General features: G+C 38.6%; 2 protein-coding genes across 4 annotated transcripts; one reads left to right on the top strand and one right to left on the bottom strand.

The window, feature by feature from the left end:
• Window positions 1-784: 784 nt before the first annotated feature.
• On the bottom strand, window positions 785-46,504 carry nup210 (nucleoporin 210). Of its 2 annotated transcripts, none has more exons than XM_041799416.1 (40): window positions 45,888-46,504; window positions 43,622-43,761; window positions 38,652-38,783; window positions 37,907-38,003; window positions 37,646-37,796; window positions 35,631-35,763; window positions 35,234-35,392; window positions 34,905-34,973; window positions 34,691-34,797; window positions 31,815-31,955; window positions 31,542-31,679; window positions 31,218-31,373; window positions 28,707-28,905; window positions 27,654-27,799; window positions 26,495-26,713; window positions 26,210-26,383; window positions 24,533-24,725; window positions 24,111-24,217; window positions 20,810-20,914; window positions 20,213-20,314; window positions 19,963-20,091; window positions 19,587-19,714; window positions 19,366-19,501; window positions 19,220-19,282; window positions 18,559-18,738; window positions 16,895-16,975; window positions 16,674-16,805; window positions 16,239-16,397; window positions 15,780-15,871; window positions 15,486-15,660; window positions 13,403-13,578; window positions 11,886-12,112; window positions 9,211-9,347; window positions 8,332-8,446; window positions 6,430-6,576; window positions 5,412-5,650; window positions 5,074-5,278; window positions 3,044-3,166; window positions 2,468-2,545; window positions 785-1,934 (listed from the first exon to the last, which is right to left on the bottom strand). In XM_041799416.1, exons 1-40 carry the CDS (start codon window positions 46,049-46,051, stop codon window positions 1,831-1,833), a joined length of 5,658 nt encoding a protein of 1,885 aa, XP_041655350.1. In that variant the 5' UTR covers window positions 46,052-46,504; the 3' UTR covers window positions 785-1,830. The 2 variants fall into 2 exon arrangements, with proteins under 2 accessions (XP_041655350.1, XP_041655352.1); XM_041799418.1 differs by having other exon boundaries at window positions 3,044-3,163.
• Window positions 46,505-60,691: 14,187 nt separating this feature from the next.
• On the top strand, window positions 60,692-105,344 carry LOC121517910 (fibulin-2-like). Of its 2 annotated transcripts, XM_041800017.1 has the most exons (17): window positions 60,692-60,799; window positions 62,904-64,350; window positions 77,253-77,367; window positions 81,461-81,587; window positions 84,655-84,856; window positions 86,372-86,572; window positions 87,280-87,390; window positions 87,927-88,028; window positions 90,153-90,284; window positions 95,786-95,923; window positions 96,643-96,783; window positions 99,570-99,698; window positions 100,253-100,378; window positions 100,731-100,847; window positions 100,950-101,078; window positions 101,448-101,571; window positions 101,847-105,344. In XM_041800017.1, the coding sequence occupies exons 2-17, from the start codon at window positions 63,027-63,029 to the stop codon at window positions 102,205-102,207; spliced, it is 3,579 nt and encodes a 1,192-aa protein (XP_041655951.1). In that variant the 5' UTR covers window positions 60,692-60,799; window positions 62,904-63,026; the 3' UTR covers window positions 102,208-105,344. The 2 variants fall into 2 exon arrangements, with proteins under 2 accessions (XP_041655951.1, XP_041655952.1); XM_041800018.1 differs by lacking the exons at window positions 100,731-100,847; window positions 100,950-101,078.
• Window positions 105,345-106,215: the final 871 nt, after the last annotated feature.

Raw genomic sequence — 106,215 nt, 5'->3', positions numbered from 1 at the left:
CTTTCCGAGTTGGAATTCCCAGTTCAGGGCACATCTTTGATGACATATCTGACTGGGTATCATGACTCTGGTGTTTCTTTATAATTGAGAGAGAAAGTGACAGAGATGGAAAACAGCTGGACTTCACTGAAACTCAGCCTCATCACATCAAGCATTTAAAGACGAGGTTGGTAACAGTGCGCCGTTAACAGAGTAAAGATTAGCCTACTGTCTGTGAGAGCTGTTGGAAGTGCACTGCAGTTTTTATGATGCACAAACTTTCTAGAGTTTAGGAAACAATTTCCACTCTGTGTGACTTAGAAATAAATGATGCAGGTAAATATTAGGTTGGTAGATATTACTTTGGCATAACCAAAAAGTTAAATCAGTCTGAGTCTTCCAGCTGCTCTTTTATCCATGTGTGGCCCCATTACGCAGGATGAGGATGTGGGTGTTGTAATTGTTTTCTTAGACTTTTCCTTCATTCAGGAAGGAAACTTTGTCAAGGGGGTGCTGAAGTGAAAACATTAATATTACCATTCCTCTAATTAATTGCACTGTCTCTTATTCTGAACATTTAATAAGGATTGCCAGAATCTGTGTGCGATGCAGGTGGGATTGGACATACCTCTTGCAATTTTGGGTGGCAGCAAAGTGTGTGATAGTGGACAGCACTTGCTGCAAGGGCGGGCGGTAATGGTAAGAAATCCAGCGAGAGCAGGATTAAGAAAAGCGTCCCGTGCAGGGCTCTAGTTTAATTAATCATTACAATACAAACACTGAACATGAGAAGTAAAAACTTTTATTAGCAAAAGCAAGAGCATATTAACAAACTTGTGTCTGCATTATGTGCCAAAAGCTGTACACATCTGATTGTAAGGCAGGACCAGGAATTCTAGACACAAAAAAAATCTCTGAAGCCATGTGACTCCTCATACAGTAAAACTGAATTTCACTTTCTAACATAAATACGAGTCCTTTTCAACATATTTCCTCAAATACAAAAATATCTCATTAAAAACAAAGTCACACTATTATGTTCTTGTAATCCCACAGCGCTACAGTAAGGTCACATCTGACTGATTCTGAATTGAATAAACATTAAATGAAAACTGAAAACTGTTCACATTCCTTAACTGTTTCACATTTATGAAATAGACAGGAGCTACATGCACTGTGGCTCAAAACTCAGAAGTGTTCAACAACGTGAAGTTTAACTTCCCAAAATGCCCAAAACAGAGTGATTTTCCAAGTGAGGCTTCTGCACATTAATGGGTTCCTCACCTGAGGAGGACGGTCTCAGTGACAGCATTTTCACACATGAGCTACAACATAACAAAGGAAATGCACTTTTTGGAAAAATATTATTAACATTTCCTCTCTGTCATACAAGAACAAGGTTCATCCTGAGATATTAGTTTTCACATGTCAAATATGATACATAGCACACAAATAAAGCACAAACAAATACAGGAAGTAGACTTATTCAAATGAGTTATTTGGTTTTAGCACTCTGCAAACTCCTTAAAAGATAGAACTAAGCAACTGAGTGGTTGTTTTTAAAAAACGTTTTTCAAACCGCAAGAAAAGTGGATAAACCTGTTTACACACAAAAAACAGAGAAAATAGCTCTCAGCTCTGAACTGATCTGCTGTTCTCAAAAAAAAAAAGTATAGTTTCCTCAAGCGCCTGTACTTACATGTGAATACAAGTGAGTTTGCAGCCACATCCCACTGCATTTGTACATAGGGACAGAGGCACATTCAATATGCATTAATGGCCTGTGGTGGTTTTTTTTTTTTTTTTTTTTTTTTTTTTGAGGAGGAGGAGACCTGACAGCAGCAAGCTTTATCAGGACCCGTATTTTGGAGAATAGAGACGTGACCTGGGACTGCTGTTTGGGTCTGCTCTCGGTATTCTGTGATTGAAAAAATTCCCATCTGGAGTGCCTAAACCTGAAAGAACAGAATACAGAACTGAGTAAATGCAACATCTAAAGCGGGATAGAGCACTTACTTTGAGGAGGAAAAAAAATAGTAGAGAAGATCAGGAGACTAATATGGAAGAATTTAAAACCCAATAGAATATGACTTAGAGGCAAAAAAGCACCTTAATTGCATTGGACACGCATGCCAAACACACCATAGCAGACTAAAATTCAAACACTGCCAAAAAGACGCTCAATAAGTCAGAGACTTCTATCCTCTGATAAAAGGCCTTTTCTTTGCTTGGTTGGTGTTCAAATGAGCCTAAATTTACTACAAGTAAGCTACCATTTCTTTAAAAGTAAACTACTCTAAGAAAGAACTAAGAAAATTGTCCTGGATGCTGTCAGAATTGTTTTATTTATTCTCAGTGGAGCTTTATTGGCTAGGTGCATCACAAATATAGGCAATAAACCAACTTCTCATGTGAAACTAAAGCTTAGAAAAAAAATGATGGGCTGACATTTGAAGGTTTACCCCTGGGATGTGTCACAGTGTCCTACCTGAGTCTGCTGGTGGCGTCCTGGCAATGAAAACGGGATGATAAGCATTTTCCCTGGGAGAGAAGACCGTGTGGAGGACTGCAGGGGATAAAACAAATTTAAAAACACATCACTTCGATGTGAGCAGAGCGCTGAGTCAAAGCACCTCTGGGGAATCACACTCTTCTTCACAACTTTAAGTTCTTTAATTTGGTTGTCACTACCAAATATAGAGATGGACACATTAAGACAGTACTTCATTTTTGAAGAGACCTGTCGTTTTCTTTTGTTATGCTGTTTGCTTTTCTTTTTCAAATGCATGCTTGACAAATTAAAACATGTTTTATGTGTCATTAGTTTAACAAGAGAAAAAAACAAAATACAAAAATAACTGACAAAAGAGAAACTCAACTGAAAAAAGTGAAACTCAAGTTGCACAAAAATAACACAAATACTCAAACGAACAACAAGATGAAAACAAGTAACCTGACAGCAAACGCTGCTGAACAAACATGCCAAATAATCAAAAAACAATCAAGGTATTCAAACCATTATAAAGCAGCATGATATTTTTTCAACAGAAATGACATGACCCACCGATGATGATGATAGCTGTGCCGGCCAACAGAGAGAACAGGGAGAAGAAAATCATCTGGTAGCTGTCAATGAGATTCTGCAGGGAGTGGCCCCCTGGCTGGTTACTCACCAGGGGAGCTGCTGCTGAGAGGAAGAGAGAAACCTTTTTAAAGTACTAAAACCACAAAACACATCCAAAAATATTATCCAAGGTACTGAGGAATGATGAAGCTTGTAAAGTGGCATTTAAATGGTAGATTTAAAACAAATGTGAAAAAGATGCATTCTGCAGATATGATCATGAAAAGGATCTACATTCTCTAACATTTGATGACTACTGTAAATCCTTATATAAACACCTAGGCCTTTATTTACAAAATTGATGAGGTCTTTATAAAAAGGAGGTTCTTTATTTGGTGTCAGGCCTAGGGTTAGGGTAAGGGTAATATTGTAGTAAAAATAAAATATCATGATGTAAATGTAATAGTAATAGCCAAGAATATTTTTTATGTCAGGGGTATACTGTAACTAAATCATATTTTGATGATAAATAAAATACAAATATATGTTATTTTCTTGGAGGCAAGCTGAGGTTTGAAACAAAATAGTGTTTGACAAATTAATATCAAACCAGCAAACAGCTGCATCTCTCTGCCTTTATTTCTTATTCTCATATTTTGTCATTAAGTGAGAATAATGATGTTCGATTCATCTTGTACACCTAATAAATCTAAACTTTAGCAGTGACAGGAAACCTGCATCTGTAAACATATTTTATGTTGATTTAAAAAAGGTAACTTTGTGGGTCATTGACAGTGAGAGAAATCATCAATCAGGCTGTTAGTTTTTTTCATTTTCTGTTTTCAGATCAGACGTGAGTCAGGGTTAGTCAGGCTGATAGATGTTTGCTTTGTCTCATAGTGATGTTTGACAAACCGTATTAATCACTGCAACAGCACCAAAACATATGACACATACTGGTTCAAACCGCACTTAGTGGGAGGAAGAATGAACATTTAGCAGTCCTTCCATTTTTGATGCAACAGTCTGTTTAACTCCCCGTGAGCGAACTCCACTGCAGTCACTGACTTGCTATGTCTATCCCTCTGTAAACTCTCCTGCCTGCACTTCTTCTCTGCGTGCCTCTGTATTTTTCCAGGATTGCTCGCGAGCTCTGAGCAGAGGATTTGATTGGCCGAGTAGCGGCACGGGATGATCTCTACTGTCAAGCCAAGAAAAGCTGTGCTGTTTAAAACAGACGCACATCTAAAAGCAGTGAAAGCTGCACTGTTTCAAATGAAAACACATGTGAATTAGCATGTTAATCATTTATAACACCCTGCCATTAAAGAGGAGCTGACCCTATGGTATTTTGAACATTGAAAGTATTTACGAAATTATCATACCCTGATCTACAAGAATCCTTTCTGTTCTGCTTTAAAAAAAACAAAAACAAAAAACACACAAACAACAAAAAAAAACATGTTTCTGATGCTAGCCAGAAATCAACTAATTCTAACAGGAAACTTCTTTCAGGCATGAGAAAATGTTTAGTAAGAAATGCAGAAGTCTAAGATATTTCCAGATCACAGAGGAGGAAAAGATTGTCAAGCTCATCCCTTTTAGACAAAAAGGCAGGAGCTGTCTAGTGAACATGTGATACTTTCTAGAGACAGCAATGCTATGAATATTAACATTCATAATTTGACCCCACAGTCATATTAAATATTTCAGAATTTGTGCCATAGTTCAGCTATGTTTCCATAATAGCATAAAAGCCATACACATTTGGACATTTTCACACAATAAGGCTCAAATGCAACAGCAAAGAAAAGAGCAATGCTAATTTTACTTAGTATCTTAGGAATAGGCTGTGTGACTGCATTAAAATCAAACAAAAATAACACCACGCAAGTTCAAATGTGTAAAACTAATCTTTTAAGCTGACAGCCCAGCTACCTCCCTGTCCCTTTAAACATGACACTTTAGGCAACTTGACCTGGTGTCTGGAGGCACGCTGACTTTTCATTTGTGCTGAAAGGATATCTGACCTTCTTTGGCAGCGTGAGCATCAGCCACAGGAATCAAAGTGACTGGGATGACGAGATTCTGGCCATAGGAAGTGCTGCTAACAGAAATAGAGGCCGAGACTGCTGCCTGAGGGTCCACAGCACTGATGGTGTACTTGGAAAAACTCGGATAGGTATGATGGACCTCTTTCTCTTGGATAGCAATGTTTGGAGAAGTAGAGACAACCTAAAAATGAGAAAAGAGCACATTGGTTTGTTTTTAAAACTGATTATGTGAAAAGAAACGGTATATAACTGTATAAAATGTAACCATGGCAGGTTTTACTGAAGGTTGTACAAGAAACAATGTTTGGCCTGACCTTCATATCCGACAGGGCGGCTGTGGGGCCATAGATGGTGAGCTCAGCTGATGGGTGCAGACTTGAGAGCAGCAGTTCTGTTGAGTCAGAGTACAGGCCCAGATCTATGGGTAGAATGGCACTCACTTGTTCCCCAGAGAACGCACTGCCCTCCAGGCCGGCCTTCACCAGCAGGTTGGTTGTGGACAATTTTTGCTGCTCTGTTACTGGCTGCAGGGTTATGGAACATGTGTAGAGGCCTGGGGCGAGAATTCACATGGGTGAGACAGTGATGGGTCCAGATAAATCATGGATGTGTGCATGAGAGATGGTGAAAGATCCTGATGTAAAATGTGTTAACCACAATGCCAATGATGTTCAAAATACATAAGCAATGTAAATTCCCACCCAATTTCAGTCCCTGAATTTATAAAGTAGGGTTATTTTACAATCACATCCTCCCGCTTGGACCTGCGTGGGTTTCAGCTGAATGAGCACAGCCTTGTACACACACAGTGGATCCCATCAGATATAAGTCACCAACTGGGGTGAAGTCCCAAACCCCAAACATGATTAGAGCAGAGCTTTCAAGTAGCTGAGACTCTCCTTAGCTCAATACATCATACAGACACCTTTTATAGTCGCTGCTAAATTCATTCCAAGAGCAATGCAGGTATTGATTATGCCATTGTAAACAGTATTTTCCTGCCAGTCATGCATGGCATAAAAATAAACACTTGGCCTTGATAAGGTTTTAAAGTTATTTTCCTTTGAAAAGGTCCTTCTAAGGGAGCAAAATATGTATGAAAACTATCAATATTAGAGAGATGGCAAAAGGCAAGTGGTAGTTCAAAGGCAAGCTTAAAGTTGTGTTTTTATAACAGGACAATCTGTGCAAAAAAACTCAGTAAATAAAGTCTGAAAAAAACTAAATGATTCAATATGATGAAAATGCTTAAGGTCTACATATGAATATAAAAGGTGCACTGCTTCTCTGATTATGAACGTGGTATATGGTGGGAATTCAGAACAGCCTTACCAGAGCTGGTGTCAAAGCTGACGCGCTTTGTGAAGACATCATTAGCAGGGAAGTCCACGGCATCGCTAGTGAAGCTGAGATGGCAGCTGACTGAGGTTTGTGGCTGCAGCTGAGAAATAGCTTCAGTCTGGGCAGCAGAGCAGCTTCCTGCAGGGAAGAGCACACTGGCATGAGATACAAGGCTTTATGCTGTACTCACTTTTGTTGTTGAGTCCGAAAATGTTGATATTAATATGTCTGATTATCTATTTACAAAGGGGTTCAGACAGGCAGTTACAAATTAAATGGGGGAAGGAGATTGATTAGTTTAGTTTCATCTATTATGTTTATTTGTATTAGGGACAATTTTCAAAATAAACTTAGTCTCAAGAAGAGAATAGATGCTTTGTACCAGATTTAGTTTATATGGAAGCTTAACTAGAATAGGATTACAAACTACACATGGTGAAAACAAATCATACTAGAAAGAGCTGCATAGAAAGTGCAGGTTATAGATTCTGCTGAATGCAGTTGATATTGTCCCGCATTAGGACAGTTTTTTCTCTCCAGGAGAGCCCCTCAAAAACAGACTGCATCCATCTAAGGGCACAATTTAAATTCCAGATTTGACAGTAATTGACCATTCACTAATCCCTGCCCCCTTAGTTACTGTTGCTCTGCCTGACAAGCTTTTACACCCATCCTACCAAATATTGAAGGTGTAATACAAGCGGCAACCTCCTGTCCTGAAAAATGAAGCCAATGCGGAAGTGCAAAAAATTGCAATACTGCAAGTGTCCACTTGAGGCTGGCTGCAGGAACACCAGAAGTCCCGTCTGGACACCTTTTAAACAGCCGGTTTTTACCCTAGAAATAAACTGGTTTACAGCCTGGGTCAAAAAACCAAACATGTCTCATTAGGTAAAGTCTTATTGTGCTCTCACTGTACGGGGGGTGAATTTTTTTGTACCACAAGGGTTTAGATTATATTTAGGAAAAACCTCACTGCGGACTGATTGGCGTGTCTCATTTGATTGTCAGATAGCTCAACAGGCAGAGGCTATGTTTCTGTCAGCCAGAATACTAGCTAGCTGACAGGAAGTCATGCTTAGTGGATGGGCCATTAGGTTGATCCAAAGTTCGGCTGAGACTGCAATTTCAATATGGAAGCCACCATGGATTGGCTTCAAGCCGTTTGAGCCCAACTATTGTAAGCAGACGGCTGACGTCACACTGGGTTTGTCCAAATCTTGTCTACTCTAAGAAAAGACTATTAAATTTAAAGGAAATTGAAAATACCAGATAAGTAGACAGAAACGTCCATAATATAGTTGTGCAAGCTACATTCATGGTATCATTTGTTTCTATGTAAGCACTAAATACCTAATGACTAACACATAAGTAGCACATGGCTAATTATGCAGCAAATACTCATGCATTCAAGACTGAGCACATCATGCAATACTGAGTTTAAAAATACTGAAAACTACGCAGAAAAAAATTACAGTATGGAATTTGATTTTATCATCAATGCAGGCTGTAATGATGCTGAAACCTGGATGACAGTTAAGCAACAAACAAGAAGAAGCCGTGAGCCAAACTTAAGCGGAAAAGTATAGAGGGCAGCATCGAACTATCCGAACTAGACGTTTTTCTTTCTCCTCCACTACTCCAAATAAAACTTGATGGCTGAAATAGTTGCTGACATAGAATTGGCTGGTGAATTTGCTGCTGTCAGGGCAAAACAAAAACATTCTTTTTCTCCTATCTTAATGCCATGCTAAGCTGGGTGGCAGACTGTAGTGCTCTATAAAAATGTAAGAGTAGTATGAATGAAGTCATCAATCCATGGGCAAGAAAATGAACTCAACTCTGATTCCAAATAAAGTTGAACTATTTCAAAATGCCTGCTTCACTACATACCAATTAGGTGAGTTCCTTTTTCTGTGGTGGTGAGGAGGACTTTTGTTTTCTTGCCGATCCTGACGGCTGTGGGCGAAGCCATAGCAGCTGTCCTTGAAGGTGCCTTCACCACCACCTACAGAACCAGACAAAGAACGAAAACAACAAATAAATCCTGATCAGATTCAGGTGCATGCTTGGATTAATGACAGCGCAATTAACATCCACAATTAATTGTTTTCATCAATCATAGCAGACTGTCAGTGAAACAACACTAATTATAACAGAACTGAGTCTTTAACATGCCGTTACTGCTACCTCTTTCACACATCTTCATTCTGAAGGCTTGTGAGCACCTTTCGGTTCGAGATAAAACACCTCACCCCAAAGCTCATTATGTCTTACTTTGCTTATAGGAAAAATGCAATTCAAACAGGAGGTTACATTCAGCTCATGAGCTCAAAGGCATGATACTAGGAGAGGTACGGTGATGCACAGAAAGTCCAATTAATCTTTTCTACACTCCATCATGTAAAAGCAGCTTGACAGAGTTAATGTCATGCACACAGATAAGGCAGAGACCATTTGTTTCTGAAAGGTGAGGCTGGAGCTTACTTTTGTTCTACTTGTAATATATTGCTGAGGGATTGGTACACTGATTCACTTCAAACAGGCAATCAAATTCTCTGGAGAATAAAGATGTCAAGAGTGGAAATAAACAAACAGAAAGGTGTTCCATTTGCATGATAATAACACTCAGAATCTGGCTCTTGTAGATCATTCATCACAGCGATGACTTAAGGGGAAACAATAAACCCAGCATGTGCTCTGGACTTGATCACACAGCCAGTCAGTGGAGCAGGCAACTAAGACACTTGTTACAATTTTCAGATAGCATACCTCTATGTATGTTTTCAAAAAGCCAGAAATCTCGTAGTACACAGTGGCTGCTCCAGCACCTCTGGCTACAACTGCACCACTTTTAGGATCCACCTGAAGAACACCATCAGCTGAGGAGCTCCATGTACCATCACCACCTGCAGAGATAGATCAATAGGTATGTTTTTGCTTTTAAGCTGCAAACCAAAGAAAATATCTATCATAAGTCTTTATAATAGACTAAAGGCAGGCATTTGTCTTTATGTTTTTGTAGATTTTAGGACCACTGTGGACAGACATATGTTCTTCACTGATCCTCTGCCATACATGCAAAGCAGCTTTATAAAAATCTCATCCTGTTGTCTTTTAAAAGCCAAAAGTAGAAGCCACTTTAAATATTTGATATATAAATGGTATAAAAAAAAGAAACCGGTGTCTTTGCAGGGCGCTGTTAATCATCCATCTGACATGCATCTCTCATCAGCTTCTACAGACATGAAAAATTACTGTAAAATTAATAAGTAGTACAGGTTTATAACACACATTCTGTTTTTGGGAGGGTTCTTAGAAGGAAGAAGTTTCCCTGCATTAAACGGAATTGTGGTGCTTTGTGTGGACCAGCCTTTGACAGGTTTAAGCTGAATAACTGAGTCTCTGTGTTGATACAAATGAGAACATAACATTTCAAACTAAATATGTATATTGTTATTGTACCACTATCTTGACTTTGTAAAACAGCTCTGTTGAATAATGAAAGTCAAAGTCAATCAAGGAAATATTGCAATGCAACACTCTTGGTCCCTTGTGATATACCTCTTTCCTCGCTCATTCGACCATGAGCGATACGAGCACGGAAAATAGTAAAAGGGGAAAACATGATGCGTCGTGCATGCTCACTGGGTATGTAATATGTTGTTTCTGTTTTATTCTGATTACATCATGTGGAGCTGGAAATCCTGCTAGTTTCAGGTACGGTATCTTTCATCTTTCAGTGACAGTTATAAAGTACAGACCCACAGACCACCTCTGCTATTCACTTGTCTTTAATTCTTCAATCAAACCTGCACTTCACAAGTCTTTTTTCTTAACAGTAGAGCTGCAACAACGAAACAATAAAATTGAAATATTCAATAATAAAAAGTGTTGGCAAGGACATTATTTCTCTATCTGCTATGATGCGCGAATATGCCGCCACTTGGCGTGGCTTGGAGCTGTTTACATCTTAACCAGACAATTGACAATTGGCAACCTAAAAATAGGTCTTTATCATGGAAACTGAGACAGAATCTAAGTGTCATTTCTTCTTAAAACATGACTGGATAAAAACAACAGCAGTGGACTGTAGGACATTCATTTAATCCATGATATTATGTGTCTTAAATGTCTGCTGAAATCTGAGCAGGAGAGAGGAAGGATGAGTATATGCTGCAGTCAATGGTGTGGTGTGTTTCTGTGAGAGTGTGTTGGTGTGTCTGCCAGTGATTGAGGCGACATGACAAAAACCATAAACCAACTAACAATAGCTCGGTCAAGCAGTGAGTAACAAAGGTCCATAAGTTTTCATAATAATAACTTATGAAGACTGAGGCTTACCCTCAAAAAGATGTACAAAAAGCTGCTCAACTGGTTAAATCTGTGACTCTTCTGGGATGAAATGTTTACTAGAGGTAGCAATAAAAACACAGAGTGTGTCCCACCATAACTAAAGTCTTTCATTCAAACTGTATCAGTAGACGACTGTAATCAGTATGTTCTTAAAGTGTTTGTGCAAGGGAGCGAGGAGGGAAGTGAGGAAAAAATCAAACTCTTTTACACATTATAAAGCAAATATTTTTTGTTTTACTCAGTCACATGTTTAAGTTATTTGATGTAACAGATTCCCATAAAAATGTAGTTTTCCTTTTGGTTTTTAAAAAATAGATACTTAGACTTTAGAATTATTTTAACAGCTCTGGAATACCTGTGTTCTGATGAATCAATGGCTGAAAAAATAGTTTGTTGCAGCCGTACTTAACAGCATTTTTCTTTACATGCCTGATTATGGACTAATGAGGGGAAAAAAAAAATTTTTATGTGGTGCTACCTCCCTGCCAACCTGGTCTGCATTGCTATGTGTCCCAGTGTACTGTGACAAGTGAAGTAGCCCTGTGTGATGGTGGTAGATGCATTTACAGCAAGGATGGCTTGTTTTATAGCAATTTATTCTGGCATACTGGTCACTCTGGTATAAGCAACACAACTAACTTTTTACATGAAAAAACATATTAAAGTGCCTGTTATATGCTGGATTTTGCAGTATGATAAAGAAACAGTAAAATTTCAGACAGATGGTCTTGTTTTGCCTTTGTGGGCCATAACGAGGCATCATTTTTAATTTCTGTCTGTTTCATAACCAGCTGAAAATGTCCTCACAGGAGCTTTGAAAGAAATTAGTTAAAATACAGGTTCATGAAGATGCTTTTCTCGCTTAGACTAAGTCTTAATTTTAGGGTGGATCAGACTGTCATGAATGACCAAGTAAATCATGTAGTCTGAGCTGGCTTTTACAAAGTATAGCTAAAATACCATTTAAACAAGATTAGGGGAAAAATCTACACAGATTCAAATAGTTTCTTCTTTGTTCCTTCAGTTATTTTCTGATCAGCCACCCATGCACAATACAGCACATCTGTTTGAAGAACAAAAATATCTCTCACCATCTGTACCAGTCAAAGGGGCATTGAAGCAAACCACATCTCCAATCACCAGTCCATGGATCTCGGCACCATGTGGATAGATAGCATGCCCCACAGGTATAGGAACATAGTCCGCCACACCCCTGTTTCCGCTGTCCCACACAGCAAGAAGAGTGAGGCCTGTGTTGATGGTCCTCACGGTCAGAGTGTTGTTAGCAGGCCCTATCCCCACCTGCACCAGGTCGTCTCTGCAGGACAGAACAGAGGCACAGGTTAAATTAAGGACCAACTATCAACATCGACTGTCATCAGTTTGTTAAAGGATGCAACCAAAAATTCAGATTTCGTAGTAAAAAATATGACATTGTCAATACAAAATAAATTTGTTCATATTTGCAGTGGTAGGAACTCATTCTTCTCAATCATAGATAAACAGACGTCAAATATGCATTGATACGAAGAGTAACAAATCTAATTTAACCGTCTTCATTTAGATTAGCTAACATGCTTAAGCTCTTACTGAAAACACTTCTTCCCATTTTATGTATTTTGTTTCTTACACCACAAAAGATCAAAATCAAGTCTGATTAATATTTATTCCCCTGAAAGCATCTTCCTTTTTCCTCAATTTCTATCGCACATTTCTTGAACAAATAAAGTCAGACTTGGTTCTACCTCAAATACCAGCCACATTCAAACTGTTCCTTGGAGATGCAATAGGATCTAATCACAGGCCAGGCTACTCCCAAGACTATAAGCCCTTTACCGCTCTGATTTTGATATGTTTCCCCTAAAATTGTCTGTCAGCACCTGGAGAAAAAAGTAATAGAATCAATTTATTGTGCAGACAGATGAGAGAGTCCCTCATTGGGAGAGCAGCTACCCTTCTCCCAGCCCAACACTTCCCATTAATTTAACTCACTCACTCAGGTGAAAACAACTCCATCTGAAATGAGGTTGAAAGGAACAGCCGAGTAAATTAATGTTGTGAACTTCACATAAAACCTGCCACTGAACCCTGCCATGACCTCAGCTGCTCTGGTTATACCTGACAGATATTAATGCACACACAGGCTGAGCAAAGGGGAGTGTTTTGCTGGCTCATAGCCCTGGTCCTGATCTTATGTAGCTCAGATATAAAAATACTTCATGTCTAAAGCATTTATATTCCAATAACCCACGTTTGCCATATTTTACATTATGTTCAGCTGGCATAGACAGAGTAATTTGTGAGCCGACCTGACTTGTCAGGCAGAATTTGAAATACAAGAGGACATAAGGCACACAGGGACGGGTGAGGCTGCATAACAGACCACTCAAAAGAGGCCTTGGTAGTCCTTCTCTATAAATAGCCCTGGACAGCAGAATAATAGCCTTTCGACCTTGGGGCACTATGGAAACTGCAAACATACCCCGCTCCTTCCTCTGCCTGTCTAAAGTCATGTTTCACTCAGCAACATGCAGTTTGTGGATACATGAATTATTATTATCATTAACACCTGGAACATGAAGGGCCTATAGATTATGTACTCATTGACCTGTTCGTGGCAAATATGAGTTGTGTGTTGGAGCTGTGCAGGGTCTCCCCAGTGCTGGCATGAAAGTGGACTGAGAAGGTGAGCACTGTTCCGAGGGGAAAGGTTTTCAGACCCTCTTTGTTGTGCGTATAGAGAACTGGACTAGTGCTGAACCTCACGTAGGACACAGGCAGCACCTGAGGAATGAAAGACAGAACAAATGTAGTGCTCAGTAACTGCAGGGACAATGGAAATCGTTACTCTAATTATCAGTGGTACTCCTCTTTGACAGAAAGTGAAGGTAACACCTACCCACAGAGAACAAGCTAACATGTAAACACTACAGAGACTACAGAAGTCAGCGGGCATAGTGAGGTGTAGTCCTGGGACCAGAGTGGGCTTGAAATCAGAATCAGCTTTATTGGCCAAGTACACTAAGGCAACAAGGAATCTGACTCTGCTTAGTTTTTCCCTCAATGTAGAGTAATTAAACATGAAATACAAAAATACCTAAACTTGCAGTGTTAACATTAAGATTTAGATATGTACAAGCTTTTGTTGGTATTTTTTCAAGTATTTTTTTATTTTAACCCTTTACCTACTGAGTCTAAAAATTGCAATCTGGACATATTTTTTATTATGGCTGTAAAATAGGAAATGTCCTAAGTCTGAGAGCTTTGGTCCCTTTTCCCAGGAGTACTTGAACTTGACTTTTCAACATCTGGTTAATGGATTATTGCACATTATATGGAATTGTCAGCAGTTTAAAAGAACAACACAAAAACGGATTTGTTTTTCATGGCTTTTATGAGAAGAAATTTTGTAATTGCTCATGAAGTTTTGATTTGACATTTGAAATGTGAACCTATACATGTTTAGAACAATCACCAGTCATTTTTGAGTCTAGGACTCTCGGTGTGCAAAACACAGTGCAAAAGATAACTATATACATGAAACTATAACTATATACCTTTACAAATAAAGGTTGAAAAATGCATTCTGAATATTCTCAAGTAACATATTATTACACATGACAGACACGCACAGAGGTCTCTATCTAACACTATTTTTTGAAAACAAAACTCCACTTCCTTCACTCTCCTTTCTCACTTGTCTTCTGCCAAAGCTGCCGTTTCCGCGGTGCTGTTCAACGTTACCATGATATATATACCACACATCATATATTGCCGGAAAGCACAGATTCTCAGCTCTCTGTCAGCATTGGAATTTTTTAGATTGAGCAACCTTTCGAGGAGTTACAGTGTTGAGAATCCGGGTAGCGGTCTTGCGATACTTCTGGTGTTTTGCTATGAATACCCACATCTATGGTTGCGAGTACCATGTTGAACTATACACGTGCGCAGGCCCACAATTCTCAGCTTTCCAACACCGTTGGAATTTTTCTGATCGGACAAACTTTGACAGAGTTATGGTAATAATATTCTAGACATATAAAACACAGCGCCGGCACTGTGTTAAGGGGGATTTTTACTGTGCTAAAGGTACAACATGTAGACTTTTTTGCACTCTAATGACAACACTGATAAAAAATACTTCTTCCATGTTACATATGTTTTTTGTATGTATTTTGATCTTTTTTGCCTGAATACGTCACCACTTTTGGGACACAAAAGCAGCTTAAGACTTTTGTTTTGTTTTTTTTTTTTTTACAATTCAAACTGTTTAAATAGTTATAAACAGCACAAAACACCATTTTGCTCACGCATCTCTGTGAAGAAATCATTCTATGACTCCTGTCTGGTGTTCTATGATGTGACATGACATCAACAGAAAATTACCTATTGAGATTTAATGTTTCTGTCATAATCCTCCATACAGGTACCTTTCAGAGGATGCCATAGTTCAACAATAATTCACACTTCAAGTCACAAACAGCAGGCCCATTACTGCAAGGTAAACCGGTATTTCAACTAAGTTGTCAGGAATGTGAGGCATGTACAAGTTTCAGCAGACTAATGTAAACATCTCACAAAATAACTAAAATGGAGGGTGTTGAGATTGATTTCACTGTTAATTTCTAGGGGATACTTCTCTCACAATCAAACGTCTGAAACACTTTTCATGCAGTGGTTTTCAAACTGACCTTCACAGCAAGGATGAGAGTTTGATTGACACCAAAGGTCTCATGCGAGGAGATCAGTAGAGAAGAGATGCCGGTGAGTGAGCCAGAAGACAGAAAGCCCTTATCATCCACTTGAGCGATAACAACCTGGTCAGGGCAGGCCAGCATTCGGTAAGAGACTGCACCCACACCATCCCTGTTAGACAAAGAGAAACACAGCCAAAGAGAGTTTATCCAACCTCTATGCACACTTCAGTTTCTGTGTATTTACGTCTGCACTCAGACATGAAACACTGTAGGGCACTTGTAACTCACCTGTTAGTCTGAAGTTTAAGAGCTGAGTTTGGAGCCATAAGTAACTCCCCGGCTTCTACTCCAGGATTAAGCATTTGCAGCTTGTCGTATACCTTGATCAAAGCAAAATGTTGAACTCCAATTATTTTAGGGCTTTTATCATTCTTTGATGTTTGAGCAAAAGTGACATGACATAGTTTAATGCAGTTTGAAGCTGAATGCATTCTAACTAATTTGAAGGCTTATCACATTAAAGTTAGCAGCATCTGATGTTATGAAGCTCAGCATCTTCTGTGCCCAGCTGCCCTAAATGTCATCTTGTTTATTATGAAGAAGCAGCAGGGGGGTAAGGCTATGATACGCTGTCATCCATAAAGGGATGTCTATAAAACACCTGAAAAGGACTCAACACCCCTAAAATGTTTACATTAGAGCATTTTTGAAGGTGTGACACCAATAAAAGTAGCCACAGTACTTTACCTGGATTTGAACCTCATCTGTTAGCTCCTGCAGATTCCCTAGGAGCTGCCCAGCCTGAGGGTCTGTTACCCTAAGCACCACCTTCAGTCCTGTCCTCCCTCTTGTTCTTCCCGTCACCCTCATGCCAAAGTTGTGCTCTGACTGGAGTTCCATGTTAGCCTGGAGGAGATGAACGGCATTATGAGAAATGCAAAAATAGCAGCAAAAAATTAAATAAAAAAGGCAACAGTGATGAGACAGCAGGGACCAGGCAGAGGCTGACAAGGAAGCAGAGACAAGGCAGATGCACTTCTTTAACTGAGTCTGTAATACAGAGATGCCACATCAAAAGGTCAATCTAATAAACAGATCAGGAGAGAGGGCAGAAATAGACATGGATCAGTTACAGAAAGTATTATATCCAAGGCAAGCAGAAAAATCCTGAGTGCAAGGTACCTCAATGTGTCTTGACTCAACATCTAGGATGTCTCTCTTAGTGGTGGACCAGTGGAAGCTAAGACTGGGCAGAGCGCTGCCAAAGGAGAAGGGTGTCTGACTGCTGGTCAGACCCATCACATACACAGGCATCTACAAACAGAAAGGAGATTATTCATTTCTTTACAGTAAATTTCAGAGCTTTGGTGAGTTTACATTATGGGCTATTTTGACTTCTATACCTGTGCTCCCGTCTTCATCCTTGTGATAGGTGCTTTAATTCGAATGGCTGCCAACTGCACAACCTCGACTCCAACTTGATCCTGAGGACACAAAAGAACAAGTAAAATCTCAGTGAGCAATTACAAAATCATCAGATTCTTTATAATGTAAATTAAGTCTTTAAAAAAATTATACCAAGGTTTTTCCAGAAAAAAGTTGGCTGTGTTCCTCATACTTGTGCAATCAGTATGCCGGCATAAAACACTGAGACATGACAGCTAGAGCAGCTACTCCCATCTAAGACTGGATGGTAGCCACTTTTTAAATATACTTATAACCTTCCCAAAATGTTCCCATGGTACAACATATTACCACTAGGTGTTTAAAAAAACACATTATACAAGCAGCAGGTTGGAACAAGCACTTGCCAGCTTGCACACACAAGTACAGTAAGCAGAGGGCACGCCAATACTCGCACTTCATTCAATCCTTTTACAAAAGGCAGAGATTAAAAAAAAAAAAAAAAAAAAAAAAAAAAATTAAGATGTTTATTACAGGGGCCCTGGAGGTGATTATATAGATATATAGCTGCAGCTTTGTTTTCACACTTCACTCATAAACTGAGTTACATCAGGACAGACAATCTAGTCATTTTGTATATTTTCTCTTCTTCCGTGCATAGTAACACATATGCGCTCTCTTCTCCTCCTTGCTCAGAGATAATATGATAACAATAATCCAAAACTATTATCAGAGGATGCAGGAATGTGAACTTATGCATGTGTGCTTTAAAACGGTCTGTAAATATTATCTTTCTTCACATTGCAAACAAAGACAAGTTTTGTTAAACAATTATATCAAAAAATAAAAAATTGCAGTCTACTTAAGCACCCAAAAGGACCAACAATTACAGATTAACTTCATCTACATATCCCATATAAAAATGGTAAACATGTCCTTCATTCAACTTCACTTCTCAACACCGATAAACTGTGTTTAAGCTCACATTGGTGTGTCTAACATTACAACAAGCAGTGCATCTTTATGAGTTTGACTTTAGAGAAGACCATCAAAAGACTGTGCTGAACTTTTAGCCATGTTTGTACCAAAAATTGAGGCTGAAGTGAGGCATGTAATGGCAAGTAAGTCTGTCTGAGTTGGGTGGAAAGGGGCATTGACACAACCCAGGCTGTGCTCTGGATGCCCTTACATATTACCAAGGGCATGGGAAAATATTCTGTTGAAAAAATAACAATGTCCACACCTTAAGGGTGAAGTAAGGGGTGGATGTGGTGAGTAAGTACAGTCTAGGGTACCGTCCAGGCCAGTAGAAGGGTTGCTACAACAATCTGAGCAGAAGAACAGCAGCTAAAGCCAGGGAAAACATCCTACTCTCACAGTATGAGAGAAAAGTCAGTAAAGTCAGAGGTACATGCTATGATGCAGACAAAGCACAGAGACAGTGATGTCTCTTGCCCCTAAAAGTTTTCTTCATGTCAGCAGCCGTATGGTGTGGGGTTTTTTTTCCATTCAATCCTATGTAGCATGCCGTTTGGACATTATCCGTGTTATTATCACAATCATTTTAAATAATCATGGTTATGACTAAAACTGGTTATTATTTCATCACTAGCTGCACCAAATCTGCGTCTTTTAATTTAAGTTAAAAAGTATATCAATCTACCTGAGACACAATGACCAACTTTCCAGTCTCTGCATCAACAGCTTGGACCAATCCAGTCAAAGTAACATTGCCGATGTCCACACCCCTGACGTGACCCATGCTGTTAACAGACGCTATTTCCTTGTTGGAAATGGAGAAAAGGATATTGGACTGAGGCTGAGGGCCACCTTCAGATGTGATCTGTAAATGACAGCAGGAATGAAAAGGGGAGGGCGAGTTGGACAGAGAGAAAGAGGAGATGGAACCATGTATGAGTGATCTTGACAACACTGACAGTTTAGTCAATAGCTTTGATCAATGCAATGTCTGATGATTATTTGCAGAAAGCTATTATCCTTGGTGTATTAAACTACTCAAGATTAGAAAAATCAGGCTCCAACACAAATAATGTGCAGTGCATGTGTATTACTGACTTTAATGTTCAGCAATTAAGAGGCCTCTTGGATTGACGGTAAAGGCTGTCTAATTAAATCATGAGCAGAGGCAAATGAAGGGTGAGCTGGATGCTGAAACTAAGAGCAATTAGGCTAACGTCATCTTCCTAAAATGTCCTGGCAGAGGGCTCTTTTGGAAGATAAACTGAGGAACAGATGATCACTTGGCAAGATAAACTAAGGCCAGCTGTTTCTAGAAATATGTTAAGAGTCAATATCATACAAACCTGCATCATAGCTCCAATTAATAGAGTTACTTTCCTTGGGATAAGCTTAAATGGTGGAAATACCTAGAAGTAAAAAACAGATACAGCATGAGAAACATATGCAGGAGCTGAAATTGGATTGGCAGTTAGGAAATATAAAATTTTACCTCAATTTGCTGAGGTAGGGATGCAATTTTTTTCCCATTTTTATCCACAACGAAAGCGGTCACAGTGGTCTGACCAATAGAAACACCTTTCACCTGGAAAACAGCTGTGTCTTTTTCTGTGGCTTCTGCTAATGATCTGCAAAATATGTACATGGAAACAATCATGAGGCCTTGTAAGACACTGCACCATGAACCTAAATTACAAGTTTCAAAATACTCACTTTAGAGAGACTATGGATGAAGCTGCTTTGAGTTTAAGATTCATGTAAGTGAAATAGCTGGATGGGAAGGGCTTCTTATTATCATCCAACACTCTGACATAAGCCGTCACAGATTTGCCTATCTCCACCTGTAATAGAGAAAAATGAAATCCACCATCAAGAAAGAAAACAACAACATTATTTTGGTTCACAGGCAGGGCAAGCTATGTTGCTGATTTTTGTAATATTTGGGTGAGAACACATGCGAGAAAAAGACAACCATATGTTTAGACATCAGTGAGGAATTTCAGAAATGTGTGATACTGATAGCAGGGATCATCCAGTCAAGCAGAGTAAGGACCCTCCAAGAAGACGGATTAAGGCTCTGCAAACTGACCTTATCTACCACCCTGACAGAAACCTCCAGGATGCCAGAAACGTGGACTGAGGCCTTGGCAGGGGTTGGAAAAGCAAGACAGAGATCATGAACCATCACGTTCACTTCCCCTGGTTGGATGGGAGACACCTGGGCACATGATGAGTTAAAAACATGTCAAAAATAATCAAATCTTTGCATTCATTGGAGCGTTTTTGAATGTTTACTGGAAAAGTACTTGTTAGTATCACAACTCTGCATATTTTCTTACCTGAGCTATTCTTTGGGCCTCCTGGAATACAACATCGACTGTCCCTTTAACGCTGGTATTAACAAAAAAATATCCTGAGCCTTCTTGTAGAGCCAAGTTTGCCTGCAAAAAAACAACACAATCAACCACTGTGACAGTGCAACTAATGAAACTATGTTGCATGACATTACAGAAAGCCATGCCAGTTCACAGTTATGTTTTTCTGACAGCATGCTGGCCTTGACTTTAACACCAAAGGTGACCTCTGATCACCCTCATTCTCTAAAATCCTCTTACACAGGTCACTAGTTGTTATTCAACCCCCACACCTGCCCGACACTGCTCTTATATCACACAGGATTAGGAGAGGGGGGCCCAATGAGAGATATAAGTTTCCACACTGCCTTGAGCAATAATTGTTATCCTTTGAATTCCTACAGTTTGATTAAATTTGTTTTGATTCTGAATGAATAAAAAGGCTGAATAGCATTCATTAAGAGAGAGTATTAAACACAGTTTTACTTTTTCGCAAAACAAGCCATGAAACACCAAAGTGTCTTTGATGTTCACCCATGGGCTGTGAAGAGTTAATCCAGCACTAATGAGCCTGTCACTTACCCGCACATCTGGGTGGTTGTATATGGTCACTGCGTCAGGAGAGATCCTCACATCTTCTACCAACAGGAGCTCAAGTGTGGCTGAGACAGGAGTCAAGGACTCATACTGACAAGAATAAGAAGAAAGGAAAAAAACAGTAAGTGTCATGGTTACAAATGCCAAACATACCTAAACATCATTATGCCTTATTTAACATGTAAGAGCACCCATACTGGGATAATTGTTTTTTATTAACGACAATAGAACTACTTTTAATTAGGGCTGAAACGATTCCTCAAAGTACCTGAGTGATTCGATTAAAAAAAAAAAAAGAATCCTTGAGACACATTATCTGCCTTGAGGCTCGGCTTAACTCAGCCATGTATTCATATACGTCCACGCTGTAAGCTTGGACATCGCGCTGTGAGTTGCACGGCGTGCTGTGTTTCACACGGACAGCTATTTGTGTGGCACAATGCACTTGTTTTTGCTATTACTATAACGTAACATCTATGATGTGAGGCGTGAAAATCACGAGGAAAGAGAGGTTAATCCATTGATGTTGACAGGCACGCATCCTGCATTTTTACGCATCCACTGGCCATGGCTTCATGGCAGATATGGCATTATGCCTGGACCGGTGAACTGAGTTTACACACTGGCCTGCATGACTCGCTGGTGTGAGACAGTGCTCAGATTGTGTCTGCAGACTTCAGGGCATAAACTTCTCTGATTGACCCGACGGTTTCAAGGAAGACAGTCAGGCTTCACGATTCAAGTCCTGCTTTGGTGCTTTCCCTTTCTCCCTCTTCCGCATGCGCATGTTATACATTTAATTATAAATTATCTAAAATTCAGCGCACTGAAATCTTGATTCCAGCGTATTTTTCAAAATGTTTTAGCATCCTGAATGATTTGACGGTGTTCAGCATGGGCGATTCAGGAGTGGTTACAATGAAGTCTGAGACCACTTTAAAGACTTCACTTCAGATTATTATGGTGGATGAACTCAAACAGAAATGTGCAAAAATTAAAAGTGTACACCCTTTGAAAAATAGACCATATTCCTGTAATCTAAAGGTTCACCTTTCAGACATCATCAGACCACTGTGTGAATGATGGAACTTTATTCTCGCTAGAATGTGAACTATTACATTCATGAATAAGGTAGAGGATGTTAAAATGATTAAGTGTCCCTTTACTTTAATGACAAATTGGAAAATAAATATAAACTACAATGAAAGAAATGAAGTGTTGGCACCAAATATTTCCTGGGAGAGGATCACTAATACCACAAATATGGCATAATCTAATGTAATTACTTAACTTCCTTTCCATTGTCATCAGAACTTCATTGCACTTTGTAAAATATATTTTCTTTAGAGAACCTGTTAATACCAATTTTTAATATAGAAGTAGTTAATCTAAGAGACCAATCTTCTTCTCTCATTTGTCTAGTACTACTTCTCTTGAAAAAAGCAAAAGTGACTGATTAATAAAATGCAATATTTCTTATTAGGGAACTCGACTACAAAAAGAATCTATTACTGCAGCTCTACTTTTAATACCTGTTTTTTCATCTAAAAATTGGGCTGCAACCTATTAACTAGTGTGACCAATATAACTGTTTAAAGTGCTGAGACATGTGCCATCATGACAGCAAGACAAGGCAAGTTTATTTGTATAGCACATTACAGTGGCAAAGCAATTCAAAGTGTTTCACAAGACACCAAAACACAAGGACAAGGGGAAAAAAGAAACACAACAGAAACATTTAGACAATGAAAAAGAGATTAAAACAGCCAATAAACCCTACAAAAGACAAAAACAGAGATTGAAACATGATGTCAGTTGTAGATCTCTCAGGTCCTTACTGCAACCTAACCCCATCTCAGCTCAGTGGTTCAGGACTCGTGTGAGATTTACTTATCCTCTTAAAATGTCTTTCACAGAGATTTGTTTTTCTTCCCAGGCATCGAAGGCTCTGCCCCACTAATGACAACGGATACTCAGTGTTAATACTCAGCTTTGTCAAAGAGTGGTGGATAACAGCCATGAAACGAATGTTCAGGTAAGAGAAACATGACGTTTAAGCAATTTAAGTTAAAGTGACAGAGCAGGTTTGTAGTTAAAACAGAAAATTAAAAAAAGCAATCAAGTGTTTTAGTCTAAGGCGGCAGTGAACAGGTGCATCTTCAACCTTGATTTAAAGAGCCAAGACTCTCAGCAGACCTGATGCTTCCTGAGAGTTTGTTCCAGATATAAGGAGAATAAAAACTGAATGCTCCTTCTCCATATTTGGTGTTGACTCTGGGGACAAAGAGCAGACCTGCACCAGATGACCAGAGTGGTCTTGATGGTTCATACTGCATTCAAAGCTCACTGACATATTTTGGACCTAAACCATTCAGTGCTTTATAAGCTAAGAGGAATATTTTCAAATCTACTCTCTGAGAGACAGAGAGACAGTTAAAAAACTTAGAGCTGTGAAGCAAGTGCAGTCACCACCATCAACCACTGCACACAACTCAAATGAACATTGGACCTCATTTCTTTTGTATTGCCAGTGACTGCTACACTGTGCAAAGTGTGCTGTGATACACGGTAGCTGCTTTCACTTAAAAGATTCCCCTATTAAAAACAAGTGACCTGCCAAGGTAGACAGTAGGACGCTAGGTAAATTGGTTATGGGACTTCACATGGCAAAAAGCCACGGTACTTGAAAAAGCTAAACAGCTGCACACAAACTGCATAGTGTGGACTTTCTGAATGCAATGTCACCATATAAGAGAGTGTAAGCCTTTATTTTTCTCTGGGATAAAAACAAAAGCAGACAGCATCTTAAATATCGATGCAACATATGGTTCGTTTCCATCAAGCAGCCCAGTTCTTTTATTTTGATACGGTTTTGCAGTTTTTGAATTTCCACAATCAAAAGTCGGGAGAGGTAACGTAACCTATCTGTACTGTCCAACTTTGTAGCAATCTTCTGTTGGGGTAGCAGGCGTACTGGGTCAGACAGGACAATGATGGATACACACTACTGAACCCAACCAGAAAACTTAGGTAACTGACTTTTATATTCTGGATTTTACGGTATTTGATAAGACAACATTTACATCACAATCAGATCCACACTAATAATGCATTTATACAGCTTTATAATCTGTCCTTATGTTACTGGTCTAATTTGCTTTTGTAGTTATAGATTACTATTAATTTCAGTCTATTTCATAACCAGAAAAAAACTAATCTCCTCACAGAGGCTTTAAATAGAAACATTTTGATGTGCCTTTGCTGTTGGCATTTTGTTTTAACTTACTAGACTGGGTACATTAGCTGCTGCAAGATGGGAAACCTGGTAACCCAGAGCAGTCACTGTGATGGCAGCCATGCCTGTCTGATGATGGACAAGAACCGTGCGACGTCCTGCCAAAGATGACAAAAACAAAAAGATGAGAGTCAAAAAAGTAATCACAGAAACAACAATCCCAACTATTTGCCATGACTAATCTTTAGAAGCAGACAGCCAAGACAATGAAAAATGTTTTGTCAGTGATAAGTGAATGCACAATTCCTCGTCTGCCTCCTCCGTCTTAGAATTAAATCCTGCCAGAGCTCTTTCTCCCGTCTCTCCCTCATTACTTCCAAAAATGTCTCAACAAAGGAGCAAAGTTAAGCAGGCAACCCACACAAAAAAATAAACATACAAGAGAGACTTAAGGCAAGTCACAAAGTTTTTACCGTGAAGTTTCATCTGTTTGTTGCCATCCTCAAATTGTAGCAGATCCATGGGCATAGTGGGTTCAACACTCGCCAGAGACACCACGCTCGATTTCCACATCATGCTTAAGGAGCTGAAATTGTCAAACTTCCTTCCTTGTTGATCAAAAGCAGCCAAATCCAGTACGGGGTTTCGGTAATTTGAAACGGGTACCTAGAAACAGTTATAAATTACACATTTGTAATGCTTTATTTAACTAAACAAACTTTATTTTATTACTAATCTTAAGATAATCTTTAGGAATGTTAATATTTTTGAAGTCCTTTTATAAAGTAACTATTGCTTCCTGTAAATGGCAATTGTCTAATTAAGACAAAATAGATTCAACAAAAAATTATGGGGAGGCATTTCCTCAGTGATATCAGTATGAACAGCCATTATAATGGTAAACTGTCCAAGCAGTGTCAAACTAATACCAGCTTAAAAGTAAATGTGAACACCTAAACAATAAGGTAAAGGGCCTGTGTCCACAGCTAGCATGTATTTTCAATTCAGAACCAATGTAGTCCATTGTTCTCTGCGCTCAGTGCCCTACTCGAAAAAAACACGCCATCAGCGTCACCTGTTTTGTTGTACCACTCAAAGCTTATTTGAAAACTGTACAACTTTGAGAGGGACCTGGCTGTACACCAGTATTTTGTATTTCCAGTTTAAGATTTTTTTTTTTTAATTCAGGTTTATTCATAAACAAAGTCTGGCAGTTACAGTCATGAAATAGCCGCATTGCAAACATGACAGACTAAGCAACATTTCATAAATACAACACAGAAAAAGATCAGAGGTCTAATCCAGGATTAAATTTTGCATAGACCTGTTTTAGGAGTAGTTACATGAACATTGGCTTGCTTAGCCTTGTTAGCTTTTGCTAAAGCTAACATAGCTATGCAATCTACACAGTTAGCGTTAGTACTAGGCCAGTGTAGCTAAGTTTACTTTAGCAACGTGAGTGTTAGCAAACATAGCTAAAGCTTACTTGGCTACGTAGATAAGGTACCTACAAAGCTTAAAAAGCTGCTTTGTGAGGTTAGCTTTAGCTCAGTTAGCTATGCAGCTCTGTTAGCTACACCATCCAGTTATATACATAGCTAAGTTAGCTTTTGCAACATGAGCTTTATCTAACGCAGCTAAAGCTAACTGAGCTATGCAGATAAATTAGATATGTAGATAACATAGCTGCTTTAGCTACATTAGTTACGTAACTTTTTTAGCTATGTAGCTCAAGCAGCTAACCAAGCTATTTGAGGTATGCTGGCTGCGTTGGAATGTTTTCATGGCAGGACAAGCTTTTTTGGCCTGTAAGCTGACTGTTAACTTGGCTCGATGTAATTTTTTTGAAAAAATTACATCGAGCCTGTTACCTTAACCCTTAGCCTTAACAGAAGTTTAATCTGATTTTATTCCGAGCCCTAAACCTATGTAAGGACAGGATCCCTTTATATTGGTTTTGTATTTTTTTGTAATATTCTCTTGAAAAAGGAAAAATGAAGCACAAACAGCTATTTCAAAACAGCGTTAGGGATACTACCAAGAAAAACAAGTCATTTCTCATCGCTTAGCAGCAATTACTTATTGAAAGTGCAGGCTGTGTACACAGGCCCTAAAGTTTGTTAACCCCTGTGAAAGGACTATGAACATACCACTTGTTTGTTCTGTTGCAGCAGGGGGCAGGTCAGGTCCAGCTGTGGGTTGGTATACACCAGGACCAGGGTGAAGCGAGATGGAGGGGCACAAACAAACTTCACAACAGCCGGCTCCACAGCTGGGAAAGGATTGGTCACGCTAGGCTCATTCCCCACAGTTACCTCCAACACCTTTAAATAGCACATTTAAGAAAGTTATGGTTGTAATTCTGCAAAGTTAAATATATACTAAGTGGTAATAAGAATACTACAGATAGATTAAGAAGCTTTAAATAATCCCACCTGCTCTCCCAAAGCTGTGCAGGTTGCTCTGACCAAGTGTTGGTTGTAAGTGTGTGACGAGGGACTGGTCAGAGTGAGGCTCACACTTGATTCATCCTCTGCACGCAAGTTGCAGAAGAACTTTGAGGGCTCTAAAACCCAAGGCCGTGGTCCGCCCTCAAATATCATGTCTTTGTATGATCCCAGAGTTACCACAGCCACGGATATAGGGTCAACAGCCTGAAAAACATTGGATTATGAGATTAACGTTGACACAGTAACAATGTCAACAGTTTTCATGGGAAATGAAAAGGAATAACAAAGGAATGCAAAATGTCATGGAGAGACATTTCAAAAAGAAAGAAATTTCTTAAACTGAAACAGAAAGTAGGCTTTATACTGAATTAGCTGGGCATATCACCGTGAAGAGGAATGTTGCTGGAGAAATGCTTGGCTGATATACAGCAAAGACACAGAGACAAATTGGGTCAACCTTTAGCTGCCAGGGCAAAATAAGTGAAGGAACCTCACAAAAATGCATGCAATATTTTGAAAAATGCAAGTCGATCCCATGTTGAAAAATAAATGACCTATAGAGTGTTGTATCAAACAGCATGTTACTGTTCTGATGTGCAAAGAAAACCCCAACTGTGGCAGCTTCAAGAGTAAAAAAAAGGCTGCATGTTTGCAGATTTGGTCACCTTATTAGATCACATGTCATTCTGTTTATTAAGTACCATGCAACACCAGCTGAAGAGCTTTGCAGAGCTTGGGCGTGAAAAACAAATCATCGTAGCAAGTGTGTAATGCATAATTAAAATGCACAGGGCATAGAGCGAACCGGGGAGGAGAAGAGTTGAACACTGGCTGATCATCATAACTCTGCCTTTAATTTACAGAGAAATAGAGAGTTAGATTGGGCATGAATGAGTCAGTTCTTCTCCTTAGAAGACAGAGGCTTATTGGTGTTAAGAATCGAGAATATTACATAGAGTAAAAAGGGTAAAGGTTCGGAATATTATCCTGCAGATGATGTGTGAGATATACTTATAAATAAATAACCTGTAAATAAATCCATAGTCTGAACTCTATTTAGAGAAATATTCTTCAAGAGGGCCACTTAAGCATTTCAAAGATGCTACTGAGCAGGGAGATAAAAGAATCAAACTCGTTGACTCACTCTGAGGGGAAGATATGCAGCAATGGTGATCTTGGCACTGAGGTGAACGTTGCCGTGGGTGTAACTGACAGTCAGCATGGTGTAGCCAGAAGCAAGGGCTTGGGCTCTCACCCCACTGCAGCGGTCCTGGCCCGGAGCCATTCTCTCTGGAATCGGTACAAAGAAGGTGGGAGGAAGCCAAAGAGTAAAGACGGATGCAATATGACAATGTACAAATAACCACAATGGTTCTCACAGGTACTCATTTATCTTCCTATCGAAAACCACACTGGAGTACAGAGAGGTCTTATTATTTGTCTCAGCCCACTTCTGTGATTAATAATACAAGTTCAGAAAATGAAAAAGTGCAGATGTTGCTAACAGAGGAACTTTCAAAGAGACAAATGTTGTGATGACAATCTGAAAGCCAAAAACAATTTAAAAAAAAGCTTCAGAGTTACGATGGATTACACCCTTACTGTTTGTCAAGCACCACCCTTCTTCACATTTTATCGATTTGGGTGGCTGACCAGTACAGATTCAGGTCTACAGAGCTCCTTTTTTTCTTAAATTCTTCCTCCTATAGTGTGGAATTGCAGTTAAAAGTTTGAACTGATTAAAATGTTCCCTGCCCGAGAGCTTTAATAGAAAATTGTGCAGACTGAAAAACCACTAATAATTTTTGTTTTTATCACATTTTTTGCTTCAGAAAACCATAATGATCCCAGGCAGTGCCTCCCTTTTACAGGACTCACTGGGCTGAGTACAACTGTATATCAGCAGTAGACTTATTCTCATTAAAAAAATGAACTGCCATAATACTTTTAGATGTACTTTCATTTCACAACTGACTCTGGCTTAATTAGCCATCTCTGGCATAGAGTCATGGTCGCTCATAACATGCTTAATCACTGAATGAGTCTCATAACTATCCATTGATCATTGCCCTCAAGCATCAGTGAGTATATAAGTAAAGTAAGCCAGAATCAACAATCATATATGGTGTTTGTTTAATTGTTAGGAAAACGTCCAGCATCACATACTGTACAACCTAGTTAGATCTTTTAGACTCACCGTCAAGTAGCTGAAAAACTCCATGGTTGTCCTCCTCTACCTGCAGGTCAAAGTGGGAGCAGTCACTCAACATGACTTGCTCTTTCTCCACTTCATCCAGCAGGCCAAAGATCCTGAGTGGAAGATCTAGGATCTGACCCACGCTGGCCTCCACTGCGCATGGAGCGAAGTCCATGGCCACGGGTTCAACAACATACACCTGAGGAGCAAGAGGGGGTTTAGAAAGCACAGAATGAGAGCTAAGAATGATGGGAAATGGGTAGATTCAGGATAATTAATATGAATGTAATGTTAAGATCACCATATTAATTTAGAAGATTAGAAATCCCATCTTTTTTGTTGTTCCTTAACAGTTCTGATCACATATTTATTTATCTCAATGAACTATCAGCAATAAGGCAGCAAGAACTGCTTCTTAATTGAAGCACATTCAAAGTGTCCACATCTTCCTACATATTCTTTGATGGTATGGATGTTAAACTTTCAAAATCCTTTACAAAAAGACCCAAAATAAATTTAAAAATTCTTTAGCAACAGGTATAAGAACAAAATTCTTTGGTTTGAGCGGATTTAAATGACAAGCAGCTGCCTGGCAACATGAGTTCCATAAATGTTATTGAATTTTTTAATCTAATAAATGCTCGTAGTGGACTGGTTCAAGTAAGAATATTTATTGTTTACTCAATCTTTATTTCTCAGCCTTGGCAGTAGAAAGAAACATGAAATAAAAACCTCTGAAAGCTTAAATCTTTGGCTTTTACCATAAATAATTACTTTCTCCCTAGAGAATGTCAACATTTTTTCAATCAAATAAAATAAAAAATCAACATCCAAATCATATGTATATAATTTATTGAGCCTTGATTAGTGATTTCCCAATCACATCAATATCTGGCTTGTAGCTACTGCTGTTCTTAAGGTCGGAAATACTGTTATAGTCCACCTGTGTCATTCTCCTCACTCAAGCTGCCAGCCATCCTCTTTGTCACTGCTCGATTTAAAAAAAATCTCATCCGTCAGCTATTTGAGTGGAGGCTATAGAGGCTAGAACCAACATGTTTTATCCTATCCGCCTTCCAACATTTTGCAGTTCATTTTTCACATCACATGACTTTAATAAGATGAAATAGGTAAATTCAGGGGTGGAAAGTAACTAATTACAATGAATTAAAATCATGGTAATTTAGTAGTTTTTCAGTATATTTTGAAATTAGTACTTTAATTTCAACTTATATAAGTTTTAACCAGAGTAACTGTACTTCTATTGAAGTACAATACTCTTGTACTTTTTCACTTCTATTGACTGAAAACTGAAGTGTTGATATCTTAGCGTTAAACATTTCAGAGTTGATATATTTTTACACCCAAAGTTTAATTTTAACTCCATTCTGAGGGAAAGGGTCTTCAGTATTGGAGTTATTTAACAGTGTTAATCCACCAGTGTTCAACTCTGAAAAGCGTCACTTGATCTAAGCTCCACCCACTGCCATTTCAAATCTGGGGGAATGTGTGGGTGGATTTCCCATCATGCCCTTTGGCAGATGCGTTTTAGACATGTTTGGTCGTTTTTGGATGTCTCTTGTTCAGTGATTCCTGCTGGGGTTCTTTTGGTCACGTTTCTGGTGGATTGCTGTTTTTTTATGTGAGACACATTTGCACCATTAGTGAAGTTATCAACTGTGTTAAGAGGTCCCATCTATGACTTTAGGTGTTCCTAAAGGACCTATAGAGCATATTCTTCATCAGTAAACACTGCCTTGCTATGAGATTGACTCTGCTTTGTTTTAGTCAGAGGAGATCCACCTTGCCAAAGACTTGCAATAGTTCCTTGCAGCTCTGTCATATTGTAAAATATTCAACACTCTCAAAAGTGTAGTTAAATGATATGTAGTGTGGACCAATATGGACACTTTCAGACTGGTAAATTCAACGATAGATGAATTCAACTGACACTGTCAATTTTGCCGCGTATGTTACTTTTTGATAGAGGTGTGACTTTACCTGAACAGCCTGTTTGGAGATCTTTTCTCTTGTTCTTGCCAATAAGTAAAATATGATCTTTCCTTAACAATTCCACAGTAGCTATTCAGTACCCAGTACTTCAAGTAACTTTAAAAACATACTTTACTTTAACTTGAGAAATGAAAATTACAGTATATAAGGAAAATAAATAAAATGATTTACGACATCTGGCAAAAAGAAAACCTACTTGAAGCCTAATGCACCACAATATACTGTAAAAAGCTAACAGTCTAGCATTTTAATTCTGACTCTTGTTCAACAAATGTGACCTATCTTTGTTAGCCCTTCTCTGTGTAAACTTATCTAACTAATCCTGTGAAGATCTGAATTTTTCCCAGTTTAACAATGACACTGAACTCAATTAAAACAAAATATCAAACACAGTAGTGATGTTTAGGTTTTTAAGTGCAATATATATTCTACATGGCTTTAAAATTGTAATCAGGTTTGTTATTTGTGCAACTACTTTCTTCTAGAAAATCAACGCACCTTCATCTGACCAAAGTGTAGTGAGTTACGTAGATCATGAGCCTTAACTACACTGAGGCCAACGTCACTGACTGTAGTCATCACTCCTTTCACCGTCACCGTGGCAACAGCTGTATTGGAGGCAGACCAGCTGAAATTTCCACTTCCTCCTGTAGCCTGTCACAAATAGCAGAGAATAGTTTTACATTGTGAGAGTGTCATGGTAAAGTGTGAATAGTAGTTATTACTACAAAGAAAAGATGTCACATATTCTACAGCTCTGCTCTAAGAAAAAATAAAAAGCATTAGAGTGCCACATCTACATGCCTGGAAAGGAATAATTACCTTTATTGTGTACTGATATGCTCCAACCTTAGGCTGCCATGGAAACGTAAGTATACTGGGAGTAAGAACTATGGGGTTATAAATTTCTACATCCTGTTCACTGTGGACAGGGTTGGTGAGTGAATGAGCTGTTCCACTCTGAAACAGAACACAGGACACAGAAGTTTATCAAGCACTCTCTAATGACAGCGTTCTCTAAAGAGACTGAAGGTTAATGCATAATGATGCTCTGAAATACTGACTGATAAGGATCAAGGATGCTATTTTACTTACAGCATCCACAATGGCTGTCAGGGTAGCATCAATGACAGTGAGACCTTCTTTTAGTGCTTCAACACGATGATATGATCCGTTCAGAGATGAATGCTGAAGGTCAAAGTACTCCACAGGGAAAACAGTGCTAATACGGACATTCTGCCAAACCAAAAACATGTCAGTTTAAATTTCAAGCCTTATTTTCACTAACACACTATTTATTATAATTTTCTCATCACACATGTTGAAGTCTGGCAAACGAAAGTCATTGGCAAGCACAGAAAAGCTTTTCTGTAATCATTCTCAGCTGTGTTTCAAGCTGGATCTGAGGAGACACGACTCTGTCTTCATTTTAGTCATCAACTAAAAAATATGGATAAATTAAGATTTACTTGATAAAGGCAAATTACCAGATATTCTTCAGATAAAATCTCAATTGCATGAATTAGCTAATACGCTAATCTAACTCTACAGTCATTTATGAAGCCTAAAAATGCACTAATTTCTCTGAAAATCATTTCACATCATCTGCTTCCAGTTAGTAACCTATCCTCGTAACTATTGGTTGACATAATGGATGTTTTATTGCTGCTGCCTGCCAACTTCAGGGTTCCTAATCTTTTCTAGAGATCACTTTCCAGGACATTTTCAGTAACAATTAAGCTGGATTGACAGAAACATAATGTGCCACCAATATAATAACAATATGATAATTTCTGTGGAAGCCTGATTCAACAGATGTGCAGTCAGTGGCTTTAACCGTGAACCCCAGGGCGGTAGTGATCCATCAGTTTAGATCAATGGATCATTGATGGGATGATCAAAGATCTAATCAAATTGATGCAAGGTCAAAGCATTGTTCTTTTTAAAGATTTGTTTTTTGGGCTTTTTTCTGAGATGAGGACAGTGGATTTAGTCAGAAACAGAGATGAGAGATTGGGGAGTGACATGTAGGAAAGTAGCTACAGGCCAGACTTGAACCTGGGCCCCTTGCATACATGGGATGTGACCTAACCACTAGATCCTCTGCATCCCAAAAGCATCGTCCTTTATCCTCTTATAGATAGGCCTTTATTTTGAAAATCTTACTGTACTTAAGTCTGATACTTTCTGCCCTCTAAGTTTTTTTTTAATTTGATTTAAATAAAGAAAAAATTAACAGGTTGTGTTAAATGGGTTAGAAATACTGTTTCATACTGTTCACAGGGCCCTGAGTTGAACATACTGCACTGTGACTGACTTTGTGATATAAGCCATTATCATATCCTTGTCCGTGGACCTGATATCATATTATATCACATCATGATGAAACTGAAGGTCTAAACCACGAATGAACTCAAGACTTAAAAATAATGACAAATTGATTGAAAGTTAATTCAAAAATGTCTACAGATGAAAACCACTTAAATTATTATAACCAATTTTGAAAAACAAACTGTATCATATCTAAAATAAAAAGAACAAATCAAAGTGTCTGCTTTGCTAAAAAAAAAAAAAAAAAAAGATGTGATAATGTAGCAATAGTTCTTACACAACTCATCTCACACATCATGCTGCAAGCATGTGGCCTATTCTTAATGCTTTCTTCCATCACTGTTTGCTTGACCCATAACATGATTCAGCTCTTTTAGATCAATGTTTCTTAACTTTTTTTTTCTGTCAATGTATTATTTAAAATTTGAAAAAGAATCCCATGTGACCCCAATCAAAATGCATAAATAAAAAACAGTCTACATCCCTTTACATGGGGGTTCTTGGAAGAATGAAATAATCAAGATAAATCTCAAAAGCCCTCTGTTATAACTAAAACTGCCATCCTTTCTCAGATATATTAGATCAATATCTTGATCTAATACAGACATAAATTCAGGGTAAGGGCATATCAGACAGTTTTGATTATTTATGCCAGTTCTTGGTTGGTTTTAAAGCATTTTAATGGCACACCAGGGTGCTGCAGCACCCTAGTTGAGAAAGGCTGTTTTAGATGACACTGTCTATTTCAAGGAACTTTGATATAAAATTAGAAGAATGCTTAAAACAGTTATCCAGGAGAGGACAACATGTTCCAGGACATTTTGCTTTTACTCTTATTTTCCATGTGTTTTCCATGTCTGGCGAATTGGTCTATTGCTCTCCTGTTTACACAGATTTTCCAGGATGTGTGGGACCTAAGCAACTATTCTGGTGGAGTAAAGAAAACTTATTTTATAAAATTTACCATTGATTTTCACCAGCATAACGGAGGATAGAGCACACCTGAAGAAAAGTAATTCTGCAGTGTTCACTGATCCTAATTGTTCTACTGTGAGTCAAATTATATGCAGAGCTCCTCTATTTTCAAAACAAAAAGAATCAATCTTGACAAGTTAATCCATGAAAAAAGAATATTATTTTTGTTAAGAAACCATGGTGGTCTTAAATTTATTCCAAGACTTTCTCAACTTTTTCAAGTATGACTGAACAACAAACTAGACAATAATATTAAATGGCAGTAGCTCTCTGTATGCATTTGTTCATTTCTTAAACTTTTGTACAATAATGACAATACACCAAATAAGATAAACAAAATAAAGTTTTCTGCCATTTGTGGCTTAACTATTTGTTCAAGTTAGACATCATCATACCAAAATAGAAAAATGGAATTTAAAAATCTGTAACTCAGAGGATTAAATTACAGGTTGGTCAACTGAAATTGGCTTTATGAAAAAATCAGGTAAAACCAAGCAGGTAAATGAAGGTATATCTTTGACAAAAGCACAGCAGGGAAGGATTTTGAGTTTCTTCTTAAGACAAAGCAGTGACTGTTTCCTTTACTTACTTCACAATTAAATAGGAAATTTGATTTTCATCAGCGAGTGTGTAGAAATTTAACTTTTTTTCTCAAGCATACTTACATCTGAGAGGTGAATTTTGTGGCCAGATTTATCAAATACTTCAATGTAGATATCATATACTCGACTAGTTTCAAGAACCCAGCTGTCTCCTGGACGAATTTTAAAACCTAAACAAATTAAAGAGGAAAAAAGAGATAAAGCCCATCTTTTAAAAAGGAAGATCTTTGAAAATCATCCCATAATGTGTTCAATAGTAAAAAAAAAAAAAACATACCTAGATAGCCTGGTTCAACCACGTACAGTGTGTTGTTTGGAAGGTGAGACACTCCTTGCATTCGGGGGCCTTGGATTATGCCACTGAGGAAAATACATCAGCTAAAATCACTGCTACATTTTATGTATGCTTGCCAGATTGACACACTACTCCTAGTTTATCAACGAGCCCTTCTGCTTAAATGAAACAATACTAAGTTTTTAAAAAATCCTTGCAAGTAAAAAAAAAATTAAAGACAATCTATCATTGACTAAATATATTACGGCAAAGTGTGTGAAATTATATGGTTGTAATAGCCACTAAAAAGAGAAAGCCTGTTGAAAGGATACTCTTATGATCCAACACCACGTTAATGTGTCCAATCTGATTTGCTGTAGCTGTGGAGCTGCTTTGATCCAGACTGGCCACAGCAACCTCTGGGTTCCCATCAGGGCCAACCACGCTGTTCTGAAGGTGCAGCTCATAATTATCAGAAGGCATGGGGAGCTCTGAAAAAAGATATATTAGATGGTATTACCTTTCTTCATATATCTGAAACAAAAAAAAAACATCACTGCTCATATCACTAGACATGCAGGATGACATCATTGGCTTAACCACATCATTCATTAATACTTCAGATATTTTACTGATCCATGACACATTTTTAGTCGTGGTTTCTCTGAATAAAGCATCACAAACAGGACAATAACCACAGGTAAATCAATGTATTAGAATTTACTAAACCTGTCATCATGCCCTGTCTAATCTTCAGGACTCTGTAACGGATGGAAGTTCCGGCCAACAAGTAGACGTCATGTTCAGGGCTCAGCAGGATGTTCTCTAAAATCAGCAGTCTCACCTCAGCTGCACCCACATCCTGTGGCACAGACACCATGGTTACAGATCAACACAGTGACAGCTTGACACCTCAAAAGACTAAGATCAACAGTGTTCAAAATATGGCAAAAAACTCTATGTTAGGTGCACATTACTCTTCATTTATTTTGGAAAATTCAAAATGTACATCAGCTTTTGTAAGAACTGCAAATATTGATAACAAGCTAAATCAGATGTTAGATTTCTAATTATACACATTTTGAACTATTTGATGGAACAAAGATGAAACGTAACCGTCACCACTGCTTTACCATCACTTAAAAGGCAGAGAGGACTTCCCCCTCTAGCTCCATGTTCACTGTCCAAGATGGTGGTGTACTTTCACATTATTCAGACTAAATGTGATGTTACATCAGGTAGAGACAAATTTATCTTATGCAGCTTTATGGATGTAAAAAAATCCCTGTATGCATATTACATTGGCAGGAAATTTAAGTATGAAACAGGAATACACTGGTTGAATTAATCTGCCCCACAATGCACTACATCCCTAAGTGGAGCTTGCCAGCAAGCCATCTAGCAGCCTAAAGATCGAAGTAACCATCCTAAAACACATTTTAAATGTTGAAAAACAACATTTGAACGAGCCATATAAAAATTAGAGTATTGTCTGATGGTTATGCTAGCATGTCACCAGCTTAGCAACAAAGTGCAGAGTGGAACCTCATAAAAGTTTAAGTTATGTGATGCAGAGATGATGAGCGTTTATGTATGGTGGAACAGGATACGGACCATTAGCTTAGTGGGCAGCCTGATGCTACAACTGTTTGAATTTGTTTTTTTCTCTGAGTGATCTACACTCAGTACCCCATCATGAAAAAGTGAAAACAGACTTTTAGAAATTTTTGCAAATGTATTATTAACTGAAATATCATACTGGCACAATTATAAAGTCCCTTTGCAAAAACACTTGAAAACTGACTCAGGGGCCTCCCATTCTCTCAATCTTTGCAGAGATGTTTCAACACCTCGACAGGAGCAAAAACCCAGCCATGAGGTCATAGAAACTACTTGCAGAGCTCAGAGACAGGATTGATGCAAGGCACAGAAGGCTAGGGAAGGCTACAAAAAAATTCTGCTGCACTGAAGGTTACCAAGAGCACAGGGGCCTCCATAATTCTCAAATGGAAGAAGTTTGGTTCACCTTCTGACATGACAATAACCCTAAACACACAGCCGAGTTAACACAGGAATGGCTTAGGGACAACTCTGTAAATGTTAAGGAGTGGTCCAGCCAGAGTCCTGACTTGAACCCTATTGAACATCTCTGGAGAGACATGAAAATGGCTGTCCACCAACAGTCTCCAACCGGCCTGACTGAGCTTGAGGATTTGTAAAGAAGAAAGGCAGAAAAATTTCTCAATCTAGGTGTTCAAAGCTTCTTGCATCATATTCAAAAAGACTCAGGGCTGTAATTGCTGGCTAAAGTGCTTCAACTAAGTACTGAGTAAAGGGTCCGAAGACTTATGTCAATGTGATATTCCTTTTTTTTTTTTTTTTTTAAATAAATTCGCCCAAAAAATCTAAAATTCAGTTTTCACTTTGTCATTATGAGGTACTAAGTGTAGATTAATGACAGAAAAAAGAAATTAATGATTGTAGCATCAGGCTGCAACATGACAAAATTGGAAAAGTGAAGGGGGTCTGAATACTTTCCGAAGGCACTGTACATGTTTGAGTATATAACAGTCATAGTAGTGAGTAGTATGCGTTTTTTTTGCAGTCAGCCTCTACTATAATGTGACCTTTCTTTTTACATGATGCCTGATTATCACTTAACAAGCTATAACAATTATTAAATTAAAAATTTACTAGACTATTAGCACAGCTGAAGACATATTTTTAACCATCTAAAGGCTTACCTTGTACAAAGGCTCTTGAATTTTGGCTTTCAACTTAGCATGTCCTGTTTTCAGTCCGGACACCAATATAACATCCCCCTGTTTCCCGACACGCTCCATTTCAGATATGTATGCAAGTGGAGTGTATGTGGACTCAGAGAATTTAAGTACCCTTGAGGAATGAGAGAAAAAACAGGAAAGGTAAAGGAAAACATACTAGACTTAACACAGTGTGGCTCCTTTCATCTCTTTGAGTTGAGGGTTAAAAAGGGAAAAACCTACCGTAATGCATTGTAAGAATCAGAGAATCCATTTGCATCTACATCTTTCACTAAGGTCCAGTCGAATACCAGACCTGAGAGGGTGGTGAAGGTGTTTCCTGCGTCATAAAAAAGGCCAAGAGATTATTCATAAAGGCCCCATTCTGATGTGTTTCTAAGGTTTTTAAATAAAAGGGATTATTTTTATGGTGCTTTCTGGAATAAAGCTGAGGTCACAACACTTGAATGTATAATGGATGCTGAGCACAATTTCTCTGAAAGCTCCTGGCAGATGAATTAGCTAAACTGAAACCAATGGGCATTTCATCACAGGATACTCCATGTCCTCTTGCTATCCACTCCATCTGAAGAATCTAAAATGCACTTTTAGACCAGAGCAAACAAAAACAAAGTACCAGGCCCCAGAGCCATCATCAGAAAGAATCAGGCTGTAGCTACAGCTCATTAAACTAAGTGTGTCTGCCCTAAATGGAGCCAGTCGAACAGAACAAACAGCCACCTCACAGTAGCAGCCTGAGGGGAAAGAAATCACTGCCTAAAGCCAGCACAGTCATTACTCTGAGAAGTCTTTGGAGCAGAAAAACAAAACACAACACCATAGAGTAGTTACAAGAGGACAATTGAGTTATATTACGAGTATTAAAGAAAGTCAAAGGATGTAAAAAATGTTCTCAGTTTTTCATTATCAGTAACACCTGGGGCATGGTGAGAACATTCTATTACAAAAAATAGTTCTTGTATTTCACCTTCAGAGTCCAGTGCATGAATTTTGAGCTCTAGTGGGGAGTCCTCCAGGTGAAGCTCTCTGGTGGTTGACACAATCTGGATCTCATTAATGACATCAACTATTGCGTCGCAACGCAGCACGTGTCCTGTAACTGAAAAGGGAGAGGGGACAAAATAACATTCTCAGCGTGTACAGCAAAACAAAAGTCTTAAAAAAGGAAAAGCCTAGAGGTAATGTACTCATTTTTTTATTTATACTCAGTAGAGTGAGTCAGTTATTCTTGTTAAAACATAGTAGTAATTCTCCTGACTTAAACACAACCTTTATCCCATTTGTGGGAATGGCTATGAAGAGATACAGAGTCCTCCACCACAGGAAAATGATTGTTATCTGTCAAGGCAAATTTTGTAGCTTTTCTGGTCTGGTAAGAGGGTTGCTGCATGCTTTTGGTTAACCTAAAACAGCTGCAGCCAATTAGACAACATTGAAACTGAGTATCTGGTTGAAGCTGATAGCCTGACTTTGTTGAGCTTTTTTTTTTTAAGTGGTTTGAATGAAATATTGCAATGCATGTGTAAGGGCAAATGAGTCTGGTTTTCTGATTACAAAGCAATTGCTCCCAACTGATGTTCACAACTAGCTGGCTGAGCCACAGGCGAAAGATGACAAAGAGCATTTCACAACAGCAGAAAAGGAAGATGACAAAAAAATATGTTATGCAACAGAATGACATAGTGTCCATTAGTTTTGATACTCTATGCTACTAACAGCCTAGATTTCAGGATTAATCAGAAAATCATGAATAATAAGAACACTGAGCTTATGTTATACTGCTAAAAAATCTCTTCCTATAACAAAAGCCTTATTCAAAGTTCTTGTTTGCTATGGTGTGGATTACATAGTTGCAATTCTTCATTCATGTGTTAAAACATTTGAAAACTGACTTTTAGACAATTCTGTCATTCTAAAGATACAGAGAAGATAAGTATAACTGTTGCTGGGGTTACAAACAACTGCAAGATAGCTACATAAGGATTAATGCCTGACGAAGTGTGGAGGCCTGAACTGTCCTCCGCACCTCCGCGAAGTTCATTAATCCCTGATAATTGCACACCTCGAAGGGCATTAACCTGTTTATACCATGGTCACTTGACAATGAAAATAATTAATAAAACTACCAATTTATAATTTCATACGTTTTGTGATCAAAATAGAAAGTTTTGCTAAACAACAATTTCTTTATTTAGTCAAGCCCTCAGGCTTGACTAATAACTGGAATAGCCATTCCAACCCTATAACGTTCTTAGGGAATGTAAACGTTATTCAGTACTCCAGTGAATAGGGCGGGCCACAGATACAAAGTCACAACGGAACAAAAAAGTAGTCCGTTCAGCGCACTTTCTGAACAATGAAAAGACTTGAAGACGAGTCTGACTGAGAGTCATCAGTGGTCAGACTTTAAACCTGTACTTTAACATGAACAGTCATCTGATAGAAAGCTTAGTTTATGCAGACCAGCCGTTTGAATAAACAGAATATTTCCCCTTTCTGCACCACGAGATCACAGACGTGAAACGGAGCTGGCCACGCCCTGCAGGTGCTGATTGTCTGTCAGACAAAATGTTCATCAGATATTATCATGCCGGTTTATCAGAAATGTTTCCTTTGGCTCTACAAAGAAAAATGGCTTATTTTCTTTTCTTTATGTTATTTGAATCCTTTGACAATAGTTTACAGAAGTTAGAACAGGAGGGAAGTGAGATTTGTGCGACACTCACCTCTCAGTGTTAAGGCGAGCCTGGAAACAAGACGTACATCAGATATAGAAGATAAGACCATTTTACGTTACTGGTCTTAAACCAGAGTCTGTACTTATATTTATGTCAGTTAAGTGACGCTTGATGCCGGTCCGCAGGCTCCTTAGGCTGGCAGCGCTGTACTCTCTGCTCAGAAAATATGACTGTCTCAGATTGCTATAGTTACTCCCAACGGAGTAACGGCTAACGGCTGCTGCGCATTAATTTGGAACAGTGTAATGATTTTTTTGACCGGAACTACTTGTGAAGTTCAAATGGTGTCCATATATCAGAAGTTAATGGACACCAATGGAATTTCCAGAGCCAATCAGAATCAATAACCTGCATCAACATAAATCATTTACCTCACCTAAATATAATAAAAGGACTGTTTGATACTGATAAGAGCAATTTCATTCCCTACTCGAATAACTGTCTGTAAGGAAGTTAATATTTAACTCTCTGTTTCATTAGTTATGGTTCTCCTTTTTAAAAATATATCATACTTCAGGCACTTTTTTTATAATGCAATTGAATACTGCAGTTCACATTTATTCTTTTCTTAGCAGCAATGTAAAAAGTAAATAAATAAAAACACACTCTGATGTGGCGATACATTTTCAAAATAATAAAAAAGAAAAAAATAGTCTGCATACCGCAAAATCCTTTATCAATCACAAGGTGTGGATACTTGTGTTTTCTTAGACAATGAAATTATCACTGGATGGTTGTTGAAATATTGTGAACATTCTGTGGTATGGAGTTATTTTGTATTTTTCATTAACATTCATGTAACCTAACCTTTCCTTGCAGATGGATTCAATGAAGATGGGTCTGGCCAACCATGTTCATTTGAGGAGAATGAGGTAGCAGCTATGGGCAGGGTTAAGTAGTACTGGAAGAAGTTAGTAATAGCTGCCACTGGCATTGCAATTAACACAAACGTAGCTTTAGCATAGCAGCCATTCTATTAGAACTGCACTAGTTTTCTCTGGGAAATAAAGAGCAAAAACCAGCGCTTAAAACCTTCATGACAGAAAAGGTGTTTTTTCTCTTCTACCAAGCTGTTTTGGCATGAGTTTGCGAGAGCTACGGGGGGGGGGGGGGGTTGTTAGAGTGTGAATCAGGATGTACAATGCCTGCTAGATGAGCAATTAGCTCAAATGTAGCCACAGCAGCAGTTTTATCAGAATTATTCCACTTTTCTTTATTAAAACAAGAGTAAAGAGCCACACTGAAAGCTTTACATGATGGAAAAGATTTTTTCGCTCTTCTCCGGATCTGCTTGTTTTGGGTGGGGTTAAGTACCACTGAAACAATTAGCTTAGACGTAGCTGCAGGAAGGCGTCATTTTTATCAGACCTGTGCCACCATTCTGTATTTTATCATTGTTCCACTGTTCATGTACTACAGCAGTGTATTTATACCAGAGCTGCGCATGAATGCTTTGTATTGAAAGTTTACCAGACGGTTATTAAATATATCCATGCAATGGATATGTGAAACAGTCTAATTTGCATTTTAGGTTACATGAAACCTTCCTTTGAGATAAATTTTCTCCAAGAGGTGAGAGATGATGTTCTTATATGCTGTAATAAACCTATCTTTACCTTTTATTTCACTCAACTCATACGCAAACTTTTATAGGAATTTGGATAACTCTAACATGTATGTAATCCAAATCTGGATTATAGGTGGCACTGAAAAACAAGCCATAGCCTCTTTTTTGGCCCCCAGGAGGAAAAAAGGTTAAACTGTCTTCCATGAGGGTTTCTTTTGTGTTCAGCAAAGTTCATAACATACGGTTAGTGTGCATCTGTGTAACTCTTTTAGTACCATCTGTTTTTCCCATTGGGAGTTTGCCCCTCTACTAGCTATAATATGCTAGCTGAATTCTCAGCCTGCAGGGATAGTTGTAAAGTTAAAGCAGTAAGTCACTCAGTCTGTAATTCTACCACTCTGGTCACTGACAATCTTTGATCGAGGAGTCGGTTAAATCAAAGCAGCACTCCAAAAGGTTTATATATTTATCAGTATTCTCCCCTTTTTGTTGCATGCAGGATCATAACCTAATGAGGAAGGAAGACAGGAAAAATGGCACCTATTGTGTTTCCCACAGAATGACGCCGTACTTGGGTGGTAGTAATGATAATTCTGTCCTGCCTGTTTCTGTAAGGTTTTATTCTTACCTCCACCAAGGAGGTTCTGTGATCAGGTGGGTTTGTTCATCTGTTTGTTTGTTAGCAACATAACTCAAAAAGTTGGGGACGGATTTTCATGAAATTTTCAGGAAATGTCAGAAATGGCATTAGGAAGAACTGATCAGATTTTGGGACTGATCCAGATCACCGAATCCAGATCTGGATTCAGGAATTTTTTTAAAGGATTCTGCACTATTGGGAGATAGGGCTAATGGCGGGAGTCTGTGCTGTTACCACTTTACACCAGGAGATGGCAGACATGAGTAACTTCAATCCCAGCAGCATTTTGGGTGTGTTTCTCTTCAAAGTTTTGGAGTTTATAGAATTTGAAAGACACACGCCCAGTCGTGGAGACGAGTCGAAGTGTAACAGAGAGACTGATAGCGAATTGTAGCAAGAATACTCACAATGCTGGGAGGAATAGAGGAATATTCACCCTCTGCCATGACTTCCAGTCATCCAGTGAGACCATGGGTGAGACTGTCAGTGCATCTGTTGGCACCAGCAAGCAATGCTTCCACCATGACAGTCCACCCATAGCGAAGCCAATTCTTTGCCTCACCGTGTTTTCATCCCACCGGGGAGGGAGTAATCAGCGAATGCCGTGGTGGGGGGCACATGGGGACGGATCCAGGAAGTTTTTAAAGGATTCTTCACAGTTGAAAAATAGGGCTAATTGCGGAGGTCTGCACCCTCAGAGTGCTTTTCTAGTTCTGCTCTTTTGTCAGTATTCATCAACAGTGTGTTGTATGAAGATGCTCAAATAAAATAACTCGCCTTTTAAATGTGTCACACAATATCCTGCATTCTTAGCCAGTGAGCAGTATTTATGAAGGCTTGTTGCTGCTAAGGTAGCGTATTGCAACGGCTGTCCAAAAGTGCAGGAATTCAAGTTGATAACAACAGCAAGAAAGATGTTGAAACAATTGCTTATGAAGCTAAATTTTTTTACAAGAGATCACACCTCGACTGGTGTATTTGCATGTACTTACCAACATCTTCAGCCAGTATGATGCTGGTCAGCCTGGAAGGCTGTGTGGAGAGAGCCTGGAGAACAGCTTTTCGGGAGCAGCCTGTGCCATTATCTTCTTCTATGGGCTGGATACTGGCCACCTCGGGTCTGGAGGAAGACCTGGAAGAATTGGAAAAAAAAAAAAACAGGTCATTCCCACAGAGCAGCAAATTATAGTGATTCTTTATTCTATAAAAATGAATCAACTGTCATCAACTTTGAAGCAAAAGTAATTGTTTGTTTTATTGTTCAAGCAAAAATTTCATACTGATTGGTTCCCAGATTTACAGAAGAATTATAGCAATGAATTATCTTCTTTTTTGTTCATTTATGATAAAAAAAAAAGGAAGAATCTTTGGGTTGTGGACTCTTAAATGGAAAAAGATATAGTCTAAATATATGCTGTAAAAACTGGAAGTGTTTTTATTTTTTGGTTACATTTTTGACATGATCAATCTGGAAATAAAAAGTAGACCACATTTTAATTATCTATTCATTTCTTTAGGCAATAATGTCATTAGCTCGTCATTATTTTCATAAGGTCAAGGTCAACTTTTTTTGTAGAGCACTTTCAAAACAAACAGAGTTGTACCAAAGTGCTGTACAGGACAAATTAAACAGAGTATATTTAAAATCACCAAATAGAACATCATGACATTGCAAGTGCATTTAAGACAGACAAATTAATAATGCCATGCCCATAAGTATGCAAGTACATATAGGCATATCAAGTGCACACCAGTTTACAGTGGCATAGTTTAAAGTGACATCAGCTATCTCAGACAGAAAAACACACATACACATGCGCACACACACACACAAAATGGTTCGGTTCAGACGATCATAAAACGAGGAGGAAACGGGACACAAATCCAGGAGGAGAGAAAAGGCAAGAGAATAAAAGTGAGTCGTTAAGTATTTTTTGAAGCAGTCCACAGAATCAGCTGATCATGTATGTGATGGTAGGTTGTTCCACAATGTTGGAATGCTGAGAAAGCCCTGTCACCAAAAAGTTTATGATGTGATGGTGGGATGGTTAATAGTCCTTGATCTGATGATCTGAGGGGCCTAGCTGTACTGTAAGGTGTTAAGAGTTCTTTAATGTAGCTCGGAGTGAGGCCGTGAAGGGCTTTAAACACAAACAGGAGAATTTTGTGAGGGATTCTGTACTGAGCTGGTAACCAATGTAGGGATGCTAATATGGGTGTGATATGATCTCTTTTTTTACATATACAAAAGGAGTCGTGCAGCAGCATTTTGGACAAGTTGTAAGTAGTGTATACATGACTGATTGATGACAAAATAGAGTGAATTGCAGTAGTCTAGTCTGGAGGATATCATAGTTACATAACACTGCCAATCCTATGAAAAACTGACAGCATGATTAAACTCATATGGAGTTAAATTTAAAACTTTAACAGTGTCCATATTGGTCCACACAACATATAGTTAAACTATATTTTCATATTTTATTTTATTTATATTTTATTTATTTATATTTTTAGTTTATTTTATATTTTTAAAGTTTTAAATATTTTATAATATGACAGACTAACTCTAAAAGTCTGTGGAAAGGTGGATCTCCTCTAGTAACAACAAAGCAAAGAGTCAAACTCATAGCAAGGCTATGCATACTGATGAAGAGTATGCTCTCTACACCCTTTAGAAACACCTAGAGTCATGTGGAAATTCTAACTCAGTTGATAACTTCACTGATGGTGCAAATGTGCCTCATATAAAAAAAATCAACCCACCAGAAACTTAAGCAAATGAACCCCAACAGGGAACACTGTACAACAGGCAAACATATCTTAACACATACAAAACACATTTAAACACTCCGGCCAAGAGCGTGACAGAGAACAACAGCTGTTTTGGGATGTAATGTGGCGTCATCCTCTCGCTATGTGCTACTGTGCAATTAACAGAGGAGGAAAAACTATGTAAGAGTGTTGTACTCAAATAAAATTAAAAGTACACTTACAGTAGCAGGTAAAACATACGTAAGTACAAGTAAATTTACAAATATCAAAGCCCAAAAATCCAGACTTAGTTACAGTAATGTGAGTAAGTGTAATTAGTTACTCCCCACCCCTTTTATAAGGCAAACACAAGATAATTTACTAAAAGACTCTTACAAACACGCATGTGCTTCCTGTCTCCCTCACATTAATATGGAGTGTCTACAGCGTAGTGTATTCAGCCATGTGGCCTCACATGCCCCTTTGCAATATGACACTACTCACCATCTGTAGCAGCCTCCGTTGTTTATTTCCAGTGTGTAGGAGATTCTGGTACTTCTGGCAAGCGGTAGCAACACTTTTGGGATATTTAGTTTCGCGGTACCCTTAACTTGTATAACTGGTATTAACAATACTAATACAAGCACTGATAACCTTAACGGAACCATTTCCGCTTCACGAGATTCATTGGCAGCGAAGCCAGCGGTCGAATGAATGAACCTTGAGTTCCTGTACTACAAGCTAAACTTCTTCCCTACCATTAAGTTCGCTACATGAGCTGCAATTTCGTTGTTTTGCTTCACTGAGACAGACATTAAGGTGAGCTAGCATCTCAAGTGTCGCTCTTTTACTGAAGTCAATCACACGCCGTCTTCCTGTCAGGTTTCTGTTTGAGTCAGTAGTTAACGGGTAGCTGCCACATGATAACAGTCAGTGTCCAACAGTCCTGTTATTAAGGTGAATCTGGTCCTTTGCTTTGTTTATCCGACAAAAATCTTCGATTTACTAAGAGACCTCTTATTTCATATACTCAGTTTTATGTAAATGGTAACAGTAAGCGAACTATAGCTTAAAATTTGCATATTCCGCAAAAATACCCGCCATTAGCAATAATTGGACTTCCAGTGTGCATGCCGGGAGTGAGGAAACGTCACAGACGAGGGTGGGCGGCAGGCTGATGACGCTGTTTCTTAAAGGTACACTATGTTTTTAACACGAATTCACATAAAGAAACGTCAATGGTATTACATTTAAATCACATAAAACTTGTTTTAAATTTGCTGCTTACTGTAGCCTTGAAGCCTCATCATTTTCTAAATTTTATCATATGCATAACCTCCTGAGACCTGAGCTTCTGTTTGGATGCATTTTTAGTTTCTCCCCCTTATTGGGGATTAGAAGGACATGATAAAGTAAAACATCCAGAATGTTTTATAACAGGAACTTCTTTGAACTTTTCCTTTCTAAAATTCCACATATTCCCTAAAACGTCAAGAAATTACCGACATTTCTGTAAACATATTTTTAAGTATCCCATTAAAAGCACCTCAAATTTTTTTCAAAAAGTTCCCAAAATTTTCAGTGAAACTATATCATACAACCTAAACATTCCAATGAAAACCTTCCCCTAAATATTTCCATATAAATTGTTAAAAAAAATTCAAGCAAAGTCCCCAAATTTCAAAGCAAATTCCCTCAAAATGTTCTTGTCAAATTCCCCAAAATGTACTATAAATACATTCCCCACAATGTAATGAGAGTGAAAGAAACATCCCCAAAAATTCTCTAACATATCCATGAAAATTCTTTAAAAATTCAAATCATCAAATTCCCAAAAAACAACAAATAAATTTGCCAAATTCCCACAAAAAGGCCTGACATTTCCTAAACAAATTTTCCCTAAGCAACTGTCTTAATTCCCATGAAAATGACAAAAATGAATTCAAACCAAATTTCCCAAAAAAATCCAATCAAACTCCCCTAAATATAAAAACTAGGGCCAGGGATTTAAATTTTTGATCGCTATTTTCAAATTTTCAAATTTCGGTACTTAATTGAGATTAATCGAACCCTTATAACACCCATTACACACCCATTTTAAAATTCTGCTATTTTGCATTCAGAACTGTTTAATCAATATGGATTTTTCTACCATCTGAAACTAAAGTTAATTGACTTCAAACCTGTTTTATATGTAGATTGAAGATCTTAACATGAGCTTCACATGAGCTTGTTATGGATCTTAAAGACCATAAGTGAACAGTAAAGCTAAGAGTTTGATTTTACAAAGTTTAGAGGATTTCTGACTCATCTACTGTGTTGTCTGTGGCATTTTTTTTTTAAGTAAAATGAGACATTAAGCAGCAGTTGTGGACTTTTCACTGTGACTACAGGGAACACTGACATGGCTTTACCAAAAGGGATCAACAATTTATGCAATTAATCGCAATTACAAAAAATAGTGCACTAATTGTGGACCTTGATTAATCATGATTAAGTCAATAAATCTCGATAGCCCTAATAAATTATTTAATTTTGTTATTTAATATTATTTAACCAGGAAAACCTCATTGAGATGAATAATCTCATTTACGAGAGTGTCCTAGACAAGAAAGGCAGCAAAAACATATCTCATAAATTTCTTGAAAATACATTTTTCCTTGGAATATCCAAACAGCAAATTCTCCCAACATTCTGAGAGACTTACTTAAACATCCATGGACATTGGACAACTATCTAAAAAATATCTAATAGCAGATTTCTGTTTTGTAGGAAGGCCAAAATATAATGTCCTCATATGTGTATGTAGGGTCTCAGGGGGTTAAACCTCAAAACAATTTTAGTTTCACTGCCTGGAGAATCCTATCCTAAATACACACTTGCCATCTAACCTGGATCTTTCGGCTGTAGACTATTATTGTTATGTTTTTCTTTATTGATTCATCTAAAGTTATATTTTTTCAAACTTTATTAATCTCTTATAATGGTTACATAACTAATAATAAAAGACTTGATCAGAAATTACCATAAAGTTATAGAACTACAACTTAATGTGTCTAATTATATTGACTAAGTGGTTTCATAATCCCTGGCACTCGTGTCCCAGTCATGTAGGATAAAATAAAGCCATACAAATGAATGATTTTGCATAAATAGTTTAAATGCAGTATTTTCTCTTTGATATGCAACAAAAATGTGCCATCATGACTGTCTGTTTGCCAGTCAGTTTTTAGACAGAAACATGCAGTGCATAACTTTTGACCCCTAGGTGTCACTGACAACTACCTGTATGTCATTCTCATCCATGCATGGTTGACAGCAAAGATTAAGGGCTTGTTTTATTATATGATAAAGAGATGAATGGGAAATTGTCACCCTTAAACCAATTCAATTCAAAAAATTGGACTGGTTTAAAGACTACAGCTAAAAGTAAACATCATGGCTGCATGTTCTTGACTAGAAATCTGCATTGAATTCAAGTCAAAGGTCATTTGGACCCAGATTTATGGGATTATAAATGGTCTGAAGTTTGTTTTAAGCATGTTGATCAGATACTTCCTGTTTATTTGTCAGTAATATTTCTTGACAGGGTTTTTTATTTGCTTTTAAGTAAGAGCAACAATACCCCTCCAGGTTTCTTCCAATAGCTGCACAGCTTGTTAAGTAGATGTACTTCAGTAATTCTACACAGGACAGCTTTGTACCCAAAGTGGCATACAGTATTTGAATCATTGTGCATTATCATTCAATGACCAGCAGTGACAGGCCTGTCTGATATTGGCTTTACTGACGACTACAGCTGCAGCTGCCCAGACATACTTAAGTGTTGTTTTAAGAGATGGCTAGTCCCACTGATTTAACGTTCTGAAGCTATTTTGTTCTGCAGTGACACATCATCAGAATGTAGACATTTAAAAATGAAGCTGTGCTTTCTATTTTACTTTGGCAGGGCTTTACCTATTATACTGGGTTTAATCTTTATACCCTGTGTTCATGGGCAGTGAACCTTCAATAGAAATTAGCAGTGGATGATGTCATGTCTCAGAACATGGAAAATAATACCTGAGTGTCACACTCTGTGTCTGCAGAAATTCACATGCAGGCTCATGTCTAGACAACACAAAGTGCAGTAGCAAACTGATCTCGTTCAAAGGGGAAAGTGCTTAAAATATTGAATTTTTATTGGCCTGAGAAAGAGATTTGTAATCAGCCAGGAAAGTAAGAGCTCAAACACAGCATGCCCAATAAAAAGTTCAGCACTGTTTTAGATATTCTTTCTATGACTCTTTGCCCATGTTTTCCTTAAGTAAAACAGTCCTAACCTTTCAAAACTGCTGTCTGATGAAAATAAATCAACTATTATTTCCCAGAGTTTGCCCTTTTAAATTCCACATAGTGGTATCAACACATCCAGTTTCCGATGCTGTTTCATTATACACCACATCTGAGACAATCAAAGCGTTTCACCACTGCAAATAGACTCAAACAATGCAACACCAACCATATGTTGCACATAAAACGCGTTCCTATGCAGCTGCTCTGCAATCCCTGTCTGGTGTGTCCTCATCTGGCATGCATCAGCAGTCACATCCTTCCTGGTGTGAAGTCGGGAACTTTTCTTGGCCACCGTGCTTGGCTTGATGCGAACAAGTGGGTGCAGAAGGCCATAGCACTTACTTTAAATGCTTACTCAATGGCAATACACCTAAGCTGTGGCTTTAGTTTCCCCTAGAGATGTAACAGGCTTTGGAGAGGTCCCTGCCTCAAATAGTTTGGGAAGTACACAGCTTAAAGGTCTCCTGGGTGGGAGGCTCAGTAAAAGAAAAAAAAAAAAAGAAGAAGCTGAAGGAAGGCATAATAAAAGGTGTTACTATCCAGTGGAATCAGTATTTGCCTCGGGGAGCTATCTTAAGTGCTTCAAGGAAATTTGAAAAGGACAAAAAGGTGGGCTTAGCTCAGATGATTACCACACACAACTCTGTATGCCTGTGCATGCATGTGTGATAAGACTACTGATGTCTTGAGGGTACTGGCTCTGCAGTTTTCTCTGCAAACTGCTCAACTTTATGCTGGGATCTGTTTTCAAGAATTATAATAAAATGGGCCTAAAAAGAGTTAGCATCTCCCTCAAGATGTAATATACTTTTTACTTTCAGATTAACTTTCTCTACATGCAGTAAAACAAGGCAGGCATAAAGATGTCTTGTAAGTATTAACACAATCCTAACAGCTTTGAAATTCCTTTGCAATTTCCATGGTATATCCATGAGGTGAATAGAGCTGAGTGGGTTTGCAGCTTTATGCATTCATGATCACGGGCAATGAAGTTAAAATGCATCCTGCATTTGAAGTAGAAAACTGTTCCCAAATCAAATTGATTTATTTTTCACTTAAATGAACACCCTGTAAAATTACATTTATGATAGCTTATTTTCTAACTTAAGGTTATTCCAACAGCCGTTAAGCATGGTGTTAATGTTACATTGGTTTTAATTGTGTTAAATATTCAGTGCTGAAGTGAAGCAAATTTTCTCTACTTTATAGGTCAGCCTTTGTGCTGTGAGCCTGCAGCCCTGCAGCAGTCACACTTTTACTACACCCTGGAAAGTCTTTACAAGACACAGGTGGGGAGTCACTTTCAGCACATTACATTTGGGTCTTAATTTCCCAAGGTGTAGCCCCCTGTGGAGCCAGAGTGGCCAACCTTTACTGGTTCACTTAAAAGACTTCCTCTCTTTACTTCTCCACATGGACCATGAGCAGTGTGGAGATAAAAAACATTTTTGACAGCAAGACTTTAAGCAAGAATGTACAGCATTTCCTGGTTCTCAAACATATGCACTTTGTTTTAATGATCACATGACCTTTATGAATACCTGTTGGTGATATTTTTAACATAATCTTAAAGTTCCCTTTAAGATCTTTGGATTATGTCAATTTTGTTGCCACCTTGTGGACAAAGCAGCACATTTGATCTCTTTGCTGTTGCCTTACATGTGCAATTAGTCTTTTTTTCTTTTAATCTCACTATTCAGAATAACTCATCAGAATCAGTGGAAAGATTCATATTTACTGGCACGTATCCTGCAGTAGTGGTTCAGGCTTTGGAAGTTTCTTCAAAGAAATTTTTAGTTTCTTCTCCCTTATGGAACATCCCACCTGGATGGCTTGCTTTTTTCCTGCTACATCTTTATTTCTTTTTAACAGTTTAACTCTCCATAGGTGCAACCACACAAAAATGTCAAATTAGGGCTCATCATTTAACGCAGTGGTACCCAACCGTTTTCCCTTGGGCCCTGCCAACATGTATCTAAGAAAAGTTAAGCCCCCCCAGAACCCCTTGAAAAAGTACATTTGAGTGTTAGTTGTTGTTACTGACAAAATCCCAGCGTCATATGCTAGTTTTTGACAACGGATCTTTGAATAAACTATCCATTATTACAACCGTGTATTAGGGCCACTCTAGAAAATATATAAACTTGAAATTCTCGTGTTTAAAAAGTTAATGTCTTAGAAAAATATTAAATGTTTGACCTTAAAAGTCAAAGAAGTTTTGAGACCATAAAGCCCAGAATCAAACCACTTTTTTCAGTTCAGTTCTTGTAAATGTTTAGCTGTACTGTTGTAAATTCACAATTTAAAAAAAAAACTCGACATTTTTGAGTTTCGAATGTCAAAATTTAAGAACTTTTTAACTTGGAAATGCCTTTTTTTTCTTGTAAATTTCCAATTATTTAGACTTTCAAATTGTGAGTGTGTTTTCTTGTAAATATATGACTTTAAAATCTTAATTTTTTTTTTTTTTTTGCTCAAAAATTAACATTGGTTAGAGCAAACAGGGGCCCGTGTCTTTTGCGCCTTAGATGTTTCGCAATTGGTTGATTGATGTAACAGATAGTACACATAAAAAACTCAAGTTTGGATATTTCAGTGATACATTTCAGAGTTGATTTTAACTCCCAAAGTGTGCTTATAACTCCGTTCTGAGTGAAACTGTCTTCTGTGTTAGATCCATTAGTGTTTGTTCAGCTCTGTTTCTACTCTTTGCCCACTGCTGTATCAAAGCTGGGGGATATTTGGGTGGAGTTTTCCCATCATGCCCTTTAGGAGAGTGTTAAGATGTGTAGATGTGTTTAAATGTTGTACACTGATCAGTCCTTTGCTCATGGATCTGGTGGATTATTCTTGTTTTGTTGTTAGACGCTGTTGCACTATGAATGAAGTTATTCACTTTGTGAGGTCCTACCTGTGGAAACTGGTGTAGCAGAAGTATGAATGATGCTCTGTCTTTCATCAAGGGCACATCCATGCTGAAGGTTTGTTGCTTCACTTCATTTATGCTACAGGATACTCCTCTGTGCAGTGAGTATTCAACATCAGCAGCAAATTATGAACATTTTAGTGCAGTGTGTATCAAACTGATGATTCAGACACTTCAAATTTACACCCAGAAAAGAAAGGAAATAATACATTGCTGTATTTAAAGTACACATTAATGTGATTAAAATAACACTGTGAGTGATAAAAATGAGCACTTTAAGAGAGTTCAAATATACACTCTTGTGTCAATCTAACTTGAGGAGCATTTAACACTATGGTAACTAAATTAACCTCGATGATTATATTCTGTAAAGTACACTGGATAGTGTTAAGAACAGTCAATTTTAACTCCTAAACAGATTATACAGACTATACCGATTTTGCTGTGTACAAAACATCCCACAAATAGCAAAAAAAGGAAAAAACAGGCAAGGCAACACAAATGATTTAAAGACAGATTCCTTGAGAATAGTTAAACAAACACGTATGTCATTAAAGTCTTGGTGGAGGATCTTGTTCAGCTGGGACAACAGATTTTGGGGTAACAGATATTTAATATTACACATCATGTCTGAGTGAACTGCAGAGCAACACTCTAGGATCATCCCCAGCTGCTTCCATTGTACTGGTTAAACCAGTGTTGAAAAGTAATGAAAGGGTCCGAAATGTGCTGAAAGACTGCTTGTTTACTCTTGATAGCACAATCTTTTTAAAGGGGATAGTTATAGATAAGTCAGAAAGCCACCAATCCCTGGTCTATCCTCTCTTTCCTATGCTGGAGCATTGGCTCTTTTGTCTAACAACAGGCCAATTTTAGAAATACCTGATGTTTCCCCTTATCTTAGTGTTACCTGGATAAAAGAGCTTTGGTTCAAAAGGGTATTTGATAGTACTGTATATCCTGAATGCACAGTTTTCCTTTTATTAAGTTTATTTGATCCAAATTAAACACACAAAATGTATGCTATAGCAAAGCTGCCTGTCTCATTTACAACCTATGTATTAAATCAGCTTTATGTTTTATTTTTCAAACAAAAGTCACTTGCAGTTCAGCTGGATGCACTGGTCGACAAGAGGACAAGCCTAAGTTGCCACAGAATCCCATCAGACAGAGAAAACCCAGAGCGGATGAGATCAAGGATTAATGCGATTAGACGCTCCACTGTCCCTTTAAGGAGACTTCTAATCCTGCCTTAAAATATTGTGTAAACTTGAGCTAAATGATGCTGCTATTAAAGTAACATAACTGACCCAAACACTGACTTAAAGTGAAAGCTGGCAACAGGCCTGCCTGCAGAAATGATTAGGCCCCTGAATGCTACAAAAAAAATAGGCCTTCCCTTAATCTGATTTTTTTTTTTCATCTAAACGCATGTGTAAACTGTGAGAGTGCGCTCACCTACATGTTCAAGGGGTCTGCCTGCAGACCCTTTTGCAGACCACTACTGTGAAATGCTAGCTCTATCAGGATGGAAGAAATGTGATTTGCTGGTATAACATTTTAGATTTTTCTTTTTAAATTCATTCTTATCAACAGCAAAGTCTGGCAGATACATTTGTGAAATAACCACATTGCAAACATTACTGAGTAAGCAACAGTTTATTAAGATAAATAAATAAATAAAAAATAAAACAGAAAAAGTTCAGTTGTCTATTCCAGGATTAAACTATATGTAGACCCATCTTAGAAAGTAGTTGTGTGACCGGTGGAATGCTTTTGCTTTGTTTGCTATATCAAAAGCTAACAGCTTTGCTAGCTACTTAGTTGACGTTATTATGTAAGTCAGTGTAGCGATGTAATGAAGCTAAAGCAAGCCCCTGTTTGCATAACTACTTCTGAAATGGGTCTAGCTTTCATAGCATAATCTAACATAGCAAATGTAGCTTTTTTGCTGTTGCTTTAGCTACATACATTATGTAGCTACTTACTTAGCTTACATAGCTTAGTTTGCCTTAGATTTAGCTATGTTACCTAAGTTAGCTATGTTAACTACGTAGCTATGTTATCTAGATAACTTTGCTCCATTAGCTTAAGCCTTAGCTATGTTGGCTGCATAGCTACATTATATCCATAGCCATGTTTGCTATGTAAGCTTGGGTCTTAGCTAAGTTAGCTGTGTTTGAGGGTTTTCATAGAGGACAAGCGTTTTTTCCTGTAAGCAGGCTATTTACTCAACATTAACCTTGTTAACACCTTAGTCCATGTAGAATAGGCACTTATATACATACAGTTGCTTACATGTAACACCTGCTAGTTCTTTGATTAGTATTTTTAACTAATAGCTTGTACAAGCCCACAATGCAGTTTGAACTTTTGATGTGAAACACAAAAAACTCAACATTTTTAAAAGAGTACAACTTAATCCTAACAATGGCTACATTTAACTTAAGCAACAGTTAATAGAGTACAGAAATTTTGTTCAAATATTTTCATTTTATTTTTGCTAGTATTTAGGATTAACAAGGTTATTGTTGATCATAATTGGTCCTAGAGGCTGATAACAATCATTCTGTGACAAGTCCTCAAAATATTCACATACAAAAAAGTCCTTGTTTTTTTTTTATATTGGCCGATTATGAGCCATTATTCAAAGCAGTTCCTGCTTGCAGTGACACAGAGGGCCACATCACAGCTCCTTTGTCTCTTTTTCTTTCCATTACAAAACTTTCAGGCTGTCCCCTGCATGGCCTGCCCTGTCAGACACGCTTGGTTTGGAAAAGCATGGCACAACAGCCTGGCATTGGTTGTCACAGCCCATGTGACAAAACATTATGGTGGCCAAAGCTTAGCTAGCAACAGATAAGATCGAAAATGGATCAAGAATGGATAAGAATGATGTTCAACTTCAGAGTTACTGGTGTGGATTTAATCTTTGAATGCACCAGAAAGTCACCCAAGTTCCAGGCTTGTTGGAAAAGGTACCATAAGGGCTACAAAGGCATGGGTAGCGTCATTAGAATGGCACAACGGCAGGATGCAAGAGTGGAAAAAGTAAGTTGCTATGAATATGGTTTAAAAGTTATTTAACTTTTTGTCACCTGTGTCTCTTCTTGTTGTATATGAAGTCCACCTCAGAGGGTTAACAGCTAGACACCAGAAAGTTTTTCCCTTTTCCACCATTATGGTTGGCCCTGGCTGACAGAGAGCCTGATAGTTTTGGTCATTAATGTTAACAAGATAATGTTAGCTAAGTCCCGCTCATCCATGCTTTGACGATGAAGAATTTCTTCCCTTCAATAGCAGTACATTGACTCAAACACTTTGAATACGGTACATAAAGTTGTCTGTACTAATGTGGGCTTTTTCCTGACCTGCACATCTCTCTCCTACATGTTAACATCAGTAAAATGAAGGGTTAGTAATAATTTTACCATTTTTAGAGTCTGGAATAGTGTTGCAGGTGCTGTATAAGGATTTCGAGTGCTCGAAACTTGCAGTTTGTTTCAATAGAAATGTTTCTGTGGTTGTCAGGTGAAGTAAACATGCATCATTTTGAAGAGGGTGAAAATGGACAAGCCCATGCTCCAGCTCCATGCCACTAACTAGACTGAAAACTATGAATAGCTATTTTTTATGTTGACAGTCTTTTTTACTGTTGTAGCACTTATAGAGGCATTACTATTATTTCATTGTGTTTTATTACAAACTTAAAACTCCCCAGCAGAGCTTTAATGTAATTCTATAACAAGGGGATTTCCAAGGATGACTCCACATAAAAGTAATTAAATAAAATAAATGAAATAACCAAACTATAAGGGGTACAATATATCAACTAAGGCCACCTCCACTACAAGGTTACATCCATCTGTTGAAACAGAATCAGAAGATCAGAACAATGTATCACAGCGGATAGATAACATTCACGGCTACAGCATTAAGGGGCCTAAATAGACTATGATGTAACCATCAATGGCATCAGTTTTAATGAAAACACTGAAGCATATCAAGGCTTTGCTACTATCAAAAGAACTGAGGCAATGATGACTTCACTCAGCAGGGAGAACAAATAATAAACATGGTGTATTCTACTTTAAACTTTAATTCAGTATTCCTAGTGTGAAACCGAGGAAGTGCCCATTAGGGACGTTATTTCGAGGCAAGGTTTGTAGTCAGTGGGCTTTGGCAATTAGTAGTGGCATAAGTCACCACTCAAACATGCATGAATGAGAAATTACAACAGTGTGGGGTGCAATTACTTTTCCCAAATCAGTGCGTGTCAGATGACATTATCTGGCAGGCAGAGAGCCATTACTGAACTGGGGGGTTTCTGGCCCCAGCAGAGTGAGGAGAGGTCAACTACTGTGGGGGGAACAGAGCATGTGGTCCCTCCCTGTGACATGAGGACATCTCTCTGCAGCTGAAGGGCTACAAATGCTCAAAAAGCTCAATGCGTAAGTTTTCATTGCAGAGATCATTAATTCTTATACAGAAACTGATGAAAAGCAGCATGCTTTAGTGTTTGAACTGCATCTGTAAAATTAAAGACAGTTAATTGCAAGAGACATATCCCTGCATGGGTCATGAGTAATATGTGTTATGTAATTTTGTCATTTGTATCACATCTGTGGAAGAAGTTCACATCAAATAAAATTTTCTTGTTTGATGTTTATATTTGCCTTCTTTTGGGGGTCACTGGCTTATGGGTGTTGTGTTTTTGGCTCAGTGGCAGCAGGGAAGGGCTACTCAGAAGAGGGACACCAGCCTGCCTGCAGGGTAAGAGCACTCAACTCACATGCCCAGGGTATATTGATCAAATGGGTGGGTTAGTTATGAATTAAACTCACAACATCCATGGATTTGAGTAGTGAATGTGTCTCTTTTAGGGGTATTTTACAGCTCAAGCAAAAGGCAGGCTGGCATAAAATGAACACTGGACCAAGACAATCAATACAGCTGCTATGAGCCTGTGTCACATTTATAGATGAGGACATGTGTTCAGGATAATTTCTCTGCCTGTGAGTAGTTGGAGGATCATGAATGGCTTTATTGGTCTGTGAGGTCTTTAAAGGTTTGGTTTAACCTGAGACTTGAGCTTTTGTTTGGAATTTATTTTTATGTTGCCCTACTTATTTGGATTAAGTGGGACCTAATAAGTATAAAACATAAGCCTTGTCTCTGAACATGAAGTAGTTCTCACCAAAAAAATGTCTGCATATGACAACAATGGACATATCTCACTGTACAACACACACAAATAATTTTCCTTTACTTGTTGGAGGCATTATTTTTCTGAAAATAGATCACATGAACTTGCTAAGGCCAAGTAATCTCCACTAAAAGTTTTGAAAATCTTGGAAAATTTCGTTGATCATTATTTGAGATTTTTTTTTAAATCTCCCGAATTTCCAAGACATCCCAAAAGCTATATGAAAGTTTAAGTTCCCTTAAAATGACTCCAAAATGTCCTTAAATATTCCCCAAACATTTCAGTAAGCCTTTCTGAAAAAGTGTAACATTTACATAAAATTTTCACCAAAAGTTCCTGAAAAATTCTAAGCAAATTCCTGAAAAAAATCTATGCAAATTCCAACCAAAATTTCTAATCAAATCCCCCAAGAGTTACAAATACATTTTTTTAAAATTTCATGGACAATTATAGACAATTTTCAAACGGATTTCCCCAAACATCTCGACAATTTCCCATTCAGGAAAACTTCAAAGAAAATTCCAAATTCCTAAACAAATTCGGAAAAATCTTGCAAATTTCCTTGCCTCCCTTTAAAAAAAATCAATTAAACTTTATAAAATATACAAACAATATGCAAACATATATACTGTCATCAATAATAATAAGACCCACCTATGCTAAATTTAAAAGACTGGAATATTCATTACAAATATACATTCAGCATGACTATGGCTTTAAATTGGCAACCTGTTCACAAAATCTGATCTGATCCCTATTTCAACTGACCTGGGATCAGTTGACAGAGTCCAGAGAGGAGAATGAGTGAGACAAGGAGGAAAAGAGAGCAAGAGAGAGGAGGATCCTGCCGAGATTCATTCCAGACTGTTGCGCTATGGCTTCTCAAGGAGCTACAAACCCTCATCTACTGAGTGAAAACTTGACTTATAAGTACCCCAACAGTCGTTGTTCTGTATGTCCGTTCTCTCTGAATCCCCCTGACATGAACCTTGCATAATCGTGATGCCTTAAGCGCTGAGCCAAGACCAAACATGCCAATCTCTCCTGTCATATGACAGCCTGTGTCCAGATAAGGATTAAATGTTCACTTAAAAGAACATCAGTCTAGAACACCTAACATTTAAGAATCTGTTTTATCGTTATGAGAGGAATTTTTACAAGTTGACAAGATCTGGAGTTAAATATGCTACAGGATTTATAAACGATGTCCCGCTTTGACGTAAGTGATTAAGACCATACTTGCACTTCTTATGGACATAAAATTAAATCGTATTTCAATAAATTTAGTTGATATTAGTTTGGCATTACAGATTTATTATAATGAGGGATTATATCAGGCTGGAGATTGAACTGAGTCACGCTCCAGAAGCAAGATACCATGTCTGCGTTTGTGGCTGACGGACAGTTACACAGGGAAAGTATCTGCTGTCCTGAGAGCAGCTTCAATCCCCCACAGGGATAGATATTTGGTTTTAAAAGGCAAAAACCTCTGACATTCGTTAAGGCCCAAGGAAGGAAAAAGTAAAACTGAGGTGCAGACAGGACTGGACCTCAATGAGAGAGCAAAGTACAGCTGTGTAAGGTGGTTATGGTCTTCATCTTAATAAATAAATAAATGAATTGACAAATTAAATCCCTCTCCTTCAGTCTGAAAAATCGTGCAGTCTGTATCAGCTTGTCTTTTGGACAGCGTGTTTGCCAATCTGAGGTGATGAAGCAATGCGCTGCTGTGCGCTCTGCCATGTGTCTTTTTTACGATGTTCCTACCTGCTCTAAAGAGAGTTCAATGTGCCGTATTTACTCATTTATTGCATTGTAGCCTAATATGATCTTTCTTTTCTATAGCCCATTAAAGATAGATAATGAAAAATTAGTCAAAATTTGTATTTCAAACACCTAAGTTATATTGAAAATTAATATATATTTTTTAAATGTCCATCTTTTTACCTAAACTTCTCGCGGGCCGTATGACACCTGCTGGCTGGCCGTACGTTTGACACCCCTGTCCTAGAGCATCTGGAAAGTCTCCATAGCGTGTGACTGGTGCAGCTGGCCATGCATTTGATCATTATGACCAAAGAAAACTAATAATAGGACCATTGACTCATCTCTGTCATTGATTAGTCAAGGGAGACCCCTAAAACAAAGGGACCAGTGGCCCCTGTGCCTTGTGTTCACATCTGATCAGTCTATTTATACACTGAAAAGACGCCTTTGTCTCTACTTGTTCTGACCAGTGACTCTGCAAGCATAAAAGTCAAACATAAATGAAAACTGGAGAGATGCTGGCATGATAAAATTCGCAGGGCTCAAGCCAATGCCATGTTTACTGCTGTAGTACTATTAACCTCTAACAGTTCTGTCTTTGATGTCATGTGATGTCTAATGGGGCTAGTACGGCTTCATTTAGCTTGTTGCCATCGCTTGGAGTAAACAGAGTATCAGTCAATAATGTGGAATCTTACTGGAAGACAGGTGATAGTAACTGAGGTAAAAACGTGCTCAAATAACCTATTGGAACAGAAGGAAGGTGAACACACTGTGATTCTGTGAGTCTAATGCAGTGTAGACTAAAATCATTGCAGAATTAGGATGACATGATGTTTTGGTTGATCTTCCTTTAACAAAATATCCAATGACGTATCACAGACAGAATCAATAGGGTTTTTTTTGGCAGTGATAACTCATGTTTCCTCTAAAATCGCCTCATGTCCGGTCATTTCTCGTACTTTATATAGTTGCAAAGGAGGGCAGTCATACAACAGAAAGGGGAACATGCTCATTTCGAAAGAGTTGAATGAATTTCTATGGAAGATTTGTCCCGCCCTCCCAAAACAAGAGGAGCGAGAGCGCTGAATTCCAGCCTCCAAAGAGCCGGAGTCAGGGCTCAAACTTTACGCACAAGTTTCCCCCAGGAGCAGACCAGCGCTGCGAGGTCAGAGACGCAAGGTACGTAAAGACATTTTTATGGGGGAAACATAGCACATATCATTGATTTACTGATCATTTAGTTTAACATTTGATGGTTCTCAGTGAGCAACTGGTGTAACAGGAGGACACATGTTTGAACTTAAGAGATAAACTGTCAAGTTTTAGCTCTCTAAGATAAAAATGCTGGCTTACATGCACCGTTTTGGCCGTAAAGCGTTGATATAAGATAACACTTTAAGGCTAAATGGCTAATGCTGCAGCTGTTGTTAGGTTTTGCTCTTTTGTACATCACGCAGACAAAATAATGTACAGTTTATTTCGGTAAAAATGCCTCTTAAACATAAATATGACAGCTTAGGGTCAAATAACCTCCCATAAAGTAAAAGTTAACTTCGATATTGAAACATTGCATGATTAGTGTTAGAGGGCTCGCGATTTAAAACGCGATTGCGTGTGAAATGTGCACGCGCCCATGCAGGTGACTTAGCAAAGGGATAAAGGTCATTTTTTGGCTACTGGGGTGGTAAGGCACACCGTCGCTGTTTGAAGTGCTTTGTAGGACATTCCCTGAACTGATAACGGAACAAACAAGCCGGCATATTCAAAGAAAGGAGCTCCATAAAGGTATTTAAAGGTGCAACATAGTGAGTTTCAGGCAAAGTCAATAGAATTTCATATCTTCAGTAGCCTATTTTTTCTGTCTGAACGGTTTCTTACTGTTGTAGACAACAGTTTGTTTTTGGTATGCTTCTTTTATTGTGATTTGAAAACACCAAAGCAGAGGGCCATATGCCTGTTGTAGACTGCAAGATCTGTTATAAGATTTGGTACCAGCAGCACAAAGACATCATTGATTCTGTGGAGCTGCAGAGCATTGGCTGTTGTTCTGAGAATAGAGCTCCTCTGATGTTACCTTGATCTGATTGCCCAGAATGAATTGAAAGCCTCTAAAAGTAGATATTTTGATACTTTCAAGTAGATGTGCATGTGTTAAGCACAAATGCTGGAAAAAGATTTCCAAAAAATGCACAGGCAGTGGGGCCAACACACATGAAATAACCAGGTTCCCACGTCTCCTTAGTTTCCCACACAATCCAGCATTATAAGTCTTGCCTAGTCTGGTTCTGTGACAGAAGTAATCTGTAAATGCCTGTTGTCCTGTGCTGGCCCTTGTTTGGTGGGAATTTACTCCAAGGACATGCAGTTTGGAAAAATGTGATAAGAAAATAGGCTGTGAAAAGGCTTTAACCAAAACATTTCAGCAGAAAAGATCAAACACAAGTTAATCATGCAGCTCAATATTTGATTCAATCTTTCAGTTTTTTTCAGCATGAAATGTCACTAAGTCTCCTGAGCTTGGCGAAAACGCAAGAAGGGAGGAATAACAGGAAAAGTGAAATAGAAAACACCTGGTGTTCAATATGCTTTCTGATTTGGAGTCACATCACTGACTCAGGAGATCAAATGGGTCATATTCTGATTTCATGGTGGCACGCTGCCCCTGAAGAATATGAAAAATTCTTATCTACACTTCACTTTCAGGACAATAGGTCATCTTTTTTCTCTTCTAGTACTTCTGCTGGCTTGCACAATAGGAGGTGTGTGTCATCCATGCAGAAGCATGGTTTGCTGACACTGCTCTGCAAGCTATTAAAGGCAGGAATTAAATATGGACTGAAATAACTCTACGGTACATTTGCACAACATCTCAATCATACAACATTTATTTTTATAATAGCCCAGATAAGATCTAGGGCAATGCTTTTAAAGCAGCATGTCATAACATTGTCTTCGAAGGGATGTTTTGTAGTTTCAGTATTTATATATTTTACATAAGGCATTCCTTCAGACTATTAGATTCAAGATTATTGTAGAGGTTTCCAAAGAAACATTCCTCTTGATGAATTTTCCATGCACAATCAAATACAAACCACAGTTTTAAGCTCCAGTGGTGCCAAAAAAGGGAATGGGAAAAATATACATTTATTAGGTAATCAAATTAAAGTAGACAGCTTTTTTTAAGTGAAAGGAGGTGAGTATATGAGAAAACAGACCAAAAATAACAGTAATCCAAGCTGGATGTACTGTGAAACATAAAATTAACAAATGTTTACCTTCACAGGCTGAACTGCATCTGAATTTCTCATCTGGAATACTATCTAGCCCGAAGAGACTTTTATTTTGAAGAACTGACTTCAGATTTTTTTTTTTTTATTTTTTTTATTTTTTTAACCTTTAATGCAAAATGGACAACCAGAGGGTAATATTATTTCTGTGCTGGGTGAGTCTGTGCATGGACATCTGTTTCAGCCAGGAAGACTGCACAGGCGTGGACTGTCCCGATCAGCAGAACTGCTTAGAGAGTGTTTTAGAGAAAGGTGCCTGCTGTCCCACCTGCACACAAAAGGGCTGCACCTGTGAGGGCTACCAGTACTACGACTGCATCCAAGCAGGCTTCCGGAGGGGGAAAGTCCCAGAGGGGGAATCTTACTTTGTGGATTTTGGAAGCACTGAATGCTCCTGTCCACAGGGAGGGGGGAGGATAACCTGCCATTTTATCCCCTGCCCTGAAATTTCCCCCAACTGCATAGACATCGCACAACCTGCAGATGGATGTCCTCAGTGTAGACGAATCGGCTGCACCCATGGCAACAAGAAGTATGAGGCAGGACATTCCTTTCATCTAAATAAGTGCCAGGTTTGTCACTGTCCCAATGAAGGTGGAAGGTTAATGTGTTCACCTATACCTGGCTGTGACCTCCGCAGTCCTAATAAGCCTGTGCAGGGTACCACCACTGAAAACAACAACCCTTTGAGAGACATTAACACTCGTCATGATGGGCAACAAACGACTCCAGTTGGACCATTTTCCAAACTGGCACTTGGAAACACTCTGCCGCTGTACAAACAGGACCCACCCAGTTTTGGCAGAGGGGATTATGACTACACACTAGCAGGGCCAACGTCTGCCACGATCCAAAATTTGGCCCAAGCACTGGAATCTACTACACCACCCCCATTTTACCCAGAGTCAAGCGCCACTTCCCTCAGCTCCCAGGATTACAGGAGGCAGGAGTTAAGAGACAAACGGAAAAGCTCTCATCCAGAGAGGAGCAGTGAGGCTGAGGTCACACATGACATGGATCCAACCACTGCAAGAGCTCAAAGTGAAACATCAACATCGGTTATGACAACTACTCAAAGAGTGGCCACAGAGAACCAACAGGAAGTCAGTGACAGACCCACGAGACATAATGGTGACAGAAACAAAGCTGTTAAAGACACAGCTCGTACAAACAAGGGGGCCAGACACTCCAAACATAGTCATAGTCAAAGCAGTCGCACAGGGAGTCATGGAGGCACCCGAGCTGCTGGCCATAAGGAGCAAGATAAAGTGACTTTGGAGCGGAGGCAGCAGTCCACTAAGGAAGGGCAGGGATCGTACCCAAAACTACAGTTCAGTCCAACCAACAGAGCCCCAGTCAGGATGGACGATGGAGGGCAGCCTCAAAGACAACCGCAAACCCTTCATACCTACTACTCTCAGGAGGCAGGTGAAGATCCTGAAGGTAAGTCAGAAAGTTAAGAGTTTGTCAACCATATATAAATCTCTTAATAATGAGTGTCTGACAGCAGTTACATTTAAAAGAAATCCAATCAATTCAATGACTACATAAAAACACATTATGGTGATGACTCACTGCCTGCTGACATGGCAGCAGTTTTCTTATGAAATCAGGGACCCTGCTGATGTTATAATGTCAAAATGCTGCTTGAAAAACATAAAAATGTTGATAACCTGACAAATTACCACCATGTCACAACATCTTTATTAATCAGCTCCTGAACAGATAAAAAATCTTCAGGAGAGTTTGGCTTAGGAGAAGTTTTGTTCAAAAAGTAGGGCTGTCAAATGGATAAAAAATGTATTTGTGGTCAATATAAGAAACTCTACAGCAAGTCGTGATTAATGCCCCACTTTTTTACCGTTATAAACAAATGGTATAATTGACTTCCTTTTTGGATACAGAGCTGCTTTTATTTTGAAAGAAAACAAGGAATTTTGGGTGGACCAAAGATGATGACATGAACTTAACCCTGGAAAAAGGAATTTGTCATGGATTGAAAAGGTAGTAAGGGAACAGTAAAAAGGTAGCTGTTTGATAGCATAGGGTGCCGATGACTTCTGATCTGTCCATTGGGCTGTCTGAATTTTTTTTAAGTAAAACAATACATAAAGACATTGGGGTACATTTAATAAGGATTTTTTTTAATTAGTGAACTTAGGGACTTTAATCGTACTGTGACCAATGCATTAATGATGGCAGGCCTTACAAAAAGCTAAGAAATGTGGATGTCGCTCGTGATAATAGACAAATGTTATCAGAAGCCACGCACACCAGTTATTATGGCACACTGGTCATAGATGGAACAAAATGAAGAAGCTTACCTTCATCGGACTCAGGAGCTTGTTGTAGTTTTTGTCTTTTAGCACGTTTGTTTGGGAACACTGTCTCCTCTTCAGTATGATGGTGAAGTGAAGTGGGAGTAATAGCAAGCAAATAAGCAAGCAACTATGAAGCAGCAATGCAGCGATGGCCTGGTTTCTGTAGGGGCAGCTCAGGACTAGTAGTCCTTTCTTAGCCCTGGAATCAGGTTGAGCAATAGCAGCAGTACCACAAAACCCTGTGTATGAAGGTGACCTTACCATGTAACAGAAGAATGAAGGGGAAGCCAACAGTGGACATGAAAGAAGAATGGAGAGAAGGGAAAAATGGATGCGTTATACAGGGGAAATCCTTACCTGAGGCACATCTCACCCTGAGGTTGCACACTCCTGTACAGTACATGGCAGTATGTACCTTTACAAATTGGTCGCGAACCGCTGTTAACTCAAAGAAGAAAAATAAGTGCTCAAATCACACTCAGCCCAAAATTTCAGGTTTCATACAAAATCTGTACATATATGTGAATTTTTTTATGGACAAGTTTCAAACCAGTACACCCAAGAAGTTCTCTGAGGGGTACCGAGGATAATTTGAGCAACAGTGTGGCATACTAAATGATACAGACACAAATACAGACACATTGCCAATTATAGTAGAACAAAAGTAGACAGTGGCTAAATGCTAACAGAACTGTTTGATAAAAGCATGTTTAGAAAAAAACAAATTTAGCTAATGGATGCGAGATAGCTGCTAATTGTTAAAATTACTGCTTGATAGTCTTAGAAAGGTGGAAATATGTAGCTAACTGCGGTGGAAACCAAACAAAGGCTGAATGCTAATATGAGTGTTTAATATTATTTATAGATTATACTTCGGAAGGTGTAAATATGTGGCTAACAGTTTGCCTAATGGATTACTGTGGCTCAGTGCTAACATTACTGTTTGGTATTTTTACAAAATGTGCTATAAATCAGTTATAGAGGTTATGTAGTGGGTAAATACTAAAATCACTGTTTGATATTTTTTACTAAATGATTTAGAGAGTTAGAAATGTGTAGCTAACAGTGTTGGAGGCTAAATTTTAACACTACTGATTGATGTTTTTATAAAATATGCTTCAAGAGGAAGATTTTTGCTAACACTAATAAGGTTAGATAGCGATTGAATGCTAGTATAACTGGCCAATAATTTTATTTAATTTGCTTATTTAACAAAGTATGCCTTAAGAGGCAGAACTATGAATTGACAGTAATAGGGGCTACATTGTGAATGAATTCTAACTGGTCGGTATTTACTAAATATGCTTTGAACGGCAGAATATGTAGGTAACACTAGGCTAATAGTGGCTAAGTACAAAAATGACTGGTTGGTACTTTTGCTAAATGTGCCTTGAAAGGCAGTATACTTAGTTATTCTGTTAGTTAATTTTCAAGTAAATTCCTCAGAATACACAAACAGCTAACAGTAATGGAGGTTAGATAGTGGCTAAATGCTAATTAGCCAACAAGGCATTTTATGGGATAACAACAGGAGAAATATTCAGCTAACTGTGGTGGAGGCTAAATTGTGGCTAAATGTTAACACTTTGATATGCTTTGAGAAGCAGATTAAGCTAATGGTTTTAAGGCTAGATAGTGGCTAAATGCTAATGTTACTGGTTAATATTTTTACAAAATATGCACTGAAAATTTTAAAGTAAATTCCTCAAAATATCTAAACAAATTCTTTAAAATTTCTATTAGATGTCTTGAATTCTTTTTGTTAGCAAATTCTCCAAGCCCATTTCTTTAACTTCAATGAGCATTACAGCATTATCTCAAAAACTCTAATGGCAGAAATTATTACTATGTTGTAAGAAAGCCAAAATGTAATGTCCTCATATGTACATGCATGGTCTTAGGTTAAACACTTTGCTAACTTAAAAGTAGCACAATACTACCATACCTTTTGATGCTTAGTGTAATGTCAGCCAGGAATAGGCTCAAATGCTTGCTGTATGCTGATTGCAGTCAAGGGGTTGCCTTTACATAAAAAAAACACTTTAGTTTCTCACCATGCTCATACCAACACCATAGGAAAAAGGACACCGTTTGAAAATGTTTGTTGGGCTGTTTCTCTTTCAGAAGACCTTTCCCTTTTTTCACATCCTGCCTTTTGAGGAGGAATTCATAATCATTTTATTCAGGCTGGCAGTGATCCAGGAAAAACAATCGTCCATGGAAAGTCTGTTTTCCCTTGATAGCATTTATCCACCTTTGTCAGGCGACAAAAGAACCTTACTTAGTATGTACTCATTTTCATACATCCACGTTGAGAGAATCCTATACTTATTTCTCTAGGGGTTTGTAAATAGCGTGTAATACAATGCTAGGTGCCACATTTACATTATTATGCCTCCAATATATCTGATAAATCCTGTAAGACCAGCTGAAAATTGCAATTTCTCTCCTTACTTCCTCCTGTGAGAGTTGCCTCTTGCCTGTATCCTTCATGTGATTATCAGTCTGTTCTCAAACAGGTCATCCCTCCTTCAGGGCAAAAAAGGCCAATCTACTGCTGGAGAGGGAGCAGATGATGTAGTGATAACAAGGATGTCTGGAAGATGAGAAAAAACTGCACTGGAGAATGTGACAAAAACACCATATCTTATTCCAGAATGTGAAGTCAGGTTAGGTATATTGAATTAAAAATTAATATCTTCTTAATCTAATACAATGTTGTAAAATAACTAAAACTTGCATTGCTGTAGCTGTAAGGAATGATGTGATTTTATGCAGTCCCATATCTGTTAATGATTAATAAACTTGTGGCTGAGGGAAACTTAATTGGATCATAACCTCCCCATACATTATGGCTTTATTGCTCAGGGTTGTCTCACTTTATTCCCTTTTCCCTATTAATCTAAATTATAAATGAGTGAAATGCATTAGCCTCGTCATTTCATACGTAAAACCACCGTATAGACTTAATTAATGAAAAAAGGAAATTGTTAAGGATTCTTGGTTTTTGTTTGAGCTGTTTCGTCCAGCCAACAGCCGTCGGGAGGCGTGTGGTTAACCTACTTTACAACACTATGATTTTTGTTGAGACCTGTCAGGACTTTTCTTTCTTTTCAGCACCTGGCCCCCATTGGTATGTATAGTATATGCTGAATGCATGTGTGAGGTGTGTCTGTGGGAGTGAGCTGCAGAGGTACCTGTCAGGTTCATTGGCCAGCTTCAAGTTAGAAAAATGTTGGTTAGAAAAGGACTTTTTTTGTTCTGTCATATTTTGTTAAGGAGGGCTACACACTATAAGGTCAAGTCTGGGTAAAATCTGAGGCTGTGGTATAAAAACTTTTAAATGCACTCAAGACTAACTTCCTCAAAGGTTTTCCAAATAGTCTATAAGTGCATTAGGATGAAGTCCAGCTATTCAGTGGTGGAGTTTTCCTCCATGTAAGAGAGTTAGAGTTGAAATTCAAGTGTTTTTCTTTCAGGTTAAGGAGCTCGAACCATGAAGTCTAGTTTGCAGGATGGATTGACACTGTTAAGGTTCACTCGTGGAGGTCATCAGACTGAGGAAGATTTCCAGAGCGGTGACATGTTCAAGCACATACAGGAAAAAGCCAGCTGATAAGGGCCTTGACTAATGCTTGTTATCAATGCTATTAGCAAAGGATGCCAGAGTTATTTGGAGAGAAAAAGAGACAGTTTACAAAACAAGAGGGCAGCCATTTTTCACTTAACACAAATTGACTTCCATTCTAGGCAAAACACAGTCCAAGATTTTGTATTTTCAGTCAATACCTCCTGCTCGTTTGCTCTTTTTGCTTCTAGTATGTGCTGTGGAGGGGGATGGGATTGTTTGGGCTCTTTTTTGATGCCGTGCTGGACCTGGTATAGGATTTCTTTGGGGGTTGTACCTGTGAGCAGCATAATACCCATGTGATGAATGAGAGCACTGTTGTGGCGTGATTGCCAGACGCTGCTCACTGCTCCCACATGGGCTGCTGTGATTACCCGTCTCTCGTGAGGCTGCTGGTTTCCCAGTCCTCCCAATAATCACTTCATCTGAAGCACAACTCCACGCGCTCTCTTCTCAGTTACCTCTCTTCCTACTTTACCCAACACCAGTGCTATATCGAACTGAACTTGAAGAGCGCTTGTTTTTTAATCAACAGTACTGTCAGTACATGCAGCATATGGGAGTAAGCTGAGCAGATGTATAATTTTCCTCAGGATGAGAGGGAGGGTGAATTCCAGAGCTAGCCATCTGAGAATATTTTCCAACTGTACCAGCACCACTTGTGTGGAGCTCAATGTGAAGAAGATAGCTCACCCTAGTTAATCTAGGGTGCCTTCCAGGTCATTTCCAGGAATTTTGGCATATCTCCCCACTTGCAAACATGTCCTTACTGAAAAACCGCCTGATCCACTTGTTACTCATGCTTACAAATTAAAATAAACATCTGTTCCAAATGCAGGAAACCACTCATAAAAGAAAGCCACTGTATGATGATAAATTGTAACCAAATAACAGATGTGCACTTCGGCAGTTCTGTCATTAACAAACGGGCAAAATGCAGCTGTAAACAGATGTTTCTACACTGATTAAACAAGATTAGTATTAATACACTAAACTGTTAAAAGCTTTTGCTGCCTCCCCTATAAAAGAACTTCAGTTATGTGACATAACTTCTGTTTTACATGATATTTTAACTGTACAGTGACAAAAGCTTATTACTTTATAATCACAAGAATAGAACATTATATTTATCAGACTGTAAAAAGAAAAGTATGAATTCATTTTACTTTATTTACCGAGGTGTCAGTAATATGCTTCAGTGCTGACCATTTTGATGAAAATATCAAAGGTGCATTAATTCCTCATGGATGTAATGGTTTCTCCAGAAAAAGTAACTTTTAATGAGGTTCTGGGAGCCTAAAACCAGCCTATTAGGTAATGCCTCAGTGTTATTTTTGTCCATCAGTTCCAAAATCAGGATTTGGATGGATTTCCTTTGGCAAGGAATGAGCAGATTTCCTGTGTTCTGCTTTGTGCACACACCTTTGAATACATGAGACGTAATAAGGCGACTGCATGGAAACAAGTTCAAATTACAGGACTGTGGAGAGAACTTGGTCAGAGGCGTGCAAGGGAACATTATCAAGCAATTTAGTATGCAAAAAGGATCACTTCAGCTGATGTTGCACATCTGAAACGTCATTGAATATCATGGGTGTGTGCTAGAGATGCAGGGATTATTCATTTACCTCTTTATTTTTGCCAATATCTGATATGCGGATGTTTCTGAATCTATTCTGGTTGATACTGATACCAGTGCCACCCTTTTGTTGTAAAGAGCAAAAATTCTCTCCAGTACTGGAAATGACCTATTATTTTATTGTGACAGTTTATTTTTGAAACAGACATAAAACAAGACAGACAACATTTGATACCCCGGTAAAAGAATGAACTCTTGCTTTGGTGGGTCTGTTCTACCTCAGTCTCCCCAAACTTTATATTTCATCTTTTAAGATTAAGTATTATGGTACATTTGACAATTATCAGGGCATATATTCAGCCTTTGGCCAGGTATCTGAATGACAATTATTTAACTAATCCATTATAAAGTGTATTAATTTAAAAGTGCACTTTTTTGGTCCTGCTGTAAGGCGTGTCTTCCTCTCTGGCTCTTGCTTTCACACTATCTGTTCACATGTATAATAGCCAACCAATACTAGTGCCTAACCATTTGGCAAAATAATCTAATTACATGTTTTTTTTCCCCCAATATTGGGATTTTGATTTAATATGGCATTATTTTCTGAGTTCCTCATCTTATTTTTTTTTTCAACAAACACAAAGAATACATCATTCTACATCATAAATAACACTATCAAATTAAACTAGGGCTAACAATTTTTGAAAATAAATAAATGAATAAATAAAATCTTCTTGAGATTATATTGACTGGCAGAAATGTTCATGTCTTCCAATACTGATAATTTACCTTTTAAGCTAATCTGTTGATACCGATATTATGCCAATAAATTCATGCCAGCAATATTGTGGATCCCTGAATAACTGGTTTTGGTATTGGCCCTCAAAATGTTATTACCAGTTGATTGCTAGTACATTTGTGCATTCTGGTAATATGTACGACAGAAAATTTCAGCTGATGCTGATAATTGACTTAATAAACTGTTATATTCTGCTACCAATATTATGCATCCCTAAAGTGTGCCTTTTTTGGGTGGGTCTGCCATTTTTAGGAGACACAAACTCTGTCTTAACAATACATTCAGTCCTGGTGGTGTGTATTTCAGTGTTATTTAACCACAAGGAAGTGTAATTAGATTAAAGCTTCCTATATGAAACCATTACAGACTGAGACAAGCCCTATGAGCTCACATCAACTAACTTTAACCCTGCTTAACTTCACATAAGGACACATCACATGCCTTAGGCTCACAGTCTCAGGGAGATAAACTTGTCAATAATTGAAACCTGAATTGGCCGTTTTGAAGATGAAGTCATGATGACAGCAGGGTAACCCTCCCTGTTATGTCACAGCCAGCTGTTCTTGGACAGTGATTATGCGTTTCAACAGACACGATATCTCTGCAAGTACTTATGTTGGAGGTGAGATGAACGCCGTCATTCCCTCTACGGCTTTACACAGGCCGGCATGCACAACTACAAACACACACAGCACAGACAGGCTTTAAGCTTTCTTCATCAATCATCTGGCATGTTCATGTTTGCATGTCATAGACCCTTAGCATGTGCTGTTATTCACATTTTAGGTCTTGTTCTGTCCAGCCCACCTGTATTGTAAATCACTTCCAAGTCCACAAAAGTAGAGACACATGAGCCTTGAATAGTGGCAGCTCTCTGCTTTATGACACCTCCAGACATGTTCAGAGTTGCCCTTTTTGGTTGTTGTTCTCGCTCCATATTTGCAGAGGGTGTGATGTCACCATTTTTGGATTTGCAAAGCATCTGGTGTCACTTCATCTAATGAGCAGATATAACGACAGGCCTGGAACAGAGGGATGCTCCACCTTTTAAGTGTGGTTTTTAGATCTCCACTTTGCAAGAGCCGTAAATCAACTTAGCTAATTATTGCACTGCAGAATGTAACAAGTTGTGGTCCTGGCTTAATTAGAAGTTCTGTCAAAGAGGCAAGGAAGATATCTGATTAGACTCTGATAATGCTTGGCCAAAGTAGTTTATCATTGTTTCATTCCCAGGTGCTTTTTTAGTGAAAACCAACCTCTCCCCGCAGTCATCTCATCCACTTAATCTTCTCCAAACCTGATCATAAATCACATGTATACGTTAGCTGTGTACATCTCACACTCTGGATGGGCACATGGAGTGAATTAGAGTAATGTCAATGAGGAGTGAACTGATTCCACCTGGAGAAAATGAAAGGAGTGAATCATTATAACTCTGTCTTTTAATATACATACACTCAGGTTCAAAGGGACTTGTTTAACTGCTCGGCTGGCACAGATTCTGTAGTGATGTATCAAAGACTCTTCGTGCCTCCAAGGTTTAGATTTTCTCATTTCTAAACCTTTAAATCATGCACGCTGCAGCACAGGCTGGCTCTATCCTGAGTAATTGCCTTGGTCTTATTATGTATAGGAAAGTCAAGGAGAGGTAGTTGGACAAAAATAAAGTGGATGTGGAAGTTAAAGTGCTGCAGTGACCTTGTGAACTCTTAGACGTCTGTGCTAGGCTTCATCTGTTTAGAATTGCAACAGGGTTGCAGCGTGGTCTTTCCTCTGTTTGACCTCCACACACATTAAAGGCTTGTAACACGCTGGAACAAACCAAGCTGTGAGAGACTGATGATGTAGTCTAATCAATTTTAAAGGTTATTTGTGTCATTGTAGCTGCACTACTGTGGCTCCTAGTTAGCAATGGATTGGCAATAAAATTCAGAAAATTGTTACTAGCACCACAGGATGAACCCTATTCACTTTGTTGTTACACTTAATTTTTCACATCGGGGCGTCTGTGGCTTAATAGAGTCTGTCGTCTCTCAATCAGAAGGTACAGCTGCTGTAGTCCTCCTGTATGGATGCATACGAATAGGGTTAGTTTGTACTTGTGGTCATTCTAGCAGCCTTTGCCATCAGTGTGTAAATATGGAGTGAGTGGGTGTGAATGGGCCAGTGGGTTAAAAAGGGTCTTGACTAGTCAGACAACTAGAGAAGTGCCATACAAGTCCAAGTTCATTCTGTAACCTCCAGCAGCAGGGCTGGGTATTTGAATTGACGTCCTGATATGACACACAGTAAAATTATATTTTAAAATATTTCAGAGTTGCTCAAACTCTGTTCAGGGTTAAACAGCCTTTGGTGATGGAGTTATTTGACAGTGTTTATTCACCCAACCCAGTAGAGTCAGTTGATCCAACCTCAGCCTACTGCCATCTGTATAGGTAGGCAGAGTTTTCCCATGATGCCCTTGGCAAGGTGTTGATATGTTTTTTTTAGATATGTTTAAATGTAAATGTTAAATGCTCCATGCTGTGCAGTGATTGCTGTTGGGATTCCTTTTCTCATGTTTCTGTTGAATAGTTGATGTTTTTGATGTTAGACACTTTCGCACCATGAGTGAAGTTGTTAACAGAGTTAGCCACTTCCCAGCTGTGGAGTTGAAGGGCCAATTAGTAAGGACATTCATTTGTTCTATATGAATGTGAACTGTTTTGGCATTAGCCTGATTGTGTCTTATTCTTACAAACGTGGTGCATAGTATATAAGGTAGATGGTATAAATGATATAAATTTTGCCTACGGTAGAGATTTGGACTCTACCGACCAGTCATGATAACGCTTGTTGATGACGTCATTGTATCTGCCTCAGTGTGAAAATGGCTTCAAGCACAGAGACCACGGAGCAGGAGGAGCTGGTTAATAAAAACGGTGCTACATCAGTGGTTTGGATTTGGTTTGGATTTAAAAAGTCGGATAGTGAGCTAACTAACCGAATGTCACCCACTCTTGCCGTTGAAAATAAGCACGGTTAGCAGGCAAACGTGTTTTTCCCCTCAAAGTTTGACGGCTGTACTGCAATAAAGTCAGAGTACCGTCTCTGTCAGCCTGCCTGAGGCTTTAACACAAGCTAAGTGCTGCTTTGGAGGGTCTAAGTTTGTCGAGAACCCAGCGCTGCAGGACTTCATCTTACAATGGCTTAAACAACCGTTTAAAAGTCGATTTTAACTTTTGACTTTCTTTTCTAAGTCCACTGTTAGTCAAAGATCGAGGTTGCGATGTTAAATGAGGTCAGAAAAGCTGCTGTAAAGTAGGTGCAGAAACTCTCCAGTATGGCAGCCAAAGCTAAGCTAACTCAATGCTAAACACACTACTTCCATCAAGCCCTTCACAATAAAAGTCCACGGCTTTTACTTTTCTGAAACGCTTTTATTGTGAACAACTTCACCAGGAAACGTGTTCAAGTCATTAGCAGTTTAACACACCTCATCAGGATGGAGAGAAAATGTGAAACATGGTTCAGTTAGACAGAAGTAAACCTAGAGAGACTTTAAAAAAACAACAAAAAAAAAACTTTTTTTCTGTGTTCCTATGCTTAGTCATAGGTTGAGTATACCAGCAAAGGCTTGTTTTAAGGGGAGAAGGGAGTTAATAACACTTGAATTTGGATTGAAAAACATTGTCTCCTATTAATTTTGTAATACCGTGATATAATACTGTTACCGTCAAAGGCAAGAAAAATACAGTGATATGATTTTTAGGCCGTATCGCCCAGGCCTATTGCATACTGATACTTAAATCTTTTTTGGTAACCTTTTTTGTGAGGTAAAACTAAGGAAGTATTAACATTGCAATAAAATAACCTTATTAGTAGTACAGTGATTGCTTTAAATGAACACCTCAAGTGAGAAGGATAGAAGTACACTTTAATGTGTCCTGAAGTAACAGTTTGATTGTTATTAACACTACTAGAGAACATGGAACCCTTGATAACTTAGACAATAAATTTGGGGGAAACTGTTAGATTTAATACTATGGGACTTGATTTGTAATAACAGAAGAGTACATTGTTAACACAGCCAAGCATAAATTTCACGCTCTTAAGAATTTATAAACCTGTAGTTGTAAGTTTCAATTACCCTGTATGGCACAGGTGTCAAACTCAAGGCACAACACCAGACTTTTTTAACCCTTGTGTATGAAAAATGCAAAAATTAATCATTAATCATCAATGTCTGCTTAGATACCTTCACATTCACAACAAACATATAAGCTGTAGGTATCTATAATTAATAATACTTAATCATTAAATTGCAATTCACAGTAACCAAAAAACATATTAAGAAGGATTTCAAAAAATAGGATAACGATCAGATTTAAAGTATTCATCTAATTTGTCCAGGTGAAGAGTGAGGAGTCTGTTTCTGCACAGAACCTGGCTTTCGTCAGTATTTCCACATTTTTTCATCATATTGCAGTGATAGTCAGTCATTGTAGAGCCCAGTTACTACGCACATTGGAGCTGACTGAAAATGTATTGATCAGATGACACTGCTGTACTGCCCTGCTGCTCTCTTGGGTTGCTTTATAACAGATGCTAATGTAACTGGTGCTTCCTAATGAGACATCAAAAGGACTTTGACATGACCTGATCTGGGAATTTGACCGGTCTGTCACGAGAGCAGCAGGTCTGATGGGACACACGAGGTCACACCAAGTAACATACCACAGCACACGAAGGAAAAATAACTGCACACAAACAAATTGCAGCTCCTTTCCAACCACTGGGAAACAATCATAAAAGATTCTTTTTATGTCTTGTACCCTTTTCTTTACATGAGCCACGGTCGTTTTCTTCAATATATCTCCATGCCAGTCAACCACTGTTGCTCTTCTTGCTCAGAGCAACATGTACAGGCTTGAGGTTGTTGTGATGGCAGGGATTTAAGGTAAATAAAAGAACATTTCAAATGCATTGATGTTGAGATTGGGAATGTTGGTATAGTACCTCAAATGTACATTATCTAACAGTTGCTCTCTTTAATCTTTAGCTACTGTTTAATAATGAAAATACCATATATATATCATTAAGTGCATATAGGGGATTCAGCTCTAGCAGCTGCTAACAAGGCTTTTTAGGTTCAAGATGTCTGTTTTTCTCTTTTTTTACAGTGCTAAAGTTGGAAATATAACATCTGCAAGCAACAAATCCACAAAACCGATCCAAGAAAAACAGCCATGATATACTTTATATACTCGTTTCTTTACTCTATTTTAACTAAGCAGCGGTCACAGTCTTTCTGAATATGTAATAATCACTGTGATTATTTTAAATTCAGTGGTTTACTGCTGAGTTAAAATTGAAACTTTCAATTGGTTTCCTGTCGGGGCTTTAACTAGCAAAAATAGACTCTATTTTATTTTGTCGTCTTCCAGCAGTTGGACCTGCATGGTGTTCCTGATGAAGGTGAAGACATGAATGTCATGAGTTTTTTCTTCAGTAATTTGGGGGGCCACAAATCAAAGCAGGAATGCACTGCCCTGTTATTGAAGGAAAACATGTACATTTTCCCAGTAAAGTGGATAACGTGTTTTTGCCCTGTCTGCTCCCTGACCCACTTTAAAATGAAGTGCTGATTTGTTGGTAGTTCACCCTACCCCTGCTCTGATTTGCCAGGATGTAACCATTTTCTTCTGAAGCATATTTTAAAGAGGATTGACCCTGCCAATGAAAGTTAGAGCAGAATCAAGACGTCTGAAAGAACAATATACTATTCTTAGCATCTACTGTAGTCAGCAAATGCAGCTTTCAGACTATTTCTGAGACTTTCCATAAAAGAGGAACTCTAGTAAATTTCCATTAACTAGAACCTGCAGCATCTCATTTGTCTAATTCTATAATTGAAAACATTAATCATGCCATTCAGACTGGTTTCTCATCATGACCGTTGTTTAATGTGATCTCTCTAAAACACTGTGTGCAGCAAGTGGGATGACACTGGATCTTACGGTTTGTTTTTCATTACAGTGTCTGCTGAGGAGCTGGTGACAACCTGCTGTGAGACAGGAGAGAAATGGGCTTCAGCAAATGGTCACTGCAACAACATGGAGCCACCCACAAGAGATAGACAGTCCATCTGCTGGTAAGGCCATTATTAAACGCCCATTCACGTCATTTAGCTTTGCAGACTGTAAATCATGCTAATGTGTAAATGGAGGCTGTTTATCTGAATCACAGGACTTACCAACAAGGTGATTTCAACATGACTTAGTAAAGCGATAATATGATTAAGAAATGTTGTTGTTATGAGGTGTTTTCAATTGTATTAGATCCTTTTTTGCACACTTACAGTGCCTATGAAAAGTATTCACCCCCTTGGATGTACCCTTTTAGTGACTGTATTAATCAGTCATGGTTGATACGATTGGGCTTTTTTTTTTTACATAAAAAGTACAAAAACAACAGAAGTCCAGCCAAGTATTGCTAGTAGTCTAAAAAATGTGAAATGGGGATCACCTGAGTGCAGTGAATGAGTCTGAAGTGATTTTAGTACAAAGACATTTGTGTCTGGAAGGTCTAGTGGTTAATCAGTGTTCCTGGCTACCATTACATCATGATGACAAAAGAACACTCCAGGTAACTGAGAGAAAATGTATGGAAAAGTATAGGTCAGGGCATGGATACAAAAAAATTCCAACACATGAACATCACCCAGATTTCAGTTAAACTCAACATCAAGAAATGGAAGGAATGTGGCACATGTGTAAATCCGTGTTGATCAGGCCGCCCTCACAAACTGAGTGACCATGCAAGATGGAGACTAGAGAGAAAGGCCAGCAAGACTGCTATGACTGCTCTGAAGGAGTTACAAGCTTATGCAGCTGAGATGTGAGAGACACTGTATACAACAACTGTTGCCCAGGTTCTTCACCAGTCAAAGCTTTATGGGAGAGTGGCAAAGAGAAAACCACTGTTGATGAAAACTCATGTTCAATTCTAACTGAGCTTACCAAAAGGCATGTGGGAGACCCCATGGTCAAGTGGGAGATGAGACCAAAATGGTGGTTTCTGGCCATCAGACAAGATGCTGTGTTGTGCGGACACCAAACACTGCACATCACCACAAACACACTATCTCCACTGTGGTACACGGCAGTGGCAGCATCATGCTGTGGGGATAACCCATGCAACCAGCCCAGGAAGGCTTGAAAGGGTAGAAGGAAAAGGAATGCGGCAAATTATAAGGACATCCCAAAGGACAATCTTATTCCGTCTTCAAGAGAACTACAGCTCAAGAGAAGACAATTACCTGAAGCATACAGCAAAAGCTAAAAAGAAAAATTTATTTATTTATTTTATTTAGCATTTATTTGACATGGACATACAGTAACATAGAAGCTGTGATATTTAATCATACCCAGGTCCCAGATGCACTGCTTTAAGTGTTTATTGCAAAGTGCTAATTTTCAAAACCTGTCCATGGGAGGCTTTTAAAAATTAGAGTTGTAAAAAAAGGGGGGGGATTAAGAAATAGCAGAGATACCTAAAACACAGTACATTAGCAATTGTTAAAACATTGTTAAAACCTTTAAAGTTATGTTGCATTTTCAGCTCGGTCGGTAGATTATTCCAGAGTTTTGCTCCTGTGACAGAGAAGGCTGATTGTCCAAAGGATGTTTTATGCATTGGAATTTGACAGTTACCATTTACTGAAGCCTGTGTGTTCGCTCGATTAGAGTCCTGATATCTATTAACAAATTCACCAAACATAGATGGAATTAGATCATGTAAACATTTAAAAAACATTTTAAGATTACAGTAGTTGATGAAGCTTTCAAAACTAAGCATATTGTGTTTCTCTGAGACAAGACAGTGGTGCCATCGGACAGATTTTTTGTCCATGATTTTTATTGTCTGGTTATATATTGATATGATTGGTTTTAAAGTTGTTTGTGAGGCTTGAGACCAGGATGTTAAGCAGTATGACAGATGTGAAAATATCATAGCATGCATGTAGAGCCTGGCTGTGTTTGATGAAAGATACATTCTGATGATCCTGAAACAGTTTAAGTCGGATTTAACTTTTTTGCAAACATGATTCACTTGTTTTTCAAATCGTAGGCATGAGTCTAGAATGATTCCTAAGTACTTAACATCATCGACCACATTAATGGGCTCATTATTGATTTGAATCAAGAATGATTCTTTTTCAGGTTGTTTATGCATAGAGAAACATATTGAGACAGTTTTTTAAATGTTGAGTGTTAAATGAGAAGACTCAAGCCATTATGATACAGAGTGCAGCGAATCATTTAACTGCTCAGTGGCTTTCTTTGCTGATCTAGCTGGTGTGTATAGGACTGTATCATCAGCATACATTTGGCAATTAAAAGCAGGACAAATCTCAGGTGTACATGCTAAAAAGCAGCGGACCAAGAACTGACCCCTGGGGTATCTCGATGCTGTTAAAGCAGAACGTGGACTTTTGTGAAGCCTGATTAGATAATTGAAATGTAGAAATTTTGGACAGTAGTACCTCGTGGTTACCAATGTCAAAGGCTTTTTTTTTTAAGTCCAGGAAAACTGCTCCCACAATGTTACCACTGTCCAAAAAGGCCTTGATTTTTTCAGTTAGATAGAGGTTTGCAGTCTCAGTGGAGTACTTTGGTCTGAATCCAAATTGTTGTTGATGCAGTAAGTGATTTGTTTCAAGATGTAACATAAGTTGCTCTGCAATAACTTTTCTAATATCTTAGACACAACTTGAAGAATGGAAATTGGTCTGTAATTACAAGTCAAATCTGTCTCACCTGACTCATAAATTGGACTGATAATGGCTTTTTTCCAACTATCAGGGAAAGTTCTCGTTTTGATTGACATATCACCAGATGTGTCGTTGAAAAACCATGGAAGTGAGCTCCTTCGAGGGCTGCTCTTCCATGTTTTGGTGTATTTGTCAATCAAGCCAGTGATAGTTGATGTAAAATTATCACAGAACGTGTTAAAGTCATCTGTTTCTGTTACTACAGACCAATCCAGTTGCGCCAAATCATTTTCAAATTCAGCCATTTTATTTTTAGGAATTGATTTGACAGTTTTACTGTTATTTTTTTGTTTGATAAACCAGTTGTTTTTTGGTCAGCTTTTTAACCACCAAAGTCATTTTGTGGTTTGATAGACCTGTAATCAGATTGTATGTTTTGGTTATTCTTTCTCTCATGTTTGTGAAAACAAGGTCAATTAAAGTTTTACTTGTGTTATTCTAGTTGGTTTATCAATCAGTTGATGGCAATTAAATTTTGTAGTCAGTGCTTTCAGTTTTCGTTTTGCCACCTTATCCATCCAATTTATGTTGAAGTCCCCAAATAAAATGCATTCAGATGAGCAGTTGGCCATCGTGAGAAGTCTTTTCAGCTCATCATAAAAACTTACATCATGTAAAGGAGGAATATATAGAATAATGACAATAAAATTCATTTGAGGTGAGAGGATAATTTTCACCCCCAGGCTTTCAAGATCACAGTCCAGCTGTATTTCTGTACATCTAAAATTTTCTCTAATATATAAAAGAACTCCTCCCACTTTCCGTGTCACTCTGTCTTTCCTAAAGCAAGTGTAACCTGGAATATTAATAAGGTTGGATGGTATATTACAGTTAAGCTACGTCTCAGTAAGACATAAAAAGTCCAAGTTTGAGTCCACGAGCAGGTTTTGTATTTGTTCGATTTTAGGCAATATACTTCTGATATTTAGGTGACCACCAAGCAAACCTTTGGGTTTAGAAAAAAAATTGCACCTTACAGATGTGCAAGCCTGATAGAGACCTAACCTCAGTGCTGTGATTGCAGCCAAAGGTTCATCTATCAAATACTGACTTGAAGGCACGTATATTTAGGAAGTCATTTATTTAACCTTACATATTTTCATTTAACTGACATTACTTGCAGAAATCTGTTTTCACTTATTGTATTTTTTTTGTCAAAAAGTCTTATTATATTGACCATAACTGATTCATAAAATCAGTAAAGGGAAAAACATCCATGGGATGAATTAACTTTATAGGCACTGTACTGATAGATTAGTTTTGTTTTATTCCTTGCTGTGATTTGATTTATTGAAAAGTGAAAACTTGTTGGAATAAGAACCAGCACACTTGTTGATGTTGTTGCTTTTGGCCACTGTTGCAATCCAAAAACACTTGTACAGACACTTCCCATGTGTGCTTTCTTTGCCAGGACTGCCCAACAACAGTGCTGCCTTGGGTCCCTGAGAGAAAATCAGTGTTCAGCTGGAATAAATGCAGCCAGAGCAGGAAATATGTGTCGAGATGCCAACGATAAATGTGGAATCAATTCCTACAAGGCAAGTACTGAAACCAGACAGAAAAGGGCAAACAGAGTTCACTGGATTCACAGTCACATTTAATGACATTGTAAACTTAAAACTAAGCCTAATACAGTGTAAATTAGCCATTGATAAAAGAGTTAGTTACAGCAGAATTGAAAACTCATGTAGATGGTACCAATCTATCCAGATTGAGTCTCTCTCTGAAGTGTTTTAGCTGCTTCATTCCAAGTATTTCCTTTGAGTTTAACTACTGTGGGTGCCAGTTCTCTGTGATTTAATTAGCTTATTTAAATAAGAAAATAATTTAGGGGTAACTTCATCTGAAGATTCCCACAGTCCTTAAGATTTACATTCTAATCCTCAAAGCAGACCTCAACAATTGAAAACGTCAGATGCCATTTTGTGTGGCCTCTGAAATTTTCTAACCACAGGCTGATAGTTGATGTGGTGAAACAGTAGCACTGGTACATATAAGGCTAATATGGCAGCTAATGTGGATCAAGCTACATATTTGCAATCTGACCTCTGTGGTGATGAATACTAACTTACCTGCCCACAGGCCCCGAGCAGCATGTGGCAATTTTTGAGTCTTTGGTGCAGTTCAGCTGTTAAATATCACCTTTCACCAACTTTCTGTTGCACCGCTGTAGATTTAGTGATATTAGGCCATCTACAGCCACTGCACATTACAGTGGTCATTACTTCAGTTTTATGTTCCACTCTGCCCTCCTGCACTCTGAGAGGTGATCTGGTTGAGCTATGGAGGGGAAATGGGAAAAAGGCTGAGAGCAAAGGCACAGAAGTTCCAAAGATTAAATTTCTCAGGAATAAGAGTCCAAAGCCACACTAGCAGCATCATGTTGTACACTGTTTTGAGCTAAGTGCTAACATGCTAATTCTCATTTATTAAGAACTGAGGATAAAGCACCATAATAAGCAGGGCTGTACTGGGATGGACAGTTGACCCTGGCATTTTAAGCTCAAACCAGCCCCTCATGACAGGCTGAATATGTTGTTACTGTAGACACCACTCCTTCGCTCCTCTTACTATATAGTCAAGCCCCCCCCCCCCCGAAGCTATGACAAAGCTCAGAGGTAAGTGGCATGGATACATCTCATGATGTGTACTCCCTCTGTTTAGACTGACTACCTTGTGGTCTGAGGTGAGGATGGTGGACACATCATCTTCACTAAGTAGAGGTACATAGAAAGTGTGCACTTATTTTAAGAAGTCTGCCAAAATGCATTATATGTAAACATTAAAAAAAAGGCCAGAATTTTATAGAAATGCCTAAAATAATGAAATTCCTTTTTTTTACATTTAATGGGTACTTTATATTCACTCTCCACTTTATCTCAGAAGTTAGTATTAAATTATTTAACAATTACAGCAGCAGTTTTTCTGAACTTGTGAACACATGCAACATATTAAAAATCAAAAATGAAAATATCATGTATAAATATGAATGCAGCTGTGATGTTAATATAATAGAAAATAACTCTAAGACAGTGGTACTCAAATAGGGGTACGCATGCCCCCGGGGGTAAGTAAAGGCACTCCGGAGGGTACATGAGATTTTAAAATATATGTAGGCTATTTAAAAAATAGTCTCCATGCAAAAATACTTTAAAATAACAAAAAAAAAAATCAGTAATATACCAGTGAAAAGGACTTTACACATTAAGGGCAATGCAAATAGTACTGAGAAGAATTTGTTGCACCTTTCTGTGCACATCAGGAGTGGTTATATTATGTACATTCTATAAAACATGCTGCGAAAGTCTGTGGTTTGTTTCTGGTCTTTTTTGGCATGGCTTTACGGTCATGGCGGTGGGCTTGTCCTACATTGTCCTGCATTAGCTGTTAGTTTGGATGTCGCTGTAGGACCACTGCTGTTTACTCCGAACTGGACTGCTGTCCTTGTCCTTGATTCGGACTCGTGATTTGAGACTCCTGCACAACCTTTGTTTTTTGATCTTTCCATCATGATCTCCTGTCCCCCTGTCTCTCCATCTCCTATTGTCCCTTTCTCTTTGACTGTTCATGCATCTTTTATGCCACAGCATCAGCTGCTCTCCTCTCATCCTCGTCTGCTTTCATGCTGCATAAGAGTGGCACACACAAACGCGATGCTTACATACACACCTACACTGAAACGCACGCTAACATGTTGGTAGTGTAGACTTCAGGTGTCTACCTGTTGAGGGCAAAGTTTCAGAATACTGGAGGATAAACACCTGAATTTTCTCCTCCTCTCTGGCCACGGAGGACCAGCGCATCAGCGCAGTGTGTGTGCGCTCCAGCTGTGTGTCGCTTTGTTGCCCATGTGAGCCAGGGGTGTGCACTATGTTAAAAAATATTTGGTAAATATTCCCTTAATACCATATGTTTATGGGGAACAAATAAATGTTAAAATCTCTGCATTTGTGTTGTTAAGAGAACACTACTTAAACGTTAAGCATGTCTTTATTTGCAGGGAATATGATAAGTGTGTTGTTTAAAGATAATTAACGAATATAAAAAACAATAGGAACACTAACGTAGACATTCCGCTTAGTTTTACACACCCTTAGTTATAAAGACCCTTACACACCTGTCTGAGCGAGAATTGAAAATGTTCATGAAACCTGAGGCAGTTTTTATTTTATTTTAGAATAAACAGTTCATTAACAGTTAATTTTTTATTGTTAGTATAAACTCACTACCATTAAGACATATATCTGACAATAAAAACATTTAATCTTCAGTGACTCAGTGTCTGTCTCCATCAGTGAAGTATGACACGTCTCTGTGGTGTTTCGTATGTACACAGAGAAGAGCTTTATGAAGAGGAGAGACCGAGAGAGAGAGAGAGGATAGCATGTAACTATACATTAAAGTTGCCACAATAAATTTGGCTCACAAAAAATAACAATAATGACAAAATCACTCTGCCAGTCAGGCATTTCAACAGGCATCCCAGATAGTTGTGGTCAGCCATATACTAGGTTTTTACCTAGTCTTGTTTAATGTTATTCAAGTGCAGCAGCTTAAACCACTAACATGATACATGAATGTATATCTGTTTACATGGTTTTGCAGGAGTGCTGTGACTGCTGCTCTCTGGGGTTGCACTTCCACAGAGAGGGGCATCACTGTGATGCCCACCAGTACCTGGGCTTCCACTGCAGACACGTCTTTCTTACCTGCTGCGAGGGGGAGGGGAGCAGAGATGGGACTCAGGACGGCTGGTACCCTGTCAGAGAAAGGCCTGCTGTCGATCCAACGGCGGCGCCAAAAAAAGGTACTGTCACAAATATCTGCACACACAAGAAAAATAAACATACAGAGAAGGGATTTTTTTTAAGGCTGGGACATACTACACACAATTGTACTGCCAAGAAAAGGTTCAGACTTAAACCAAAGACGATCAATTTTCTTTACACCAGCTGTAAAAAGGAAACATGGTGGTGAGATTCTCTAACCCTGCAGAGGAATGGCTCACCTCATTGGCCTCTCAGAACAAAGTATAATGGCCCAGATCACCTCTGCACTGCAATTCTAAAAGATTAAGCACATGTCTGGCTCTGCATTAAACCTTTTTACACTAAACCACTTTATAATTCATGGTTTTTGCGCACTGTTCAGGTGGATACTTAAGCTGAATATTATCAAGATATTTTTCTCTTTTATGTACATATAACCTTGATCCTTATCTTTACCCCTCTGCTGGAAAACACAAAGGGTTCTTCCTGTAATGCTATGGGATTAAAACATCTACATGGTTTTTTATGTTGCAGCATTCTGTGCATCTTATTGAACTGTCTGTGTTTTTTAATCAAATGGAGAGCAATCCAAAGTTACACTGCAAAAACTTAAATTCAAGCAAGTGCATTTGTTTAATTTCAAGTTAAACTATCCCATTAAACTTATTCAGGTCACATTCAATCACCTGAAAATCCATATAAGAATCTTGTTTTAAGATTTTAAAAGTTAATAAGGAGTGTGCTGAAATAATGTGCACTTACTTACTTATATGCAGACATATTGTTTCAAGACAATCAACAGCTATGTTACACCTACTGCAAAAGTTAAACCATTACATTTGCAGGGGTTTATTATGTTTTTTTGGAAGGTAAAAATCTCTGTAATTATTTCAAAAAATGTTATATGAACATGAAAACAAAATATTAGTGGTCATTGTTTGTTTGTTGAAGCCATTTTCCAGCTACCAGTAGGTCCAAGTCAACTGAAACTCAAAGCACATCAAGAAATGTAGTCATGGTAAGTTTTTTGTTCCCCATGAAACAGGAATTTTTTTTTTTCAGAGTCTGAAACACTCAGAGAGCCATGAATCTTTGCAGAGTGGATTAAAATGAGTCAAAACAGCCCTCTAAGGAAATTATAAATAATGCACGGGAACACTGTTCACAACCCCGCTGTCTGGTGACTTAAAGTTTGTTTTTAGTCTCAGGAAGTTTATACCCTATATGTTAAAGACATAGTAACTTGCTTTTACAGGGAGAGCCAGCACAGCCTTAGTCTGTAAATTTTGTTCATGTTCAGTAAGGTTTTTCTATTTCAGCTCTCTACGAACTGTTAAATTATCAATCAATCTTTATTTTAATTGCACTTTCAATACAAATCGATGTAGCATGAAGCACTTTACATACATAAACAAAATAAACAAACAAAAAAAAAAAGAAATCCTTCATGAGAGTTTAATTTTAAGATAATGAAACTTTTTATGTAGATTTTAATAATCACATAGTTTTATTGCCTGTTAGAACACCGGCCCCTCTCTTTGTGTGTTCTGCAGTATCTGACAGTCCGTACCCTAAAGAGGCGTTCTCCATCGGTGAAGAGCAGGACCGGGAGAATGCAGTGGAAGTGGAGGACATGGATGAGTGCCAGATTCATGATATATGCCACCACAGATGTATCAACATGCCAGGCTCTTTCCGGTGTGAATGCTTCCCTGGATATGTGCTGCAGGCGGACGCTTTCACTTGTGCCCAAGGTGAATTTAAGACCACCAATGTTGTTTTTGTCACACAGCAGGTGCAGAAATTTCCACACATGATGCCCTGGCACAGGAAATGGACTCACTGTTTGATATAAGATTTATAGTCTGCATTCCTGTCAGGAAGACTCCATTTGATATAATTTGTCTGCACATTCATGGTGTATTATTTTCCTGCTCTGTGTGGGTTCCTTCCTGTCTGCAAGGCTTGATACTGCCTAATAATAGTTATTCCAATCACACAGCAACATCCTTTTCCTGGGCTGCTAGCAGTGCTAAGCTAATCACAACACTTCTGTTGTCAAAAAAGGTAAATATTTTCACAGTTTGAAACCATGCTTTGCATAAACTAAATTTTTTCCATGTAATGCTGCAGACGTTTCTGCAGTGCAACAGACTTTAATCAACAGTTTCCTTAGCCAACACGAGCCTGTCTCAACAGGATTCTAATGCCTGAGCTCCGCAAATTACAGTGAAGGATGGGGCTCACTAATAAAACCAAACGTTTGTCTGGGGGCAGTGGTTTTTCCTGCCTCACCTTCACAACTTTCATCTCTAGCTACAGGCCTTGCATCATTGCATAAAGATGGAGGAACAGCACAAGGTTAAAGCCTCTAACTAATGCCGCAGTAGATGGAGAGTAGGACTTCTTGATTACAGTGCTATTCATTGCTCCTGTGATGTGATTATTCATGTTCCTGCAGAGGCGACGTACGATGACAACGGGCTGAAGGAGGACAGCGGCGCAGCAGTGGAGCCCACTTCAACACTTCCACCCCCCAACCAGCCCCCTGTCCCTCTCAACCCCTGTGAAGGTTAGAAACATACTGGTAATGAGGGGAGAGGCTGCTACAATCAACACTGGTTCATCTTTACATCTTTATCTGTGACTGAAACATGCATCTTAATGTTGAATCAGCTCAGATGAGAAGCTGGAACAGCCTGCTGGAGATTGACATTATTATTCCAAACTCACCCTTTGCATGAAATTTAATTTTGTTTCAAATGTCAAACATAAGCGGTGAGATGGTATCAAAGGTTAGTTTGTTTTCAGCATCAGCCACTTATTCTCACGAGTTCTCGATGTCATAATCCGTTCAGGGTCACATTTTTGTTTTTCTAGTTTGGTTTCCATGACAGTAGGGTGGAGGTCTACCACACTCAGGGCCAAAAGTAGGAAATACAATATGACCTGGTCAGGGATCAACCTGGAAACAGGAAATGAGCAAGGAGAAATACACTAAATAATATTTCTGTCCCCATCCAGGGCTAAAAATCTCTCCTCTGTTTCACCCTTGGTGTTAAAGTACTGTACGTTTCATTTGTCCTCACTGTGAAATTTTATTTCCAGGGAACAGCCCATGTGAGCATCACTGTGCCTCAGTGGGGGGAACGCCACAGTGCTCCTGTTTCCCAGGATTCTCACTGATGGCTGATGGACACTCCTGCGAGGGTAAGAAAAGTACATTGGTGTTGGCTTGCTCTAGGGATTGGGAATGATTTTCAAATACTCAAACAATTATTAATTTAAAAGAAAAAGTGAGATTTTATGCCACTACCAATTCATCTTAAACACACAGTGCCTGTAACAAGGTTTCAACCCCTTAGATGTTTTACCCTTTTATTGGTTTTATAAATCAATCATTGTTAATATAATTTGGCTTTTTTTGACATAAGAATACAAAAACAACCACTTTAATGACAAAAAGTAATAGATTTCTACAAAGTAATGTCAATTAAATAAAAATACGTGATGTAAAATAATTGATTACATAAATATCCACCCCCTCTAAAGTGACTGACCTAGTTCAACAGAGGTCCAGCCAATAAGTGCTCATAGTCTCACAATTAACGAAACGAGAATCACCTGAGTGCAGTGAATGTGCTCAAGTTACTGTAGTATAAAGACACCTGTGTCTGGAAGGTCCAAAGAGAAAGAAGCTGTTGAAGAAGACGTTTTAAAGAGTTCACAAGAGGCACGAGGGATGCAATGGTGGACACCAACAATTACACCTTCCCCACCGTGAACTTCAGCGATGGCAGCATCATGTTGTGGGGAAGCTTCTCAGCTGTTGGTAAAGATAGCGGGTAAAATAAATGTAGCAAAATTTCAGAAAATCCTGAAGGGCAATCTTATTCTGTCTGCAAAATAACTACGGCTAGAAAAGGGAAAAGCTGCAGGAGAAGATTTATTTTCCAGCAAGACAATGGCCCGAAGCATACGGTGAAAGCTACAAAGAAATGGTTTGAGTCAAAGCCCAGACCTCAATCCAACAGAGAATTTGTGGCTGAACTTGTAAGGGCTGTTAATACCTGATCCCTGTGCAACCTGTTCACCAGTTCAATACAAACACAATTCTGCATTTTTGTGTCAAGTTGTGGATGTGTTGTTTCAAAGTTCTTTGGAGCAAAACTTCTATGAAGCAATCAGAAAATGACAAATACTGAGTCACTGCTTTGTTTCCCTCTCTCTGCCTTAATTGCCCACCATTGCACACAATGCAATGCAATGCATTCTCTCTCACTCCCTCTGCTCTGCTGGCCAGTGAGATTTTGGTGGAACGAGAGGTTACTGACCAATTAATCAACTTACTGACTGGAGGGTTTCGGGCCTAAAATGTTTCCTTTATTTTTACCAGTGCCTGCTTTTATGGTGTAGTACCACCAGACGGTGGCTGTAGAGCAAACAAAACAGGAAGAAAAAGAAGAGAAAGAAGAAAGAATACTGGTGTCAAATGTTATATAACTGAAGAGGTAATTTGAGAAAAATTCAGATTTTCTTCTGATAATTGCCAGTGACTTTAAAAAGTAGTCCTCCTTGGAACTGACAACCTTAGTTGGACACAAAAAATATTATCATTCTGTTTGTAGATCTTCAGTGGTCTTTTCCAGTTAAGTAGAGTCTGTCTGCTGCTGATTTATTCTCTAATCAGTGTCTATAGATTGGCAAAGGAGATACAGCCCTAATCCCAACCTCTCTGAGCCACACACTGTGATGCTTAATAAAATATCTATGTTTAATATTGTTAGACACTCATTTTGTTATGTTCCTGAGCTAAGTTTAACCAGAGGGATCATATTAGCTCTCCATGTATTATCACAGTATCTCAGATGCATGCCTTCCCTCTATTTCCACACAGAAATCTGTTTGGCCGTATGTTTTATCAGCTGCTGCTCTCAGTGTCTAAGCTTCCTCTTCTGGGATGTGCCTTTAAGTTAAGCCATAACCACTGGCCTGTCTCCAGGCTGACAGCAACAAACTGTGGCAGTGTCGCATGGAGGTAGTCATTGTGGCGACAAATTTCTCATTGTGTGGATGTTATACCCACTGGCCTTGTCCATAATCTCTCCCCTAGAGGAGGGTCGGACCTGTCCCTTTAATCTGCCTCTGACCGTTACAGACATACATTAGCTCAGAGGCTGCTATATTTTGTACACCACCTTGTCTACTTAAAAAAAAAACCAAACAAACAAAAAAAAGATATTCATCCAGCTGCTGCCTCTTTGCACTTTTCATCACTAATTCTCTTTATTCACACTGACACATTTTTCTTTTTATTCTTTTTTAAACACCCAGATATAAATGAGTGTTTGTCTGCGCATGTCTGCCAGCCGAACGAACGCTGCATGAATACTGCTGGGAGTTATATCTGTCAGCGACTGATCACCTGTCCCCCGGGACACCAGATCAACAACGACATCTGTGAAGGTACATCGCACCTTATCTGCATCTGACTATTCACTTCCGCACACAGTCAACATTTTGTAGATAGCAGCAGGAGAGCATTTGTTTTACAGCATGTTCACAATGTAAGGAAAGCACATTGTTTAGAAAACAATCACCGTCACCAGCCTGCAGCTTATGTAGTGAAAGTGAGATTTTTTTCCACATCAAGTGATCATGTTATTCCACATGCAAGCACACATACAGGTAAGAGAAATAAAACTTCAGAGATCTTTTTCACCAAGGTTTTCTTGCTGTTATTGCTCAGCCTGAAGAGCTGCCCTGCCTGCTGTGTGGGTGGTGTCCAACTTTTAGACGCAGTACTAAACCTCCCAATACGTCTCATTATTTCCATGCACCATAAATTGGGCCTGTGCAGAGGTCTCGTTCATAAAAGAGGAGGAAGAAGGACCCTTAGGTTGACTTTTAGCTTGATGTGCTGTTTGCTGCTGCAGAAGGGTTTCTGTGGGCTCAGTTAAGGAGACTCAGCTATGCACAGCTTAAAGATTGGCTAAATGAGAATTTAACAAGAGTGTATGTTTAACAGTAAGCCTCCAAACAGCAGCTGTTTAACATTGTACTGTGCTACCTATTTCTTATTTATGCCTTACTAAAGGACTGTAATGAAATGCTCTTTTTTTCCTCTCTTAAAGGGGTCTTCAAACCTACTCCCTGCTCTCACAATGTTCAGTTAACATTATGAATCAAGACTGCACTGGTAGTCATGTTTTGAAAGTAGCGTTTTTATTGGTCCACACTACATATAGTTAAACTGCACAGAACAACCTTATAGCAAGGCATTGCAAACTGATGCACTGTGCAATGCTTAAGAACACCTAAAGTCAAAGGTGGGAACACTAACTCAGTGGATAACTTCACTCATGGTGCCAATGTGTCTGACCACAAAAACAACACCAAGCCACCAGAGGAAAAGAACCCTAGCAGGAATCACTGTACAACAGGCAACATCCAAACACAACTAAACACTCTGTCCAAGAGCATGATGGGAAACTCTACCCACACATCCTGTCAGATTTGAAATAGCAGTGGATGGAGCTTAGATCAACTAACACTGGTGGATCAACACTGAAGACCATTTGGAGATAAAATTACACTTTTGGGAGTAAAGAATCAGCTCTGCTGCTCTCATTATGAAGTCAACAGAAGTGGAAAATCAGCAGAGTAAAAACAAAGTAAACAGATTAGCAGAGTAGTAGAGAAGTGGAAATGTAACAAAAACAAACAATACGCTAATAAAACTTCCCATAATGCCCAGCACAGACACAAGAATCTGTTCTACTGTGGATTGTACCATTCTAAGTGATGTTTGACATCTATTGGTAGGACTTTAACAAGCCAGCATCTTTCTGTGCATGTCTCCAAATAACGCCATCAGCACAATAAGATCAGTGTACTTCAACTCAGTTCAGGGGAGGGAGATAGAGAGGCGCTGTCCATTATGTTATACAGTACAGTCTATGATTAAAATAACAAAACAGTAATATTAGGTTAATAATTTTGTCAATGATGGTTGATGAGTTACTGCTTTCGTAACTTATCAACAGAAACCAGTATCATTTCAGTCTGTTTCATTACCATCTAAAAACTCCTCCAAGGAACTTGAGGTGAGGTGTCATCATCAATTAGTTGGTTCAAAGATCTTTTACGTATACTTGAACTGTAAACTGAAGCCTGTGCAAACGAAATCTTATGTATACACCTGCTTCATACTGAATGACAATGAAGTATGTCTAAATCTAAATCTAAACACCATGAGTGCATATCAAAAGCTATTATTGACTTGTTACAGGTTCTGATATTAGAATGTCCAAATTCTACTAAAAAAAAAACCCAACATACTCTCCAAAATATATGTTGTAAGGAATTGGACTTGAGCTTGTATAAAGGCACTTTTACACCATAGGTCATGTGTTAACACTGACACAGTCAAAATAATCCACAAGAGAGTACACAATCTGGCAAAAAATGGCCTCACCACTATGTGTTCTATCTATGGGTTAAATATATTTAACATTTGATTTGATGATTAGGATGAGAAATAACTTTTCAAGGCATGAAGACAATACTCAGATGAACAATTTGGCCTCATGGTGGTGCTGATGAGAAAATAAATCAAATCATCAAGGTTTCTTGTCTTGACACCACAAATCCTTGTAATTTACTGGCAACCAAGACGTCATTTTGTTTGATTTAAGTCAAATGCAAAGTTGCAAAACAACTGAATAAAGGTATTAAGCTGCATAGAGCCATGCCATTATCACTGCTTAAGAAACTAAAGAATGCACAGCACTGTTGTGGCATTTAAGTAAATATCTTCTGGTAATAACAGTAGGTTGTTAGTCTTCTTCTGTCTTCTTTTTGCATGAATGTGTTTGTCTGTAAATTTTACAACTGAAAACAGAGAGACAAAAACAGCCAAGGGTTCATTAGGTTAAATTCTCACATTCAGCAGGCGGACTCTCTGACCTTCGAGGTTCCTTGATCCTGTTGTCTTCGCTGCGTTCTCTCACACATTCATCCTCCTGCCTGTCTTTTTTTCTCTCTCGTTGTCTCTGTCGGTGTCAGGCTCACTCAGCTCCTATCGACTATGCCATGCTTGTGTCAGGAGCAAGATGCTCAATCACTATCTGCAATTTAGAGACCTATGCTGTATCAACAGAGCAGCCTGCCAGCTCTGGTTTTGGCCTCTTTACAGCATTTACAGTAGTGATACATGAGGCTGTTGTACATCATTCACACAAACACATACGCACACCTTTTTATATCCTTTGAGGTTGTGATTTCCCTCCAGCTTTGGTTCATGCTACACAACAGATGTGGCAGCCTGACTGACAGAAGGAAAATCCCAGAGTAGACTGGCGTAAGGGGACTCAGAGGAGAATATATTGCAATGTTAATTCATACACTGCTGACAGGGCTGCTGCATGTGACTGTGGCTTTGACTCACAGGATGTATTCATCTAGCTGAAATAATGTGTCATTCATACTGTTGTCATTGTACAAAGAGCAGAGATATGACTCCTTTACTGTGAAATGATTTTTTTTACTCCTGATTAACCTTCATAGAGGCTTGACTTAACAGCATTATGATGGATGAGCAGCAGTGTGAGTACCTGTGCACGCTGTTATTTGACCACAGTGCCATCCTGTGGGGAAACTGGGAATTGCATGAGTCTATTTTTGTGGACTGCACTGTAAGCTTGCATGAAATCATTAGATGGTAGCCTTATTAAATTTTCAATCCTTCAATACTTTTTTAACCATATGTTTAAAGCAGTGGTTCTCAGCTGGTGGGTTGAGACCCAAAAGTGGGTTGTAGAGCTGTTTTCAGTGGGTTGTGAATGCGTGCTTGTGAGGAAAAAATGCCCTGAGTGGACATACAGTCATGGGTAGAAGTGTTAGGCATGTAGGGCTCCAAGGATTCATCACAGGGCCTGATGTGCTTCAACCCAGTGCTGGAGGAGGTGGGGGGCCGGGTCAAGCTCGACACATGTCGACACACGCTTGTCACTTAGCAGCCAAGGTCAAGCTCAATGGCATCTCTTTTTTCTCCCCAGCTTTTTCTATCCTGGTAATACCTACTCAGAGACTGCCAGAGGTTTTTGGGCTCTAGTGACATCCATATCATGACCAGGGGCTCATGCACTCTTACTACCTGCTCAGACAGTACCCTAGGCCAGTGGTTCTCAAACTGCAGTCCCCTCTACTTTTATCTAAGAAAAGCTGAGGTACCCCAAGACCCACACAAATTAGAAAGTGATAGAGTAGATTATATACCAATCTAATTGTGACTACCTTAGAGCAGACAGAGCCATGCACCCTTTCTAAAAAGTCTAAAAATCTGGTATTGAGAACACCCAGATATTAACAGTGTTTGGCAAACGACTGAGAAGATGGTGGGTACAGCTGCTAGTTACTGCACATAAAAACACTAAACATCATTCTACCAAAGCTAACCCCATAGTAGCATGCTACCTCCAGATAATTTTTTATCCTTTTGTATATTTGGTTGCTTTGTACTGAAATATTGATCCGAAATTTGTAAATGAAAAAGGTAAACCGTGGCCAGGACACTAATAATAAAAAAGTTTTCCTGGTTATGTTAAGGTTTAATAAAATAAAATATAACTACATTTAATTTTTAATAAATTTGTTTTATGTACTGCCTAGCCAGGTGGTTTCAAAATGGGGCCCATGGCCCATGGGGAGCCTGAGGTTATTGCAAGGGCTCGGCAAGGCCAGATAAAATCACCTTGCTGTTGTACACTTGTAGCAAAGGGCAGCAAAGGTTTTGAGAGGACTTCAAGGAAAATGTAGGGCATAAATCTACACTACACTGAAAGAAAAGTTCTTTGAATCTACTTAATTTTAATGTGTACATCAGTCCCACACAATCAGAATGTGTAGATCCAACATCCCTTTCCTCTTTATCCCAACCTAACTGTTACTCTTTAGACCAAAATGTTTCAATCAAATTAGACTGTTTAAAAGAATCATGTTGAATCAACATATTATTTAAGTTACTATTACTCCAATCAATTGTATAATTCTAACGTAATTTCATTATGTCCAGGATGTTTGATTTTCATATGGAACGTCAACTTAATTTTATCATGTTCGTAATACGCAAAAGTATACCACTGAAAGAGCAGGAATCATCTAGCATTGGTGAAGGCACAGAGCAGAGCTTAAGAGCAGGGAGGTGATTGCAGTGATGAATGACAGGTGTGCAGGAGCTTGGAGAATCAGTGCAGGTGAGGACGCCCAATCTCTGTAAAGAGAGAACAGAAACTCCACCCAGGAAGTGGTCAAACCGGAAGTCAACAAAATAAAATCAAAACTGCAAAATCACCACAGATAGAATAACTTTCATCAACAAAAACAGGCAAAGAGTCAGACAGTTTATGTACTTAACTTTTTTCTCTATATAAACTCATTTAATCTTTGTAAATTCAAAGACCTGCCAATTGGCTTTCTTTCAGTATAAATATCACAACTACAAAAAGAAAATCCAAGTTACTGTATCTTACTTTTGGCTTCACCAGTAAAATATGGGAAATGGAGAGAGGGTTAACTCTTTTTGCCATATCCTACCCATGTTAAATAGGTGTGTGTGTGTGTGTTGGGGGGGGGGGGCTTGAAAAACTTCTCCTTCTCCATCTGCCAGCGGTCGCCCGGCAGACAAAATCTGGGAACCACAGGCCTTACCAGTGTTTGGAGAATAAATGATACATAAACTTTTGGGATATGTCACCCTCCATAGCAGCTTGATAGAGGTGATGTGTAAAAATGATCATTTAACAAAAAAAATGCAGTTAATTTAAGGAATTTGTCATGTCAGGACACACTTATGTTCCCCTTTGATAATATCAAAGCTGATATCTTCTACTCATCCTGTTAATTTTGGACTGTGACTATTTTTAATGTGTGCTTTAATTTCTATTATCATTTCCTCATTTCTTCAGATATCAACGAGTGTGTGCAGCAGAGTCACAACTGTGGACCTGGCTTTGACTGCGTGAATACCGAGGGCTCGTTCAGGTGCAACGCCAAACCTCAATGTCCTGTGGGTTATAGCCGAGATTCACAGGGCAGCTGCATGGGTAAGTGTTTCCCCAGAACAATAATATGATTTTCAATGTTGTAGGAAGAAACTGATCCAAATGTAGGCATTTACTTGTTTTGTGATCCTTCTAGTTGGGAAATTAGATGAAGAGGGTCTAGGGTACAAATATGCTTTATCACTGTTTCAGGGTTGAACAAGCAGCAAAGCTTTCTTTTGAATATCATTATGTTATATTTATTTTATGTTAGATATATTCAATCTTAATTTTAATCAGATTCAGTCTGATTACCAGATTTGCCCAATGTTGAAATCAAGTCCATGCAGACTCCCGGCTGTATGCCATGCAGGTGAAATAGTATGGCAGCAGTGACAGAGGGGTTAAATGCCACACAGGAGATCAGAGAGGTTGCTGTGAGGGGCTGCAGAGGGGTGGATAAAAGCCAATCCTCTGTCCTCCTCCAGTACAAACTGATGCTTTGGAATTAGCCCCCAGGGGCAGGAACTGGGGCATGTCGAGGCAGCCGACGCCCCTGTAAAAAGAACTGTAAAAGAATTGCTCTGAGAAATGAGCAAATCGAGAAAATGTCAGACACGCACAACCAAGTTATACAAGAGAATGCAAGTGTGTGATGCGTTTGCTTTGATATCAGTGTGGCCAAACAGCTGCCCTCAGGTCTCTGATGCCACATGTCTTGTGCCCTTATTGGTCTTCAGTCTTTCTCTGTCTTCATTGCTCTCCCCCTTTTTTTTGAACAGACATTGATGAGTGTGGTGCTTTGGCCCAGCCGTGCAGTCTGGGATTTAACTGCATCAACACGGTGGGATCGTACATGTGCCAGAGGAAGATCATATGTAGCCGTGGCTATCATGCCAGTCCTGATGGATCCAGATGTATCGGTAGGATTTGTTGTAATCAAGCACAAACATTGTAACTTATATTCATTTATTAATCTATCAGAGATTTTCATTTCAGCTACATTTATAATTTAATAATAGCAAAGTTTAAATTCTAATAAAAATGAACAGCCAAGTGACAAATACAGTGGATTGTCAAGTAAAAGGGCAAGTGAGTAAACATGACTGTTGAAGCAGAGGTAAAATACAGATGCATTAGTGACAACACAGGAAATAACTCTCAAAAATTTTCTCAGACTGCAGCCAAAGCTATCCTATAAGGTTCCCCTGCCATATCCCTACTTTTATTGAATATTCTTAACATTTTATTTTGATTACCTCCATATAGGTCACTCAGATAATTAAAATGATGGCACTGATAATAATATTTTCCTTATTAATGTGTGTTTTCCCATGTAATGACCACCATAGTACTTTTTCTTAAGCAATGCCAAAAAACGTAGGGTTCCCTTGACTGACTGGCTGTAGTGTGGGTCTTAAACCCCGCCTCTTCCATAAACCTTTTTGTATATGACATCAAAGTCTGTCTCGCCCAGAGCTGCGCCTGCCTGGATTATTTTTCAATGAATACCCCTGTTGACAAATTCTTTGCATTAATCTGTGTAGTGCACATTTTGCACATGGAAAGTTAATAAAGCTTGAATTGTCAGTGGAAGATAAGTGCAAATTGTTTTAGGAAGTGCAATTTCTTATTTGCAACCTAGCTCTAAATTGTCTCAGGTTAGTAAATACAAGTGTCACAGTTTACAGTGTTACAGCTTCATTGAGCAGACGCTTTTGTCCAAAGCAATGCACATCTGAGAAAAAGTATAACACAAGCAAAGATGTAGACATCGGTAAGTGCCACAAAGTGCTCAAAGTCCAGTCGGATGCAGGTGCTGTCATGCATTCCATCAATTAATTTGTCTTCACCAACAAATAATGACAAAAGTATCAAGTGGACTGGGTGCAAAACCCCCAGAAGTACAGCAGGATAGTATGAGCCAGCTGTATTTGGGAGACTCGTTCTACCACTGGGGGCAACAGCGGAGAAGAGTCTAGTGCATCATGTTCTCTTAAGAGCTGGGTCTTTAGCTTCTCTTGAAAGTAGAAAAGGACTCTGTGGATCAAATGGAGTTGGTAGTCAATTCCAGTATCGAGGGACAAAAGAAGAGAAAAGTAAAGCCAGTACCCTAACCCATCGTTATGCCTTTTTGCATTCATATTGGTTTCACAATGGTGTAATGTTGGTGTCATTTCAGAGGGCAATGAAAACACACAGCAGGGCCTCCACATGCACACAGTTACCCATTCTCACACACAGTCCTGCTGCCATTCTGGTAGTTCTGCTGATCCCGTCTTGTTTTGCCTGTTACACCTCTGTTACTCTGAGGGAGTTTTGGCTGCAGACCATTCATTTCTGACGGCCACTCTCACAGACTGTTCATCTGAGGCACTGCATATCTCAGAAAGGAAGTGTCATAATTTACAACATATCTCCAGTTTTAGATTTTTTTAAAGTCAACTTAATTCATAAACAAAGTCTGGCAGTTACATTCATGAAATTAAATTATGTGTAGATCTGTTTTAGATGTAGTTACAATAACAATGGCTTGCTTTAGCTTTGTTAGCTTTAGCTAAAGCTAACATAAACACACTAGCTACGTTTTTAACATTCCTTCATAAGCCATTGTAGCTAAGATAGCTTTAGAAATGTGAGCTTTAGCAAAAGTAGCTAAAAATGATGTAACTACATAGAGATACATTTATGTAGCTAACAAAAACTGCTTTGTTAGCTTAGTTTTAGCTATGTTAGCTACGTAGCTATGTTGTTAAGGTAGTCTTAGCTATGTGGTTTTTAGTAAACATAGCTAAAGCTAACTCAGCTAACTAAATAAAGCAGATATTTGGCTTATTTAGCTGCTTGGCTTCAGTTCCATTAGCTACGTAGCGCCATTATCTACATAGCTACATCTCAGATGAACAGTCTGTGAGAATGGCCATCAGAAATGAATGGTCTGCAGACTGGCTCTCTTGTTTCTTCTGTAGCCAGCACCTGGGAGTCTGAAAAGATTGTATGCTAACAGATGTGAGATCTGTACATTTAAAAATCAGTGAACATGTCAAATACTGTTTGTTTATCTTAAACCTGTTTTTGTGTCACCATTGTCTTATCATGCTGATTTGACTTCAGATGATTCATTTTCTTAGAAGTTTCTTTTTAACAAGTTATTTGATGCTGTATAAAGTATAAATTCCCACAGCTCTGTTAATAGAGTGGTTTCTGCAGTGCTGTGTGTACCACATAGCAGAGTAGAGGAGGAACAGTAAGAGGAAATGAAACAAACATTAAAACAAGAGTCAATGGACTTTCCATAACCATGAATGTGTGATTCAAGCTAACACAGATATCTTCATTGCTGCGTACTGTACCTACCTGTGTAATCTTTACATGTTATACGTAGGACAAATGTGTGTTTTGTTATCAGAAGTGTTGTGTGGTCAATACTATGGCTCTTCCAGTCAATCTTTACTGCACAGACTGTAATATTTCAGTGCCTGTCATGGGGGTACTGTGGCTTCATATTTGTACAACAGAAGGAGGCACCTTTTCCATCTTTTATACAGTCTATGGTTTCCCACAGCTTTACATCTTTATACATTTTTCATTTCAATATGGCACAGTTTGACACCTAAGCAGCAATATTTTTAACATATTTGTGAAGAGTTTTCCGCTGAAAATGTCATACCTATGTTATCTGTTTTTTGTCCTTGTCTATTTTATCCAGATGTGAACGAGTGTCAGAGCAACCTGCACCGTTGTGGGGAGGGCCAGCTGTGCCACAATCTGCCTGGTTCCTATCGTTGTGAATGCCAGACAGGCTATCAGTTCGATTCATTCAGAAAGATGTGTGTCGGTATGTTCAGCATCATACATAAAGAGTTTTTACACGTTTTAGTCTTTCTGTGTCTTAGTTTTCTGCCCTTTCTGTTCTCTTGTATACCCTCCATCCCTTATTTCTCACTCCTTTGCGCTACTGTACAGCCTCCCCTCTTCTCCACCTGACTACTCTGCTGCTCCTGTTTATTATTCTGCTGCGGGAGAGCTACTGCTGCTGCTGCTGCTTCCCCCGGCTTGGCTTTGCTTTGCAGTAAATCCACTGGGCCGATCACGTCTCCTGCCGCAGAGGACTGTGCTCTGCCCCTGCTGTTGCTCCCTCTGTTTGTGATTCACTGTGTTGTGACTCTCATGATAATGGACTCCGCTCGAGTGTTTAGACTATCAGCAGGCAGCTGGTCCCCTCACATTGCACTCTCGTTGACATGCACACAGACACGCACAGGCATGCACACGTACGCGACCCGCCGCTCACGCTTGACTGGCCGCGATTGCACACATGGGTGCAAACGCAAACGCAACACACACTTACAGAGACATGATGACACTGCTTCTTCTTCTTTTTCTTCTCAGATGTGAATGAGTGCTGGCGCTACCCAGGCCGCCTGTGTGCCCAGACCTGCGAGAACACCCCAGGCTCATATGAATGCACTTGTACCACTGGTTTCCGCTTATCCGGTGATGGCAAGAACTGTGAAGGTGTGTATGTGTATTAATGGGTGTGAAGAAGCATGTGCATCCATGTGTACACGTTGGTGCATGTGCTTGTATGTTTTTGTGAATCTGGGTGTGAAATTATGCCTGTGTGTAGGAAGACTTCAGATTCCTCAACAAAGCCGGTCTTAAACATCCACTGTGCATCAAGAGGCTTTGCAGTTAGGAGTATTTGTGTATTACATGTGCACATCATCCAGTGCCTTCCAGCACAAACCAGTAAAAACATAATTGGCTTAATAACAACATCTTGTTTATATGTTGGGATAAAAACAGAGAAAATCCTTTGATCAAGCAAAAAGAGACAGTAATGAGCTCTAAAACCTCTAATCTGCAGACGTTAATGAGTGTTTGGCCAGCCCGTGCAGTCAGGAGTGTGCCAACATGTACGGCTCCTACCAGTGCTACTGCAGACAGGGCTACTACCTGAGGGAGGACGGGCACACCTGCGAAGGTTAGGCATGCCCGATTATACGTCACAAACACCACCACAATTATGTTCGGGCAAGTTCTAATAAAGCAGTTTCACATGATTTACTTCCCCTCTGTTGCCCAGACATTGATGAGTGTTCCCAGAGCATCGGCCATCTTTGCACTTATAAGTGCGTGAATGTCCCCGGCAGCTACCAGTGCACCTGTCCTGAATATGGATACACAATGTCTCCAAACGGACGCTCATGCAGAGGTGAGAAAAAAAAAAAACAACAAAATGCATGAGCTGTAGCTGCTTCATTACACATGTGCCTAATTGAATTCTGCTCTGGAACAGATTCTGAAAAAATCATCCCTACATAAAGCACACAGTACTGGTTCTGCTCAGATAAATATAATCGGTCCTTCTACATAAGCACTGTAATTACACAGGCAATAAAACTTTATTAGCCTTAAAATCTTGTCTTGCTAATTAGAATTTTACTGGATCACTTTCTTCCTCCCCACAAGGACTAATTTTTGTCTTACAAGTTCAAGCAATGAAGTATTTCTCATGTGAATAGAGTGCATTTCCTCAGCTCCAGGGTGTAAGCCAGCCCTTGTGCATTAATGTGTGTTTTAGATATTGATGAGTGCACCACAGGGGCCCATAACTGCTCTCTAAGCGAGACCTGCTACAACATCCAAGGAGGGTACCGCTGCCTTTCTCTCAACTGTCCGCCAAACTACCGCAAAGTGTCTGACGCGTAAGTCTTTAAAGCATTGTCTCAGTGTTTAATATGATGCCTCACTGATCTCTCATTAAAGGCTGCTATGATTTTTAGGTTCTAACACGTTTGGATAATTCCATAAATGAAGAAACTTTGAGGGATATTTTTCTGTGAAAATAATATAATTATAGAGGTGGACAGAATATGTGACTTCAGAACAGAAGTCCAATACATGTAAAACTCTTTAGCTTTCCTGTCAATGTAAGCAGCCCACATATAAAGTTATTTTGCCTTCCCTGTGTCCTTTGTAGCCGCTGTGAGCGTATCAACTGTCTCGACTACCTGGAGTGTCAAAACTCTCCTCTGAGAATCACCTACTACTACCTCAGCTTCCAGTCAAACATCATCATCCCAGCGCAGATCTTCCGCATCGGACCGTCTCCAGCATATGCAGGAGACAACGTCATCGTCAGCATAACCCAAGGAAACGAGGAAAACTACTTCAGCACCCGGAAGCTGAACGCCTACACAGGTGCTGTGTACCTGCATCGACAGGTTGAGGGTCCCAGAGATTTCTTGATCACTGTGGAGATGAAGCTTTGGAGACAAGGGGCGTTCACCACGTTTCAGGCCAGGATCTATGTCTTTATCACAGCCAGCTCGCTCAGTTAGAGACGAAGCCTTTTCAGACTTTTCAAATCACTATTTAACAATGTCATAAAGTATATCACTGTCTTCTAGGGTCAGTTTGAGTTGTTAATATTGCTAATGTTATGTTGAAGTTCATATAAAAAAACGTTACGTTAAAATGGTGGAATACTCTCAGAGAATATGTTTTTTTTTTTTTCACTGTACTTGCATAATATAAAACCCTATAATTTTAAACACAGCCCTTTATAATTAAAATTCTGGACTTGAATTAGGAGTGAAACAATACACTCAACTCGATACATTATCTATCACAAGAAAGAGTTTGCAATATAATATTATCCTAATTTTTACATTTATTTTTGGTTTTTAAGCCTTAATTCAGATTGGGGAGTGGATAGATTCAGAATTGGGAGAGAAAATGGGAATGACATGCAAAAGAGCCACAGGCTGGATTTTGGCCACATGTCAAATATTTAATGGAGAAAAAAATAAATTCTGTTTTATTATTATTATATTATTTAATTTCAGTTCTATGACAGTAAAATGACAAAACATAATTTTCGTCTCTGCTTCTCTTTTCCTTAGCTAAATGCAGAGAGCTCCCTCAGATGGCTAAAAATAGTATTGCATTTTTTTTCTCTTACCAATTTAAATTGTTCTTTTTTCGTTTTGATTTTTCATTGCATTTTAAGGAATTATTACATCCTTGATGTGCAGTGCTCAAAAAATTAATTTAAAAAAATGCAGAATATTTTCAAAACCAGTTAAAATTTAATTCGGAAGAAAAAATTGTTGTAATTTGGAAATATTCAATTGCCATTAATTCATAAAAATATCAACATTTTTATGCAGCTACCATTTTATCTTGAAATTTCACTTTTTTAGTACTTCATACTGGTTCCTGGTTATAATACATTACCACTGTCAGACAGTGTTTGTAGGTCACATTTTGAAACATGCTTTCTTCTGCTATATAACAGAAGAAGAAGAAAGCATCAATGTAAAGTGGCACAACTGTAGGGTTACAGATTACAGAGATGCTAAGACATGGATAAAGATGATATCAAGGGGAATGCCAACAAAACACCACATCTGCTTTAATTAAAAGCTGCTGTTTTGTCTCCTGCTCTACAAATACATTTTAAAATCAGAATCTTTTGTTAGTTGTATATTTACTCAACCAAAGCACAGAGCTAATTAGGAGGACAATGTGGCTGCACATCATCCAGTGGGAGGACGAGCTCTGTGGGATCCTGTATCCTAACAAGTGTTTCTGTAGTTAGCACTGAATTACATCTAACTTAAACATTATGTTCACCTTATCAAAACAAAGTTAGATCGTTTCAGGGCTACCATGAAAGTTTGACTTACTCATTTTTTGTTAAGTTCATACCCACAGAGAAAATGTTTTTATCGCTTACAAGGAAACTTAACCAGGTGGCAAAAGATAGATTAAAATGTCTGGTTGGGCCAGACTTTTATAACACATAGACCATTTTCTGATCAGGTATTAATGTATGATCTTTTGTCAAATAATAGTAATGACTCATTGTAGGACATCACAGCTTTTTAGCATTAGAGTTTAAAAATCTGTGTTTGCAGCCTACAGGTGAGGAAAAATGATTTATTCTGTCCTATTCTATTAATTCAGTACTTATCAACTTAAACGGATATTTCAGTATTTTTGCAGTTGGGTCTGAGATACTTGGCAATAATGGCATTATCCTTCAGTGATTTCAAAGAGCACTGCCCCTTTAAACAGGAGGCACTAAAGGAAGCTAGGCTGTACTATGTAGCAGACGGGTATAGTTTCACTGCATACTTTAGTTGGTTTAAGATAAAGATGGGCCAGATAACAATGCTGGCTCAACTGTACACTAGATTGCAAATTTGTGGAGGGTTTAATTTTTTTTAACCCAGAAAGCCTCTGTGTTTGCAGTGTTTGGCAATGTGACCTTCAGCTACTGGCTATGTGTTTTTCTGCCTTTCAAACATTTTCGATACGGCGTAAAAATTGAGTCAACATTGTTTGGGGGTTTTAAGCCCATTTTTCCTTAAACTTGCCAAATTACACAGTGAAACTGTACCCATCTGCTATGCTGTTAGCCTAGCTTTTCCAAACGCATCCTGTTTGTTCATTGAAATCACTGGAGGCTAATGCTGCTACTATTGCAAAGTACCTCACACAACCCAACTTAGAAAACACTGAAACATCCCTTTAAGAATCTATCAATTTCTGTCAACACTGTTGCATTAATATCACTAAAGCAGTCTGTTCAACTTGTCTTATCATGTAATAAAACAGATTGATTCCCAAGTTGAAATTTCTGCACCATCACGCTAAATCTGTAAGCCCGGGCATGCATACTTTCCATTATGCAAATTCTAAATGGACTTTTCTAGTCATTCGACTACTCAAAGCACTTTTACACCACAGGGCCCTGTCCATTCACACCCTTTTATTCCATTCACAACACTAACAACAGAGGTTGCTATGGAGAATTGGCCATCACTATTAGCTAATCTTATTCACAGGCATCCATACCTATTTACACGCCACTGACGAAGCAGTGAGAATCAAACCATCAACCTTCCAATTGCAGGACTATCGACTCTGCCTACTGATCCACAGTCACCCCATTGCTATATGTATTAGCACCAAGCTAACAAGCTCAGATGGACATCCCCATTCTTCTTGGGGAAATTTGTATAAATGCAGATTACTTTTGAGCTGTAATTTACCATAAACAATGAAGATGTTTATTTTACAGTCACAATGAACTATCTCCTTTTTAATAACAAGATGTAAGTGACGCATAAAGACAATAACCTCCAGCCTCTGCTTTTCATTTCCTACTTAGAGCCTTATATGCCACTTTTCTGCTCATATCATCCTGTTATTATATGCCATGTAATTTAAAACACTGTGGTGAAATCAGAAGAACATGTTATGTAGAAGAAGTCTCTATCACAGTGCACTGAAAACTCGATTCTACTTCTCTGTGCTGCTGTTTCTGTTGAAGTATTTTATATTATAGAATTTTATATTACTCCTCATGTTGTATTTTTGTATCAGACACATTATGGATGGATGTATCATATTTTTAATACTAGATTCTTACGCTAAAAATATTTTAGTAAAATATTTCAAAATAACAGTGAGTTTTTGATGTTTGTGTCTTTTTCTCATTTCCTGATCATTCACACTGTGCATGAGTATCCCTTAAACACAGAGAATTGTGAAAATTATTCCTAAGGGAAGTTGTTAAAGTATATAATCCATTCCTGTCGGGGCATGTCATACAGTAAATATCCATGCAGATTTACATACCTGTTCACACCTTGCTAAAAGCTCCATATGAGCATCATCTATCAACAATCACACAATGACTAATAAAAGCTGTGATAATGAAGGGTTTCATTTGTGAAATATTTTAAAATCTTATTTTTATCTGATGTCTTGTAAATTCATTCTCAACTCCTACCTGCTGCAGTTTGGAAGAAAGACAGAGCTACACTCCCACCTACAGGAGGAAAGTGGTACTACACCATAATATACTGTCATACAGAAGAGTAGTGAAAGATAGGGAAAGGCTGACTCATTTCAGAGTCATTGAAGAGAAATTGAACTTATTAAAGTGTACTAAATAAACAAAGTTAAGAGTATTTTCTTCTTAATCCTCTCAAACTGAAGCTGAAGAATCACCTTCCTCTGCTCAGAGTTCAGTGAACCTCCTAGACCTGCTCTAATCATTGGAAAGGGTGTGTTCGTCCCTTTGACAGCTGTATTAATGCATGCTGCACATCCCACCAGAGCTGCTTGCCAGTTTTCTCCTCTCAAACATGACATATAACGTCACGGGTCATTTCAACAAAAGAGATATGGGATTCTGCTCAGCTTATACTCCTCGAAAATAACAAGTCAGTCCCAAAAGATTGGAGGAAGCATTCAATAAACCTTTCTCACCCTCCGAGTCGAAGTCGTTCCTCCTAACATAACTCATCATAATAGCTATGTGTGTGTGTGAC

This window comes from Cheilinus undulatus, linkage group 11 (assembly GCF_018320785.1).
Source record: "Cheilinus undulatus linkage group 11, ASM1832078v1, whole genome shotgun sequence".
NCBI classification, from domain to species: Eukaryota; Metazoa; Chordata; class Actinopteri; order Labriformes; family Labridae; genus Cheilinus; species Cheilinus undulatus.
This window is presented reverse-complemented; position numbering and strand designations above follow the sequence as displayed.

What these genes read in the sequence shown, in the direction of transcription:
- nup210 (XM_041799416.1), bottom strand. Translation starts at nt 46,051, where the DNA reads ATGGTTCCGTTAAGGTTATCAGTGCTTGTATTAGTATTGTTAATACCA. An exon ending in GCACAGCTTTGGGAGAGCAG is followed by an intron (nt 26,384 to 26,494) that starts GTGGGATTATTT and finishes TGCTATTTAAAG; the next exon opens with GTGTTGGAGGTAACTGTGGG. An exon ending in CTCTCATCCTTGCTGTGAAG is followed by an intron (nt 13,579 to 15,485) that starts GTCAGTTTGAAA and finishes TTCATTCCTCAG; the next exon opens with GTGCTGCCTGTGTCCTACGT.
- LOC121517910 (XM_041800017.1), top strand. Translation starts at nt 63,027, where the DNA reads ATGGACAACCAGAGGGTAATATTATTTCTGTGCTGGGTGAGTCTGTGC. An exon ending in CAACAACGACATCTGTGAAG is followed by an intron (nt 90,285 to 95,785) that starts GTACATCGCACC and finishes TCATTTCTTCAG; the next exon opens with ATATCAACGAGTGTGTGCAG. An exon ending in GGACGGGCACACCTGCGAAG is followed by an intron (nt 100,848 to 100,949) that starts GTTAGGCATGCC and finishes TCTGTTGCCCAG; the next exon opens with ACATTGATGAGTGTTCCCAG.